Source organism: Pelophylax lessonae (genome assembly GCF_965119305.1).
Source record: "Pelophylax lessonae genome assembly, chromosome: 4".
In the NCBI taxonomy this organism is placed as follows: Eukaryota; Metazoa; Chordata; class Amphibia; order Anura; family Ranidae; genus Pelophylax; species Pelophylax lessonae.
In genome coordinates, this window is record NC_138771.1 from 315,523,182 (window position 1) to 315,653,876 (window position 130,695).

The following is a 130,695-nucleotide window of genomic DNA, read 5'->3' on the forward strand; positions in this document are numbered from 1 at the left end:
TCCCACCAAGCTAGACACTGGCACAAAAAAGTGTATTTTTTTTTTCAATTGTTTCAAAATAATGCTTTTGCGATTTACAAACTTTCAGGAAGCAATCATTACAGCCCTTTTGTAACCCAGAAAGCGTGTGACCCAAAGCCTAAATGCAGATGCAGTGAAACGGCTGCATGATAGGCATTTTCCAGATGTCCTCTCAGGTACCCCAACCCAAAGGTCATCCCAAAAAGGATGTTGCGTCTGTAGTAAACAAGGAATAAGACATGACACCTGTTTTTTTTTTTTTGGTCCCTCCTTTCCTGGCCAACCTTGTCCCCTGGTGGACTGCTTACGTTGCTTGCTACCACACACTTGTGGAGTATTAGAGTACAGCATTATACAGGGTCTTGAAAAATGTTAGCCCAGAAACTGTCCATCACATTTTGAGAGACCCTGAAATCAAAGGCTGGAAAGGTTATGGTTCTAAAAAGTGGTTACAAAAAAAGTAAAAAAAAAAAAAAAAGTTGTTTGATTGAGTCAATTTATTTTGTTACTGGTGTCTGGATACTGCAGAGCGACCATGGCATCAAAAAAAGCGCGCCCCCACCTCAAAAGCAGTATATTACCTGCTGGAGAACAGCGACAGCGATATAGAATCGCTTGCAGAATGGAGTGATAGCGATTCGTGGGGAAGTTCGTCATCGGACGCAGAAAGCGATTTCAGAGATGATCCTGCGACTGTGCCCAGCGATGTGCGGACTTGGTGCTCGATCGACTGCTGTACGGAACACGTAGCGCCCCCAAGGTTCCCGTTTACTGGAGCACCTGGTATCAAAGTGGATGTTGAGGATGAAAACCCCTTGGCATACCTCCAACTCTTTTTGACCGATGAGGTTATTGAAAAGATTGTTGCAGTACAAGGAGCAACAAGCTGCAGCGCATCGGAAGTTTTCAAGGAGCAGGATGTGGGAACCAGTGACCAAAGAGGACATCTGGAAGTTTCTGGGCCTAATTATTGACGAGACTTCTCATCCAGCTCCAAAACTCAAAAAGATTTGGGACGTTTATCAAATCATTTTGAAAGATTTCCAGCAGTCCTATGTGCCAGATAGAGACATTTGTATAGTCGAAAGTCTAATGGCCTACAAAGGAAGACTCAGCTGGATGCAGTATATTGCGTCCAAGAGAGCACGCTTTGGCATAGTCATTCATGCTATGTGAATCCAGCACTGGATACATTTGGAATTTGGTCCTATACACCAGGAAAGGAACCAAATTCAACTAAAGGTTCAGCAGCTATGGAATGGCAACTGCTTCAGTTCTTACGCTGATTGAGCCATTGCTGAATCAGGGGTACTGTGTAACCACAGACAATTTTTATACATCCCCAGAACTCTATGAGTTCCTTCTTCAAAACAAGACGGATGCGTATGGGACCGTTAGAGCTAACCGGCGTGACATGCCCCCAACCTTTGCAAACAAAAAGCTCAAGGCAGGAGAAATAGTTGCCTGGCAAAAGGGAAAAAATTATGGCACTGAGATGGCGCTACAAAAAAATGTGCGCCTGATGAGTACCATTCACAACACCGCTACTCTCATGGTACACACAAAAGGTGGAAAAGATGTAATGAAACCACAACTGGTGATGGATTACAACAACACCATGGGAGGTGTGGACAGAGCTGACCAGGCCATGACTTTTTATCCGGCAATGCGGAAACAACAAAAAAAATATTATAAAAAAATATTCAGGCATCTTCTTGAACAGTGTTTGTGGAACGCATTTATTCTCCTAAAAAAGAAGAGTGACAGGCCTGTGATCGGGAGCCAGTCAGCAGACCCTTTTTGGTCAAGACCCTTCAACAGAAGCCGGCTTCTGTCAGAGTGGCTGCCACACACACGGGCCGAACATCGGCCGGTTTCTATTGAACTGGCCAATGCCGCCCGACATTTGGTCCCTGTGTACTAGGCTTAAATGGCATATGGAATTTAAATTAATGGGCAGTGACAAGGTTATTCTTTAACCACTTTACCATCGAAAGGATTTTGCGGTCTTACATCCAGGCCACTTTTTGCGATTCGGCGCTGTGCGACTTTAACTGACAATTGCGCGGTCGTGCGACGCCGTACCCAAACAAAATTTACGTCCTTTTTTTCCCACAAACAGAGCTTTCTTTCGGTGGTATTTGATCACCTGTGTGATTTCTACTTTTTGCGCTATAAACAAAAAAAGAGTGTTTATTTTGAAAAAATAACAATATTTTTAACATTTTTTTATATGAAATTCCCCCCCAAAAAATGTAAAAATCAAAATTTTTTAAAATTTTTGGCCAATTTGTTTTCTGCTACCTATGTTTGGTAAAAAAAAAAAAAATCACAATAAGCGTATTTTGATTGGTTTGCGCAAAAGTTATTGCGTTTACTAAGGGAAAGATTTCTGTAATTTTTGGTGTTTTTTTTTAATGCGTAATGGCGGCGATCTGCGATTTTTTTTTGCGGGACTGCCTCCTGTATTAGTGAGGCACAGCTCCAGAGAAATGAGCACAGGAGGCACAGCAGAATAGTCATTGTATTAGCAGGTTTAGATACTAATGCAAGCCAAACTTCGGCGCACACTTTAAGCAGTTACAGCAAACCATTTTTGTTTTTTTCTTTTGGGATAAAGGTTTTGCATTAATAAATAAAAGCTGATTATTTTGGTCACCTCTGCCAGTGTTAAAGTGGAACTTCGCTCTCTCAATCCACATGGACTATTTTTAATCCTCATGTTTCTATTATTAGTAAATAGATAGTAAAGTATATTATATTTACTTGTTTAAAACTTTTTTTTTTTTTTTTTTTAACATTTCTGCAATTACTTCCTGGTTTCCATGCCTAGGCAAATGTCGTCATACATCCCAGGAGTCTTCAGAAGCATCTTTTATTCCCCTGAATGATTTACTAGGGGCTGTTTTTCAAAGTGATTTCTCAACAAATTAACGCATGGAGGCATGGATGGATGGGGCAGTCTGCTTTGAATACTAAAAATCTTTAATTCCTTTGAATTTACACCATTCCAGTTCAAGTTGGATGGTTGCATACCAGTAAACCTAATTTTACACTATTAACATTACACACACTGACCTACTTTGGTTCCACCAAGTGTTAACCATGGTATCTTAAGTATAAGCTTTCTTAGTTTTAGAAGACAATACTTATTAGGAGTGCTTACCCAGTAACTGAAATGAAACCGAAAAGACGTAGGTGAGTTGGATACCTGGTTGGTACCGTTCGCCCCTATGTCACCACAGGACACAGCAATGACTTTGGTTCGGTGGATGAATCCAGATGTTTCAGTGGAGGATGAGGGTATCCAGCAATCCCAGAGTATCAGATGAGAAGGTTTTCCTGGAGGCCAGAGCTTTTGAATAGTGCAGATCCAAGGAACAAACAGCAATAGAGGCAGTGTTTAAACATTTTCTATGCAGAGTCATTTTTTATGTGCTAATTTTTTGGGAACAGCAGCGTTGCTTTAATAATCTATACACATTATTAGGCATTTTTACATGAAAATAAACCATATTCCAATTGAATAAATAACTAAATATATGTTATTTAGAGGTATTTTGAAACAATACTGTGTATGATGTGTTTGTACCACTCTTAACTGCAGAGCAACCCCAAGAATTACTCTAAGGCCAATCCTCTCCGTCTCCTCATTGGCTCACTGACTTTGATTTTATATCTTAATGCATAGAATGACTGGCTTTACAACCACTATAAAACACACTTCCATTTTCAGCCAGAGCAGGCCACGTCATCTGTTTTCCTCCGATTAGTTGGTGCCAGAAGGTGCATCTCCCCCTTCCTCTCTTACATGGTCTAAATACAAAAAATAAAGAAAGAAAAACCCAAAAACTCAACCAACCTAATTCTGCATCAGGTAAATGCACATCGAACTATCTCTATTGTCTTTGGAGACCTTAAAATGGTTCTAAAGGTTCAAGGTTTTGAGACCGGAATGCAAGAGGGTAAAAAAAAAAAAAACGGTGCCCAGCATCCTCCCAAGCCCCCCCCCCCCCAATACTCAACTGAGCCCAATCATGATCCAGTGATGTGTAAGAGAGCTTTGACTCTCCCTCATTGGCTGCCACTGATGTCAATCACAGTCATTGAGGAGAAGGGGGTGGGGCTGAGACATGGCTGTGTGTGTGAATGGACACAGAGCAGCAGTTTAAAAACGAGCACCCTTGGGTGCCCCTAGAGCAAGCGGTTTGCTCTGGGGGCACTTGGCAGGAGGGAGGGGCCAGGAGCCAAGTGGGGAGAACCCCAGAAGAGGAGGATTGGTGTTGCTCTGTACAAAACCACTTATTGTTTTTAAACTTGCTTCTATTATCACTTTAAACTGTTTCTTATCACAAACATCTCACTTTTGCATTCCTTTCTTGACAGAGTGGAAAATAAGACTCGAGTTTATGATGCCCAGAGCTATTATAATTCCATTTAAAATAAATAAAACACTATAAGATTTGAAAAGCTTCTGAAATCATTTGGATTTCATTGACATATGTATTAGGCCTCCTTCTGACCTGCTTCAAGTGAGTTTTACATTCCTTGGAAAGGCTTGCAATGGCTCCCATGAACTCCCATCGATGGTGACACACAGCAGCATAGGCCAAATTCTGAATAGCCGACTTAACCTTATCCAGGTAATCCCCACAAATACAAAATAAGGAATTACACCCCATTATATATATATATATATATATATATATATATATATATATATATATATATATATATATATATATATATATATATATATATATATATATACACACACACACACACACACACATATATATATACACATACATTATATATATATATATATATATATATATATAAAAATAAATTAGGGTTGCACCGACCATTCATTTCAGTCAAGTACTCGCTGATACCAAGTACCGATACTTTGTGGTGCAATCTGCACCCATACAAAAGTAATTGCAAAGAATCACATGCGGTTTGAACAGAAATGCAGTGTGATTCCTGTCCTAATCGCATGCTATTTCCCCCACTGCTCCGGTGTGTGTGTGTGAACCCAGTATAGAAAGGGAAGCACCATCTAGTGCAGCAATGGGCAGTTTATTACAAAGGTTATAACTCACATTAAACTACATATTTGGTCAAATCTGCAAAGTGTCCACATCCCACCAATGATAGGAAACCATGGCCGATGGAGGTGGGCATAGGGTGGAAGTGATGTAGGGGGTAGATTGTCTATACATCTCCTTTAGCCCTGTGAGCGCCTCCAGCAGTGGGGGAAATCGCATGCGATTCGGACAGGAATCGCCCGGCATTCCTGGTCAAATTGCATGAGATTCTTTGCAGCGTGATTTACACCAATTCATTTTATATTGATGCAAATCACACGCAAAGTGTGGGTTTCGGGAGCATTTTTTATTTGGTTTTGACAACGGTATCAGTGCATCTCTAATAAAAACCTGGATAGGTTTGTACCTAGGGCTGCAGAGCACAAATACTTATCACCATACCACTTTACTGAAAAAAAAGCACAGTGGCTTAGGCTGGCCATACACGGTGCAAATTTCTTTCCCGCAACAATGGCTGCAACAACGGATTGCAGGAAAGAAAACTTGAATGATTCTCCCAGCAACATAGACCATGTTGATAGAGGAATCAGTAATTGTCTTCTCCTGGTGGCCTTAGTGGTTAGCCAGTGGAGGGCAGTGACTGATGTAAATGTACAGTACTGTAAAGCCCTGCATAAATACCTGTAATAGGTAAATAGAATTAAAAAGAATTCATACATAAACCCAATCCCCTTAGACGCCTTTCAAACATCCTCATATTGAACAATCACATCTAGACACACAGTTTTAAAAATAGTACCATTTATTGAGATATAAAATTGTTAGGGCATATTTTTGCCTTGTGCACAGTTAGACAGCTTCCTGTATACCATAACCCCTGAGAGATAAAAGGTCTAGTTCAAAACATATCAGTAGCAGTCTTTACAAAAATAAACATACTGTAATAAAAAAAGTATGACTCATTTTCTCTAAAAGGTGAGAATTAATCAGCTCTTCCCCTTTACGTAAAATAAGTCTTCAAGTCCTGATCATGTGCCTTTATTTAATCTCAAATCCTTGAAAATAGTATCAGGAATAGCCAGACTATAGAAAATGTTCTTGCAGCCCGGGAGCAGCACAAATCGTAGGGCTATATATAAATAATAAACCCCCCCAGAAACTAGAGTTAAACCCATTATTGGCAACCATCCCATGTGCAGCACAATGAAATCCATTAACTACAACAAAGGGGATCATCAACAAGAGGTCCATCTCAAGCTTATGAGTGACTAAAAATCCCCTGTGTATCGACGGCCTAAAATCATATATGTAAAACATAATTTAACCTAAATGGATACTCTAACAAGGTTTATGATCTCAATATCAAAATGATACAGGTTTGGAAATACTGGGGTTGTGGGGGAAATTGTAGTCCAAAATCCCCATATATAACAGATTTATATACATATCTGCACAAGTCTGTAGCAGAATTAATGTAAACGTATTCTCAATCCGCCAGAAAGTCCCGATTAACACTGGTGCAATGCGGGAAACCCTGCGAATCAGTGCTGGTTCCTGCTTTGCACCAGAATTACACAGTGGTTCACACTGAGATCTGCGAATCGCTGGGAGTGTCAAAGTAAAGTTATAGACACCCCCAGAATTGGTTTGCAGATCGCAGTGCGAACTGTGAAATGGTGCAGAAATCAGATCGCATAGGTGTGAACACCCATACGATCTGATTCCAGTGCGAACCATAAAAAAGGGTCCTGCACCATTTTGGTGTGAATTTGATGCGATTTCAGCCATACAGTTTGTATGGCTGAAATGGTATCACACAGACATCGCATGTGATCTGCACAGCAATGCCGTGCGAATCACAAGCGATGTCTGACATTGCACTAGTGTGAACCAGTACATACAGAACCAGTATAGGTAAAGAGGATTATCTTTAGTAACATCCTAAACATCTCTCGTAGAAGAAAGGATAAGCAAGAAAAGATACAAAACATTAACAATGGCACAGATAATCATAGTATACAATGCATATACAGTACATGTTTGCTCATCTGAAATAAGACTTTTTTTCAAAGTAACCAATTTCTCCTTCAGCTCTGTCATACTGTTCTCACTGAACGGAAAGGCGAATCAATATGCGAGACAATCCTTCCCCATCTTCATTAATACAGAAGGACATTTTAATTTGCATAGTTCAGGTATTTTTCTCTAAATTTATATCCTATCAACCAATAAGCGTTGGCAAACATATGCACATAGGTAACGTATAGTAGCTGCATTTTTCATATGTACCTACATTATAGATCCTAAGGTGTAATGCAAGTAGCTTTTTTAAAAAATTATATTTTGTATAGAGCAGGAAAAGGTAAAGACCTCTAAAGTTTTTTGTCTTTGACCCTGCTGGGGAGATTTTCCCTTACATCATAAAGACAAACCTAGTACTGTCCAATCTACTCAACACTATACCTTACTGGCTATGTATGGCCAATGGTGATACCGTATTACAGCAAACCAAATGATGAACCTCATAATTTAGGCAATTAGAGGTTTTATGATAAAGTGCAAGAAAAAATCTAAAAACAGCAATCCACCCAATGTTTTGGGGCCACCATGGACCACTTTCTGTCAAGGTCTGTTACCTTCAGAAAGGTGTCCAACGTGGCCCTGAAACATTGGTGGATATACTGTTTTGCACCTTTGTTGAACTTTTCTTGCAATTTATACTTGGGCTTTAAGAAGTTTTTTAAGATTTCATTATAAAGAACATAAGTTTAATTTAAAAAGCATAAAAAAAACCAACACAGGAGACTGTACTTTATCTAAAGATAATCTGAAGTGCCCTACGTGCTGGTGCTCTGTTACCCCATGCAGTCGTAATCTTCTGGTACTGCAGGAGTGAATGGAGTTGAGGGGCCCGTCACAGGTAAATGAAAAGCAAAGGAGGCAGGCCTTTTATTCACCTGCTTGTCCTCCATTCATACAGAGTTTTTCCATTCATGGAAGCAATAGTACAGTTTTTTATGAATGAAGGAGGGAAGTGGTGAGGGCAGGCATAGTCGGCACTCTTGAGGGCCTGTGAGAGGTCCCCTTCCTCTTTTAACCCTGCAGCAATGCATGATAATGGCTGTAAGGTATGGAAAGCGGACAGAGGATTTCAAATAGGTCAGCCAGCACAGGGGACACTTCAGAATAAATGGAAGTAATATTTTGAGGTAATACTTGATGTGCTGGCTATTTAAATTTGCAATACAATCTTATAGAAGCTCCCCGCATGGTGAGCAAATTTTCTTGTTGCGTGACTTCTCATTCAACAGTTCTTCCATTGACATCCTTTCTCTGTGGCCTTTTTAAGATCAAGGAGGAAGAGAAATTGTTTCCAAACCTTTCCAACACTGCAAATTGAATACAAAATTTGGTCTTGAGTTTCGCATTCTCATTATTTAGGAAGTAGATTTACCAGGACAGTTAAAAAAAAATACATAAAAGAAAGAAATTCACCCCATTGTAATACCATACAACTTAAAAGCTGTGGGCTGTTAAAATGGATCCCTGTTTGATTAGAACTTGCAGCAAAATTTTCCTACACAAGTAGGATGTAGAAACAACAATCCCGTCTGTGTGCTGTATAATCCCAGATTACATAGGCTACACATAACACCATGTAATAGTTGTCATTGAAATGTGCTTTAGAACCACAGGCTATCAGACATCAGGATAGGTGCTGGGCAGTGTCTTCTGTGACCCGATCCTGGGGACTGCAGTGCACATGATAGCAGTGGGAGCAAACCCGAACAGGCTGAGCGTTGGGGACATGAGGCAGAGCAGATGAATAACCTGAGCAGCGGGAACAGAATATCTACATGGAGAAAAATAGAAATATGACATGAAAGTCTATAAATAAAATCTAAAGATACTTTTATGTATATACAAATTTTAACCTTGAGATAGTAGCACAACATGGCACTTCCTGTATATTGGAGCATAAACAAAAAAAAATAAAATAAACACAAAAAACAGGCTTCAATACTGTCACTGGACCAAAAGAAATATGTAAATCAGGTGTCTGGTCTTTACTGGCTGCATACTTTTTCTGCATCGGGGAACCAAAGTAAACGGGCACCCAACAAATTCAGGTTGCCTGTCTGTTTCACACTGATCCAATAGGAAAGAGCATATTGGACAGTAGGAGGAAACCTGACAAATGGGAGCATGGGTGTGGATACAGCCCTGGCCATTGGCAGAGGAATTTATACCAAGAGAGCACGTGTGCACGGGGTCTTCGGCTGGGAAGCAGGGTCCTTGGGGAAAGGGGGGGGGGGGTCGCTGCCCCCTCTGTAAAGGCTGCCATGCAGCCTCGGGTAATGGACCTGAGGGCTAGAGTAGCAGAAGCTGCAACCCAGATGTCCTGTAGAGCTGACTGTGAGGGTAACATACCTAGAAGGATCTGTTCCTGGCTACTGTGAGTACAGGCCTAAGTTCAGGGGCCTGTTCTGTGAGGGCCATCCCTTCAAGCTAGTAAAGTCAGATGGGTGCCAGCTAAAGTGGATACTGGTTAGTGTCCCGAAGAATCAGAGTTCAGTGAGTCTGCTGCCAGAGAAAGCAAAGGACTTCTTATTCCAAACAAATGCTGTATGGTTCAGCAGAGGGTCTGCTATTCAGTTCAAACAAGTAAGGCCATGTGAGAGTTGCCCTCCTCTATACATAGTTAAAGTTGGAGTATCCCACTAATTCCTTCTCCTATCCAAGTTCTACCAATAAATACAAAAAAAATCCCCTAGACTGGTCATTGGATAATGAGCAGATGAGTGTGCACCTGGTCATGTGAAAATACCCAAGCAGCTGGCTGCAGGATAATCAGAAGGAGGCCCAGGGAAGTCTATACTCAGTGACCCCTACAGGGCCAGTGCTACATATGGGTGTTTTATACGCTTTAAAGTGGAACTTTAGTTAGAAAATTAAGTCCTGCTGAATCACTTCAGGCTGGCCCCTTTTGCAAGTAGAACTATGTAAAACATTAAAAATAAGTGCATATCCAGTAGTACACTGTCTCACCCCGCTCTGTAAATGCTAAGTTGCTCTTCATTTTTTGGCATTGTGCAGAAAATCCGAGCCAGTAAAGGCCGATTTACTCCTGGCTCAGGGCTTCAGAAAAATGGCAATTTATAGCACACACTAATTTTGATAGCATAACTATTCATGTGAAATGGATGTTCCTTCCTAAAGAACATTTATCGCGCGGTTATGGGTAGAGTGACTTTAAGTAGTTTTATATAATATATTCATAAATTGCCAATCCTTTTCCAAACAAATAGAATCCACCACTGCCAATTTTCACATAAGGTTAACAATTCCCTATGAGCAATATATCTTCTTTACTTTTTTACCTTATCTCTATGTCTGCCTGAGGTCCTGGTTCACTTTTAGGAACTTTGGTAAGATTAATAAGTGATGTGTCGATATACAGTGGGGAAAATAATTATTTGATCTCCTGCAGATTTTGTAAGTTTGCCCATGTACAAAGAAATTGAGGGTCTTTCATTTTTATTATAGGTTTCTTCTTCTTGAGCCACTCTTTTGTTGTCTTGGTGGTATGTTTTGGGTCATTGTCATGCTGGAAGACCCATCCATGACCCATCTTCAGTGTTCCTGCTGAGCGAAGAAGGTTCTCATCCAAGATTTTACAATACATGGCCCCATCCATTGGCCTCTCAATGCGGCAATGTCGGCCTGTACCTTTACTAGAGAAACAGCCCCGAAGAATAATGTTTCTACCTCCGTGCTTGACTGTAGGAATGTTCTTGTGGTCATGGTCAGCATTTTTCTTCCTCCAAACGCGACAAGTCGAGTTAATGCCAAAGAGCTTTATTATGGTCTCCTCTGACCACAGCTCTTTCTCCCAATCCTTCTCTGAATCATTTAGTGGTTTGTTTGGTGACTGTGGTCCCAACTGCCTTGAGATCATTAACAAGTGCCTCCCATGTAGTTCTGGGCTGATCTCGCTCTTTTCTCATAATCATCCTTACCCCATGAGGCAAAATGTTACATGGAGCTCCAGACCGAGGCCAATCAATGGTTATTTTGTATTTCTTTCATTTGCGAATAATCGCTCCAACAGTTGTCTCCGCCTCACCAAGTTTCTTGCTGACTGTCTTGTAGCCCATTCCAGCCTTGTGCAGGTCTACAATCTTCTCCCCGATGTCCTTTGACAGCTCATTGGTCTTGTCCATGATTGGGAGTTTTGAATGCAAGAGATTCTGTGGACAGGTGTCTTTTATACACATAACGAGTTGTCATTAGGAGCACCTTCTTAAATTGACAGGACTAATCTGTGTACCACATGAGCACATACTGTAGCCAGTCTGTGGGAGCCAGAATTATTGTTGGTTGTTAGCGGATCCAATACTTATTTTACTCACTGAACTGAAACTCAGTTTATAATGTTTGTACCATGTATTTTTTTCTGGATTTTTGGTTGAAATTCTGTCTCCAACATTTAAAACACACCTATGATAACAATTATAGACCCTTCATTCCTTTGTAAGTGGGAAAACTTGCAAAATCTGCAGGGGATAAAAGTCATTTTCCACACTGTATAGTAAATTTGTGGATGTGTCAAAGGCCCTGTAAACAGTGGTGCTTAATGATGACATTTTGCCAGCACTTCTGCCTATGAAAGTGTTGGAATGTGAGTTACAACACTAATTTGGATAGCTGTATCACTACATAGGAAGTGCACCATCAGTATAGTTACATAGTTTGGTTGAAAAAAGACAAGCCCATCCAGTTCAACCAACAGAAGCGGATTAAAAAAAAAAATCTCTCTCATATCTATATATATATATATATATATATATATATATATATATATATATATATATATATATATATATATATATATATATATATATATATATATATATACATACACACACACACTGTATATTATATATACACACACACACACATACACAGTACAGACCAAAAGTTTAGACACACCTTCTCATTCACAGAGTTTTCTTTATTTTCATGACTATGAAAATTGTAGAGTCACACTTCAAGAGGTAGTCACCTGAAATGGTTTTCACTTCACAGGTGTGCCCTGTCAGGTTTAATAAGTGTGATTTCTTGCCTTATAAATGGGGTTGGGACCATCAGTTGTGTTGTGCAGAAGTAAGGTGGATACACAGCTGATAGTCCTACTGAATAGACTGTTAGGCCCCTTTCACACATACAGTCCGTTCAGTTCATCAGTTCAGTCACGTCAAATGTATCAGTTTTTCATCCATTTTTCATCAGTTTTTCATCCGTTTTTCGTCAGTTGTCATCAGTTTTTCATCCGTTTTTCGTCAGTTGTTATCCGTTTTTCATCCGTTTTTCATCCGTTGTCGTCCGTTTTTCATCCGTTGTCATCAGTTGACATCAGTTTTTCATCCGTTGTCATCCGTTGTCATCAGTTGACATCCGTTTTTCATCCGTTGTCATCCGTTTTTCGTCCGATCCGTTTTTTTGACGGATGAAAAATAGGGCATTCATACGTTCCAAAAAACGGACATTGACGGAAGTGGATGAAAACGGATGTTAACTGATGATCATCAGTTGTCATCCGTTTTTACATAGAGATGCATTGATGTCCGTTTTTCATCCGTCAACGGATGGATGAAAAACGGACAAACGGACAGCATGTGTGAAAGGGGCCTTAGAACTTGTATTATGGCCAGAAAAAAGCAGCTAAGTACAGGATAACGAGTGGCCATCATTACTTTAAGAAATGAAGGTCAGTCAGTCCGAAAAATTGGGACAACTTTGAAAGTGTCCCCAAGTGCAGTCACAAAAACCATCAAGCGCTACAAAGAAACTGGCTCACATGCGGAACGCCCAAGGAAAGGAAGACCAAGAGTCACCTCTGCTGCGGAGGATAAGTTCATCCGGGTCACCAGCCTCAGAAATCGCAGGTTAACAGCAGCTCAGATTAGAGACCAGGTCAATGGCACACGGAGTTCTAGCAGCAGACATCTCTAGAACAACTGTTAAGAGGAGACTGTGTGAATCAGGCCTTCATGGTAGAATATCTGCTAGGAAACCACTGCTAAAAAAAGGCAACAAGCAGAAGAGACTTGTTTGGGCTAAAGAACACAAGGAATGGACATTAGACCAGTGGAAATCTGTGCTTTGGTCTGATGAGTCCAAATTTGAGATCTTTGGTTCCAACCACCGTGTCTTTGTGCGACGCAGAAAAGGTGAATGGATGGACTCTACATGCCTGGTTCCCACCGTGAAGCATGGAGGAGGAGGTGTGATGGTGTGGGGTGCTTTGCTGGTGACACTGTTGGGGATTTATTCAAAATTGAAGGCATACTGAACCAGCATGGCTACCACAGCATCTTGCAGCGGCATGCTATTCCATCCGGTTTGCGTTTAGTTGGACCATCATTTATTTTTCAACAGGACAATGACCCCAAACACACCTCCAGGCTGTGTAAGAGCTATTTGACCAAGAAGGAGAGTGATGGGGTGCTGCGCCAGATGACCTGGCCTCCACAGTCACTGGACCTGAACCCAATCGAGATGGTTTGGGGTGAGCTGGACCGCAGAGTGAAGGCAAAAGGGCCAACAAGTGCTAAGCATCTCTGGGAACTCCTTCAAGACTGTTGGAAGATCATTTCAGGTGACTACCTCTTGAAGCTCATCAAGAGAATGCCAAGAGTGTGCAAAGCAGTAATCAAAGCAAAAGGTGGCTACTTTGAAGAACCTAGAATATGACATATTTTCAGTTGTTTCACACTTTTTTGTTATGTATATAATTCCACATGTGTTAATTCATAGTTTTGATGCCTTGAGTGTGAATCTACAATTCCCATAGTCATGAAAATAAAGAAAAAACTCTTTGAATGAGAAGGTGTGTCCAAACTTTTGGTCTGTACTGTATATATATATATATATACACATATACATATACACACACACACATATACATACACACATACATATATTACACACACACACACACACTATATATATATACATACATACATACACATGCATACAAACAATCCTATACCCACAGTTGATGCAGAGGAATGCAAAAAACCTCAAAGCATGATCCAATTCGCTCCAGCAGGGGAAAAATTTCCTAATTCCCCAAGAGGCAATCGGAAGTTCCCTGGATCAGTAGGTTAGTTACAGTCCATTTTCGTTGTGTTGTGGGGTGCTATGAAGCATCGATAATGTCTAAATATACAAATAGTATTTGAGCATTAAGTAAGGCGTGTGCCTCCACATGTAGAAAAAGAGTGTGGCCATGCTTCCTTTTGGTATACTGGTGTAGGGACCTTTAGCAGAAATTGGAATTTACAACATTTTGACTTTATAGCCCCGTACACACGTACCAATTGTCGGCCGTAAATATTCGGCCGACGACCGATCGGCCGATTGTAGGCTTGTTAGTATGATGCTTCCGACAGCCGACAGCGCATTTTCGGCCGAACAGAATCTGTCGTGCAAGCATTAAAATTTTTGTTGGCCAACACCAGAATGGCCGATTGTTCGCCAGTCAGTACAGAATTCGGCCGACAGACAGCAGATTTGCAAGACTGGGCATGCTCAGAAAAGAAAAAAAGACAAGGAAAGTTAACCATCACATGACATCACTTCTGCAGTCGGCTGTTGCTGGCCGACAAAATTCATGTGCAGTCTTTTGCACTTTTCAACAGACAAGACAGCCCTTGGACAAAAGACGGCCGATCGTTCGGCCGACGATCGGTACGTGTGTACGGGGCTTATCTCCACATAGATTATTTAAGAAATATGCCCAACCTTCCCACATTATACCAACTGTTCCTGCCCACATTGGATAATACAGCAGCAATTCAAACGGACTGTAAAAAGGAAAATACCCTGCGACCAAATTCAGTGAAAAAGCATCAATTTATTTTCATGGGAAAAGTGAGTTAACACATACGCAGTATAAAAATATATACATAAATCTTTACCTTTCCACAACTACGACAGTGATGGCGTCTACGTAAAAGTGTAAAGGGTGCGTAGCAACTCATGCATTGAGTACTGGCGCTGTCAGGGACCCATTCTGGAGTCACTAGAAGGAATATAAAACAAGTTAATACAGATTCGGGGGCTGGATAAGGAAGTAGCAAGATGCATCCCATTGAACACATTCTGGAAACAGGACTTTGTAGGTGCAGGAGAAGGGCGGCATTGGTAAAGTGGCAAAAGTAGTCTGATGCATCAGTACTTCGAATTTCAGGGTACTAGGAAGCTAAAACTTTTTCCAAGCTCAGACAGGGCATCCTGTATCTCCCGTGGTTAGATTACCAGCCATGCCCCCCCCCCCCCCCCTGCCCAGCACTGCTTAGTTAAACTCACAGACACTTTAATCCCTTACTGAGCTTCTTTTTTTTTTATTTATTCCTTGCCTAGAGTATGTTCCAATGAAGCTGGTATCATGACCACTGCCCCAGGTTTCCTGTTTCAGGGTGGTTCCATTGTCTTGCAGCATTCTATGGAGCTACCCCATGCAGGGACTAGAGATAGGTCTCCCTACACTGTGTGCATCAAATGAAACATACAGCCCTGTAGCTTAGGTTGGCAAGGCACTCCCTTGCTCTTCCCCATCGCCAAGCTAACAGACTGGCTAGTGACTGCACTGTTTACTAGTAACTTTTTGTGAATACTGGAAGTTCAGGGAAGCAACACTAGGAAAGCAGGAGCCAACAGCATTGAAAGTTGTAAATTGCAAGCGCTGTGGCAACAATTTTAACAAACAGTTTACTGGGGAATATTTTATTGTTCTCAATCTTTTAAACTCAACAGCACTCAGGACTTTGAGAAAAATAAAAAATACATAACATACAATCTAAACCTTAAATTGACCAGTGAAATTGGTAGGTAAAACCAACACTAATATTTTTATCCTGGGAAGTGGTGCTATCACTGCCACAATTATAAAAAGGTAGGTGAAGTGAAAGGTGCAGTCTGAAAACTAAATAATAAATCTTGCTTTGTAAATGGGGTTGGTCTCCTAGCCCTTTGCCCATTTAAGTCACGACCTGAGACCTACGGTGACTTCTTTGAAAACATATTTTTGTTTTTTTCCCCATAAATGTTGCTTTGAACATGCTTATCAATATACCACCATGTTAGATCTGACATACCCAAAGAAGTGCTACCGGTCTGCTGCTCCAGGTTCTGACAAACCGAACAGTCTGGCAAACGTGAGGCATCTTCAGCTGTTCCTAGGAAAAACAAAACATAGAATCTAGGTCATTTTTCTACTCCTGTTCTCTCAAGAGGCATTTCTACAGCTGCCACAAAGACTTCCATAGGAAAAGGCAATTTTTGTGCAAGATAAATCTACAAGCATCATAAATTTGAAAAAACCAAGCATGCATCATTGTTCTCTCTAACTCCTTCGTGGCTAAGGGTATACAATTTTGCAATTTTAACGTGTTCATAAACTGTATATATCATCACAACTACTTTGACCATCCGGATGGATTATACCCGTTTTTTCTTTTTTTTTTTTATGTAGCTGTATATTTCTTGCTACTACCATAACCTACCACTAAAGAACACTCCAAAATAAATACTCCTACTCCTGAAACTTGCAGCAATACCACATGTGTGTGTTAAACTAATAGATTAGACCCTCAAATGGGATTTTAGAGAGCAGAAACTCCAAATTAAAAAAAAAAAAAAAAATCACAAACATTTATTAGTACATAATAAAATAGATCAAGTTTAAAAATGCCCAGCATTTTTAATCCTATACTTGATCTATTTTACGATGTACCAATAAAGCTTTGCCATTCATTTTAATTTGGAGTTTCTGCTCCTTAAAATACCATTTTAGGGGCTAATCCATTAGTTAGGGATGTGGGCCTTTTCACATATTCCCCCTAACAGCAATTAGTATACAAACGTGTGTGTGTGTGTGTGTGTGTTAGCTGCTGTTTGTACCCGCAGTACAGCCCAGAAACAATAGTGCACATAAAATATTTGAGAGATTCCCTTGCTTATGCTGTCCTAGAAGGTGGCCTTTTTAGCGGCTATCACACGCGCAGGGTGTCCGACCGTCTCATGGAGGGGCCTATGTCCACCCCAGGGGGAGGGGGTGGGCAGTCACGTACCATACCAGGAACCTGGCAGGCACGGCTCCAGACAGAACCTTCTCTCCATCGAAATGGGGGCTGTCGGACAGGAGGAACGCTGCAACTCTGGCCGAGACGTGGTCGTATGCGACCTCGCAAGGTGCTTAACTCGCTGGCCAGGCTCCGTCCAGTGGGGGCTACGTCACATCCGACCTAGCATGGAGCTGAGGTCTGCGCATGCTCACTGGCCAGACTGGGGTGACCACTGGATGTAGATTATCCAGCCCGTCACCCAGTCGGCAGTTGATTGTAGATTGCAGAAAAAATTGCCAGGACCAAAAGATCCCAGTAAGGAACTAGGTCCTTACTCCTGACTAGGCAGAAAAAAAAAAAAAAACGGAGTACCTATAGCAGAGAGAGGGAGTATACCCCCTGGGACTACCGATAGGCGTAGCCAGACTTTTTCTGGTCCACTGTGTTTTATCAAATCCAAAGACAGCGCAGCCCTCTACCAGGAAATTCTAGAGCACTTCATACTTCCCTCTGCTGACCAGCTTTATGAAGATGCCGATTTCATTTTCCAGCAGGACTTGGCACCTGTCCACACTTGCAAAAGTAACAATACCTGGTTTAATGCTCATAGTATTACTGCGCATAATTGGCCAGCAAACTCGGCTGACCTAAACCCCATTGAGAATCTGTGGAGAGTTGTCAAGAGGAACATAAGAGACACCAGACCCAACAACGCAAACAAGCTAAAAGCCACTATCAAAGAATCCTGGGCTTCCATAACACCTCAGCAGTGTCACAGGCTGATCGCTTCCATGCCACGCCGCATTGATGCAGTATCTCATGCAAAAGGAGCCCTGATCAAGTATGGTGTACATACTATACTGTGCGTAGACATAACTTTTCAGTAAGCCAACATTGCTGGACTAAAAATCCTTTTTTTTTGGTCTTATTTAATATTCTAATTTGAGATACTGATTTTTTTTGAGTTTTCACTAGCTGTAAGTCGTAATCATAAAAATAAATTAAAGAAATGCTTGAAATATATCACTTGGTGTGTAATGCATCCATATAAAATGTATGAGTTTAACTTTTTGAATTGAATTACTGAAATAAATTAACTTTTTGATGATATTCTAATATTAGGCTATGCACCTGTTTACCTGACACAGAAACCAGAGGGTGAACAGATGTGCAACAATAGTTGGCCAACAAGCTCAAAAGCTACCCAACGGAGTAAGTTTGTCAACCCGATTAAAATGACCACTTGAGCAACACCACCTGTCTAAGGGTGCCTTAAAGAGATACTAAACACACATTTTAATTTACATTGTTCCTTGTATTTCTGTATGTGGATGATGGCAATAATTATTTTAACAAAAAAAAAAAAAAAAATTAAAAATCTAAGCACTTTTTTACTTATCAATATACAGTTATCACATGACCCATATGTTTGCCAGCCTGTCTGCAGGGAAACATAAGCAGGAGGAGCTTGTAGTCCTCTGCTGCTGGCCAAATATTAAAAACTTAACTTCTTCCCATCCGCGCTACAGCCTATATACGGCTGCAGCGCGGACTCTAATTTTCGGGAGGCCGTTTTTAAACGGCCTCCCAGTGACACGCCCCCAGCGCGCTCCCGCGAGCGCGCTGCGGGGAAAATCTGTGTCGGCCCTGTCCCTTGGACACGGCCGATCACAGATCGTGGTGAATGGCCAATCACAGCAGCCATTCACCACGTGATCGGGCCGTCCAATGAGCGATGATCTCATATGTAAACATATGAGATCATCTCTCATCGCCGGCGCTCCTTCCTCACACGGAGCCTGCAGTGAGAGGAAGGAGGGGGAGCCTCACATCGCCGGGGACACAGGAGAATGTAATCAGGGCACCGATCATCAATGCCCTGATTACTGAAGGTAAAAACACACACACAGTGCCCCCCCATCAGTGCCCACAGTGCCCGCCATCAGTGCCCCCCATCAATGCCCACAATCAGTGCCCATAGTGCTGCTAGTCAGTGCCCATCAGTGCCTGCTCATCTAGGCACTGATGAGCACTGACTGGCAGCACTATGGGCACTGAGTGTGGGCACTGATGGTGCTGCCCATCAGTGCCGCTCATCAGTGCCACCCATCAGTGTCCAGTGCCATCCGCCAGTGCCCCCTATCAGTGCCGCCCGTCAGTGCCGCCTCTCAGTGCCGCCTCTCAGTGCCGCCTCTCAGTGCCGCCTCTCAGTGCCGCCTCTCAGTGCCACCTCTCAGTGCCACCTCTCAGTGCCACCTCTCAGTGCCACCTCTCAGTGCCCAGCAGTGCCACCTCTCAGTGCCGCCTATCAGTGCTCATCAGTGCTACCTCTCAGTGCCGCCTAGCAATGCTCATCAGTGCGGCATATTAGTACCTCCTCATCAGTGCCACCTCATCAGTGCCCATAAGTGCCACCTCATCAGTGCCCATAAGTGCCACCTCATCAGTGCTCATCAGTGCAGCCTATCAGTGCCCATCAGTGCCGCCTCATCAGCGCACATCAGTGAAGGAGAAAAATTTATTTTCAAAATTTACTCGCAGAAAATAAGAAAAACTTTTTTTTTTCTTCAAAATTTTCTGTCTTTATTCTTTTTTTTTGTAAAAAAATAAAAAACCCAGAGGTGATTACATACCACCAAAAGAAAGCTCTATTTGTGTGAAAAAAACTGATAAAAATTTCATATGGGTACAGTGTAGGATGACCGCGCAATTGTCAGTCAAAGTGTGACAGCGCTGAAAGCTGAAAATTGGCCTGGATGGGAAGGGTGTTTAAGTGCACAGTAGGCAAGTGGTTAACAAAAAAAAAAAACTGCCTTTGGAATACAGAGTAAAAATAAATTATTATTATCAATAAATGGTTTTAAATTGACATACAAATTTTTTTGAAATCCAAATCTTATTTTTTGGCAACATGGGTGTGGGCTGATTTCAGCCAATCACAGGCTTTGTCACGCCTCTCCAAGCCTGTGTTTTAGAATAGAAGGAAGGTGAGGCCTCCATTAATCTACATGTAATGTGTTTAGCTGGTTAGTGGGCATGGAGGGAGGGAGTGGGCCATCATTTACCACTGTGTATATGCTCATATATGTAACTCTATAGTCACATGGGCTGCTCAGATGTGATCGAGAGGAAATGCTCAGCATTAAAATGCACTAAAAACTGGAGCATGTGCAGAGTGGCCACCACAGCTGGAAAATCCCTAGCTGAATTGGGGACATGGACAGCAGGTGGAGATAGAGAGCAGCAGAATCAACCAGGTTTTCTGCAGAATACAAAAACAAATCTCATAATGACCGAGTATGAACAGCATGCATTAACCCATTTATTGATAGTTTACCATGTTTGTTATGTGACACTGTTTTAGCAGAGTAGTTCATTAAAGGGCTATAAAAATAATAAATGATTCATTCCCACTGCCTTCTGTATTCTTTAAACACATACATTATTTATATACATATACACCCACAGACATCTTTTATGAAGCACTTTACTAACTAGCAATAGGACAGCAGCAATACAATTTATTGGGGTTCATAACAACTTACTTTCTGTGTCCTGCTGTTGCCTTGAACTCACTGCTTCAAACACGGTTTTCAGAATCACGCGCAAGTCACTTGCAAAGTTGGTTTGTAGCTGGTCAGCAACACCTGTAGAGCACAGCATTCTAAATCAATCAAACTAACGCCCAAGAGCTGAATGCAAAAGGCTGCATTCACACTGGTGTAGCATGTGAACACACGCAAAATGGTGCACATATTACGCTTGCATTGTCATTTACTGATAACGGCACTTCAAACATAGCAAGCAAGATGCATGTTTTTCAACATGGCAAACTGCACAAAACTTAAAAAGGTCATGGGCATATTTGTCACAAGTAGGGCAACCCATTGAAATTAATTGGTTGCCCTATGCTTCAAACCCGACACTGCACAAAAAAAATAAATAAAAGGCGAAAAAAAAAAAAAGCGCATGTGTGATGCCTGACGTCGCATGACAGTGTGAATAGGGGCAAATAAAGGCAAATATGGCTCCGCAAGAACGGCTTAAAGCAGATGGTACAATGAGGCAACATAAATGGTTATTCCAGACATTCAATAAAATAATGTCCAATTACTTACCAGCAATGCATACAAAGAGGCGGTGCAGCATGTCACTGTCACTGCGATACCGGGACCGCACATCTTGGAATCTTGTTTTTCTAAATACAAGCCAAAATAATGAAGGAATTCAGCATCATAACTTTAGGTATATCTCTAAATCGCATAGATGGCTTACCTTAGGTAAACATACTTTTAATATTCTTAACTCACATAAGACATGCAGGTTTTGAACCTGTGTAGGCAGAACCCAATGGATTCTGGGGCCGCTGCTGAAACACTCAGACGCCACTACTTTTCCAACATTTTTAAATATTCCTATTATTATATACTACATTTTAATTACTTATAATCACTGGATGATCACAGATTTAACAATAGCACTAAAGTAGTGCCATGATGTACGGTCTGAAATGCGGCATGGAGGCACAGAATGTATTGGTTCATCAAGCAATATTTGGGATTATAGGACAGATAGATTACATGACTGTACATCAATAGGAATTCCTACAAGTAAATTTTATATTTTTTCTCCATTTACCTCAGACTGTATCTTATATGCATATTGCGGAGTATCTCTAATGGTTTTGTTGCATGATGGAGTTTAATATCCTGGCTTGTACTATTGTCTTCTAAGCCTATAGACATATCCTGAGAACTAAAGTCTAGATCACACATTGGCGTGCTACAGGATTCAGAAGTCTCTTGTGGGGACTCCATATTAGTGGTGCTTTGTGCCGTAGGAATGTCTGCCTCGGATTGTTCTGTCTGGCTATTAAGGTGAAAGGAATTGGAGTCAATAGGAGGCGGCAGACATGATGACAGGTGCACAGAAGGGTCCTCAGACGAAGCAGAGCACACCGCTCGCTCAAGCGAAATTAACTCATTCTCTGTTAATACACAGAGAAGTTCCCTAGAAAAAAAAGAAAAAACACAGAATATTGTGTTAAAGTGCTTCTGTCTTGAGTTACCAACATTTTCAGAGGAATGCGCTATCATCTAGACCAGTGGTCCTCAACTCCGGTCCTCAGGGCCCACTAACAGGCCAGATTTTAAGTATTACCTTGGGGAGATGCAGACTAGATTAATGCAATCAATGAGCAGTAAATTATATCACCTGGGATGTATTTAAGTTATCTTGCAAACCTGGCCTGTTAGTGGGCCCTGAGGACCAGGGTTGGGGACCAGGGATCTAGACAACTCAAATAAAACTCTATCGGACATCAGATGATTGTTACAGTTCCGCAGGGTCAGTGATAACTGTGGTGTTTTGGTGATATCAAAAACTCTAATGGGGTGTCACATAGCCAACATTCAAGAAATCAGTGACTTTGCCCAAGCACGCTTCCTGCCTGCCTATGTGACCCCCAGCAGTAACTTTACTTATTCATAAATACTTTGATATGCTAAAAGTGAACAGCAGGGGGGTTTAAAACCACTTTTAGAAAAGTTTGTTTCTCCTCTGACCAATTTTCTTTTGGAAGTAGGGCTGCTGGAACCCTTACAAAAAAAAAAAAAAGAAAACATACATACAAATTTCTATGTAGCGACTTTTTGTATGTTAAGTATTTAATTTCTTGTCCTTTATCTGACATTCCAACACAGCACACGTCTAACTTAGTAGGGGACAGTAATGTGTGCAATAGGTAGGACTTTATCCCTCTGCACTGTCCACACCCCCTTTAAGCAACATGGTGGCACGACGATGCATGGAACAAGTCATTTGGCTATCACTTCTAGCAAACCAGCACCCATTTGTGAGCAAACCATGGGGTAGAGGGTAGTACAGAACAATGTTGTAATTTGCAAAGCAATTTGAAAGCATTCCCGTGTGAGTTTATGAATGTATTTCACTGACAAATAGCAGCTGCATATTGTCCCAAATAGATGGGTTCTGTGAAGAATTTAGGTAAATATTGTAGTATACAGTATGTATTTGTGGGCATTCATTTCTAGAATATTTTATTCACCTGATTTTCTTCAGCAACCCATAAAAGGGACTGAAAAGTTCACACATCTCCTCGGGTCTTTTCTGTAGGTTTAAGGGTCCGTCTGGAAAAATCAGCAGTCCACTATAAGGTGGAAACAGTCTATGTTACAGACAAATCACACATGAATAAATCATTCAAATAGACATAAAACCTAACAACCAGCCAGCAGGTAAAATACAGCCATGGATCTGCAGAAGAAAAAAAAATCCTTGCATCAGTGTTCTGCTACAGCGTACGCAGCTGCTGACCCTCCCCATCCAAATCATGATGGGCAGGTGGCACTGGCATTCAACAACATCAGAACACTAAATGCGTGCTATGGACGTCAGACACTTGCTCTTTCAAATTGTGAATAGCTTTGTATGTAGTCCCCACCTCCAACATTCAGCTAAGCTTTAGATCACAAGTGTGCACTGACTGCTGTGTTATCTCACCTGATAATTGCTAGGCGTGGGATGGAAATCATCAGTTCTGGCTCACAGTCGTCAATCATTTCCTGGGTTAAATAGCCTTTCTGCAAAGCCCTATATCAAAAAATCAAAGATCTTTATGCTCAACATCAAAAAATAAAGGTTAGAAGAAGGATTCGGCACTATAAAAATCTGCCATTGTGAGACCTGTTCTAAAGCTCTTATACTCTGCTGAAATGTCCACCAAAAAAAAAAAAAATGGGAAGTAAACACCTTGGATTACCATTAAAACCACAAATACCTGATAGTGTTAGAAAGTGATGAACACTACACACATAAAAAGTTAAAGTTCTGATTCCAAATAAAGAGATTTTTTTTTCCAAAGAGATTTTTTGATAGACACCCCTTCCTGTCAGCAATCACAGGAATGCCATTTAAAGTGTTACTAAACACACAACAGTAAAATCAAACTGTATATGCACCTAATGGGTTAATCCTTTGTATTGTTCTAAAAAGGCTGTTTGATACTGTATGCACAGATCCTCCCCTTCTTGCATTGTCCCCAAAACATCTCCAGATAAGGCGTTGGTAGAGTCACTCTGCACATGCTTAGTTTGGTGTGTATTGCTAGCTTTTTTTTATTCTTGGGAGGGTGCATGTGATCAGCACAGGGCCAATCAGCACTGTCCAGACAGAGTCAGGGGTCCTGCATCCTCATAGGACAGCCAGTGGTGTAAGAAAACTCCTCCAACAAGCTTTAACCAGACACTGATAGAAATCACAAGACTACTATATACTGCTGATAAGAAGAGGTATTTAGGAAAATATATTTAGCAGTTTATATTTACTAAAATAATTGCATTTCCATGTACTGCAGGAGAGCAGATATAGAGAATTGAGGGTCCTGGGTTTAGGAACACTGAGTGAAACATAGTTTACATCAAAAATGTTGTGTTGTACTTGGCTCTCCTTAGGTTTAAAATGTAAATTCTTTAATCAGTATAAATGACATCTGCATCATAAACTAAAAAAGTCTCTTGTGGCAAAAAGTACTGACCTGGAAACCGTTTCACAGAAAAGTACTGCAATTTCTTGTTGCTCATAGATCTCTTCTGGAGTCTTTACACTAACCACCAAGGACATATACCTGGCAAAATAAATTTGTTATTCAGCATCATGATTTAAACAATATGGGAAACTTAAGAAAAAAAAAAAAAAAAACTTGCAACTTTAACATACATGAACAAAACCAAGCAACTTTTTTTTTTTTTTTCCTTCTGCTAGATATATGAAAGATCTCCTGCTGCATTCCTCAATATGCAAGCCAGGGGCGTAACTAGATTTCTCAGGGCCCCGGTGCAAGAAATCATGAAGGGCCCCCCCCCCCCCCGAAAAAGCATATTTTTGACACTTTTTTTTTTCCAACATATAACAAAGTAAAACATTTCTGTTTCTGGGTTCAACGGCGGCAATGGTGGGGAGGGGGGTGTGATCAGTGGCGGCGGTGGTGGGGAGGGGGGTGTGATCAGTGGCGCCGTGGTGGGGAGGGGGGGGTGATCAGTGGCGGCGGTGGTGGGGAGGGGGGGTGATCAGTTGCACCGTGGTGGGGAGGGGGGTGTGATAAGTGGCGGCGGTGGTGGGGAGGGGGGGTGATCAGTTGCGCCGTGGTGGGGAGGGGGGTTTGATCAGTGGCGGCGGTGGTGGGGAGGGGGTTTGATCAGTGGTGGCGGTGGTGGGGAGGGGGGTGTGATCAGTGGCGGCGGTGGTGGGGAGGGGGGTGTGATCAGAGGTGGTGATGGTGGTGAAGGGGGGTGAGATTAGTGGCGGTAATGGTGAAGGGGGTGGGATCAATGGCGGTGGTGAGGGGGGGTGATGGTTGTGAGGGGGGGTGATGGTTGGGAGGGGGTTGAGATCAATGGCGGTGGTGAAGAGGTGATGGTGGAGAGGGATCAGTGGGGGTGATGGTGGGGGGGGGGTGGAGGAGGGGTGGGATGTGGTGTCATCCTCCCCCACCACCACCACCCCTGTCTTACTGATCCCATCCCCCCACCACCACAGATCTCATCCCTACACCCCCCAACACCTCTGTTGTAGATAGGGATGAGATCTGTTCTGTGCCAGACATGGGTCTGGGATCATTAAGAGGCAGCATTCCAGCAAGGGTGGAGTTTGGGATCAAAAAGGCAAGTTAGTTCACTTACAATTAGCACTTAGTCAGTCAGCTTCCCCCTCAGTCACTCAGCAACTCCAGCCAGGCAGGCACACTTCTAGCAGGCACAGCATGTAGTCTCTTCGCACTCGCAGAGGGGAGAACTCCTCCTCCCCCTGCACACTATTGGTGTCACTGCCTCACTGCATCAGCTCTGATTGGAGGATCGGCAGGGCTGGGGGCGGTGCAGGCAGCACAGCAGCAGATTGCAGCTTTACACAGAAAACTGGCTGCTTTAGACACCTCTCCCCCCCCCTCGCCCGCCCGCCCGCACAACGATCGTCTCTCAGTCTCAGCCAGACAGCCACTAGCGGACACGGAACAGTCAGGCGGACGGACGGGCCCCCTCACGCCGCGGCCGCGGTAAGAGAACGGGGGCTGGCGGGCCCCCCTCAGGTAGCGGAACTCCAGGGCCCGGTCGCAAGCGCGACCGCTGCGACCCTGATAGTTCCGCTACTGATGCAAGCCCTTTCGACTTGCTGGGATCAGTAGGAAGCACACATTCCTAAAAGTATGTGAAGCATACCTTCTTACATATAATATTGGAGAATAGGGTCTCACTTCTCTTCTTTTCTGGTAAAGACTACAAACTCATACATATAAGCCCTGCACACATCCACTCTCCAAATCAACCTCGAAGGGTTCAATGCGATTGCTATCGGTTCCCCAGTGATATGCGACTCTAGCACTGTACCACGACCTCTGACCCCATCCCATCTACTTCACTTTTACTTGATACCAGTTTCTAATCACACTCCCCCAGTAGGGGGTTACCACGATTAGCGGAGGGAGGCAGCCCCATTAAAAGCCGAGACTGCCGGCTCTCGCATGCTGCAATCTCATGCGAATGATCAGCCCTGGACGCAGACTGCCTGCACCCAGGGCCAATCACTCACATTTAATCGCTGCATGAGAAATTACATGTGAGAGGCTGCCATTAGCTACAGGAGACAGCAGCCTCCCATTACTTTCATTGAGGCACAGGGTTGCCACCTCATCTGTTTAAACCCAAACACATATGAATTACACAGCTTCTTTGGCAAATTGAATGCAGATAAGGCAGAGTTTAATTACTACCTTAATCAGCCACAGAACCTGTGTAATTATTGGGTTTGGTTTTAAAGTGATGGAGGTGGCAACCCTAGTGGGGCTGCCTCCCGCATCGAATCAGAGGCAAGATGCATTTGTAGGTGTAAAACGAACCCTTAACCAGTTCTCAGGTGCAAGCAGTGCTTTAAGTGGGCCGGTATGCACTGGTACTCAGTACCGCCACTTCCAAATATGGCTCTTGAGCATACCGCCACCTCTCCGTGAGCCTTAGCGTACCAGTACGCTCATTTTGGCCCTCAATTGCCCCCCCAAGAATATTTCCCACTCCACAGCCAGAGCAGTCACCACCAGTGAGTCCCCCTGCTCCGGAGTCCCAGCCCAGGCCAGGGGGGGTGCTCTGTGGGGACCCTGATGTGGGGGGGGGGGGATGTATAGGCTATAACAGAGTACCGGCACCTCCTTTGGGCCACTTAAAGCACTGGGTGCAAGAATAATTGAACAGATCAACATAACTACCTTCATACCTGCCATATACTATGTAAATGGTCCTTGGTTCATTCAATTGTTTGTAACCAAAATACTAGGTTGGGAAAAAAAATTGGAGTGTATGACTGACCTTGGCCTAAAGCTGGACACCAAAGTCATATTTTCTGAAATGCCTTAATCAGAAAAGCAAAAACAGCATTATGGCCACTAGATGGAGCCGACAATCATAGAAAAATCACCGTATTAACCTCTTAATGAGAAAGGGCCAAACAAACCTTAAGGCCTGAAACCAGTTTTGCAACTTGGCAGGTGTTGATAAAACTGTACATATCTTTCCTACTATTTAGTGTATGCATGTAACGCATACCTTTTTTTTTTCCCAGGGCAGTTTTGGCCTTCATTTGGTGGTAAATGGTAAAAGGTATCTGCTAGAGTGTTTTTTTTTTTGACCATCAAAGAAAACTGACTAAAAAGCGTAAACACACCTTATTTTTGGGAAAGCAGCTGTACATTTCTTTCCACTATCCTAACCAAACCTAACTAAACAAAAATTACAACCCAAAATAAAATCTCCTACTTCTGAAGATCACAGCAAACTACATAAGTGTAGATTATTTGTTGTCTGTATTCATAGCAGGGCCTAGACAAATTATATATATATATATACATATACACACACACACACACACACACACACACATACATACATACATACATACTACACATATATACACACACACACACACACGTACATCCCTCACATTTTTGTAAATATTTTATTATATCTTTTCATGTGACAACACTGAAGAAATGACACTTTGCTACAATGTAAAGTAGTGAGTGTACAGCTTCTATAGCAATGTAAATTTGCTGTCCCCTCAAAATAACTAAACACACAGCCATTAAGGTCTAAACCACTGGCAACAAAAGTGAGTACACCCCTATGTGACAATGTCCAAATTAGGCCCAAAGTGTCAATATTTTGTGCGGCCAGCATTATTTTCCAGCACTGCCTTAAACCTCTTGGGCATTGAGTTCACCAGAGCTTCACAGGTTGCCGCTGGAGTCCTCTTCCACTCCTCCATAATGACATCATGGAGCTAGTGGAGGTTAGAGACCTTGCTCTCCTCCACCTTCCGTTTGAAGGATGCCCCACAGATACTCAATAGAGTTTAGGTCTGGAGACATGTTTGGCCAGTCCATCACCTTTACCTTCAGCTTCTTTAGCAAGGCAGTGGTCATCTTGGAGGTGTTTTTTGGGGTCGTTATTATGTTGGAATACTGCCCTGCGGCCCAGTCTTTGAAGGGAGGGGATCATGCTCTGCTTCAGTATGTCACAGTACATGTTGGTATTTGTGGTTCCCTCAATGAACTGTAGCTCCCCAGTGCCAGCAGCACTCATGCAGCCCCAGACCATGACACTCCCACCACCATGCTTGACTGTAGGCAAGACACACTTGTCTTTGTACTCATCTGGTTGCTGCCACACACGCTTGACACCATCTGGACCAAAAAAGTTCATCTTGGTCTCCTCAGACCACAGGACATGGTTCCAGTAATCCATGTCCTTAGTCTGCTTGTCTTCAGCAAACTGTTTGCGAGCTTTCTTGTGCATCATCTTTAGAAGAGGCTTCCTTCTGGGACGACAGCCATGCAGACCAATTTGATGCAGTGTGCGGCGTATGGTCTGAGCACTGACAGGCTGACACCCCACACCTTCAACCTCTGCAGCAACGCTGGCAGCACTCATACATCTTTTTTCCCCAAAGACAACATCTGGATATGACGCTGAGCATGCACTCAACTTCTTTGGTCGACCATGGCGAGGCCTATTCTGAGTGGAACCTGTTCTGTTAAAAAGCTGTATGGCCTTGGCCACCATGCTGCAGCTCAGTTTCAGGGTCTTAAGGGTCTGGCAATCTTCTTATAGCCTAGGCTATCTTTATGTAGAGCAGCAATTCTTTTTTGCAGATCCTAAGAGTTGTTTTGCCATGAGGTGCCATGTTGAACTTCCAGTGACCAGTATGAGAAAGTGAGAGCTATAACACACCTGCTCCCCATTCACACCTGAGACCTTGTAACACTAACGAGTCACGTGACACTGGGGAGGAAAAATGGCAAATTGGGCCCCAATTTGGACATTTTCACTTAGGGGTGTACTGACTTTTGTTGCCAGCGGTTTAGACATTAATGGCTGTGCGTGGAGTTATTTTGAGGGGGCAGCAAATTTACACTGTTATACAAGCTGTACACGCACTACTTTACATTGTAGAAAAGTGTCATTTCATCAGTGTTGTCACATGAAAAGATAGAATAAAATATTTACAAAAATGTGAGGGGTGTACTTCCTTTCTTGATATTTTTATTTTTTTTTTCTTTTTTTTTTTATTCTATTATTCTACCTACAACAAAATGACCCTGACCGTTCAAACCCTTATCTAGCTTAGCTAAATAATCTTTTTTTTTTTTTACATAGCCTTGTTTACATGTTTCACCTCTAGCAAGGAGAGACAGATACAATGTAATTCAAGAGGAGAAAGAGTACAGTTACTTTTCACTGTTATAGCCAATCACAAGCTATCAAAATGTATCTCAAAGCAAAACAAACTGTAAGGCTAAGTTCACATGTAGGCGTTTTAGGGCGTTTTTCAGCTCTAAGGATCAGCTCAAAAAATGACCAAATCCTATTCATTTCAATGGCCCCTGTTCACATCTGGGCTTTCCGACGCCTTGAGAAAAACGTCTGACGCTTCAAAAAGTACGAGCTTCTTTTTGGGCAGATTACAGGCGTTTTTTGCGCCATAGACTTAATATAGAGCGTTTTACCTGTAAAACGCTTGTCAAAACGCCTATAAAAAAAGCCTATTAAATAGCAACGCCTAGATGTGAACGTAGCCTAAGGCTTCTTTCACACGGTCCGCCTCCGCAGGCGGATCCGTGTTGCTCAGCGGGGATCGATCCGCGATCCCCGCTGAGCCGGGCGGATGACAGCTCCGTCTCCGCTTGCAGAGCGGAGAGGGAGGTGTCTCAGCACCCGCTGCCCTCTATGGGGAACAGAGGAGAGCGGACCGCTTGTCCGCTCTCATCAGATCCACTCCGCTCCGATTACTGAACGGATGGAAAAATAGGGTTTCCATCCGTCCAGATTTCAGCACAGGATCGGATGCGGATGGCAGCGGGTGTCAGCGGAGGTGACCTCCGCTGACACCCGCTGCCCCATAGAGCTGCATGGAGGATCCGATCAGATCCGCCTAAAAAACTGACAGGCGGATCTGATCGGACCGCCCGTGTGAAAGAGCCCTAAAACTTAATCTGAACTCACACTTTGAAGCCCAAAGTTGTCAGTGGCAGTAATGTTAACTACCAACATTGGTGTCAGAGAGCAAAAATAACCCCGTACACTGGGAGATCAGTACCAGTAACAATTAACCCTTCCAAAGATGGTCAGTGGCAGTAATTGTATCCCCCCCCCCCATTTCACTGGTGGTCAATAGTTTTCAGCATGTAGGGCCGGGACTAAAGTTCCACTGTCACAGGGGGAACAGTCCACCTAACATTACTGCAATTCTGCCGAAACATTCTCTGGCACCCAATGCCCTGGCACTTGCAGGACAGTCCACTGGGCTGAGGCAGAGTCCCAAATCCTGGGACTGTCCAGAAAGATACAGGACACTTGGTAACTAGATTTTATTTCTGTGGTCTCCTGTACTTCTCCTGGTAGCATGGAGGCAGGAAGAGAGGGGTAACCTATAGGTATAAGCTTTCGGTTTAGTTCAAATACAGATTTGGACCAAACTTTGCCTGTTCGGACATTCTTCTGTACATCACACCTTCTGATCATTCGGCATGAGTTGATCATCATATAGTAGCAGTCATTCTTACACACGCACACATTATATATATATATATATATATATATATATATATATATATATATATATATATATATATATATATCTTCCTGTCAAAGGCTATTAAGGAAGCAGCGAGTGTCGGCACCATCCTTAGCAACCAGTGACGTCACTCGACCCCATTCATTCGCTAGCCGGGAACCCCCAGCCATGCAGTGATGCATTTAGGTTTTGTGCTGCCCTAGGCCTGACTAAACTCATGCACTCCCTAATTTAAATATGACCCACCCCTTCCTGCCAAGACCACACCCTGTTTAAGACCCCCCCTGTCATCTGCAAACCACACCCCTTCCTCTTAAGGCTTCACCAAACACAGCAGATGGTGTGAATGGACCCTAACCTGTGTTGAGAGGCTTTTGCTTGCTTCAAGTTAATTTTCCATACCTATGCATGTCTATTGGAATGCAAATCTGCATTAAGCACAGGTAAATGCAGGTCAGAAAGGAGGTCAAGTGCACCTGTCAATGAATTCTGAATGATCACTGAAACATCTCAAACTGATGTCAGAACAAATTTCACTGCCAAGTGAGAACATAACTAAAGCACTTCAAGTGGTGGAAGTGCTCATATTCACCTGCTAAAATACCCCTAAATGACATCACATTGGGCCAGCAGATAGGGTTGGGCTCAATCTATATTTGTGGATTATTGGACATACAATGCTGATCTGACAACAGATAGTAGTCAGTGCCACTCATCCCAGGAGGAACACTGGGGATGGGGACCTGCCCAACTACAGTTCCATTTGAAGGTGGTCATGTGACATTCACACATCAGTTTAATAGTCAAAGCATTAGGACTCAATCAGGCCAAAAATGACCCCTAAATGTGTCAACACACAGACTGAAAGATCTTTTACCTGTGTAGGTTAAATTACAATACATTTTGCTAAATAAAACAGAACTGGCATTAAGATGTTCCAATAGAGAAAAAAACCTAAGACAAATCAGCAGGTTGCAAAAATCATGAGCAAAAAAGTATATGTTCCAGCTTTACTTCTCATCCAGAAGACTACAAAAGCCTGGTATGCCGCAGAGGAGGGTAGGCAGAGCGTTAGGCTGCTAAGACCTGTTGCCAGTGCCATACTTACTAGTATTGGCAGCCGCCAGTTTTATTAAGTGCGGCCACCAGTCGTCGGCCAGTATTGTCATACTGGCAGCAGAACAGCCGCTTTATGGGGGCGCCAGACCGATTTGCCTCTTAGGCCCTGCCACCTGGCCCATAAGACTGGCAAAGTGGTGGGGACCCTTTTCGTACAGGAGCCAGGAGGAGGCTGTTTTTTTCATGCGGGGGAAGCTTTTTTGATGCCCCCCTGAAAAAAAGTGCCGCCCTAGGCCTGGGCCTTGTTGGCCTAGGCCAAGATACAGTGTTGGCTTAATAGGCATAATAATATGAGACCACCCAACATATACTGAATTGTGAATACAGAGGGTGGGGTATCAACAGGGCTTTGTGCTGAAATTTGACTGTAATTATTAAAGCGTGTTTGTGCCAACAACCTCTCATCTGATCAATATTCACAGACATCTCATAAAAGCCGCATAACTACAGTAGTCCTGTATATTCAGATTATTGTTACACTTTTGTACGGCCTCCTGTACAAAGCAGAAATACTAATCTTACAGTGGCAGATACACAGGTCTTAGGAAGATCAGATGGCCTGCATCAGATGGGAAGCATTCCTAATGTAGAAATCTACCGCCACAAAGATACACATATACAGTGGGTAAGGATTGTTTAAGTGTAACTAAAAGCGAAAACTTTTTTCCATTTTGGACAAATAAAATAAATATCTGTGTCCCATAGAGATTTCCCTTCACTTCCTGTCCCATAGCCAAACAGGAAGTGCGAGGAAGTCCCTCCAAAGTAAGGGAATCCTGGTTTGTCACTTGAGTCCCCAGAACAAATTTACTAGCCCCTTCCCCCCGCTCTCATAATTGAAACATCCCCTGCAGCAGCTGGGAGAAGAGGGGGGAAGCCAGCAGCACTGCAGGGCAACACGAGGGGGGGGGGCCACACTCCCTGCGCTCGCCTATGATTCTCTATCAGGTCCTACACATTGCTGTTGATTGACAGTGCATGTCAGTGGGTGTAAAAGTAAGGTGGGCCTGATTGAGAACTAATCTCTCAGTTCCCCATCAGGCTCCACACCCCCAGTAACTCAAGTCACTTACCAACGGCATTGACAAATTTGGGTAAAGACATCACCAATTACTTTGTTTACATTTAGTTTTTGCCAGGATATCTCCCAGCTGACAGATGAATGGGGTCAGGGATAGAGCCCTATGAGAGAAACCGCACATTTGTGACAGCTTCCCAGAACAGACATGCCCCATTCTGAGCACTGGCATACCTTCATACGCCAGCTCAGAGCGGGTTTAAATTACCGCTAGTTTCCCCATCTACAAACGGTCAGTAATTCTTTATAGGCTCAAAGTAAAGATTCATAAAGTGGGAGTGGGAGTAGTTATAACTACCTGAATTTGGCAAGTAATGGTAATCGTAAACTGGTAATGTTACAGAAACTGGCACAAATGCTTGTCTGAATAAAGAGCAGGTAAATTCCAGAAAATTGTCAAACGCTTTACTGAAATCCCAAGTCTAACTGCTAACCAGACATCCCTATAACCTTTCACTGAACACAGTACAAGTTAATACATCATTGAGTCCTACTAGCCAACCTAGGGGGCATAACAATTGGTTTATAATAGCTCAGTAAAAGCAGTTGTCCTACGTGCATACACCTCAAAATATCTAAAAGTCCAATGGCAAACCAAGGTACCAACATTTGGATGTTAACAGGCAATAATTAAGAGTATGCTAGCCTGGAAGTAACCCTGTTTTTTCCTAAAATATGGATGGCTCAGCTGAAGGCCTCTAATGTTTGTGTACCCAAGACTGCAAAACGAGGAAATGGCAAGTATCAATTAAGTGGATCTCTACTGCTTTGCCTTTAGGAAAGTAGAAAAGCCATGCAAGATTTTTGTTGGTTTATTAATTTTTATCAAGGTTTACCTATTGCTTACACTGACGCCTTCTATACAGCACATCAGAAGGCTATGTGCCTTATTTAGACATACACACCTAAGTTCAAACTCAGCACACAGGTTGTCATACTCCAGAAGGGCCTCGTGCCCAGCTTCGGGATAAATGCCGGGATCCTCCAGACTTTGCTCTCTTAGGATCCGCCGCAGATTTTCCAGGCTGCGTAACAGCTTCTGTGCTAGAGGTCGAAGTAACACACCATCTGCTTCTTCTACTTCTACGTATGTGCCGCCTACAATAAGCTAAACAGTTAGATCACAAATTTAGTAATCATAATAATAGAAGAACAAAAAAAGATAGAGTCCTTAGTACATAAATGTTTAAATAGACCCACTTCTGCTGCAAACAGGAGGTGAGTGGTCATGGTATCATTTACAATGTCATCAGGGAACTTCAAGTGATAATCTCTTTGCCTCCTCTTTGTGGGTACACATTGCTCCAGAATTTGCTCCAGAAGGGTAAGCATGCGCTCCTGCAGTCAGAAAACACAGCCACAAAACAGGTTAGCAAAGTAGGTTGTGTTAGGACACTTCCGACCAATCATATTAAACAGAAGCCAAAGAAAAACTGAAATTATGTTGAGGATTTTCTTATTAGACAACTCTACATTTCTACAGCAAGAAATAGATGATTGCATTTTCCTTTTTCAGGCCCATCATCCATTCTTTAAGGTTTTTTTTTTTTCCTTCTAGGTTGCGTTATTGCTACCTTTCTTATGGAACATGGGTACTTGTGCCTTTGCTAGCAGCTTTATTTAAAAAAATTAGAGCCATGTGGACAGATAAAACAATTAGCCAGCATGTAGGTATCCTTGGATCCTCCTAGCCAGAGAGCAATAGCATGCAGACACAATTTTAAAAGCCTTAATTAGGACATCAAATCTCTATTTCTCAGAGGAAAGAACACACAATATTAACATTAGATGTTATGTTGTTTCCAAAAGATTGAATCAAATTAAAGATTATGTTTTTTTCCCCATAATCTACTCTCTGGTATTCTATTGATGATGAAAACTCTCAATTTGAATCGGAATTGTTTTTTCCAGAAGAGTTGGGCCTCGTTCACATGGTCGTACTTAAACATACACCCCTGCAAAAACCATGTGTTCCCACACAGTACACTCAGGTATTTTGTGCATCTGTGTTTCCCCACATCCAACTCTCAATGGAGCCGGTTCACACATTTCCGAGGCGGCTGCGGAGCAGATTGAACAGTGGTCCTGTGCGTGTTTGGCTCCGTCTCAGGTCTGAATTCAGGCAAAAATTCGGGCCTGAATCGTCCCTGAAACGGAGAACAGGTACACACCAGACCCCAGCTGTGAGCTGCATCCGTTTTAAGTGTGAACCCAGGCTAACAAAGATCAGTAAATATTAAGGGCTGATCATTTGTCATGCTGTGTTGACTTTTGTAAGTATAAATCAGGCAAATTACTTGTTTTAAGTATTGACAGTGTTTCCATATCGTGTTTATATTATTTAAATATTGATTGCCTTAATTTTTAACAGGAGTTCAGTCAATTTTCTGGTTGTCAGTTAAAAAATGACTGTCAGTAAATTTCCCATGTTTTGTCAGTAAAAAAAAAAAATGGTACGGGAGGTTTACAGCCCTGAAATGGAGCATCCTTTCAGATGCATTCACCTTGCATTTGAGATGATTTTCACACATATGGTTTATTGTATAGTACTGCCAAAGCTCCCTCCTCCTTTACCCATTCCACTCTCTTCACAGCCATTGCTCTGGGTTTTCTCCTATATCTCTCTATTATCCTCCTCAAAACCATATGAAAACTGTTGGCTTGATGATCTCATTGCCACCGTTACTAAATATGTGCTCCATGAATGACTGAAAAAATAACTAAGTTCAACCCTTATACTTTCACCCATGATCCTGGGTGTCTGCATCATTATCTAGTATATCAGTTCCATTTATACTTCGGAAAAGCTATACATACATCCACACACACATTGCCAATGTGGTCACCTCTTACATACACTCTATATAGTAGACATGATGAACATATTACCTGGCTGTTGTGCAGCTGACTGAGCAGGACCAGATAGTTTTGTGGGTCTTTCCGCACATCCAGGCATTGTAGCTCATGAACAATTGCATTTACCTCTTCATCAATATAAAAGAACTTTGCAAGTGGCCGTGGATCTGATTTCTGTGGGGAATGGAAGAAAATGCATATTTAAAAATAAATTTGCCTTTTAAAATCACAGATGACATCAAATCCAGTCTCTGCATGACAAGAAACCATTTTCCAAGCGAGGTACAGAAGTAGTAAAGTATTGTCCCTGAACGTAAACCTTTCAACATGTGAGCGTACTGTAATAGTCCTTTACAAATGACTAGGCCAATGTAATATTGCAGTCCCTGAACTGTCTGCAATCCATCTAATTGCATTGTAAAGCAGTGTATGCGCAGGTGTTTCTATGCAATCAGAATGGCCAATGCACATAACTGAACATGAGGCATGTTGAAATTGTGATTAAACTATCTAGTATACACATGCAAACAGTGCAAAATGTGGGCATTTATATATCCCTTGTAATAGAAATAAGCAGGACAGGTCCTCTTTAATGTGAAATCTGGGGTCAAAGAGACCTCAGATCTCACATTTACACTCAAAAGCAATAACAAAAAAAAAAAAAAAGAAGAATCAGGCCCTTTAAGACCATTGGGCGGAAATGAGGTTTGATGTCGCTCCGGTCTTCCAAGGGCATAGAGTTAAGTGGGGGCCATCCAGCCCTCAATTGACTTCCTGCCCATCAGGGAAAAGGTTGGGATCATTTTCCCTGCTACCGATGGCTTCAGTAAGTAGGGAAAACAACCGGTAAGTGACAGGAGGGGGTGGGCACCTCTCCAGCCGCTCATAAAAGTGATCTCGCTGGCCGTGTAAATACCTGGGTTATGGCAGCTATCTGCTGCCATAACTCTGGTATTTAACGTCATAAATACACGGTGGGCGTTCTGGAAGTGGTTAAAGCACAACTTTAAGAAAACAGAGAACACCCTGTTAAAATATGTATGAATATGGTTTTACCTCCCAAAAGGAGTTCAAGTCCAACTGAAGTCCATTTATTATGGTAATGAAATTATGTTGCACATCCAGTAATAAACATGCTTGTCTTTTTGCATATTTGTCACTGTATGATTGCAATACAGTAACAAAATGCAGTCAATCATTTCATACACCTACTACTCTACACAACTAGGTAAAATACTTATTCCTGGTCCAGTAAGGCATGTCCCTATGTACTCCCTCCACTGTCACCTTGTTCATTATTCATCATTACCACCTTTGTCTAATTAGCAGCCTGAACAGAATTACAGATCCTTTGACAGGTAAAAGAGCAAATTATATGAATTTACCATACACACATGTGTCTTTACAAAGTACTACTTCTAAGTTACTGTTATAGTAGAGCCGCATGATTAACCACTTTAGAACCGCTCACAGTAATACTACTGCGGCAGAGTGGTTCGTTATCGTCCAGCGACGTAGTATTAACGTCGTTGGACACTCCCCCTTCTGGGCGGCGCTTGCGCGCCGCCGGAGGCTCGCTCCCGCTGTTTTCATTCACAGCGGGAGTCGGGCCAGGGGAGGAGCAGCGGCGATCGCCGCTGCTCTTACCCGATCGTCGGGGATCGAGTCTGGAGATCCGCCCGCTGTGTGTAAACACAGCGGGCGGATCTCCATAGTGACAGGGAGTGACAGATCGGACTGTTCAGCATAGCTGGACATCCGATCTGTCCATGACTCACACAGTCACCTCCCCCCCTACACGTCAGTAAGCACCAGGCATACATTAACCCCTCCCTCTCCAATAAAATTAACCCCTTCCCTGCCAGTGTCATTTTTACAGTAACAGTGCATATATATAGCACTGATTACTGCAGTAATGTCACTGGTACCCCCAAAAGTGTCAAAAATGTCAGTCAAGGGTCCGATCTGTCCGCCGCAATGTCGCAGTCCCGCAAAAAAAAAAAAAAAAATCGCAGATCGCCGCCATTACGCGTTAAAAAAAAAACACCAAAAATGACAGAAATCTTTCCCTTTGTTAGTAAACGCAATAACTTTTGCGCAAACCAATCAAAATACGCTTATTGCGATTTTTTTTACCAAACATATGCAGCATAAAACAAATTGGCCAAAAATTTTTAAAAAAATTGGTTTTTACATCTTTTTTGGGGGGGAATTTCATATAAAAAAAATGTTAAAAATATTGTTATTTTTTCAAAATAAACGCTCTTTTTTTGTTTATAGCGCAAAAAGTAAAAATCGCACAGGTGATCAAATACCACCAAAAGAAAGCTCTGTTTGTGGGAAAAAAAGGACGTAAATTTCGTTTGGGTACGGCGTCGCACGACCGCGCAATTGTCAGTTGAAGTCGCTCAGCGCCGAATCGCAAAAAGTGGCCTGGACGGAAGACAGCAAAATCCTCCGGTGGTAAAGTGGTTAACAATATAAAAAACAAAAAAAAAAAAAACACACACGATCTTGATTCAACCCCTAACGATCTTAATTCGGCATTTCCACGATTCATGTAACAGTGCAGAGCCCTTCTCTGCTCAGAGCTGGCAAAGTTTATCATCAGTGCTGAGAGATAAAGAGAAACATTGTATCATTTCATTCTTTTAGATTGAAGGGATGAACTTGGGTCTGTAAATTAGGTCAGTTTAACCACTTCCAAGTGATAAAAAAAACCACAATACTCCTTTTCAGGTCCCTCATCTGTGTTCCTGGCCCCTCCCTCCTGTCAAGTGCCCCCACAGCAAGCAGCCTGCTATGGGGGCACCCGAGCTGAGCTGCAGTTCCATGTGTCCCTTCAGACAGGGAGCTGCCATTCGGCCCCACCCCCCTCTCTCCTGAATGGCTGACTTTAATTGACAGCAGCCGGAGCAAATGGCACTACTGCGGTGTCTCAGCCAATTAGGAGGGAGAGTCCCAGAGGGCTGAGGGACTTGTGGACATCGCTGGATAGAGATGGGGCTCAGGTAAGTATTAGGGAGTGTTGGGGCGGATATTTCACATAGAAGGCTTTTTATATCTTAATGCATAAAAAACCTTTTGACTTTACAATTCGTTTAAAGACTAAGCCTTTTTCTGACACTTGCTGCTTCCAAGTTAAAATCAGTATTTTTTTGCTAGAAAATCACACATACACGTATCATCCTATGCATCACCTGTGCCAAAAAAAAATAAATAAATTACACACACACACACTATATTTTTATATATATATATATATATATATATATATATATATATATATATATATATATATATATATATATATATATATATATATATATATATATATATATATATATATATTTTTTTTTAGCAGAGATTGTAGAGAATAAAATGGCGGTTGTTGCAATATTTTATGTCACACTGTATTTGCACAGCGGTCTTGCAAACACAATTTTTTTGGAAAAAATACACTTCAATAAATAAAGAATAAAAAAAAAAAAAAATAAAAACAGTAAAGTTAGCCCAATTGTTTTGTTGAATGTGAAAGATGATGTTACGCCGACAATTGGGATCTTTATTTTAGGCAAAAAAAATTGTGATTCTCATTTTATCCAGAATCGTGCAGCTCTATGTTATAGTTATGAAAACGTCACATTTAACATGGCTAAAAACATGCCGTGATACATTTTATAGATTATTGCCATTTCCATGTCAAAGTGCAACAAGCATCTTGTCAAATGAAATCAATAAAAGTGATGGGATAAGTTACACAAGGAGTACATTGTTTTCTATGGAGGTCTCTGTACTTTGCTCCATATATAAATTTGTACTGCGATTAGAGGAGCAGTTAAGTGTAATAACTATGCTGCACTACTAAGCAGGAAAGCACTTCATGCTTATGAGACCATATGGCTGCCCAATGTACATATATCGTTTTAAAAAAATCCTTCAACTAAAACAATTACAGGAAGGTAAAACCTCCCCCCCCCCCCCTCATTTTGGATAGAGTAAGGGAGGGTTAAAAACCCCGTCAGTTTGCTTTTTGACATCTCTGTCCCATAGGCGGAATTTCTGTTCACTTCCTGTCCCATAGACAAAACAGGATGTGAGAGGAAATACTTGGGTGTGACCAGAGTCACCAGAACCAATGTCCCCATTTAAAGGTTTACCCTCTATTACTATTCTGGCCTCAACCCAAAATGCTGGATTTTCTTTAGCTTTCGAGGATACTGGTGAACATGATAAACAGACAGAGTTGTATAAAGTACTCGAAACCCATACTTGAGTAAAAGTACAAGTGCTCGATCAAAAAGTGACGTTAGTAGAAGTGGAAGTGCTCGATCAAAAAGTGACTTTAGTAGAAGTGGAAGTGCTCGATCAAAAAGTGACTTGAGTAGAAGTACTAAAGTATTTAACATTTTTTGTACTTCAGTATTGCAAGTAGTCTTTTTAAAAATGTTGCTACTCAAGTACTGAAAATAAAAGTACCAGTAGTTTTGAAAACAAATTGCTACTCAAGTACTGAAAGTAAAAGTACAAGTACTGTGTTATGTAGTTATTAAAGAAAGAAGTCAAAAGTTTGAACATCATATTGTTTTTTATTATTTCAAATGCAGCTTTTATTTATACATACAGTAGCATTTATTTTCGTGTGCGCTGATAACACACATGTTTTGAGCTTCATGAAACCTGCCATCTACTGTTCTGGCAGTGGTAATTTTTATAATTGTAACGAGTAACTATGCAGCACAAAAAAAAATATTGGAGTAGAAGTATTGAAATCATTGAAAAAATGTAGTGAAGTAAAAGTGGAAGTAGGAGAAAAAAATTATACTCCAGGAAAGTACAGATACCGCCTTTCGGTACTTAAGTACAGTAGTGAAGTAGTTCTACTTAGTTACTATACATCTCTGTAAACAGAGGATGAATTCCCCCTAACAGGGGCACATATTGCAATAAAAACATTACAGGTATTCTAATCCCTCTCCACTCTATCCAAAAGAAAACCAAAGAAAAAAGGTTTGCTTTCAGTTACGCTGTAAAAGGAAACCCCTCGAGAATCCATGTTCCTTATATATAATAAATATCACCTATTATTTTCACTGTTAAAATTGTATTTATTATACAAATTAAATTGCAAAATCCCTAAAAAAAAGTATACATTGCTCCAGTGATTACCCCTTATTCTTGCAATTAGAAAATAAATGGCCATAACATTTAAATGTGACGGTTTTCCCAGGTTTAAATAACACTACGAGTTTCAAACCATTTTTAGGTTAAAATTTGCACTTTGGTACATCAAATGACAGGATCTCTTGTTTTTCCCCGAAGGGAAATAAAAAAAAAAAAAATCGAATTTATCAAATGCACTTCACGTATAAATAATAAACAGTCTGAGTAATCTTTGTATTGTATACGGATATATTGATAAATGACAAACACTGTATTGCATTACTCTCTTAGGGTCATGCCAGGGCTTACCAGGCGGGGGAGCGGCACACTGACACACGGGTCCAAATGGAGGACCTATTGTGGTAGAAGCCATTGATGTTTCAAGTGGCTTGCCCACCCAGGGAGTGGTTTTGTTTCTTCCCAGTTTGATCTGCCCCTGGTCTTTTGAACAGGGGTGCAGTCAGTGGGCTTTTGCCCTCTCTGGTTCCTCTTGACTTCACTCATGTCGTCATGTGCGCACAGTCATGTGAAGCATCGGGGCGGAGCCTGATGACACTGATGGCTGCTGTGCTCTGTAAAAGGTATGCAGCTGAGAATATGCCCAGGTCGCCCTTGCTAGTATAGTTCCATGCACACCAACTCTGGCTCAGTCTAGGGGAAATTTTTTAAAATTCATTGCTAAGTAATTGGAAACAGGAAAGGGGTTCGGTATACTCCAAAACAAACTTCCAGCACAATGTGAATAGGAAACCTGCAAGATAACTTTTAGGCAACCCTATTACTCACATCCATGTAAAGCATATAATAAACTGGAAAACAGGCCTTACTGTTAGGTAAAAACAGTGTACCTAATATTGTAGGACTTTTAAGGGCACGGGGTTAACTCTAATGAGCACACATGAATAAAATTCAAAAATGTTTAAATTCTTAAGTAAGATACCATACCAAGCTAACTCAAATATATTACAAACTATAGACGTCATAATACAAGGACATCCTATACATAGTTCAACGCGTTTCGCAATTGAGTGAAAGATAGCTTCTTCAGGAACCATCATAGTGATGTTATATCCTTATATCTTGAAAAAAGACAAAAAGGAGAAAACAGAAACATAGCATTATCAGTGCGTCTCTCAACAATCTCCTCTTTTCATACATATTCTGGCAGTCATGGATTTAAAAGTTTTTTTACAAAGTAACAGTGCTCACCAACATGACAAAGTCTACTTTTGGCATTCGTTTGCCGAATTGGCCAAATCAGCCCGCCAGACAGGCATACACGTCCAACTATATCCCCAAGGGCTGGTGTGTGTCACCACCTAGTCCATGGGGGTGTTGCAGACCAGACCTCCTCAGGACCAGAACCAATATTCCAGGGGTCAGAAACCAAAATTTTGAAAATTGGATACCCCTACTTTTGCACACACAGTGAGGCCCGTTTTCCATTTTGTTAAACTTCCAGCACAAATCCTTGAAAGTCCAAAACCTAAGTCTTACTCACAATGTCCTGGGACCTGTCTTCCATCCAGTTTCCTCAGACAGATCCTCAGTGAGGGAGACAAAAGATCCTTCCCCAGACCATGACTTCAGGACAGTGCCCTCCAGCAAAGATCCATTAGTAATCTTCTCCAAGCCCTCAGCCCAGCACCTGCTGAGGCCCAGACTGTCATTTCCTGTCTCAATAGCCATCTGCCAGAGGTGGCAGCCCCAGGAGAACTGGAACCCCCTCTGGAGAGAAAAGAACACTCTGGAAAGGCCTTCCAACCATTTATCCACTCCCCAGCCACCTTCTAGATGCCACTTTCTAGGAATTGGCTGGAGCATGATAAATAATCATACTGGCAATTTGATTGCTCCTGCCGTATATTCTGGAATCCTCTTCAGTAGGTAGGAGGAATCAAACACCAGCTTAAGAAAACCCTGACTAGACAAAAACAATAGATCACCGCTCCACTGGTTACAATAAAGCCAAAAACTAAAATTTAGCCTAATAACCTAACTAGAGGAGGGTGTTACAGGTATATATATAGAGTCCACTGCTCTGGATGTTTAACATCTGATGGTATAAAAGGAAAGGCACTGATCTGTGAGTATCATAGCTAATGGCTGCATATGGGGAAAGATAAAAAGGGGGTCTAGGAGACGAGGGGGTTGTGCAGATGCACAGAGAAACTCAGGATCTGTAGGAGAAGTTCTATCCTCCTCTTTGCTTTTAACTGCTGAAACAAAGTGGGGGCGTAGAGAAGGGGGCTGCTGCAGGTGCAGGAGAGGTGCGAGGGACACATGATATGGTCTGGAAAGCCAGATTCAGTCCACGGGCCTTTGACATGTGATGTACAGGGTTTGGACAAAAAAAAAAGTAAACACTACATGATTTGCCAGTGTGAAGGTGGTAAGTTTCACGTTGAAAGCGGAAGTGATGTACTATACGGCTGTGTGAGGAGACGTCTAGCTAACGGGTGGGAAGCCTCACTTGTCATTCACTACGTGCGCTGCTAGAAATATGGAGTCATATCAAAGCTTACAAAGTTTAAAAGAGGGCAAATTATTCGTACCCGCTTAGCTGGTGCCTCTGTGACTGAAGTTGCCAATTTGTGGTGTGGCGAGGTACGGTATCAAAAGGTTATGACAGCATATACTGTTTCCAGGAAAACGTCGTCTGATAAGCAAAATTTCGGTTGACATGGTCAGCTGACTGAAAGAGACAAAAGGACATTGTGTAGGACTGGGACTCAGATTTTTGCATGAAGGGTGGTATCAGATTCCATTATTCACCAACCAAGACTTCGATTTGTCAATTCCCAAGGGAATTCAGGCCGTCTTGGATGTCAAAGGCGGTCCAACACCATATCAGATAACGATTTTTTTCTTTTACCATACTTTGTTTCCATAATTTTGTCCAACCCCTGTATGTGTATTATCCTGGGGATCATCCAAGGAGGGATTGTACTGAACACTGCTCACCGCGAAAAGACTTAGCCCGTACTGAGATCTGAACAATTATGTGAAATACAATGGCAATGGATGGTTACAGCTTTGGATGTAATACTAGGGATTATACATATACTGTATACTAAACATGAGGTTTGGATCAGATTACATTGCATTGTGTCCACATTATCCTATGATCTTGGGTTGCAACTAAAAGAATAGGTTTATGTCCAACTATGAAAGACGATACTTAGTGGCTGTGGAAACTTAGGTGAGAGCGTCGCAGTGCATAGTTATTCTCTTCAATAGCACTGTGCTCACTATCATCCCCCTATATATTTTTTAGACTGGCATATGGCAATGCACATAACATTTTAGGCCTTCACACGGGCGATTACCAGCATACACCAGATTCCAGCTACAAGAATGAGCAGATTATTGTGACTGGGATGATTGGATTACAAAGTAATGCCAGGCTGACAGCAGCCAACACTGTTCCTATGTACCCACACACCAAGTGGTTACCTGCATGTAGGATGGATGTCCGAGCATGGATGCAGTATGATTCACATACAGTGCCTTAGAAAAAGTATTCACCCCCCTTGACTTTTTACCTATTTTGTTACATTACAGCCTTACATTCAATGTTTTGTTAATCTGAATTTTATGTGATGGTTGTTTACATAGGCAGACCGCCATTCTGCCTCTCTAAAGCCCCGTACACACATGCAGATTATCGAACGATCTGTCGTCTGTTTTTTGTGGCATGCTAGTTTGATGTGGAAAATGAAGGTTATTTTCATACGAATTTTCCCGTACGACAGAAGTCTACTTCAGAAGTGATGTCATGTGTTGGATTGCTTTGTATGTGTTCTTTCGTCTCTGAGCATGCCTAGTCTTGCTCTTAAGATTTTTTTCCGTCGAAATCTGTACTAATCAGACGAAAATCGGACGTTGTATTACGGACGACAAAAATTATATAGCCTGCACATCAGGATTTTGTCAGCCGAAAAGTCGGAGTCGGATGTCGAAAGCACCATACTAACAATCCGAAAACCGGCAGATCGGTCGTCTGACGAATTTTCCCTACAGATTTTCTTATGGTGTACGGGCCTTTAGGAATGATCAGCAGGTTCCCAGACATAGGGTCTACCACAGTGTTTCTCAACTTCGGTCCTCAGGGCACACCAACAGGCCAGGTTTGCAAGATAACTGAAATACATCACAGGTGATATAATTTGCTGCTCAGTGATTGCAGTATTCAAGTCTGCATCTCCCCAAGGTAATACTTAAAATCTGGCCTGTTAGTGTGCCCTGAGGACCGGAGTGGAGAAACACTGGTCTACCAGACCAGTTGATTTGCATCTGCTGTGTCCGATCACAGCAGGAGCTGGTCGCTGGCGGCGCTCATGCATGCTGCAGACCCAGAACTGCAGAATTATGTACCTGTACGTGATATCGTGCAAGGAGAGCCACCGTTCCGCAGTATACATACGCAAGTAGTTAAGAAGTAAACTTGTGTTCATAGAAATAGGATAGCTGCCGTTTTTTTTTTTTATTTAATTATTAGGTAGCCTGATCAAAACTTTAATACCTAATGAGAGATGGTCAAACAACAAGTATGCATGAAAGGGCAACCAAGCTGATAAGAGGCATGGAAGAGCTCAGCTAGGAGGAAAGATTAGAAGAACTGAATTTATTCTCTCTAGAAGAAGAGGTGATTAACCACTTGCCGACCGGGCCATAGCCGAATGACGGCTACAGCGTGGTTGGCTTATGCTGGGAGGGTGTACAATGACGTTCTCCCAGAATGGCGCGCACACAGAGCTGTCCGTGCTCGCCGGGTCACACATCATGGATCATGGTAAAGGGACAATGACAGCAAAGTGATCACTTGTCAACAAACCGGCATATGTCCGGTTAATTTTTTTCTCCTTGCACACTGTACACCATGATCAGTACAGTGTGCGAGAAGAGGTGAGAAACTGCGGCTGCAGTCATCCTCTGCCTCCTCCATACCCAAATTATGCCTCATCTATGCCCACCCATGCCACCTCAGTGTTCATCCCTGCCACGTCAGTGCTTATCAGTGCCCTACAATGCCTCACAAAATTGTAATGGGAAGTCAGGAAATGACAGTGCTCCCTGCATGTTGGGCCTCTGTATGTGGCCAGGCTGTGGAAAAGTGTCAAACACGTGGTATTGCTATGCTCAGAAGGAGTAACAGAATGTATTTTGGGGTGTCATTTTTGCTATGTACATGCTATATGTTAGAAATATCTTATAACTACAACTTTGTGTTAAAAAAAAAAATGCATTTTCATTTTCTTTCCACATTTTCCAAAAACTTGTGTAAAGAAATTACATGTTCAAAAGACTCATTATGCCTCCTAGATTATGTGTTGGGTGTTTGCTTTCCAAAATGGGGTCATTTTGTGGGCATTTTCATTGTCCTGGTGCTCCAGGACCTTCAAAATTGTTATAGGTTGTCAGGAAATTATGTTTGTGTAATTTTTGCACCTAGAACGCCTGATGGTGCTACTTGGATGTCGTCCCTCTGTATGTGGTCAGGCTGTGGAAAATTCTCAAACATATGGTATTGCCATACTCAGGAGGAGTAGCAGAATGTATTTTGGGGTGTAGCTGCAAGTATGCCAATAAAGTGTGTGAGAAAAAAACTCGGTAATATGACCATATTGTGGAAAAAAAAAAAAAAAAACACTTCAAAAACTCACCATGCCCCTTATTAAATACCTTGGAATGTCTACTTTCCAAAAAGGGGTCATTTGGGGGGTATTTGTACTGGCTTGTTAGGGTCTCAAGAAATGAGATAGGCCATCAGTACATCAGGTGTGATCAATTTTCCAATGATGGGCACCATAGATGGTAGCCTCTATAACCTTCACAAAGACCAAAAAATGTATACTTATTTGGGTTATTTTTACTAAAAATATATGTAGCAGTGTAACATTTGGCCAAAATTTATGAAGAAAAATTACTAAATTTGCAAAATTTTAAAAAACGAAGAAAAAAAAGCTTTTCGGGCTTTTGTTATAGCGCAAAACACAAAAAAAAAAAATTATGATTAAGGCCCCTTTCACACTTGTGCGACTTCAAAGTTGCGCGATTTACAGCAATTTTGCCGCGACTTTGATTGGGCTTGAATGTCCTTGGCCTCAAAATCGTGCCAAAGTAGTGCAGGGACTACTTTGAAGTCGGTGCGACTTCAAGTCGCACTGATATGAATGGGGCTCATTGAAAATAATGGAAAACGACTTGTCATGCGATTTCGCGGTCCAAAATCACGGGACAAGTCACACTAGTGTGAAAGGGGCCTAAACCACCAAAAGAAAGCTCTGTTTGTGTGAAAAAGACGAAAATTTCATATGGCTACAGTGTTGCATGACTGAGTAATTGTCATTTAAAATGTTAGCGCTGAAAGTTGGTCTGGTTAGGTGCCAAGTGGGCAAGTGGTTCAGGGTGGATATGATCAACATGTATAAAAATACATAAGTGGTCCATATAGTGAACCTGGTGCAAAATCATTCAATTTAAAGCAGTGGTAAATAATATAAAAATAAAAACAATTTTGGGCCCCCTGCAAGGTAATGGCTATTATGTATCCTTACCTCAATGATGGCGCCATTGTTTACATTGTGCTAGCATTGTTTGCATTGTAACACTAATTAGCTGATAGTGCAGTCTATAGTTCATGCAGTCTATAGTTCAGATAAGGAGAGACCTTTTTATTGAAGGAAAAGAATATTAACCCAAGATAAAGTTGATTGAGGTATAAGTAGTGAACCTGCATACCTGCAGATTACTAAATCAATGAACATTACCTAGACCAAAAAAAATCAGTTAAGTTAATATTTTATTGTTTCAAACCCATTTTATTTTTTCGTCCTGATTTTCCTAGAAAAGAAAAACCTATAAAAATGCAGTGTTCCATGTAAGCATGAGAACACCTAAGAAAACATGAAATCAGACTAAACAGGTCTGATAAGGAAGAACAGAAGAGCAGGAAAGTGAAAGAAAAGGTCATGTTTTAAGACGGCGCTTAAGGCCTGGGCGTTCATAGCTTGTGTATGTGTCAGGTGATCCTGGGAATAACAGCATGTATGTACAAGTCTCTGCAAAAATGTCCGTGTGGTGGTGAGGAAAGGGAGCTGGAGGGGTTTAATGCTTTTGCTTTGTGCAACACATAGGTTAGCATAGACACAAAAGTAGCGCACAAACTAGTATTCAAAATGTAACCACTTCTGATAAGATATATGTTCCCATTTACCATGCAGACAACTTTTTTTTTCATTCCCATCAGATGAAGTTTCAAAATCAGGCAGACTTTCAGAGTGGAAGAAAGACCTGGCTGCCGAGATAGGAGAAAACAGGGAATTGTGACAAATCACACAAACCAGCCTCCACTTTACGCAGCTAAAAGAATGTCATAACTCTTCTATGGAGTTGGGGAGGGGGGAGGCCTTTAGGTCATTCACCATGTTTTAGTAAGTTAGGTTGAGTCTATAGAGATGTTTTCTCCAAAACACACCTTCAGGGACCTCCAACAAGTCATGTTTTGCAGACCTCTTCATAGAATCACAAGTGAAATTAGCAGGCCACTTTTAACCCAGCTAAGTGATTGATGCTAATTATGTCACCTGTACCTTACTGTGGAGCGCAACTCCATCATGTATTAGCCCAGGTTCACAATGGTCCGATTTGACAATGGCACCGTCCAAATCGGCCCAATGCTGACTGGCACCGATTCCCAAAAGTAGTTTCGATTTGGGGGGGGAGGGGGGGGGGGTCGCTGGACCCCTCCCCTTGTGGGCGGCGCGCTCCCGCTGTATTCATTCACAGCGGGAGTCGGGCCAGGGGAGGAGCGGCGGCGATCGCCGCTGCTCTTCCCCGATCGTCGGGGAATCGAGTTTGGAGATCCGCCCGCCTGTGTAAACAGAGCGGGCGGATCTCCTAAGTGACAAACAGTGACAGATTGCAGTGTTCAGCATAGCTGAACATGCCATCTGTCCCTGTGTCACTCGGTCATCTCCCCCCACACACGTTAGTAAGCACCAGGCATACATTAACCCCTCCCTCTCCAATAAAATTAACCCCTTCCCTGCCAGTGTAATTTCTACAGTAACAGTGCATATATATATATATAGCACTGATTACTGCAGTAATGTCACTGGTACCCCCAAAAGTGTCAAAAATGTCAGTCAAGGGTCCGATCTGTCCGCCGCAATGTCTCGTTTAAAAAAAAAAAACACCAAAAATGACAGAAATCTTTCCCTTAGTTAGTAAACGCAATAACTTTTGTGCAAACCAATCAAAATACGCTTATTGTGATTTTTTTTACCAAACATAGGTAGCAGAAAACAAATTGGCCAAAAATTTAAAAAAAAATAGATTTTTTACATTTTTTGGGGGGGAATTTCATATAAAAAAATGTGAAAAATAAATATTGTTATTTTTTCAAAATATACGCTCTTTTTTGTTTATAGCGCAAAAAAGTAAAAAATCGCACAGGTGATCAAATACCACCAAAATAAAGCTGTTTGTGGGAAAAAAGGACGTAAATTTCGTTTGGGTACAGCGTCGCACGACCGTGCAATTGTCAGTTAAAGTCGCACAGCGCCGAATCGCAAAAAGTGTCCCAGACGTAAGACAGCATAATCCTCCGGTGGTAAAGTGGTTAAAGCCTAAGTTTATATAAAACAATAAAAAAAAAAAAAAAAACAGCACAAGGGACATTACTTACCATCAAGTCAGATGTGTTCCTTGTGCTGCTGCCCTCCTTTCGCCGCGTTCTCCCTCCTCCGATGCCCCGGCAGGGGTAAATAAAACTAGGGGGCTGTGACAGGCACTCATCAAGAATCCAATTAAGCCCACCCTTCCTGCTCATCTCCTCTATTCAAAGAAGCTGTTACTACAGCATCTATGAATGGAGAATGGGCACCTCTAACACTGGGAACCGAGCAATCGAACACTGCTGATCACTCGGTTCTCATAGCTCCCTGAGCAGAGAGCTGCTCAGAGAGTCAATCACTCAGCTCCCTGCTCTGCCCTTTCCCCTGCGCTCAGCTGAGTGCCGTTTTAGGCATGTTGGCAGATCCCGACTCCATTGTCGCGATCTTGTCCGAGTCTGGACCGGCTCTGATGTCAGCAGACAGCGGGCTTCAGCTCGCTGTCTACTAAAAAACAGGTCACAGGAGTGCAGAATTTTTCTTGGGAGAGTGCATGTAAGCAGCACAGGGCCAATCAGCACTGTCCAGACAAAGGGTCAGGGGTCCTGCAGCCTCACAGGACAGTCAGAGGGGAATTAAAACCCCTCCTACAAGCTTTAACCAGACACTGATACAAGTCACAAGACTGCTATATACTGCTGATGAGAAAAGGTATTTAGCAGTTTAGATTTACTAAATCTATTGCACTTCCATGTTCTGTGTACTGTGGGAGACCAGATATAGTGAATGCAGGGTCCTGGGTTTAGTAACACTTGAATTCACCAGCCAATCTCCTCCCCCAACCTAGCCACAGAATCCACTAAGGGAACGCTTCCCTTTTAACACACAGACACACCCCCCTACGGTAAATATAAAATGTGCTTTGTTGCCAAACAAAATTATAAATGATCATATATGGCCGGCCTAGCACCTTTATTTTAAGGGCCGACAATAGTAAAATAAACCAAGAGTACAAAATTACTGTGCACATGAAATCAGTTACAAACATTCTGATTTTCAGATGAGACAAGTATCAAAGAAAAGGAGCTTTGTTTAGAAACTGTAAGGAAATACCATGATGAACGAGGCAACTTAGTTAATTAGTTGCCAAATCATTTGTGGCAAAGGTTATTATATTACTAAAGACAAACATGACAGTCCAGAAAAGACAAACAAGAAGCAGCTTATGTACACAGAGAAAGTGTTTTAAGCATAAAGTATGCAGCTGAGTAGTTTACCACGGGTCAAGTTTACTCTGGCGGAAATTAAAGCGTTTGTTACCCCAACATTTCCTATTTCGGATATGTGCCTGTTGTACCATGTACTTGTATGAAAAAGTCTCCTATGCTCTTAGTATCGCTTCCTTTGTGTGCAATCCATGGCGATCCTGTCAGTCCCTCTGCTTTGCTAATAAAAACTGACCACACTAAGCAGGAGAGCACAAAGTGGTCAGTTCTCTAGCTATGCTGGGAACTCAGCCTGCTCTCCTCCAATGCTCAGACATGTCCTGACAACCCCCCCCCCCCCCCCCTCGTACAGCCTTTCACTGGGAAGCTCAGTGTAATGCTGTTTCTCCTCCTCTAAGCTCTTATGTAATGAAAGGAAAGTCCGGATGGCTGCACACCAAACTGAGATCCAAATACCTTTAATCTCATAAAACCATAAAGAACACCAAGAGCACTACATGTACAAGCTAGGGAGGACCAGCTAACATGTTTCACACACAAATTGTGCTTAATCAAAAACTCAGCTCTTATGCAACTGAGAACAGAGGGAATGTGATCCCCTATAAAAAAAGATAAAAAAAAAAAAAAAAAAAAAATAACTTTTTTTTTCCCATCTTTACATAAATCTTTTTTAAACTGAATGAGTTGTTTACAAGGTGATCGTTTACAAGCATTTTCTGTACACAATCATAGTTAGCATTCGTTAGTTGGTGTTTATGGTCAGGAATATGTAAACTGTTTACATGAAACAAAAAGGTCATTAAAAAAGGAGTTGTAAAGGCAGAAGGTTTTTTTTATCTTAATGTATTCTATGCATTAGGATAAAAAGCCTTCTGTGTGCAGCATCCTCCCCAGCGCCCCCTAATACTTACCTGAGCCCCATCTCTGTCCAGTGATGTCCACGAGTGCATTGGCCGTCCGGGACTTTCCCTCCTGATTGGCTGAAACACAGCCGTGGCGTCATGAGCTCCCATGGCTGGCAAAGTCAGTTAGCCAATCAGGAAATAGAGGGGCAGGGCCGAACCACAGCTCCGTGTCTAAATGGATACACGGAGCTGCAGCTCGGCTCAGATGCCCCCATAGCAAGCTGCTTGCTGTGGGGGCACTCAACAGGAGGGAGGGGCCAGAAGCAGCAATGAGGGACCCAGGAAGAGGATCTGGGCTGCTCTGTGCTGCTCTGTGCGAAACCATCTACACAGAGGAGGTAAGTAGAACATGTCTTTTTTTTTTTTACAAAGAAAATAACAAACAAGACTTTTACAAACCCTATAAAGCGGAACTTCACCCAAAAGAGGAAGTTCCACTCTTCCCACCCCCGATCATATCTTCCCCACTCTGAAACATTTGGATGATAATCTTTGTTTTTTTTTTTTGGGGGGGGGGGGGGTCTGGTACCTAGTTTTGACAGGTACTCACTTACACTACCGTTCGGATCGCCTAGGCAATCTGAGCATAAGTTCTTCTCCCCCCACCCTGCACCCTTCTGGAACATATTACAGGTCCCAGAATGCTGCAGGGCCATTTACAAGGAGCAGCAGGCAGTGAAACCGCAAGGAGTCAAAGCTGGCTGCCCACAGTTAACACGCCGGTGCCGGGGACTAAAGGCTGGCAAAGAACAATTCAGGGTAAGGACATCACTGGATCCCTGTGCAAGCGAGGGAGTTTATTATTTTGAAGTTTTTTAAAAGTCAGCAGCTACAAAAAGTGACTTAACACACACACACACACACACACACACACTCAACTGTCCCACGATCCAGCGATGCAGCCGCCCCAAAGCCTCACTCCTCTCTCTCACCTCCGCCCGGCATCACAAATGTGGGCCACTGGCTGTGACAGCTTGCGGCTTCTCATCCAGGTGCGCACTGCACCTCCTCAATGACCAGGCAAACTTCTGGGACTTGTGATGTGACCCAGAAGATCGCAGGGAGAGAGGGTGAGAGGAGGACTTCCACTCAAGTCGCCTAGGTGGCCCGGAGTGAAAGTGGGAGTTCCACCCAAAAGTTGAACTTCTGTTTTAAGCACACACCTGACTGAAGCGCCTCTTTAAAAAGGATATCAAGCTGATGTCCAGGTTTACTATTACTTTAAATAGTTCACTTTAAATAGCTGGCCACACCTGAAATACAGTGCTGTATACTTAATGTAGCTGAGCCCCCCCCTAATACTTAACCCAAGCCCCATCTCTTTTCAGTGTTGTACATGAGTGCCTTGGCCATCCAGGACTCTCCCTCCCGATTGGCTGAGACACCGTAGCGGTGCCATTGGCTCCCGTTGTTGTCAAAGTCAATTAGCCATTTAGGAGAGAGAGGGGGTGGGGCCAAACCGTGGCTCTGTGTCTCAATGGACACAGGGAGCTGCAGCTCGGCTCTGGTGCTCTCATAGCAAGCTGCAGTGGGGGAGATTGCTGTACTAACATCGCTTGCGTTAGTACAGTTGCCAGTTTTTTTTTTGTCAGCCTGCTAGGTTGAACGAAAAAAGACTTTAAAGTGTGTACCAGGCTTAAAAATACCATCAGGAGAATCTAGGCTGTAACTACTAGGCGGCAAACAGAGCTTGTTGTTGCAAATGGGGTGTATGGCCACCAGCATTCTCTGCATTAACGTAAAAACCTTATGCGTAAAGCTTCCCCTGCAGCCCCACCTAAATACTCACCTGAGCCCTATCTCAATCCAGAGCTGTGCTAGTCTGCAGCCCTTCTCCCCAGGGGCGTAACTACAGGGGTTGCAATTGCAACCGGGCCCCATGCAGCTCCCCTGTACACCTGGATAGGAGGGGCGGTGGGGGCAGCGTGTAGAGAAATCACTGTCTTTTTTCCTCCTGTAGCTGCAGGAGGAAAATAAAGGAGATTGGTTCCTCTGTATGCTGCCCCAGCCACTCCTCCTATACAGTCCACTTGTGTTCTGCTGTCTCTGGGCCCCTGTGTGCTCCCCTCACTCACTCACACCCCCACCACAAGCTGGAGCCTGGGTATAGAAGGAGTTTACTTGGACCTCAGCAAAAATATACACTCTCCTCCAGCATGAGCCACTCACCATAAACCTTCTACTGGTTGGCTATGGGAGGCATGAATATTCATAAGTTAGTTTTACTGTAGTGTCTCATAATTCCAGAGGTACTACTGACCCTCACTGGCAGAAGGAAGAAACCACAGCTTCCCTGAGTTTAGGGAAAAACCAAATGAACACGTAGACGATAAAACACAACTAGGTTGTCCACCACCCAGCAGAACTAAATTTGACTAGCAGCCCCTGTTTATGACAGGGTGGCTGCACAGATGTAAACTTGAACTTTTGTACTACACAGCAGTAAGGATAAATTAGAAAGCAGATGAAAAGAAGCTTTTCTTGTTGGCCGGATAGAACACACTACATAATAGTCATGCAATATTTTACATATACTCAACTAAATTACATTTTTTACTTCTTTTATTCCTAAGCATAAGAATATAAATATGCATACACCAAGTATATATTTCATTTCATAAGGCCACTAATAAACGGCTAGATCATCGTCCCTTCTAGATTGTAAGCTCTAACGAGAAGGGCCCTCTAGTTCCTCCTGTTTTGAATTGTATTGTAACTGTATTGTCTTCCCTCACATTGTGCTGCGCAAACTGTTGGCGCTATATAAATCCTGTATAATAATAATAATAAATAATAATAATAATACCTCCCAACTTCTGGAGATGGGAATGAGGGAGACCTATTAGCAAAAGTATGTAGGCATAGGACACCCTCTGTCACGCTCTCCTTAAAGTAGAATTAGGCTGGCCATACATGGGTCGAATTTCGAAAGAATATTCGTTTGAAATTCAGAAATTTTGTGCGTTTTGTGATTCCATGGTGCCACCATTGATTTCGAAATTCGACCAAGCAAGTCAATTTCACCTCATATTGATACAGATATATTTTTCATGGCTGGGAACCTTCTTTTATTTCTGGGAATTTTCTTTTCCTGCAATCAGGCGCTTTTCTTTTTTGATTATATTTTTCACACGATTCTCCCATCATTGATTAGAAAATCGTTGGTTTTTCAAAAAATTTCCAACATGCTGGATCACTCAATTTGGATGACTGCACGAAAAATCAGCCATTGCTGCGGCCCACTAATGGTGCAAAATTTGAACGAAAAATTTAAAAGGAAAATGCTTTCGAAATTCGACCCATGTATGGCCAGCCTTATACAAAAAAAAAAAAAAGGGCTTAAATCCCACAAGTGCTTTTTCTTACCACTTATCAGTCCTTTATACTGGCTTTTGAAATTGACAAATGCAGCAATTTAGAAACTGGATGAAAGGTTTAGCACTGGGAAACACTTTATGAGAGATAATAAATGCATTTTATATACAACTATATAGATCAGACCAAAACGAGGAACAAATGAGCAGGAATGAGGGACTTTGCCCCAAAAAGGGACTGTTGGGAGCTATGATTATATATATATATGATAGCACTGATGTCCATTGTGCAACAGTAAAAGGTATTAGGGAATTGCCCTGAAAGCTGACACTAGACAAAGACATATTATCATTGTAAACAGCGGCAACGTTAAAAGGTGGTAGTTGTAAAAAGCAGGGTGTATACTACACATAAAATATATTGACATGTTTTGGCATAAACATGAACTTCCACACACTCATAGTGGGGATTTCTAAATGGTTGTTATCTTGTTTGGTTTATACAGAATATCTGTTTATGTTATTTATGATATTTGCACTTGGAATTTATACATGTATTCTTTGTTTCTCTTCTTTGTTCAATCCAGACCATAATGCAAGTAAAGAAATATGTCAAGATCAACTTGATTCATGTATATGTATATATACAGATTCAAATGAAAAAAACTAAAACTAAAAAAAAATAATATAATAATAATTATTATATATATATATATATATATATATATATATATATATATATATATATATATATATATATATATATATATATATATATATATATATATGCTAACTATGGAACAATTAAATTTTTTCTGTTGGTGGCAATGTCGTTTTAATTTTCCTAACCCTACACAATAGAGTCCCATAGAAGTCTATAGGGCTCGTCGACCTGCGTCTCCCAGCCGGAAAACAGGCGTGAATTCTATGGGAAATGCTGTGCAGGCAAAGCCAGAGGACAGTGGACTTGCAGTACGAAATCTAAACAATCCTCATAGGTTGCACCTGTCAGATAAGTATAAACCCACCAAACACCTACTCATCCGAGCAACTAACCAAACTCGAGTTCCTTAGTGTGCCCCGGGTTCCCCAAAACAAACAGGCAGCTCTTGTACCACGTATGCAGTGAGATTATGAGAGTTTGTGCAGGAACGCAGTGTCGGCACCTCCAGTACTGTATCTAATGGCAAGGGGTGCTGGGGTGTGCTGTAGGGTCTTATTGATGCTGGCTGCTGGGGGATCTATTTTTGCACGGTGGTCTATTGTTACTGATTTGCTGGGGGGGGGGGGGGGGGTCAACTGTTGCTGGAAGGGATGTGTTGCTCTTTGGATGCTGGGAGATCCGTTGTTGCTGCTCAAGGTCCATTGTTGCTGGGATGGTATATTTTTTGCAGTGGTCCATTTTTTGCTGGTGGAAATCTATTGTTGCTGGGGAGGGTCTTTTTCTGCTGGCCGTAGGGGATCCATTTTACAGCTTTTCTTTTTATCATGACCAAACTCTATACAAAATGATACTTGGCTCTGGATTCTCCAAAAGGGTTGGTACTGAGAGATGGGTGGAGGGGTGGAATCAAGAAACGGTGCTCGGAGGCAGGTGGGGGGGGGGGGTGGAGTTTACTCAGAAAGGTCGAGTTCCTGCACCTATTCTGCAAGTAAAAAAGCCCTGGTGTAGAGCATCAGTCAACTCATGCATATAAAGGCCTATGCACAGCTGAGACTGCAGTCTGGCTACCAGGTAAAATATGGACTTAGTAATGGAGGCTTTATCCCACCTAAAAGCTCTTCAAATTGTCCAGACCGGTACTTTTTAAAATTTAGAGGAAGCAAAAAGTTTGTTTTCTTTGCATCAGCTGTGAACTGTGGAGCCCCTCACCATGTCCAGGAGAGAAACCTAAGTGACACATACACCCTTTAAATTCTGCCAACTGCCAAATAGTGCCTCACCTTGCCCGTAGTTTGCTATTCTGCAAGGGGACAGGATGGAGATCGTGTGTTCCTGCTTAGGAAGCAAGACCTCTGTCTTCACCCAATCAGTATATCCCAGCCCCCCCATTAGTAAGCATCCCCTAGGAACACACTTAACTCTTTGATCGCCCGATGTTAACCCCTTCCCTGCCAGTGTCATTAGTACAGTAACCGTGCATTTTTATTTAGCACTATATTAGTGTCACTGGTCCCAAAAAGGTGTCAGATGTCTGATTTGTCCACTGCAATGTCGCAGTCCCACTAAAAAAAAAAAAAAAAAATGGCTAATCGCCACCATTACTAGTAAAATAAATACAAATTCTATATTGCATCGTTTGTAGATGCTATAACTTTTGCACAAACCAATAAATATACACTTATTGGGATTTTTTTTTTACCAAAAATATGTAGCAGAATATATTTTGGCCTAAATTGATGAATACATTTTTTTTGGGGGGCTGTGTTCTATAGCATAAAAGTACAATTTTTTTTTTCTTCAAAATAGTCACTTTTTTTTTGTTTTTTTTTGTTTATAGCGCACATAATAATAACCACAGGAGGTGATCAATTACCACCAAAAGAAAGCTCTATTTGTGGGAAAGTAAAGGACATCAATTTTTTTTGGGAACAGCGTTGTTAAAATAACGCAGTGCCGTATCGCAAATTATGGGCTGGTCATTAAGGGGATAAAACCTTCGGTCCATAAGTGGTTAAGGGAATCTCTTGGGGAACCATTGGTCCCCACAACTAAAAGTCCCTATTGGAAGATTTTTACATTCAGTGATAATAAAACGGGCTAATCGTGAGGGTAAATCTCCCTAACAGGGGCACAAACAATAAGAACTCACAGATGTTCTAATCTAATCCATCTCTGCTCTATGCAAAACACAGGAAAGAAAAAAAAAAAAAAAAAGTTTTGTCTTTAGTTCTATTTTAACCTTTGCGCACAAATAATTCAGTTACGAGGACGACACCAAAGGCAAGTCAGTGACCCAGAAGGTAAAAATAGAGGAAGAGGGAATTACCCCCAAGCATTGTAGTTCGCTTGGTTTTAGTTTGTTTGCGTCAGTGGCTGATGGTATTCTCTATTACCATTCACAGGAAACGGACTAATGTGGCAATAAGGGCGAAGCTCCGCATGGCCCAACTGTTTTCAAATTGTGACAGCGGATTCAGGGATAATATTCCCCGCCTACTGTTACAGGGAGGGGGGAGAAGGTGCAGATGCTGGAACATGTTACATGTTCCACCCTAAAAACAGATGGCACATGTAACATTTTCCAAAGGTGAACTTATCCTTTAAGGCTGGTGTAACACATATCCGCTGTAGTTTGGCCACAGCGCAGGTACACTGGCGGTTTTGGTGCAATTAACCTATGCTTTCCATAGACTTCTATTGGAATGGGCGGTTTTGCTGCATTTTCTGGGAGGTACACCAAAAGTCCTGCATGCACGTGCTCTTTGCACGATAACTGCCGGTATACCTGCATTGCGGCCAGGGTCGAGAGCTCCGTGAGCGGTGACTTGGCTCGGGTGCCCCCATAGCAAGCTGCTTATTGTGGGGGCACTCAAAAGAAGGGAGGGGCCAGGACCACAGAAGAGGGACCTGAGAAGTTGAGGATCAGGGCTGCTCGGTGCAAAACTAACTGCAACAGAGCATGTAAGTATAACATGTTTGTTATTTTTATAGGAAAAAAAAAATGAGACTTTACAATCACTTTAAGTGTGAATGCCTGTTGCACTTTCTACCATATAAAACTGCATTTCAAAGAGAACCCCCATTCATTCCTAAGTGGTCAGTTAACACCTGTGCTACCGCCTTAAGTGGAACTTCACTTGCTCAATCAATATAGAGTATATTTAATCCTTGAGCTGCTGGCATTAGTAAATAGATTGGAAAGTGTATTGTATCTACATGTTTTATTTTGGATTAAGAATTTTTTTTCTTACGTTTCTTAAAAGCGGAGTTCCACCCAAAAGTGGAACTTCCGCTTTAAGTGCTCCTGACTCCCTTACATGCCACATTTGGCATGTTTTTTTTTTTTTTTTAAAAGCGGTTGTAAACCCTAGAAAAAAAAAAAAAAACCTGCAAGACAAAGGCATAATGGGCTAGTATGCATCGCATACTAGCCCATTATGTGTAACTTACCTTAGAACGAAGCCCCGACACGGACCCGGACATCGCTGCGGGCGCTGCCATGATCCCTCGCCGTCTCTTCCGGGTTCGGCGGCTCTGGCACGGTGATTGGCCGGAAGAGACGGCTCCGGCGCGATGATTGGCATGCGCGGGAGTGATTTTCCGGCAAGCTCCCGGCAAATTAATTGAAGGTCCCCCCGGACCTTCAGAGCGCATGCGCCGCTCGCGAGTGCGGCTGCATGCACTGTAAATATCTCCTAAACCATGCCGGTTTAGGAGATATTATTTGTACCTACAGGTAAGCCTTATTATAGGCTTACCTGTAGGTAAAAGTGTCAAAAAGCGGGATACTACCGCTTTAAGGGGGGGGAACTGCTGACTTTAATAAAAACACAAAAAACGGCTGGAACTCCGCTTTAAGTTACTTCCTAGTTTCTTGCATAGGCAAATGCGGTCATATATCCCAAGAGTCTTCTGGAGGGGAGATGGGATTTTCTCAGCAAAGCACACCCTCCTGCCTGTATGCCTGAACAAAGGGCAGATGGATTCCAGCTAAATTAATCATCTGCCCATTCACAAGATGGTCACAAACACGAAAATCTAGAGGGGCATTTTTTCAAAGGGATTTCTAAGCAAAATAAAGCATGGAGACATGGAAGGATGGGGCATTTGCTTTGAATAATAAAAATTAAAAATTGCAAAACAAAAACCAAACAAATAAAAAACGCCATTGTCAGCCATGAATGAGCAACAACAAAAAAATGCATATAGAGCCATGGTGGCTGAAAAAAAAAAAAAAAGTCAAATCCAATATTGTTCGGTGTGTTGGGTGCTTGTCCCCCCCCCCCCCCCCGTGCCCTGGGGTCCCTCCTGTCAGTCCCTTTGTCACTACTGGGTATGTGTTAGTGATATCGTACAGGCAGTAGGACTTAACTATTTGAAAAAATCTAGCAGTGGTGTCACTTTATCATTTAGGTAGAACTAGAGGCAAAATTATTTTAATTGATATAGAAAGGGATGGTAGAACACCTGTTATTTATTTTTTTGTGTCCTATTGGGAGGTTTCCCTTCACTTCCTGTTACATAGCCAAAACAGGAAGTCTCTCCAAAGTGAGTTTTCACCAGGGTCACCAGAACTAATTTTCCCATAAGAGATCCTAATCCTGTCATGGGACAACGCAAAATTTGGTATTTTCTTTCACGATCAGTAAAAATGGTAATCAGAACAGATAGAGAGGGTGAATAGAAACAGACAGAAATACAAACCTGACCAGGTGTTTTAATTCCTCTACACTCTAAATAGAACAATAAAAGTTTTGCCTTTAGTTACAATTTAATTAGTGGTATGTGGCAATAGCAGCCTAGCAATTGGCGTGGCAGTTTCCTGGGAAGTTGGAAGTCTGGGTCACAGCTCCAGTGCTCAGGTCAGCAATCCTTTTCAGTTAAGATAGCCAAGCCTGCAGAATCTGAAGACAAGCAAACATCTAAATACAAAAAGGAGATTAGACGTTCCTTGCCTAATCACAGAGAGCAAACATCTGTAAAAATCACAGTACACAAGTTGGAAGGGTCAGGCATAATGCTGACACAAAGAGGCAAGTCTCCTTAGCAACCATGTGATCTGCAAAGTCCTATAGCAACTTCCAAACTCTGAGTGCCCTGACTTTTCTGAAGAGTCACCCCCCCAGCATGCTTTGTGATGGGAACATTTTTCTCTACAAAAAGAAAACAAAAAAAAAAAAAAAAAAAAAACACACACACACACACACACACAACATAGAATGTTTAGACAATGAAGTTCCAATGGCCTGAGAACACTATCTTTTGTTCTGCGATTTCTGCAACATTGCTTTGCTAAAAGGTAAGACTGGGTGATGGGGGAAACACAGGTGTAGCTATTGCTGTGAAGTTCTTGATGCAAGCTTTGCAGTTGACACAATGTTCCAATCTTCATGACCTAATCAATCTCTGAAGTGGAAAAAGCATGCAGCCAGTGAAGTCATACGCTGGCCATACATGGGAGTACATTTTGTCCAATTCCTGATGAACCAGTCAAAATTTGAGCCTTGGGTGGCCCTGTCGGCACAAAATACTTATATCTAAATATTGGGGGGGAGCTGGCTGTCAGCAAATAGGGATGAGCTCAGGCGTGTTCAGATCCTAGTCCCAATCCACCTGAGCAATATTGCCAGGAAGCCATCACGGCACACCGCCTCCATCACTTATGATTGGCAGTGTGCAGTGACGCAATGATGCCTGCTGCACACAAAATACGTTTTTTTTTTTTTTTTATATCTTAATGCATAGAAGAATGCATTAAGATAAAAAAAAACAAAAAGACAAAAACCTTTTCAACCCCTTTAGAGCCCATTCACACAGGGGCGACACGACTTGCCGGGGCAACCTGTGAAGTCGCGGTGCACAGCGTGCTCCGCGACCTCGGCGCGACATGCACAGACTTCATATCATTGAAGTCAATGCAAGTCGCCTCCAGGTCGCCCCAAAGTAGTACAGGACCCTTTTTCTAAGTCGGAGCGACTTGTGTCGCTCCTATTAGAACGGGTCCTGTGCTAATCAATGGCAGGCGACTCACTGCGACTTGTCAGGCGACCAAGTCGTCTGACAAGTCGCGCTAGTGTGAATGGGGACTTGTGTACTGCAACACAACATGAAAAAAGCACATGAAAACTAGTTACCCTTATAATCTTTGAAGCTGCTTGAGGATTGGCCCAGCACTGAACCCTGTATAACATCTGACTAGAATGACTGGAAATCTACCTAGAAACATACAGTATCTCACAAAAGTGAGTACACCCCTCACATTTTTGTAAATATTTTATTAATTCTTTTCATGTGACAACACTGAAGAAATTACACTTTGCTACAATGTAAAGCAGTGAGTGGACAGCTTGTATAACAGTGTAATTTTGCTGTCCCCTCAAAATAACTCAACACACTCTAAACCGCTGGCAACAAAAGTGAGTACACCCCTAAGTGAAAATGTCAAAAATGGGCCCACAGTGTCAATATTTTGTGTGGCCACCATTAATTTCCAGCACTGCCTTAACCCTCTTGGGCATGGAGTTCACCAGAGCTTCACAGGTTGCCACTGGAGTCCTCTTCCACTCCTCCCAGGCGACATCACAGAACTGGTGGGTGTTAGAGACCTTGCGCTCCTTCATTTTCTGTTTTAGGATGCCCCACAGATGCTCAATAGTGTTTAGGTCTGGAGACATGCTTGGCCAGTCCATCACCTTTATCCGCAGCTTCTTTAGCAAGGCAGTGATTGTCTTGGAGGCGTGTTTGGGGTCATTATGTATGAATACTGCTGTGCAGCCCAGTCTCCGAAGGAAGAGGATCATGCTCTGCTTCAGTATGTCACAGTACATGTTGGCATTCATGGTTCCCTTAATGAACTGTAGCTCCCCAGTGCCAGCAGCACTCATGAAGCCCCAGACCTTGACACTGCTTGACTGTAAGCAAGACACACTTGTCTTTGTATTCCTCATCTGGTTGCCTCCACACACACACTTGACACCATCTAAACCAAATATGTTTATCGTGGGTCTCATTCGACCACAGGACATGGTTCCAGTAATTCATGTCCTTAGTCTGCTGGTTTTCAGCAAACTGTTTGCGGGCTTCCTTGTGCATCATCGTTAGAAGAGGCTTCCTTCTGGGACGACAGCCATGCAGACCAATTTGAGGCAGTATTGCGGCGTATGGTCTGAGCACTGGCAGGCTGACCCCCCACTCCTTCAACCTCTGCAGCAATGCTGGCAGCACTCCTACATCTATTTCCCAAAGGAAACCTCTGGATAGGATACTGAACATGTGCACTCAAGTTCTTTGGTCGACCATGGCGAGGCCTGTTCTGAGTGGAACCTGTCCTGGTAAATTGCTGTATGGTCTTGGCCACTGTACTGCAGCTCCGTTTCAGGGTCCTGGAAATCTTCCTATAGTCTAGGCCATCTTTATGTAGGAGCAACAATTCTTTTTTTCAGATCCTCAGATAGTTCTTGGCCATGAGGTGCCATGTTGAACTTCCAGTGACCAGTATGAGAGAGAGAGAGAGAGAGCGATAACACCAAATTTAACACACCTGCTTCCCATTCACACCTGAGACCTTGTAACACTAACGAGTTAAATGACAGTGTCTGCTGTTCACACCTGAAAAACCCATGTTTTTAGCCCTATAGACTTTAATAGGAGCACCTCAAAATGTGTTGCAGCGCATTTTTGCACCTGACAACCAGTCTCTTCCTCCTAGCAACTTCAAACGTGAACAGAATGAAGGATTCAAGAGTATCTATGCTGGCGACTTTCATCAGCCTGGTGAGGACTCCTAAGAACCTTAAAGAACCCCAGTATTGCTCATTATGGCAAGTGGCAAAGGGCCGGGGAAGAAACTGACAGAGGACATGGTTCAGGAGCTCCGAAACCACAACACCACACAGAAAAACCAGGAAGCAGACACAAAATGATACAGATAATACTGCTTTCCATTGGCCAAAAAACAAAACGCTAAAACTTAACACTTGAAAATATGTTAACAAAAATACATAAATATTTTTTCAAAATTGTCTGAAAGTGCTCACACTCAAGTGTAAACTGAGGGCTTAAGCTGGACACACACTATCCAACTTTTGTGGTTAGATTTCCTTCAGATTTACCTTTTCTATGTAGTGCAAGGGCCTGCCAGATTGCATACAAATTGAAAGGGTTTAGGTTTGACCTCATATTATATGGTTTTGGTAAGTCTAAAGGAAAAAGTCTTCAGAAAATCTTATAGTGTGTATGGCCCATAAGGCTGGGTTCACGCTAGTTTGAATGGATTGTGGGTTTCCCCGCATTCAATTTGCATGACAGGAGAATGTGACAGGCTATCAATGGAGCCAATTCACACATCTCCATGGGTGCTGCAAAGTGGATTGCACAAGGAGCCTGTGCGTCTTTGGTTCCGTTTCAGGTCTGAATTCAGCCAAAAATTCAGGCCTGATTTGTCCCTGAAATGGAGAACAGGGACGCACCAGACCCCTGCTGTGCTTTGTATCTGTTAAGTGTGAACCCAGCCTAAAGGGTTATAAGGTAAGCAATAGAAAAACCATGTGTGCACTGCTGGGGAATGACGAAGCGTTTCACCAAACCTGCAATGGGAAAAGCACAGGTTTACTTTGATTGCCTTTGTATCCATTTTTTTTTTTTAAAGAATTGTAGTAAGTATCCAACAGCCACCAAGAAAATTCAAAGTTTAGGCCGGGTCTTCATAGGGCCCAAGCATCATTCAAATTAGAATAGCTGGAATAGACACAGAACTGGAATGAGGAAATGAATACTGTGTTACCTTTGTATATTATTTGTTGCTATCAGCTGATTTCTCTGAAAGCACAGGTAGAGAGTGCCTAGAGCAGTAACAAATCCCCATTTATCTGGACCATTTTTTCAAATAAATAAATGTTCCCCTCTGCTCAACAGGAGCATTTTTAACACTCATTGGATATTCCCAACCTAATGAAGTAATTATGCAACCCAGGTATGATAATGTAACCGGGCAACCACAAACTGCCACCACTAACCAGCGACTGATAACTGCGACAAGTCCTACTGACGTAACCAGTGCTGGTACACAGAACCTGTGTACTCAAGATAAGCAGTGTTTGCAGGGTCAAAGACTGTAACTCTAAATCCAAAACACTACCCCCCCCCCCCCCCATTCACACACTCAATGTTGATGGGGGAATTCCTCCCGGTAAGCTTTTGTATTCTGACAGCCGAGAGACTTCCCTGTCATCAGACTTCCCTGTACCGAAAGAACATTTTCCAAAAGGCTGTCCATACATGGATTGAAATTGGTCTGGTCTCTGATGAACTGGCCAAATTGCAATACATGCAAGGCCAGCTTAAAGAGGTTGTAAAGGCTGAATGAAGGCTTTTCTTGGAAATTTTCCAACATGCTGCCTATACATGCATCGAAGTTTGTGCAGTCTCCACTAAACTGGCCCAATTGCAATTCATGTACGGTCAAAGGTTAGCTACAAGTGGTTGTAAAGGCTGAATGTTTTTTTTACCCTCATGCATTCTATGCATACAGATAAAAAACCTGTGTGAGGTGAGACAGCAGCAGGAGCAATTGACGGCAGGAGCCATTGGTTTCCACTGCTGTTAATCACAGCTATTGAGCCAATGAGCAGAGAGCAGGGGCGGGGGATGAGCTCTAAGTGCCTCAGGAGCAGGAGTGCACTAGTGCCCTCATAGTAAGCTGCTTGCTATTGGGGGCACTGGTCAAAGGGCAGGAGTGCCAGCTACAGACTCCGGAAAAAAAGAGGCATCTCTGTGCAAAAATACACAGCAGGTAAGTAGAACATATTTAAAAAAAAAAAAAATAAATACAAAAACACAACAAACCTTTAAGGCCCCTTTCACACGGCTCCGTTCTGGGATCGAACCGCAAATCCCCCACTGAGCAGGCGGATGACAGCTCCTTCTCTGCTCTGTGTGTGGAGACAGAGGTGTCCGATCCCCGCTGTCCTCTATGGGAGATTGGATGAGAGCAGACCGCCTGTCCGTTCTCATCCGATCCGGCAGAAGGATGGAAAATAGGGTTTCCATCCTTCCGGATTTGACGGACAGGATCGGATAAGATGTCAACGGACATGTCTCCGCTGACATCCGACGCCCCATAAAGATGCATGGGGCATCCGTTCAGATCCGCCTGAAAAACTGACAGGCGGATCTGAACGGTCCGCAAATGTGAAAGGGGCCTAATATTTTAAGAGACCATAAACCAGCTCTGTTTAGAAAGATTGGAGACCCCTGGCCTACTGGAATACTTTTACATCCACAGGTTCTTTTTCGGGGCAGAAGCCGAGCCAAAAGACATGCATGCAAAATCCTATTGTTCAACAAGGTTTATGGACAAGCTTAGAACCCTTCTCTGGTTGGTACTGATTTATTTTGCCCCCCTCACTTCCAGTCCTGGTGATAGTGGTCTTTGAGGCAAGAAATCAGTCCAACAAGGACAGTGACCATAGTTAAAGAGTAATTCCACTTTCATGGGGGGAAAAAAAAATCAAAATGAAAAAACAATATAGCGCATACAATTGCGACACAAATCATATTGGAATTAAATATTAAAAATTACCTTTCCTTTTCAATCTGCAGCTGTTGTAAGTTTATGAAAATATGGCTACCTCGAGCTGTTCTGTACACAGAATATATACTGACCACACCCGAGAAAAATAATTTCCGGCTTGTGTGATTGGCTCAATTTTCCCAGAAGTCTGCCTAAGATACAAGTCAGATTTCTGGCATCTCCTGCAACTAAAATGCAATTTTTGGTGAGATACTCCCAATAGGAACACATCTAAAGGGATGCAGGCCCAGCAGATTTCCTCATTAGAGCCCTGCAGCTACCACAGCTGATAGATAATTATGAAACCACTCCCATTAGACCCACTCAGCACAGATTAACAAACAGATTTCATCAGAATAAAAAAAAAGGTAGGAATCTGCAACAAAGTTTGTTAAAATCCCTGCAATATACAGGAGGAGAATGTTTTTTTTCTCAACAAAAGTGGAGTTACGCTTTAAAATACCTAACAGCTTTGTTTTTTTAAAATTTCCCTTCACTTTCTTCCCCAGTCACAACTTGCAGCAGATTACGATCTAATGACAAGTATCAGGGCATCCCGATTTTCCAGAGAAATTTTCTCTGTTGCAATGGTGACTGGGATTTATGCAGCCATGCCAAAAGGGAATATAAAAGATTAAAAAAATAAATAAATAAATGTATTCCAAAATAACAAAAAAAAGTCAATGTGACCGATGAAATGACATTTTATCATCAGTATACAAAAAGACTGTATACATTGCAGGTCCTTTTACATGGACAGAGTCTGTTTCAATTAGAAGGGGATCCTAAAATGCATTACAGTTCAGGCAGAAAAAAAAAATAAAAAATAAAAAACAACCTAGACAGACTTGGAGCTAGCCAGATGCAAGTGGAGCTACATCCATTTACATCTGCCGCCTAGCCATAGATTAACATTGTGCTAATGTTCAGATTAACCTTAAAAACTGACAGGCATGCAAGGGTGGGGGTGGACATCAGTCACGTCCTTGTTTCCCTCCTCGCTGGGTCCCAAGCAAGGGTCACATGAGAGGAGTTACCCTGGGGTGGGTTTTTCTGGGCTACGTTAGGCATTTTCTTACCTGGTCACCTTACACACACGGGGTACCTTTGTCTTTGTGCCATTTTCTTGAAAACTTACGACAAGGCTAAGGCTGTCAGGGGGAATATTTGACCTTAAGGCAGCCCTCTTCACTTAAGATGAACATTCACTAGGTATGCGCACTGCAACTGTTCTCCAGTTAGTTACTCGTGTCAGTGCACAAATTCCAGAGTAACTTGCATTTTGGAGGGACATGCCAAGCAATCGACCTCCAAGTCCGCATCCACCATGCACTCAAGAACTTTTCGTACCTCCACACAGAATTGGAAGCCACTAGTGTGCAATCCACTCCAATTACTATAGAAGACAATATAAAATGGGAATTGCTGCGCTTAGGTAAATATATATAAACAATATATGTAAAATAAAATAGGCGAAAAGCAGCTACCACAGATCCAAATTGTAAAACCAGATCAAAAAGCATAATAGATTAAAAGTGTAGCAATATTCTGAGATATGCAAGTCCATTCATAAGGAAAGTCCACAATGTGTTAACGAACACCTCCACAAAAGCGTGTATATAGGTTGTAGGAATCCAAATTCCAAGACCACCACCAAGTTGAAAGACACACTGCCTCTTAGCCTATGACGAAACGCGTTGGGAGGAGCCCACGGCGACACTAGCCCACATGAGGAGACGCGGCGGCCATTTTGTTGGCGGGACAAGGACGCGATTGCCAGACAAGGGGAATTTCCACTTTGCTCCAGTACTGCCACCATCCTGTAAGCTGCTATATATTTGCGTAAAAAAAAAGGTTTTGTACATGTTACGCTATGAGCATATGTCTGCTTTATCTTACCGGGACACATTTGGAGGCAATCGGTTCTGACAGTCCAGAGATGTGCTGATTGTGTACTTTTGTGAAGGCTGAACATGACCTTTGTAATGAGGGTCCATGTTATCCGGTAAAAGGCAGTGTGTCTTTCAACTTGGTGGTGGTCTTGGAATTTGGATTTTTACAACCTATATACACGCTTTTGTGGAGGTGTTCGTTAACATATTGTGGACTTTCCTTATGAATGGACTTGCATATCTCAGATTAGCGCTACACTTTTAATCTATTATACTATAGGAGACAGACCGCTGGCTGAAGGAGTACCGACAAGATCTCCCTTGCGGTTTAGAGGCCGTGCCACCTACAACAGGTACACACTACCAACAGGTTGATTGTTATCCTTTATGACTCTTGACAACCACGTGTCTTCACATTACCCCACTCTATGCGGAGGTCAGTCTTCATACCCCAATGTGTTATAAAGAAAAAAAAAATAATTTTAAACGTAGAAATGTACAGGTAAGCCTAGAATAAGGCATACCTGTGGGTACTGTGAATATCTCCTAAACTAGCACCGTTTAGGAGAGGGGTCTTCAAACTAAGACCCTCCAGCTGTTGCGGGACTACACATCCCATGAGGCATTGTAAAACTCTGACATTCCCAGACATGACTAGGCGTGATGGGAATTGTAGTTCCTGAACAACTGGAGGGCCATAGTTTGAAGACCCCTGGTTTAGGATATATTCAAAGCGCATGCAGCCAGTGACATCAAGGGCGCTCTGAAGGCCCAGCATAACGTGTCGGGCATTCAGAGCCCCTGCCTTAAACAGAAGCTCCAACGCGCATGCATGGGAGTGACATAACCATGACCCCAGCCACTGATGTTGCCGGAGGCCGTGAATCTGGAAGGAAGACCGGGTGAAGAAGGAAACCCTCTCAGCGGTGACAGCGGAAAGCTGGAGGGCTTCATTTTAAGGTAATAATAATGTGCTAACATGCGATTCATACTAGCATATTGTGACATTGCCTTGCAAAAGTTTTTTTTTTCTTCAACTGCAGTTTACTACCGCTTTAAGGACTCACTTGTTAACTGTGTGTGCCAGTTACTTAAAATACACCTCTTTAATGACTTGAGACCAGGCAAGGACAAAGATTCAATACTTTACTTTAAAGGGTAACTCCACTTTCATGGGGGAAAAAAAAAAAAATAAATAAAAAAATATATATTTTATATACAATTGCAAAGCAAGTCATATCGTAATTGAACGTTATTAAAAATTACCTTTCCTTTTCAATCTGCAGCGCTGTACTTTTCTGTGAAATGCACTGCAATATAATATGGCTACCTGGAGGTGCTCTGCACACAGAATGTGTACTGAACACACCTCAGTAACAATTTCCTGCTTGTGTGATTGGCTCAATTTTCCCAGAAGTCTGCACTAAGATACAAGTCAGAATTCAGGCATCCCCTGCAACAAAAACTTCATTTTGTCCACGTACACATTAGAATTTCATGCCAAGCCGCATGCCAAATCAGAGCCTATTGCCACCAATGGCACTGTCCAAATCGGTGCAACGCCAACTTTGCAGGGCCGCACCGATTCCCAAAAGTAGGTTCTCCCCTACTCTTGGCGACTTCAGGGGGCTATTTTAATAGACATCTGTGCAGGAACCCCCACAGATATCTGTCAAATTGTCCCCAAAGTCAAATCGTCTCAGTGTGAGCCTAGGCTTTTGTTGAGATGCTCCCAATTGGAAATCGTGTCTAAAGGGATACAGGCCCAGCAGCTTTCCTCATTAGTGCCCTGCAAGTGCAGCGCCTGGTTGATAATTATGAAACCACACTATCAGTTGTGAATATATTTTTGAACTGATTCAGGACAAATGTTCCCATACATGTGTAATAATATCTCTCACCCACAGGTGGTTCAGTGAGCTTTGACATTGTGTGTAAAGACTGCTGCCACATATCCAATTTACCATGTGGTTTTGGGGGAAGTGCAACCATGTGTTGCTGACCTCACTCACAAAATGACCTGTGAGTGGTCAAGAGGAATGATTACATCCTGTGGGTGGTCTCTGGTATACATGACTATAAAAAGGGTCCATAGCATGAGGAATAGTCTGTTTTTTGGAGCTGTGGAATGACCAAGCACGCAGCCAGGACTTCTTATTGTCCTGCTCCTCCAGCTATCCAGTGTAAGCTGTTGACATTCAACTACCAGAGCCAAGTATAATTTGATGCTTTGCAGAATAGGAGTATATGTTAAGTCGTGGTATTTTGTGTAATGTTTACGGTAAATTTTATGTGTAAGAAGCTTTATGTATTTTGAGGTCCAGTAAAGTTTTGTTTTATGCTTTTTAATCAAAACTTCTCTTGGTGCGTCTGTTCATTTTAAATATGAACTAGATATTTCAGAGGCTGTCCAGTATACCTTTATTATCAATTTTGTTGTTCCCACATTTGATACACACCCCCATTAGATTCACTTTCCCACATGGGCACAGTCAAACACACTGGGATTTCTTCAGAATTAAAAAAAGCTAGGAATCTGCAACAAAGTTAGTCAAAATCCTTGTAATGTACAGTGGGGGAAATACGCAATCCCCTCCAGATTTTGTAAGTTTGCCCACTTACAAAGAAATGAAGGGTCTGATTTTTATCATAGGTGTATTTTTTAATGATAAAGACAGAATAGCAACCAAAAATGCAGAAAACCACATAAAACAAATGCTATAAAATTAAGTTGCAGTTCAGTGAGTGAAATAAGCATTTGATCCCCAAGTAAAATAGGACTTCATACTTGACTGTGACTATGACTTAATACTTGGTGGAGAAATCCTTGTTGGCAAGCATAGAGGTAAGACATTTCTTGTAGTCGGTGACCAGGTTTGTACACATCTCAGGAGGGATTTTGGTGCACTCTTTTTTACAGTTCTTCTCCAAAATCCTTACTGATTCTTGGCTGTCACCAACTCGAAGTTTCAGCTCCCTCCATAAATTTTCTATAGGATTAAGGTCTGGACACTTTTCTAGGCCACTCCATGACCTTAATGTGCTTCTTGAGCCACTCCTTTGTGGCCTTGATGTTTTGGATTATTGTCATGCTCAAAGACCTATCCATGATCCATCTTCAGTGTTCTGGCTGAGGGAAGAAAGTTCTCATCCAATATTTTAAAATACATGGCCCCATTCATTGGCCACTCAATGCGGCAGAGTCGGTCTGTACCTTTAGCAGAGAAACAGCCCCAAAGCATAATATTTCCAGCTCTGTATTTGACTGTAGGCAGGGGCGTACCTAGAGTATTTGGCACCCGGGGCGGATCCTATATCTGGCACCCCCTCCCAGGTGACGAACATTGACGTGTCATGTGTAAAATGTATGGAGACCCCCTTTTACATTACACAGCCCCCTTACCCCTGGACCCCTTTACATTACACAGCCCCCTTACCCCTGGACCCCTTTACATTACACAGCCCCCTTACCCCTGGACCCCTTTACATTACACAGCCCCTGTACATTACACAGCCCCCTTACCCCTTTACATTACACAGCCCCCTTACCCCTGGACCCCTTTACATTACACAGCCCCCTTACCTCTGGACCCCTTTACATTACACAGCCCCTGTACATTACACAGCCCCCTTACCCCTGGACCCCTTTACATTACACAGCCCCCTTACATTACACAGCCCCCTGTACCCCTGGACCCCTTTACATTACACAGCCCCCTGTACCCCTGGACCCCTTTACATTACACAGCCCCCTTACCATTACACAGCCCCTGTACCCCTTGACCCCTTTACATTACACAGCCCCCTTACCCCTGGACCCCTTTACATTACACTGCCCCCTTACCCCTGGACCCCTTTACATTACACTGCCCCCTTACCCCTGGACCCCTTTACATTACACAGCCCTTGTACCCCTGGACCCCTTTACATTACACTGCCCCCTTACCCCTGGACCCCTTTACATTACACTGCCCCCCATTGGAACCCTTTACATTACACAGCCCCATCCCCCATACAACCCTTTACATTACACAGCCCCCCAATATAACCCCTTTACAATACAAAGCCCCCACCAATAGAACCCCTCTACAATAAATCCCCCCATAGAACCCCTTTACAATACAAAGCCCCCCCCCATAGAACCCCTATACAATACAAAGCCCCCCCATACAACCCCTATACAATACAAAGCCACCCCCCCAAAAAAAGAACCCCTTTACAATACAAAGTCACCCCCCCTCAAAATAACCCCTTTACAATACAAAGCCCCCCCGCCCCCCCCTCAAAATAACCCCTTTACAATACAAAGCCCCCCCCCCTACCTTTTTAGGAGGAGAGCGGAGGAGGAGGAACTGTTTAAAGCAGAGAGGATGTGAGAGACTCACTGTCACTCCCGAGCCCTGAATACACAGTGATCGGCGCCTCGGCGGGAACTGCAGAAGTTACTATGCTGGTTAATGAGCAGGTAATTGGTTGATAGGCGGTCCTAGCAACCAATCGCCTTCTCATTAACCAGCATAGTAAACTGCGGCAGCGCCGATCGCTGTGTATTCAGGGCTCGGGAGTGACAGTGAGTCTCTCACATCCTCTCTGCTTTAAACAGTTCCTCCTCCTCCGCGGTGGAAGCAGTCTGGCGGCCGGCCCCGGGTGTCACCCTGATCTTCCCTGACACACTGACACCCCCCTAATGTGTGGCACCCGGGGCGGACCGCCCCCCCTGCCCTCCCTATTGGTACGCCACTGACTGTAGGGATGGTGTTTTTTAGGCTCATAGTCAGAATTTTTCTTCCTCCAAACACGACAAGTCCCCCTCCTCAAGAAGGCACATGTACAGTCATGCCAATGAACATCTAAATGATTCAGAGAAGGATTGGGAGAAAAAGTGCTGTGGTCAGATGAGGCCAAAATTGAGGTCTTTTGCATTAACTCAACTCGCCGTGTTTGTAGGAAAAAAATTGCTGACTATGAGCCTATGAACACCATCCCTACAGTCAAGCACAGAGGTGAAAACATTATGCTTTGGGGCTGTTTCTCTGCTAAAGGTACAGGCTAACTTTGCCGCATTGATGAGCCAATGGACGAGGCCATGTATTGTAAAATCTTGGATGAGAACCTTCTTCCCTCAGCCAGAGCACTGAACACGGGCGGGGGATTATGCCCCATTGTTGGTATTAATTATTGAAATAGTGCCAAGGGCCAGATAACAGCAAGCAAAGGTTCGAACTTGGCCCCTGGACTGCAGTTTGGAGACCCAACCTTTTTTTTTTTTTTTTTTTAAAAACTTTTTCGTGCAACTGCTAGCCTCATAGCAGGATATCCATGTTAACCAGCTTTTTCCAGGCCTGCAGGCTAAGATTATCAGTAGTTACCCATTTCAACGCCATTCGTTTTCACACATAGAAAACTGTGTCCAAGCAAGTTACCGTTGGATGTCACCAGTTGACAATGTCATAAGGAAATGGATTAGAGAAAAACAAGTGCCAGAAATATGAAGGGTGTCACTACAGAAATGAAATTCAAAAACAATATATTGCAGCTAACCCAACTTGTAGAGATAGTAGCTGCGTTTATTTAATTTTTTTTAGGCTTTTTCACCTTCATTTTGTTTTTCTTTTTTTCCCAACAATAGATCTTTATTAAAAGTAAGTAAAAGTATTACATTATATATGGTAATATATAACTTGTACAACAGAAGCATATACAAATGCAAACATTACCAGCGTAGCACAAGATATTCATGATAGTAATGGTTAGAGTACACGAATTAAGTTTTGATTGTGGATAAGAAAATAAAAAAATAATATAATGCGGTATGAAAAAATGTATTAACGTGGGATAAAATACATAAATAAAATCCAAATGAAATCAAATAAAATCAAAAATGGCCTCATTATGAGGTATAAATGACACATAGGTAAGGGGCAAATGTAATGTTGATAATAGGATTACATCAATATGTAAAGTTAATACGCTACTGGTATCGGAGGTATATGTTCTCTATATACGAGTCATTAAACTTCTACCTACAGGTAAGCCTATGATAAGGTTATGATGTTCGCCCTGCATGCAGCCACTGACACCAGCGGTGCATTCGCTCTGAAGGTCCGGCGGACCTTCAGAGCTCTTTGCCGGCTCCTTTCTGCACGCGCGGGAGTGACGTCATTGCGTCTTCGGCCACTCACAGCGCCGGAGCCCCCAAACCCGGAAGAGACGCCAAGGGAACATGACGGCTCCCTCAACGGTGTTTGGGCGACCGTGTCGGGGCTTCGTTTTAAGGTAAGTATTTCATAATGAGCTAGTATGCAATGCATACTAGCTCATTATGCCCTTCTCTTACAGGGTTTGTTTTTTTTGGTTTTTTTTGAGTATACAACTGCTTTAAATGAGTGAGCCATCAATCCAAGAGAGGGGAGATGTGGAGAAGTGAGAGTGATGATACTCTTATGAGCTCCTATTTATTTATAGTTTTATATTCTTCAGACAAGGGGAACAAAAGCCAATTACTTCATGTTTTGTGAAATCTGGTGGTGGACCCTTTGCATGGCTAGGGTTTCCTTCATATAATAGATACTGTTTACCTTTGCCAGCCAATCTTTAATTTACGGTATATAAGAGGATTTCCAGTGAATTGGAATTAAAGCTTTTGCTGCCTTTAAAAGGCGCCTAGTTAGTGACCTTTTGTATTTCCTGTATATAAAGGAATTTATGTGTAGTAGACATGCAGCAGGATTTAGATCTACTGTGGTTTCGGTAACATATCTGATCCATTTTTAGGCCCCTTTCACACTTGTGCAACTTGTCATGCAGCTTTTGACATCAGAGTTGCATGACATGTTGTTCCCTATGTTTTCCAATGATACCCATTCATAGATGCGCAACAAAGTTGCAGCAACTTCTGATTAGTTCATGCACTACTTTGGTTGGCTTTCCATGCAACTTGAGGGCCATAGACTTCAATGTTAACCCTCAGAAGTTGCATGAAAGTCATACCTGAATGTTAGTTTATACAACACAACTTGTCTGCAACAGTTGTCCATTAAAACTGGTCAAAGCCATAGTCATATCCAAGTTGCACTCATCTAATGTTGCGTCAAATTTGCGCAATTTTGAAGCTGTACCAGTGTGAAAGGCACCTTAATCTGTTGCCAAAAATCAAAGACTGGGGGAGGGGTGTCATGTCCACCACATGTGCAGAAAGGTGCCCTTGCTTTTGTGACATCTCCAACATGTGTCAGAAGCAAATTACCTATTTTTGTGGCATAATGTACCATTGTGTGAAGACTTTGTAGGAAACTTCCTGCATTTTGTGCTCAAGGAACACTTGTGGGTAAACCCATGCTTTTTCCCATTGAGCATATTAAATTTGCAGTTTGAGCTCCTGTTTCCATGCTTTTTTATGTTTGTCAATGTCTTTGTGCCCTTCCTGCGTAAGCCAGGAATATGCTAGCGATGTAGTTTTGCTGGTTTGCAACTTTTTACTTTTAATTTTCACCTTGTCTTTCGGGCAGTAAGTCGGTTATTTTTCAGCTTCCTTTTAAGAGACCAAGCTGTCTAGCAAACGTGGCATTTTAGAGGGTTGAACAAACCTTTAATACTGGCAGGGGTGCTTAAAATTATCAGATGTAAAAAAAAAAAAGAAAGAAATGTATCCCAAAAGGAAAAACAAAATTTCTATAACTGCTTAAAAAATGTTATCTGGAATTTAACTTCAATGTTGTCATGTATATCTGAATCTGATAGTTCCTCTAACACTACCCTCGCTCCAGAATGACAGCGCTGGTGTCCAATGGATTGTTCACATTTTGTTGCCTCCTCACTGCCTGCTTTAACCCCCTACTAGCATGAGCCACAACCGTGTGCATTGCACGCAGGGGAGGACTGGGCCAGGGGGCAGGGGGGCAATTGCCCCTTGGGCCACTCTGTTTCCCCGTAAAAAGGCCAGCCCCAACCAAGCTGTCCCTGTTCCCCCCCAACCATCCCCTGCTGGCCAGGTCGGGAACCCGGATTCAGCCGGTAAGTATAGAGTATCTGGAACAGGGCTTCAGCTTGGAATGGGGATCAGGAATAGAACGGGAAGACGGAGAGTGGGAGGGGAGTCGAGTCGCTGCACCATGAGCCTCTGGTTTGTACTTGCCCCCTGGGCTGAAAGTTGCCAGTCTGCCCCTGATTGCACGCAGCTATGGGACACTTATAGAGTGGTCCCATTCACTTGATTAGGTAGTGTTCAGCGGGTGCTACACCAGCCTAAAGCAAAAGGGCTATAATTACTGGAACAAAGCAAATCATTGGGGCCTCGATATATGTACAACACCCACCTGGTGCCTCTGCAGCTAAAGGGGGTAGCAGTTGGGGGACAGTAAAAGAACAGCATAACCACAGGTTTTTACTGCCTCCAAATTCTAGTGTGAACAAGCCCCTAAAGGTGTCTCCTTCTACCAAAGTGGAGACACCTTAAGGCCCCTTTCACACAGGCGGACCGTTCAGATCCGCCTGTCCGTTTTTTTGGCGGATCTGAACGGTCCCCCCATGCATTCCTATGGGGCATCGGAAGTCAGCGGAGACATGTCCGCTGACATCCGATCCGATCCGTCAAATCTGGACGGATGGAAACCCTATTTTCCATCCGTCCAGCGGATCGGATCGGATGGGATCGGGTGAGAACGGACTGACTGTCCGTTGACATCCGATTTCCCCCATATAGATGCATGGGGAACTGTCAGCTGTGTCTCCGCACACAGCGCGGAGACACAGCTGTCCTCCTGCTGCTCAGCGGGGGATCGGCGGCTCGATCCCCCGCTGAGAAAAACGGACTCCGTCCAACAGACGGAGTGTGTGAAAGGAGCCTAATGCTGATGTCCAGGTTTACTTTCACTTTAAATAGTTTGTATGGGCCAGATAGTTATTCTGACTGCATTGCATTGCCGGGTCAAAAGAGGATTTTTTTTTAGCTTTCCTGTAGTTAAAAATGATAGGTGTCTGCGGAGCTTTCTTTTACCTTCCAAGGGAATAAAATAGTTTGGGTAGGATGAACTTATAAGACATTTGTCTATTTTAGTCTAACTATGTAATTATGACCTTTGTATTGCGACATATGCCTATTGGCTAATGCATGTATCATCCTATGCATCACCCGTGCATACTTGTTATAACAGCATACTAAATATTTTTACATTTAATTAAAACCGATACTGACTCTTTCAAGCTCCTGGGTATTTTCGGATTTCCTTTTAGTAAAGGATTAAATGCCAAAAAAAAAAAAAAAAATTATATATCTAAAATATACACACAAATATAATTCTGTTAAAGGAAATCCATGGTCAAAAAAATTAAAGTCATATATTCATTTACACATTGTATTTCAATTATTTCTAGCCTACTACTATTAATCTAGACAATCTTAAAGTTAGTAAACTTACTTTGTGAAGATCCCCAAACATTAAGCCCGGTTCACACTGCCGCGACTTGCGAGTTCAAAAGTTGCGCCCTATTAACTGCAATGGAACCATTCTAATTGGTGCGACAAGTCGCTCCGACTTAGAAGAAGGCTCCTGCACTACTTGCATGGACTTCTGTTAAAAAAAAAATCTTATGCAAGCCGCGGTGAAGTCGCATCTGGGATTGGAAGCCGCAGCAGTGTGAACTGGGTCAACTTCCTTGAATTCTGTGACACGTATTCAACTATGTCCTGTGTGTAGGTACTGCTGTGTCACACATTTCACAGGGCCTGACTTCTAAACAACATAAGTGCTGAGTGGAGGAGTTTCAGGAGGCGGAGTCAGTATAGAAAATCACTGCTTATAGACAGCAGGGTACCATGGGATATGTAGTCCCTAAATAAGCTGAAAAAAAACGCAGGAATCCCGGAACTTGTGGAAAGAGATGGCCAGGAGAAAGGCCACATTCATAACATTAGAGATTTTTCAAGTCAACTTATTTTTGACAATCCAATATAACTATTGTTTTTATTGATATTTATGGAATGTTCCTAATTAAGTTGCTACATTTTGTTTTGTTTAAATAAAGTTTTTTTTATTTTTTTTAAGCTTGGTGCAAAGTGAAATAATGAATATGGATGCAAACACTGCTCTAGGTCAGTCTCCTAATTCCACCTTGACTGACACACTAACCAGGTTCTATAGCTATGGAACTACGATTAAGTGCCAAATGAGCGTGAAACGTGTTAGCTGGCGATACAATTCCAAGAAACAAAATGTGGTGGAACAGTATTTATGAACATGCAGAAAAAAAAAAAAAAAAGGTGCTTTAACCCAGACATGCGGCCAACCAGACCTTCTTTGCTACTTGAAATAATGAATACATTTCATATTTATTGCATGCAGTCAGAAGGTGGAGCTCTAGGCTCCATTTTTACCAGGATGCCTCTCTGTGACCAGTCTTGTCTATTTGCAGTTCTCAATAGCAGCAGCTCACATGCACATACTTATATAGTTAACATATTGCATATAATAATAGGTAATAGCAATATGGAATGTGTAATACCTCTTAGTGATAGCAATCAAAGCTCACCTTTCCGGCTGTTTTTGTTTTGGATGGATCGGGGGAGGGTTAGGACTCCTGTCAGGTTATTACTGTCATCTACGGCCCTGTTATGCCTTGTACACACGATCAGATAATCGGATGACTTCTCGTTCTCATTTTGTTGCATGATACTAATATTGAATTCACGGATGCGTACTAAATGTATGATTTTTTTCATACGATTCTGGAAAAGCTTCCTGGTTGTATAGCTACGTATCGGATAGTGCAAGACAAAAACAATGGCAGCCAGGCTTTTTCTGGGTTATTTTCAGGTTTCTGATCATGCGTGGTCTTTGGCTATCGGTTTTTAGTGAACGCACACTGTACTGATTCATTGTCGTTCTCCAGGCTATCGTACGACAAATGTTTTCGTGTTTGTCCCTTCGGATTTTGTTCAATGAAATGTCGTGATCAGCTGTTGAAAGCGGCGTACTAGCGATCAGATTATCATGCGTAAAATTCTAAAGCAATTTTTTTCGTATGATTATCTGATCGTGTGTACGAGGCATTAGAGAGATTTCCCCTCACTTCCTGTCAAGCCGACAATGTTTTACCAGACAGGAAGTGAAGGAACTATCCACAGCAATACATACAGAAATAAAAAAAAAAATATTTTCTTTAGTCGAGTAGAGAAGGTCTTTGTTACAATGAAGAGAAACGGTGAGGATTGATATGTGGGAAATGTTGCCCTTTATTAATTCCAAGAAGTACAGGCTCCAGGGCTGTCATCCCAATACTAGCTTCACTACCTAGTCAGCTTTTTACTTAGAACATGTAGGTAGCCAGTGAAGTTTGAACCCACACACTGTATACTCCAGATCAGAGACTCGCTAGACCAGGGATCCTCAAACTATGGCCCTCCAGCTGTTGCGGAACTACACATCCCATGAGGCATTGTAAAACTCTGTCATTCACAGACATGACTAGGCATGATGGGAATTGTAGTTACTGAACAACTGGAGGGCCATAGTTTGAAGTCCTTGCGCTAGACCAATGTTTCTCAACTGTTTTACCCCAGAGGAACCTTAAATATAATTTTCAGGTCCCCTGCTATGACTCGTACCTTAGCAAGACCAGTAAGGCTCCTTTCACACGGTCCGCTGTCAGGTGCAGACCGTTCTCCGTTCAGCAGGGATCGATCCGCCGATCCCCGCTGAGCCGGCAGATGACAGCTCCGTCCCCGCACTGTGTGCAGAGAGGGAGGTGTCAGAGCCCTGCTGCTCTCTATGGGGGAATTGGATGAGAACAGACCGCCTGTCCGCTCTCATCCGATCCCATCTAATCCGATCCCCTGGACGGATGGAAAATAGGGTTTCCATTCTTCCAGATTTCACAGACAGGATTGGATGCAGATGGCAGCGGACATGTCACCGCTGCCATCTGCTGCCCCATAGGGATGCATGGGGGATGCGATCAGGTCCACCTAAAAAACTGACAGGCGGATCTGATCGGATCGTTCGTGTGAAAGGGGCCCAAGTTGCAGATATAATAAAAGAAAAAAGTGGGATACCTAGAATATATGACACCCAAGGTGGGCTATATATATATATATATATATATATATATATATATATATATATATATATATATATATATATATATATATATATATATATATATATATATTTTTTTTTTTTTTTAATTACACAACACACATACATATATAGTATCTATATCTCACACATACACAGTATAGAACAGCCCACTGCTCTGTATAATAAATGATTTTGCAGTTATAGTTACAAAATGTTAATGGCTAGAAAAGAATGGTAAACAGACTCCTTTATTAGTTGACAGATCAGTGGAAAAATGACTCATTAGGGCCCTTTCACACAGGCAGACTGACTGGGTTCACTGGTGGACCCAATCTGACCCGCTAGTCTCCTCTATGGAGCGGCAGGTGTAAATAAACATGTGTCCGTTGACACCTGTCGAAATCCAATCCGGTCTGCTAAAAACAGATGGAGGGGGATCCCTTCTTCATCCATCTGGCGGGTCAGATGGTCAGTTGGGTGTAAAACAGACAGGTGGTTTGTTTAACACTGATGGCCCATAGGGGGAGAGCAGACTGGGTCAGTGTCCGCTCTGCAAAAGTGGAGCGGACAGAGACCAGCCACCCGCCTGCTCTTTCTCAGTGGGGGATCAGTGGATAGATTCTCCCCTGAGCAGACAGACTGCAACAGAGACCACCCGGTGTATAAGGGGCCTTACACTGGTATTCAGTAAAGGTTCCACTAACATTATAGTCAGTGGGAGAGACATTGGAGGTCAGAATACTACCCTGACAGAAAAGGGGTCCCCTAAGCTTAGGCTGAATGACCTCCCACCTGATAGGGTTTGCATAGACCCAGGTCCAACATCAGAGCCACTACACCCCATAAATTATCCCCCCCCCCCCCCCGCATGGCTTTAGCAACCATTCACACTTTTGCATGGTGGGAACAAGTATTCCTGTTTTTGTTGAGTGATTTGCACATGATTTGAGTGTCGAATAGGGCCATTCACTCTAATGGGCTGCCCTATGCACCTTTGCTGCCCGAAAATAAGCTACTGCTCTTTTTCAGGGCAACAGACTTCACGCAATTGTGAAAAGGAGTGGTTTACAGTGCGACAATTGCAGCAGAATATCATTGTGTTTGATGTGCCATTAAGGCATAATGGCTCCCAAATGCGCATTGTGCAATGGTCGTCATGCGTTTTGGAATCTCAACCAAGGGGATTCTGCCCGCGTTTCCGAATCTCCTAGTGTGAATGAAGCCTTAGGCTGGCCATACACTATACAATTTTCTTAATCAATTTTCTTTAGATTTATCTTCAACTAAGTAGTGCCAGAGCCTGCCTGACTGCATACACATTGAAAGTGTTTAGGACTGAACTCATAATATATGGTTTTGGTAAATCTAAAGGAAAATTGGATAAGAACATTGTATAATGTATGGCCAGACCTAAGCTGGATACACATTATACAATTTTCTTTAGATTTTTTTTCCCTTTAGATTTACCAAAACCATATAAAATGGTCAAACCTAAACACTATCATTTTGTAAGCAATCAGGCAGGCCCTTGCACTACATAGTAGGTAAATCTAAAGGAAATCGAACAACAAAAGTTGTATAGTGTGTATCCAGCTTTAAGCTGGATACACACTATACAATTTTCTTTGGATTTTTACCAAAACCATATGAGGTCAAACCTAAACACTTAATTTGTATGCAATCAGGCAGACCCTTGAAGGTACATCTAAAGGAAATCAAACAACAAAAGTTGTATAGTGTGTATCCAGCCGAGTTCTGTGGGGGTTAAAAAAAAAAAAAAAAACAGGCAGCTGATCCAAAGTGTATGCCTCTGCAGTGGTGCAGCATTTACAGGTAGTAAGGATGCAATACATTAGGGCAGCATGGGGTCCTGCCACAGATAGATTTCCCCTAGCAGGGGGGCTCCCGGAGAACTGAAAAAGTATATTGAGGGTTCCCCTGGAGGTAAAAAAAAGGCTGGATTTAATATAATCAGATATAGTTTTATCTGGTATGCATGTCACAAGTTCACATCTCAACTTTCTCCTGGCTGTGTTTATATAGGTAAACCCATGCAGGATAACAAACCTACCTTGGGATCTCATTTTCATCACATGGGGAAGTCATAAAGCAAAAAACTTTTTGCACAAAGAAAGTTTTACTTTCAGAGTCAACAAACAAAGAGACCTGGGATCATAGGATCCGGCTTCCCACGGACATTTCACACCCCGCTGATGTCTGGGCTTCATTGGAACAAAGAAGATTGTCAGGAGTCATGCTTAGTGAGCTATTCCTCTGCTATTCTCTACATAGTCCACATGGGATGGGTGCATTGCACATTCCTTCAACAGGTTCAGCAGCTGATGAGTAGTAGGACTCATCATTAACTCTTACCATGTCAGATCTCTAAACACAAGCTCTATAGATGATGTACAATTGTCCTCTCTCACACACAACTGTCATTACTGAACACCCATGGATGGGGAGTGACATGTATCAGAAAAATACAGCATCAATAGACAGCTGAGTCTTTCCTACCTTTGGTCTGTTCAGCCACCTTCTAACCACAGAGGGTAACATCATGTAACAGCAATAGTCCTGATGGAAGCTGCTCCTCCAGCTACGTGCTGAGTGTGTGTAGGAGAGCACTCCCTGTGTCATGTCTACACTCCCACACCTCTCTCCTCCCTCACCTGTGCAAACAATGACTGGGGAGTGACGTAACGTAGACCTGGGTGAGCTGCTTTACATTGGGCGGCCTGCAGGGAGCGCTGCTGTCACTGTCTGTGTCTGCAGGCTGCAGTCTGATATCACATCGCTAGCACACATAGACCTCTGATCAATCTCTCCAATGTGCTTACAGTATCATGTGCACCAGGGAGACTTTTATTATATCCCTTTGCTGTAAACCAATAAAGATATAGCTGACATCATGTAATGTGGAGATGTGATAATTATAAGAGTGAGCTGGGAAGGGTTGTCAGCTAGACTGGGGCTTCATGAGATGAGCTGGATATTTTTTTCATTTAACCACTTAAGGACCAGAAGGTTTTACCCCCTTAATGACCAGGCAATTTTTTGCGATACGGCAGTGCGTTACTTTAATGGAAAATTGCGCGATCATGGGATGTTGTACCCAAATAAAAAATGATGTTATTTTTTCCCCCACAAATAGAGCTTTCTTTTAGTGGTATTTAACGGCTCCGCCACCAACCACCGCCTTTTTACTGTGGCAAGGTGGCTCTCCTGCGCAAACCAACGTAGACCTACATCGGTCGCGCGTAGGCAGCTAGGGGGCGAGCACGCGCCGACAGCAGCGCCCTCCCGCCCCCACTCGGCAGACTCCGATGCACAAGTCAGGCGGCTCTGCGATCGTTCCCCGCTGAGAGAGAAGAACGATCGGCTGTTGTAAACACAGCTGACCGTTCTTCTTCCTGGAATGATCACAGAGCCCCTGTGATCCTTCTATATAGGAACACAGGTATCTATGGTCATTTCACAAGCCACGCCCCCCACAGTTAGAATCACTCCCCTAGGCTCACATTTAACCCCTTGTTCACCCACAGTGTTAACCCCTTCCCTGCCAGTGTCATTATTACAGTAACAGTGCATATTTTTAGCACTGATTACTGTAGTAATGTCACTGGTCCCCCCAAAAGTGTCAAAAATGTCAGTCAGGGGTCCGATCTGTCCGCCGCAATGTCGCAGTCCCGCTAACCGGTTGCTGACTGCCACAAGTACATATACTGCAGCGGTCAGCCCCAGCCAGGCAAAGTGACGTACCGGTACGTCACTAGCCTGGGAGCCAATAGCGGGTGAGCGCGCCCCACCGGGGGCGCGCTCCCGCGTCGGCTCGTTCACGGACACCTCCGTACGTGTGACCGGCGGACCTGATGTCCGCCGGTCACTCGCGATCGTCCGCTGTGAAGGGAGAAAGCCAGGCGGCTGATGTAAACAAAGCCACCTGTCATTCTTCCCTGTGTAAAAGCACTAATCTAACGATCCTGCTATGTAGGACCATTGATCTGTGCTGTTACACACACAGCCACATCCCTGCACAGTTAGAAGCACGCCCCTAGGGACACACTTAACCCCTCCCTCTCCAATAAAGTTAACCCCTTCCCTGCCAGTGTCATTTTTACAGTAACAGTGCATATGTATAGCACTGATTACTGTAGTAATGTCACTGGTACCCCCAAAAGTGTCAAAAATGTCAGTCAAGGGTCCGATCTGTCCGCCGCAATGTCGGAGTCCCGCAAAAAAATCGCAGATCGCCGCCATTACCCTTAAAAAGAAAAAAACAACAAAAATGACAAAAATCTTTCCCTTAGTTAGTAAACGCAATAACTTTTGCGCAAACCAATCAAAATACGCTTATTGTGATTTTTTTTACCAAACATATGTAGCAGAAAACAAATTGGCCAAAAATTTAAAAAAATTTTGATTTTTACTTTGTTTTTTGGGGGAATTTCATATAAAAAAATGTGAAAAATATTGTTATTTTTGCAAAATTGTCGCATTTTTTTTATTATAGCGCATGATCAAAAAATCGCACAGGTGATCAAATACTACCCAAAAGAAAGCTCTATTTGTGGGAAAAAAAGGATGTCAAATTCGTTTAGGTACAGCGTCGCACGACCGCGCAATTGTCCGTTAAAGTCACGCAGTGCCGAATCGCAAAATACCCCCTGGTCAGGAAGGGGGTAAAATCTTCCGGGGCTTAAGTGGTTAAAAATTGCAGATCGCCGCCATTACTAGTAAAAAAAAAAAAAAAACAATAAAAATGACATAAATCTTCCCCTAGTTAGTAGACACGATAACTTTTGCGCAAACCAATCAAAATACGCTTATTGCAATTTTTTTTACCAAAAATATGTAGCAGAAAACAAATTGGCCTAAAATGTTAAATTTTTATTTTTTTATTTTTTTTTTTGAGAATGTTATATAGCAGAATGTAAAAAATATATATATTTTTTTCAGAATTGTTGCACTTTTTTTGTTAATAAAAATAAAAATCGCACAGGTGATCAAATACCACCAAAAGAAAGCTCTATTTGTGGGAAAAAAAGGACATCAATTTTATTTAGGCACAGCATCGCACAACCACGCAATTGTCCGTTAAAGTATGCAGTGCCGAAACGCATAATATGGCCTGGTCATTGAGGGGGAAAATCTTCCGGTCCAGAAGTGGTTAATCACCTGTGTGATTTTTTTAATTTTTGCGCTTTAACCACTTCTGGACCAGAAGGATTTTGCCCTTTTTTGCGATACGATACTGCGTTACTTTAACGGACAATTGTGCGATCGTACGATGATGTCAGGGCTGGCCAAAGACATTGTGCTGCCTGGGAAAAAGAATGAAATGCTGCCCCCCACCTCCGAAAAAAAAAAAAAAAATCACACCCAACAAAAGGCATCTACATCCATTATTCTATTTTAATATAACCTTTAGAAAATATTATGTCTACTGTTATATTCTCCTATAACTCACCACTGGACTGGTCCACCAAACACCCGCTGTCTGTCCTCAGTCCCCCTGTCACTGCCACGCCCACCACCCTAGAAGTTCCCGCCTGCCCTGTGTGAGATGGAGTGCGCTGATGTCTATAGTCATTGCGCATGTAATAAGAAAGAAAGTGCGCTGGAAAATAGTAGAAAAGCTGCTACCGTAGAAAATAAATTAAGATGAATAGTGGGTATCAGGTGCGCTAATCTATTAGCTAATATCAAATATGTATTAATAAATTGATAAACCAATATAAATAAATAATCAGGTGAAATACAATTTTAGGAGGACCAAGTCCTCTATAACAAACAAAAACCAAGTGGTAAATGACGTGTGCTCAACAAAAGTGAACAAAAGTGAACAATGATACAAGTAAAATCAATGGTGAATCCAGACAATAAGTCCATAAAAGAATATAAATCCGTATAAATCCAACATGCATGTGATGTATCTCCAAGGTGCAAAACTCAACACAATAGATGGGTGCAGCGAAGACCTCCACCGTGAATGAATACCCTTACCAGATGGGATAATACAAGGGCGTATGTATTATCAGATCCAATAGTAGTGTAGCCAAGGGAAAGTAAGAAAAAGTCCCCAAAAACTTCTCCCAAATCAGGGGGGAGTAGGTCAGCCTCTTACCAGAATAATAGTAAATCTGCGCAAGAAAATCCGCCTATATGGAATGCCTCTTCTATTTTCCCAAGGTCTTAGGATCTGTATGGCTCTGGTTGGTATGACGAATCTCCCCAATATAAAATGAAAAAACCGCTGATAGTCTAAAATCTTCAAACAATATTTATTAAATAAAGTATCATACTTACAATGCGTCGGCTTGAAATGATGCAGAAGACGGTATGTATACCAGAGATATCGATTAGAAAGCCGCGGCTGCCTGCAGCGCGGTCCGCGGCGATGGATCGTGACGTTGCGGCGCTCCTCTCTAACGCGTTTCCTCCTACAACGGACGTCAACTAAGACAGGAGATAGTCATTGCGCACACCACGATCAGGTGAGGGACGTTCCCCAGAGGAGACGCTCCACCTCCTCATACTCATCAGTTTGCACTATGGGCAGCGGTATGAGATGGGAAAATGCCGCCCGTAACCCACCGCAAACTGATGACACACAAAACTACTGGAAAAGAAATCTTGGGAGTCAATTTGCTGCCCCTCTCAAAGTGCTGTTTCGGTCCAATGGACCCAGCGGGACCCATGGAAGTGGAGGTGTAACGTGAAAATTACCTACCCCGTGAGAAAAACCTACCCTCGTCACTTCCTGCCAGAAACAGCTGAGCAGCGCAGCAGTGCGCATGCTCAGAGCCCGGATACCTAATGGAAGAACTAAGGAGCTTACTAGTGCGCATGCGCACTAGTATGAAACGATCACGGTGTACCGTGAAAAAAACCTACCGACGCGGCGGTTACATAAAACAGCTGTGCTGAAATACGAGTCATCTCCGCTCCTGTCCCTGTCACTTCCCTGCTCTCGGCAAGTAAATATAAAAGCGGCTCTCGGCTCCGTGATTTATGTTTTCATACACCCGCCGCCGCTTTTATATTTACTATCCGAGATCAGGGAAGTGACAGGGACAGGAGCGGAGATGACTCGTATTGCAGCACAGCTGTTTTAATGTACCCGCTGCATTACATACAGTGCCGTACACCGGAAGTGACGAGGGGTAGGTTTTTCTCACGGGTAGGTAATTCTCACGGAACACCGGCATTGGATGCTGTACCCAAATTTAATTGATGTCCTTTTTTCCCCAAAAATAGAGCTTTCTTTTGGTGGTATTTGATCACCTGTGCGATTTTTTTTTTTTTTGCACTATAAACAAAAAAAAAGCGACCATTCTGAAAAAAAAAAATATATATATATTTTTTACTTTCTGCTATTTAACATTCCCAATAAAAAAATGTAAAAATCTAATTTTTCCATAATTTTAGGCCATTTTAAGCGTATTTTGATTCGTTTGCACAAACATTATCGCGTCTACAAACTAGGGGAGAGATTTATGTCATTTATTTATTTACTTTTTACTAGTAACGGCGGTGATCAGCAATTTTTAGCTTTGTACTGATCACACTGGCAGGAAAGGGGTTAACTTAGGGGCGATCAAAGGAATAAGTGTATGCCTAGTGGGTGTTTTCTAACTGTGGGGGGGAGGGGCTTGTGGAATCAATACAGAGACCTGTGATCCTAAATAGGAGGAACACAGGAGCCCTGTGATGATAACTGAGAGAACAACGGTCTGCTGTGTTTACAACAGCAGACCGCTGTTCTGTCTCCACAGGGAGAAATCGCGGGTGCCCGTAAGCAATTACGGCCGCCAGCCCCATAAGTCAGCTTCCGTGCACCCCCAGGATCGCTCCTACAGATTGGCGTACATGTACAGCGATTCGTGCAGCCGAGCCAGCCTGCTGCAGTATATCTGTGGCGGGCGGTTGGTAAGTGGTTAAAGAAGCCACAATAGTTGCCTTGTATAGCTTTATGGAATAAAGGCTTCTGAACTCATTCAGCTTTGTGTACAGGGCCACCTTGTGGTTTTTTGCAAAATAACATTTTGTTTCTCTAGTACAGGGGTCAGCAACCTTATGCCTCGTACACACGCACCGATTGTTGGCCGACCGATCGGCCGTCTTTTGTCCAGTGTTGTTGTGTTGGTTGAAATGTGCTCTAGACTGCACACAAATTTTCTCGGCCAACAACAACCAACTTCAGAAGTGATGTCATGTTCTGGTTTACTTTCCGTGTGTTTCTTCTTCTCTGAGCATGCCCAGTCTTGCTCATCTGATTTTTGTCTGCCGAAATCTGTACTGACTGACGGAAAATCAGCCGTTCTGTTGACGTCCAACAAAAATTTTATAGCATGCACACCAGATTTTGTTCGGCCGAAAAGTCGCAGTTGGTTGTCGGAAGCATCATACTAACAAGCCGACAATCGGCCGATCGGACGTTGGCCGAAAATTCACGGCCAACAATCGTTGCGTGTGTAGTAAACTCCCCTCCTCAAATGCTGTTCCTTAATACAGCTAGTATGGGAAAGCTTCCCTTAACATTCTACATTATTATTAACCCCTTTGAATGTTTCCTACTTTTATTCAACGTTAATTCTAAATTTTTCCTTCCCGGCCAAAGCGGGCGCCATTTTAACTGTTGTCTTCCGCATTTGCAGTGTAGTGTGCTGCTGCCCTTTCTGTTTGTCAGAGCCGTAACCTTGCGCATGCACAGTAAATAGGCAATCTCCTCCTTGTTCATGGATCTCGCAGGATGCTGGGCCATAGGTTGCCGACCCCTGCTCTAAGGCTTCTCCAGATGCACGGTAGTACCTTTGCGAGCACATTCCCAATGCATGGCATCCAAAGAATAATGGTTCCCTAAGGGGAAGCTCCGCTTTTCTGCCTCCTCCTCCCCTCTGCTGCCACATTTGGCACCTTTTGGGGTGAGCAGGTACCTAGTTTTGACAGGTACCCACTCCCACTTTTGTCTCAGGTCAGTCCCTCTCCTCCCCCCACAGCCTTCTGGGAAACTTCACAGATTCCAGAAGACTGCGGCCAATGGACAAAGCTCAGCACGCTTTGAGCGTACGCAGTAGGAAACCAGCTGTGATGACTCAAGGCTTCACTGCTGGTTTCCCTTAGTCAATATGGCGGCGCCAGCACCCGATAGTCGATTGTATAATCGGCTCTGGTGAGTACATTGCTTGATGCCTAGACAGGTAAATGCCCTAATATTAAAAGACAGCAGCATATGTGTAGCTACTTACTTTTATTTTTTTTTTCGGAAGAAGCCTAATGCAGTTCACACGACCGCTTTGCATTTGCCCAGCGCTGAAAAAAGTACAGCACACACTACTGTTTTTCAGCACAACACAACTCAAATGCATGCAAACATGCATAAACGTAATGAACTGCATGGCAAATCAATGCAAAAAAGATAAAAAACAAATGCAAAATATGTAAAACGCACACCAACGCATTACAACAAACGCACTGTAACACAACGCATATGTGTTGTGGTGTGAATGACCCCCAAGGCTTCATTTAAATGTGCAACTGGGGGGCGGGGTAGAAAAATTTGTCTTTGAGTCGCGTTTTGGCTACCTGCAAGCTGCAATAGGTACCAGACAGGAGTGTTTTTTTTTGTGGCGCAGTCGCAATTTGCTACATCTGCCAGAAGCCCTCATCCCTTTCTTTGCCTCTGAAGTCAGGTTTAACTGTTACATATCCTGACACCCACACACACTTTGTTCATTTTCTTAATAATAAAATACGTTTTATAATTTTTACGTTTTTTTTTATTTGCCTCTGAAGCAGCGGGCCTGTGCCTGGCAAAAACGGTCAGGCCATTTTACCATATACCTCCTCACTCTTTGAACTGCGTGATCTACCATGGACTGGGAAACTCATGCACAAAGAAGGTCTTTCTTTCACCATTAAAGTCTGGTTCTAACCTTTTTTTTGGCTCCAAGGACGGATGAGTATAAACATGCATGCATGCACCTAATGGAATATATAATGCTAATCCGGTTGCATGGAACACATGGACTTTGCACTTTAAACGCTTTAAGACACGGAGAAACAATCTTCAAAGTGATGGCAATGCGTCTATTACATGTAAATTGAAACTTTATTGGTGTGCGAGGGAGGCTTCTTATTGTTCACATATACGAGTGTTTCTTGTCTTGCGGGGCACCAAAAAAAAGGGTCCTCTCTCAGACATGTGGTGTGGTGCTCGTGCTCCCTTCCCTCAAGCTCTGAGCCGCAAGGCGCTGGAGAAGAAGGAGGGAGGTGAGTGGAGCTGGAGCCAAAATTGAGGCGGAGTAGCAGAGGAGGAATTGAAATCCTCCTCCGCTCTGAATGCTGGGCCCTCGCCTCACTCTATCCTTGCGAGATGCCAGGCGGCAGGCGATCCTAGCAACCAGTGCGGCTGCTGCAGTAGAGGGCAGAGGAGAATCGGCCTGCTGCCCTGGACTCGGGGCTAATAATGTAAAACGAACTATAGCCTGGGTCAGCCCCCCCCCCCCCCCGATTACGCCACTGATTACGAGAGCCCTCCCTCCTGATGCCACTGAATTCCCACTGAACACCTACAATTCTCCCTAGTGTGCCACGGCACACAGTTTGAGAAACACTGACATATATACTTTGGGTATCTTGCAGCAGAGGAAGATAGTTCTATAAATAAATTCACATAGAAATAATATGAAACGGTGCATGCTTTCATTCAGAGAACGATCTCCCTCTGGTGAAATGTTACAAATTATTTTAATTCCTGAGCGGACGGCAGCACATGTCCACACTGATACATTGTATATGTTTAACTTACTGGCCAGAGTTCCCCTCATTGTTATTTTGTACATTGCTAAAATACTGACTGCCTACTGCCAGGTGATAGATAACAAATGCGTGTGTTCTTTAGGCTCCGCGCTGTTGCACTTTGAATGACAATTGCGCGGTCATGCAGCGCTTTACCCAGTTGAATTTTTTTTCATTTTTTTTTTCACACAAAGAGATTTCTTTTTGTGGTATTTAAAGTGGTTGTAAACTCATAAAAAAATGTTATTTATTTTTTCCCAACCTGAAAGAGAAACACATAATGAGCTAGTATGCATCGCAGATTTATGTCATTTTTATTGTTTTTTCTTTAACTAGTAACGGCGACGATCTGCGATTTTTTTTGCGGGACTGTGACATTGCGGCGGACAGATCGGACCCTTGACTGACATTTTTGACACTTTTGGGGGTACCAGTGACATTACTACAGTAATCAGTGCTATAAATATGCACTGTTACTGTCAAAATGACACTGGCAGGGAAGGGGTTATCTTTATTGGTGATCAGTGGGTTAAATGTATCCCTAGGGGCGTGTTTCTAACTGGGGGGGCGTGGCTAGTGAAGTAACCACAGAGACATACGATCCTACATGTTTATACGTTTGCCACACCCTCCCCTTTTTCAGGGAGATTTTTTATCATTTCATACATAGTCCAATTATTATTTTTAATACATTTTCATCAGTTTTTCTTAGTATCATTATAGTGCATGATTTCAATTGACTGTGCCTCTTTTATATCCAGTCTGGAGAGGGCTCCCCTTGGAGTCACTCTGGGCCTCCTCACCCTGGGCTGCGATGGTTGGCAGGCCACCTCCCTCCCTCGCCTGTCTCTGCTTACGCATCCGGGCCGGAGATGGGGTGTCACGCCCTCCATAGGCGCCATGCTTGGTGTGCTTGGTACGTGACGTCTATTGGCGTCCTGTTGCCATGCCTACACTTTTTCCTTCTGACGCCAGGGGCGGCCCGCTCCTACCCATTTCCGGTCTGAGCGACCGGATGTAGGAGTTACCATGTCCGTCCATATATACTGACGTCAGCATGGCGCTGGCGTGGACTCACTCGCGCACCTCGGGACTAGCAGCTTGGATCGGATCAGCAATCCTTTTTATCCTTTATGTGCTGGTAATCCAATTATCACTATTTCACTCCATATACTTATTTCACTCCTCACTCACGGTTTGTTACTAATTGGGCACCGTTTCACTAGGCACATGCCTAGTCGGTACCATTCACTTTTGCACCTTATTTTCATTTTCACCCCAACACTTTCCATTTTTCTTTCAACACCCCCTCCTCCACTGGGAGATACTTTTTTTCCTCTTTGATACAGATATATTTTTAGACTCCATTGTGGTCCCAGTGTGCCCTTACTGCTTCTCTCTCTCTCTGAAGTATCATTTTGAAGCTCTCAAAGCCGCATTCCATCCTGCCTATGGCCCCTTTCTCTATGCAGCCCGATGTGCTGGAGATCATCCACGCCTCAGCCCCGGGTTAGGCGTCCCCTGGAGTTGCTCTGGTTTCCCTCTCCTATACTGGATGGCTCATGGATCTGTGACACTACTTCAGGTAGTGGTTTTTCCATATTACCCCTCACTACAAACTTGACATTATACAGTTCATTTTTATGATATATATTTTTCTTCTTAGATACATAAACCTACATTTAAGCTCCTGATGAGTGGACGGAGGTCAACGAAACGCGTTGAGCCTACAAATTACTCAATATACTATTGCAATGTGACATATTTCAATTCGTGAACACACAGAGATTATGATGTTTTATTGTATCCATTGTTTCTCGAGAGATCCAGGTTTGATCCTAGAAATGATGCATGAGTATTTTTTGTTGATTCAATATGTATTATGCAATTCATTGTATACTATATCCCTGTATGTGCTCATGATACCATTATTGTTATATGTACAGCTATTCAATTAATAAACTCTTTTTGTCTAGTTACCTCACTTAAAGTCCCACACCCTTGTTGTTTTTATCCTTGTTTATATACGATCCTACATAGCAGGATCGTATAGTCTCTGCACTTACATCAGAGAGAATGACAGACGGTTGTGTTTACATCAGCCGTCTGCCTTTCTCCCTCTCCAGTGGGAGATCACGAGTGCCCGGCAGACATCGGAGCTGCCGGTCACACGCGCCGGGATGCCCGTGAACGAGCGGGGGGCGGGAACGCGCCTCCGGCCGTGCGCGCTCACCCCCTACAGGCTCCTGGGCCAGCGACGTAGATCTATGTCGGTTTGCCCAGGAGCGGCTTAGTGCCGCAGTAAATATACTGACGGCAAGTGGTTAATGTTTGGGGGTTCTAAGTCATTTTCTAATACTGATTTTAACTTGTAAAGAACATGTGTCAGAAATAGGCTTGGTCTTTAAATGGTTAATCTGCCTCAGAACCTGTGTAATTAATATGTGTCCTGGTTCAGAACCTGTGTAATTAATATGTGTCCTGGTTCAGAACCTGTGTAATTAATATGTGTCCTGGTTCAGAACCTGTGTAATTAAATGTGTCCTGGTTCAAAGGAATGAGGTGGCATCCCTAGTGGTAAGGTGTAGGGCTGTAGTCAATGTGATTAGAAGCCCCCCTCACAGCCACTGAAACAGCACTGAATTTTTTGTCAGAAGCCTTCCTTATATATTCTCTCGGGCTCCGTTCACACAGTGTACGCTCCACCCACTTCCTGTTCTATCCACTGACATCACTTCCGGGCTCTTCCAGTGGTTGGGAAGTATCTGCTGTCCTGATGGAGGTGGAGCGTGTTGTAGTGATGTGCGACCAGTGATACAGAGCAGGGCGGCCATGCGCTCCCTCAGCTATGTCCAGCGGGCCGTGCTGGAGTTCAGCGGCTCGCTCTTCCCGCATGCGCTGTGCCTCGGAGACGCGGACAATGATTCGGTAACCGGGGATGGGGGGATACATGAGGGTGGCTGGTCACATGACTGATGTACTCACCACGCCCCTTTCTCCTTCCAGCTGAATGAACTGATCCTGGGAGATACCAGTGGGAAGCTGCATGTATACAAGAACGATGAGAGCAAGCCCTGGCTGACCCGCTGCTGTACTGGCATGGTGAGAGAGCCCTCATGCTGCCACACGCAGGGATATGCAAACTGTGTCCCTCCAGCTGTTGCAAAACTACAAATCCCATCATGCCTCTGTCTCTGGGTGTCATGCTTGTTGCTGTCATTGTCTTGCTATGCATCATGGGACTTGTAGTTTTGCAACATCTTGAGTGCCACAGTTTGCATACTCCAAGTATTATCCTCCTTTGTGGCAAGTGGTGCTTTTTTTTCTCTCAGAATAGGTGCAGGATCTCCCCCCCCCCCCCCTTCTGAGTCACCCCTTATCTCTGCCCCATGCTCACATCTGAGCACTGGTTTTTGGTTCCACCTTCCAGTAATTCCCGTTTTAGAGATTACAGAAGCAAGTATCATTTTGTGGTGCTAAGTAATTTGTATGGAATTTAATGACATCAAGAAAGACTGTAAAATAGCTAGCAAGAGTGGTACCCTCAGCAACAATAGATCCACCCTAGCAACATTTGACACCCATCAGTCAGCATCAATAGACCCACCAGCAACATTAGATCCCTCCCAGCAATAATTGAACCCCACCCCTGGCAGCAAGAGATCCTTCACCAGCAACAATAGACCCCCCCCACGCAAAAAAATAGACCCCCTCCAGCAATAACTGTTTCCCTAGTAGCCAGCATCAGTATACCCTCCAGAACACCCCTTGCCATTACATACATTCAGGGCTGGAGGTGCAATACTGCGATTTCCCATGTTCCCGCTGAAAAAAGCCTAGTGGCATACATACTACATGGCTGCCACTTTTGTTTACACTGCGGGGGATTCCTAGGGGTCTCCTGTGTACCCCCTACCAGTACCGCAAGTCCTAAAATCTTTGATAAGCATCAGAGCTACAGTCATTATTTTCACCCTCTTCTGAATACCTTCTGACTAATTACTGTGGAACTTTCCATTAGTCCTGGATAATCAGACTTGAGGTGTAAGTTGTATAATTAGTGTGTAAATTGGTATTTGAAGTAACTGGTCTCCTTAAGGCCCCTTTCACACCAGTGGACCGATCGGGTCCGCCTGTCTGTTTTTCTGGCGGACCCAATCGGACCACCCATTGTTCTATATGGTGCGGTGGCGGATGTCAGTGAGCATGTGCCGCTGTTACCTGCCAGCATCCAATCCGGTCTGCTAAAACAGATGGATGGGGATACTTTGCCATCCATTGGGCAGATCGGATGACAATCGGATGGAAACGGACAACCAGTTTGTTTCCATCCAACCGCCCCATAGAGTGCAGCGGGCTGTGTACGTGTCCGGCCTGCATAGCAAGGGGCACACAGACCCTTCATCTGCCTGCTCAGGGGGGAATAGCAGTGAGATCCCCTGCTGAGCAGGTAGATCTGCTTGGACGTATTCCGCCCCATGTGAAAGAGACTCGGAGTCGGTTCACACTATGGCGACACGACTCCTTACTACTTCGGGGGCGACTTGTGCATTACATTGCACCACGACTTCGAAGCCACTTGCAGGGACTTCACATAATGGATGTCTATGCAAGTCGCTCCGAGGTCGCCCCGAAGTAGTACAGGACCCTTTTTCTAAGTCGGAGCGACTTGTGTCGCTCCTATTAGAACAGGTCCTGTAGCGGTCACACGAGGGAGCGCGACTTGTCAGGCTGACAAGTCGCACTAGTGTAGACCGGGTCTTAAGGTGTCATTATAGCTCTCGATTGATGCTACCTCTCACTGCCGTTTCTTAGACAAAAAAAAAAACTAAAAAACTTTGAAGCATATGGATTTTAGACCACTTATATTTATAAAGAAAGTTTAACCTACTCTGTTGTGTGATTTGTTGAGCGGGTACACAGAAAAAGTCACCCAATATATTTTACTCTTTTACGTTTGTTTTGGAATGTGGTGTAACTTTAAATTCCCAGAGAGCCAACCCCCCCACCTTCTTCTTTTTTTTCTATTCAAAATGGAAAAAAGTTTGCCTGTAGTTCTCCTTTAACCACTTTACCACCGGAGGATTTTCCTGCTTTACGCCCAGGCCACTTTTTGCAACTTGGCACTTCGCATCTTTAACTGACAATTGCGCGGTCATGCAACCCTGTACCAAAACGAAATTTACGACCTTTTTTTCCCACAAACACAGCTTTCTTTTGGTGGTATTTGATCACCTCTGCGCTTTTCATTTTTTGCAATATTAATAAAAAAAGAGCGACAATTTAAAAAAAAAAACATTATTTTTCTACTGACAGTTAAAAAATATATAATATATTCAATTTTTGTCATATATTTGGGCCAAAATGTATTTAGCTACATGTCTTTGACAAAAAAGTTCTCAATGAGCGTATTTTTAACCGCTTTAAGACCGGAAGATTTTACCCCATTCCTGACCAGGCCATATTTTGCGATTCGGCACTGCGTTAATTTAACGGACAATTGCGCGGGCGTGCAACGCTGTACCCAAATAACATTTATGTCCTTTTTTTCCCCACAAATGGAGCTTTCTTTTGGTGGTATTTGATCACCTGTGCGGTTTTTACTTTTTTCGCTATAAACAAAAAAAGAGCGACAATTTTGAAAAAATAACAATATTTTTCAAATTTTTCTTTTATATCAAATTCCCCCCCCCCCCCCCCCCCAAAAAATGTAAAAATGAAAATTTTGTAACATTTTAGGCCAATTTGTTTTCTGCTACCTATGTTTGGTAAAAAAATCTCAATAAGCGTATTTTGATTGGTTTGCGCAAAAGTTATTGCAGCTACTAACTACGAGAAAGATGTATGTAATTTTTATTGTTTTTTTTTTTTTTAACGAGTAATGTCGGCGATCTGCGACACTGGCAGGGAAGGGGTTAACTTTATTGGTGATCAAGGGGTTAAATGTATGCCTGGTGCTTACTGACGTGTGTGTGGGGGGGAGGTGACTGTGTGACACAGACACAGATCGCAGGTTCAGCTATGCTGAATCCTGTAATCTGTCCCTGCCTGTCACATAGGAGATCCGCCCACTTTGTTTACACAAGCGGGCGGATTTCCTCACTCGATCCCTGAAGATCGGGGAAGAGCGGCGGTGATCACCGCCTCTCCTCCCCTGGCCCGACTCCCGCTGTGTCTGAATACAGCGGGAGCGAGCCTCCGGCGGTGTGCGCGCGCTGCCCACAAGGGGAGGAGTCCAGCGACGTAGGTCTACGTTGCTGGACGGAATCGAGCCACTTTGCCGCAGTACGCTCCATGTGAGCGGTCGGCAAGTGGTTAAAGTCGAACTAAGGGCAAAGCTTTATTTTATTTTATTTTTTATTTGGATAGAGTAAGGGAGGGTTATACTCCTGTCAGATTTTTTTTTTTGTCATCTTTGCCCCATTGGGGAGATTTCCATTCACTTCCTGTCCCAAAGGCAAAAAAAGTGAGAGGAAATCCCCGCACTTTAAGGGCATCCATTGGGGACAACCAAAATTTGGAATGTTTTTAGTTTTAACTGTTACTGATAATGGGAAACAGGACAAAAAAAAAAGAGGGTGCATCTGTCTAACGGGGGCGCACAGACAATGATAAAAAACTGACAGGTGTTCTATTCCTTCTCCACTCTATCCAAAACTAAAGAAAACATTTTGCCTCTACTGTAGTTATACATTAAGGAAACATAAATATATAGTACTGCCCGGAGTTGATTCTGATAGCTCTTATGTGTTGGTATACTGGTTCTAATTCTTTCAAATCTAAAACCCTTTGCCTGGCGTATTTTTCAGCTGACCTGTGTCGGTGTAGGAGATGTTTGCAACAAAGGAAAGGTAAGAGTAAAGCTGATTTTTTTTTTTTCTCTTTCTTTCCAGTAGGTAGACCGTAATAAAATACACAGTAGTAGTCACGATTTAAGATCAACTTTGATGTTCAGCTTGAAGTGGAATTTTACCCATAACAACTTGAACAATAATGTTCTTTAGCAAGGAACATGCATTCTAAATAATAATTATGCTGCTAAAACGTGCGTGCTGTAAATTTCCTTCAGCGTTGCTCCGGTTTCTTCTTGCCAGAGGCTGCCATTTTGTTAAAGCCCAGAGCTTCAGAGTAAATCATTAAGCGTAACTAAACTCATTGATTTAAAAAAAGTTCCATTCCTAGAATGCCAGAATTACTAACTGTCACATTTGCTTGTTTCCTCAACCAAACTGTTAAACCATCAAAGGACTGGTGTCATTACTGATCACATGTGCAGCACTATGACTTTTTTTCAGATCAAACAGAAGCAGCTTCCTTGGCTGTAAATGATAGGAGGGTTTAATTCCACTTTAAGGCTGTCCTCTACAAATTTGGCAGTGCCTAAAAAAAAAAAAAAAAAAAAAAAATTAGCAACTGAGCATGTGCAGAGCAGGCTGAGACAGTGTAATAAGGGGTATTACTGTATTACTGGATTTGAAACAGTATAAGCACTTATTTCTAACCTTTTCACATAGGTATACTTGCAAAAGGGGTCATCCTGAAGGTATCTAGCAGGACTTCATTTTCTGACTAAAGTTTCACTTTAAATCCAGAGGTTAACCCTGCAGTACTTTTTTTTTTTTTTTTGCTGTTAGATGCTTTTAGTCTGATGGCCAGTGCCCAGAACATCCTGTACTTGCCTTAAATTTTTTCTTGACAGTTAAAGAAGCAGCACAGTGATGAGCTCATCTCTCTGTCATTCCTATCAACATGCTTCTTGTCAGCTCATGAAGCCTCCTAAACTCTCTGTCATGATGGAATGCTGTGCCATTCTGAGAGGCTAATCTTGGACAGCTTTGGGTAGTGTCAGAGCTTGCTGCCCCTATACAGGGTAAGCCATCTTACCCATCAGTAGAAATGTCAGGAGGCACAAATGATTTCTGTATTCTCAAGAAATGTTGATGCTTTTCCTGGCAAAACAGTTTAAGATTCAGTATCCTAGATACGTTTGGGAGGGTGCTTCAGGTATGTAGGTGTTTGCGCATCTTTACTAGAGTAGTTTTACCCCTTCTTCCCTAGTTGACAATCTCTTGAATATCTTTTTTGCATGTTCGTATATGTTTGGATATTTTCATCAGAATTTAACTGAACTCTTCTGTCTATGACTCCAGTATAAAAGGTAATATCCACCAATTATGGCACTACTACATGAAGGCAGTGTTAAAGATCCATAACGTTTGGTCAAGAAAACCTGCACTTAGTAAATTTATAGGCTGCCACTGCTGATTTTTGTCTTCTGAAAATGCTATTTACTTGAATGGCATGATTATCCAATGGCTTCCATATTTTAAGCCATTAGTTTAAGGGTAACTTGACTTTTGTTGGGAAAAAAGGCATACAATTGCAACACAAGTCCTATTGTAATAGAAAAATATTAAAACAATTATCTTTTCTTTCCAATCTGCAGAGAATTCATTTTCTGTAAAACTCAATGCAGTATGGCAATTTGCAGGTGTTCTGCACACCTCCAGAAATGTTATTTCCTACTTGTGTGATTGGCTCACTGATTTTCCCAGAAGTTTGCACTAAAGTATGTCAGAATTTTTTTTTTTGGATGCTCCTAAAGGGTTAATTATAAATATATGTATGCCCTGCTGCTTTCCTTAGATCAGTGGTCCTTAACTCCGGTCCTCAGGGCCCACTAACAGGCCAGATTTTAAGTATTACCTTGGGGAGATGCAGACTAGAGTACTGCAATCACTGAGCAGCAAATGATATCACCTGGGATGTATTTCAGTTATCTTGCAAATCTGGCCTGTTAGTGGGCCCTGTAGGCCAGGGTTGAGGACCACTGCCTTTGAGTACTGCAAGTAAATCAGCTGATCAATTAACGAAAAAGTCTGCTTCCATTCATAATCAGTATACAAGACACAGAACAGCAAACGGCTTTTTTTTTTCGGAGCAGAAAAAGTATATCTCTGGTACAAAGTTTGTAAAAATACCTGCAATGTACATGGATCACCCAGAGTGGGGTGGTTTCGTTTCTCAAAAAAGTGTTATTACTCTTTAATTTAATATTTAATAAGACCTAAAACAAACATTGTCTTTCAGTGATCTAAGTGGAATAGGGTGAAATCTGTTTGTAGAATCTTTGTATATTTATTGCTCTTTGCATTACCTTTTAAAATATATAGTAATTTGGTCATTTACTGTTCTTTATCACTTTTCTTTAAGAATCTAGTGGTTGCAGTCAGCGCCGAGGGATGGTTTCATCTTTTTGACTTAAGCTCCAAATTAGATACTACATGGGAATTTACGGGAGAGGAAACGAAAGCCAACTACACTCAGCATCTGCCTGCCAATACGAAGCTTGTTTTGATAAGTGACATAGGTAAAAGCAGACTGAAATTCTATACCTTTTTTGCTTTAGTGATCCACAGCTGTATTTGTAGGACCTAAAAGTTTTACCATTCTTTAAATTTTTTTTTCTTGAAATAAAGGTGCTTACAGTACAGTAGGCATACAAAACTTCACAAGGTGCGTACAGGGAGCTCAGCCCACTTGTACTTGTATTTCAGTTTTTAATCGATGATGTATTGCACCAGCCCACCCAACTCCCTTTTTGTCAGTAATTAAATGACCTTGAAACTGGACTAGCCAGTTGTTTCATGAGTTTCATTATCTTAAAGCTAGCTAATGGAGCAGCATTAAAGGTAACTTGGGCGCAAATGTAGTAAGTATTTTGGTTCTTTCATAAAGTTTGTGTTTTGAACTGACGTCTCATATTTAGAGCTGTATCTGATGGATACATTGAAGCCAGTTTATAGGTGTCAGAGCAGTATCAAAGCAAAAAGCTAATACTATTTCCTAACTTCATGCTTACAGTTCTCCCAATATATTGCATGACTATATTTAGAGGGTTCAGTTGTTCTCTATAGCTTATGTGCAGTTTTCTTGTTTAGATGGAGATGGCCGATACGAGCTAGTTTTGGGTTACACTGACCGTGTAGTACGGGCTTTCCGCTGGGAGTGTCCCCCAGATGCTGACCTATCTTATGGTCAGCTCGTACCTTTGAAAAAATGGCTTCTTGAGGGACAGGTAAGCTTCAGAAACATGTAAATGTTAGCCTGGTTGTCAAACAGAGTTTACTGTGATATTTTTTGTTTTATTTTAAAAATGACAAATATGTCACTCACCTGCTCTGTGCAGTGGTTTTGCACAAGGCAGCCCAGATCTTCCTCTTTTTGGGTCCTTCGTCTGGGCTTTTGGCCCTTCCCTCGTGCCGAGTCCCCCCCACAGCAAGCAACTTGCTTTGGGGGCACCCAAGCTGAGCCACTGCTCTGTGTGTCCATTCAGACATTGAGTTGTGGCTCGGCCCCACCCTCTCTCTGACCCTGGCTTTGACAGCAGAAGGAGCCAATGTCTCAGCCAATGAGGACAAGGAATTCCAGATAGCCTAGACTTTTATTTTTTTTCAGGTATTTACAAAAATATATTTAAACTATAGTTCTATAATGGATATGGGCTGACACTCTCAATTTGAGGGTATGTACATCCAAATCGGAGGAAGGGTTTGGGAATTACAGCTCTTAAGAATAGCCACCCCCCCCCCCCTTTTTTTTTTTTTTTTTTTTTTCCAAGGGACTAAAAGTAATAGGACAATTGAATCAAAAGCTGTTTCATGGCCAGGTGTGGGCTACTTCTTCTTTGTTATTTCTTCATCAATTAAGCAGGTTAAAGAAAACTAATATTTGATAAAGAGTAATTATTCAGCTCTAACCAATAAAAGACAGAAAAAAATAGTACCCCATTAATAGCTAGATAGCCAGATATGGGGACCAATGGCTGCCAACATAAAAGTGCATTCACCTGACACCAGAAACAATCCAAAAATTATATAAACTATGTAGCGCCAAAGGATAAATACATTAAATATACTAAAATATTGTCAATTAACAAAACATCTGTGTCTGTAAATGAATAAATGCATATGAAGATCACAATCAAAGTGCAAGTGCTCTTAAAATATGTAATAAGAAATCAATCCAGGTGATAAAAACTATTTCAGTGAATAACCAATTATTAAGATAAAGGAATAATATCACAATGGGTGCTTGTGCAAATAAATGGTCACACATATGCATACAATAGTGTGAAAAAAAAAAATAAAATCCATAAAAGTGGGTGATTATCTTCTAAGCTGTGTAGGTATTAAGGGACCAAGTGCTGGTGCTTGAATAACTAAAAGTGCCTTGGTGCATAAATGATAATGCTGGCCGCTCACCTCCTGGTTTGGCTCACAGGTTATAATGAGCCAAACCCGCTTTGTGCACACACAGGTGCTAAAAGGTATGGATAGGTAGCTTCCTCCTGTCCTCCCTCTGTACAAAGGTGCTCCAGGTAAAAAAATGACCAGATCTGCAGTTTCACTGACACAATGAAGGGGAAAGGGTGGTCGCCTCCTCACACTCCTCTTGACGGTGGAGAGAGGAGTGTGAGGAGGCGACCACCCTATCCCCTTCATTGTGTTAGGGATACTGCAGATCTGGTCATTTTTTTTACCTGGAGCACCTTTGTACAGAGGGAGGACAGGAGGAAGCTACCTATCCATACCTATTAGCACCTGTGTGTTCACAAAGCGGGTTTGGCTCATTATAACTTGTGAGCAGCCAGCATTATCATTTATGCACCAAGGCACTTTTAGTTATTCAAGCACCAGCACTTGGTCCCTTGATACCTTACACAGCTTAGAAGATAATCACCCACTTTTATGGACTTTTGTGCACTTATTTTTATTTTTTTTTTCACACTATTGTATGCATATGTGTGACCATTTATTTGCACAAGCACCCATTGTGATATTATTCCTTTATCTTAATAATTGGTTATTCACTGAAATAGTTTTTATCACCTGGATTGATTTCTTATTACATATTTTAAGAGCACTTGCACTTTGATTGTGATAGACCTTCATATGCATTTATTCATTTACAGACACAGATGTTTTGTTAATTGACACTATTTTAGTATATTTAATGTATTTATCCTTTGGCGCTACATAGTTTATATAATTTTTGGATAAGCAGGTTAAAGATCTGGAGTTGATTCTAAGTGTGGTATTTGTGTTTGGACTCTACTGCTGTGAACTCTCATCATGCGTTCAAAGGAGCTGTCCATGCAAGTGAAACAGGCCATTGTAAGGCTTCAAAAATGAAACAAATCCATCAGAGAGATAGCAGCAACATTAGGAGTGGTCAAATCAACAGTTTGGTACATTCTGAGGTAAGAAGAACGCACTGGTGAGCTCAGCAACATAAAAAGGCCTGGACGTCCACAGAAGACAACAGTGGTGGATGATCGCAGGATCCTCTCTTTGGTAAAAAAAAAAGAACCCATTCACAACATCCAGACAAGTGAAGGACACTCTCCAGGAGGTGGGCGTATCATTGTCAAAGTTTATAATCAAGAGAAGACTTCACTTCACAGAGGGTTCACCACAAGGTGCAAACCATTCATAAGCCTGAAGAATAGAAAAGCCAGATTAGACTTTGCCAAAAAACATCTTAAAAGCCAGACCAGTTCTGGAAATGCATTCTTTGGACAGATGAAACTAAAATGAATCTGTATCAGAATGACAGAAAGAAAAAAGTGTGGAGAAGGCTTGGAACAGCTCATGATCCAAAGCACACATCGTCATCTGTAAAACATGGTGGAGGCAGAGTGATGGCATGGGGATGCATGGCTTCCAGTGGCACTGGCTCATTGGTGTTTATTAATCATGCGACAGAGGAAAGAAGCAGCCGGATGAATTCTGCAGTGTTTAGAGATATTCTGTCAGCCCAGATTCAGCCAAATGCAGCAAAGTTGATTGGACGGTGCTTCACTGCAGATGAACAATGATCCAAAAACACACTGCAAAAGCAACACAGGAGCTTTTGCAATGGCCAAGTCAATCCCCTGATCTCAACCCAATTGAGCATGCATTTCACTTGCTGAAGACAAAACTAAAGGCAGAATAACCCACAAAGAAAAACTGAAGACAGCTGCAGTTAGAGCCTGGCAAACCAGAAAGGAGGAAACCCAGTCTTTGGTAATGTCCATGGGTTTCAGGCTTCAGGCAGTCTTTGCCAGTAAAGAGTTCTCAACAAAATATTAAAAATTAACATTTTATTTATGATTATATTCATTTGTCCAATAACATTTGAGCCCCTGAAAACGGGGGACTGTGTATATGCAGTGTAAAAATAAAATGTGTACTTTATTTTATGTTCAACCCCTTGAATTAAAGCTGAAAGTCTAAATTTATTTGGATTGTTTTGTTTTAATTTTATTCTGGTAGCATACAGAGCCAAAAATATGAAAATTGTGCCTGTGTCCAAATACACTGCTCAAAAAAAGTAACACTTTTTTTTTTTTTTAATCAAAGTATAGCATCAAGTCAAACTCCTGGGATATTGATCTGGTCAGCTAAGTAGCAGAGGGGGATGTTAAGCAGTTTCAGCTGCTTTTGGTGTTAATGGAATTAACTGGTGCACTAGATGGGCAACAATGAGACAACCTTCAAAACAGGAATGGTTTTATAGGTGGAGGCCTCTGACATGGCTCCGTGACTGCCATTGGGTATCGGGATGAAATCCTGGGATTCATTGTCAGACCCTACGTGAGTATGCAGCCAGCTTCTGGAGGATGAAGGAATTGATACCATTGAATGGCCCCTACGCTTGCCTGACCTAAACCCAATAGAATACCTCTGGAACATTATGTTTGGGTCCATCCAACACCCCCAGGTTGCACCTCAGTCTGTTCAGGAGCTCAGTGATGCCCTGGTCCAGATTTGGAAGGAAATACCCAAGGACCCCATCCGTCGCCTCATTAGGAGCATGCCCCAACATTGTCAGGCATGCATGCAAGCACTTGGGGCCTTACAAACTAATGAGGACCATTTTGAGTTTCTGCAATGAAATTTCAGCAAAATGGACTAGCCTGCTGCATCGTTTTTTCACTTGGATTTTTGGGGGTGTCTTTGAATTCAGCCCACTGTAGGTTCATAATTTTAATTTCCATCAAATGACATGGCATCCTTTCATTCCTAACACATTACCCAGTCCGTATTAGTATAAGATATCCAGCATGATATTTTTTTTCCCCATTGGGATCTGATGTGTTTTCGAAGTGTTCCTTTAATTTTTTTGAGCAGTGTATATACAGACCTAACTGTGTGTGTACTACAAGGGTCAAACAAAGAAAAAGTTTCAGCTCAACTTGCCAGACTGCAACAAACCGAATCGTCCTGTTTAACACTCATGTTACAAACAGGGATTTTGTTTGCACACATTTGCAAATACATGCGTAAGCTACAGAGTCTGCAACATGCAGATAATACTGGGATGCCATGACATGGCCTCTGCAGCTTAAGCATTTATTTGTAAATTTTTGCATAATAAACACCTGTTTTTAAACATGAACTGTTAGGACAATTCGGTTTGGTGTAGGCTGGCTGGCAAGTTGAGTTGAAAATTTTTCTGTGTTTGACATGCATCGCCCTTCCATGTGTTTCTTGCTGTTAAGGCCAGGTATAGGTTGGGGCAGTAGCCGTTTGTATGTAGTACAAGGGCTTGCCTAACTGCATAGAGATTGATGAGAAGGTTTGATTAGGTACACTACATAATTTGAGTAAATCCTAAAGGAGATTTTACAATTATTATAATGTGTATAGCGGTCCGTTCTCATCCGATTCCCTCATAGAGAACAGCGGGGACCTGACAGCTCTGTCTCTGCACACAGCTGCCATCCGCTTTCTCAGCGGGGGATTGGCTGATTGATCCCTGGATGTTTAATGGACCTGGATGTCTAATGCCTCAGTGATTGGAGATACTGACTTGAAATAAGTAAGCAAATAGAGAATAAAAGTCAGTGTTGGCACTTCAGATTTACATACTTGTTCAGTCAGCAAAGCCATTGGATTCGCATGACAGGGAATTTGTATTTTAGGGAGAGTTCAACAAATTGTTTCCGTCATATATCCTTGCTATAGGTTTCCTTTAAAGTATTGTTCTATGAGAGAGGTCCAGTGGACACAGTTTATCTAGATTTTGCTAAAGCTTTTGATACTGTACCTCAGAATCAGAGCAGCAACTGATTATTTTCATAATTGATTAGTTGGACAATTATTGTTTCGATTTAATTGATTAATCAGATAGAAACCTCAAAGTTTGGTGTATTTAGTTATTATGTAAAGTTTAAAAAAGGACAATTTATTCATGAATATATAGATATGCAGTGGTAAATCTAAATTACCAGTTATATAGTTGGGGAGCAAAATATCTAATCCACTCTGAGAATAACAGAAGAGATGTACTTCTAGAGGTTGAATCTTGTACAGATCAGATTCAAAGATCAAGATTTTTATTTAACCACTTGCCTACAGTGCACTTTCACCCCCTTCCTGCCCAGACCGATTTTCAGCTTTCAGCGCTCTCACACTTTGACTGAGAATTACTCAGTCATGCAACACTGTACCCATACAAAAATTGTGTCCTTTTTTCACACAAATAGAGCTTTCTTTTGATGGTATTTGATCAATACTGGGTTTTTAATTTTTTGTGCTATAAATAAAAAAAGACTGAAAATATCGTGAAAAAACGCATTTTTCTTTGTTTCTGTCATAAAATTTTGCAAATTAGTCATTTTTCTTCACAAATTTTGGCCAAAATTTATACTGCTACTTATCTTTGGTAAAAAAAAAACAAATAAGTGTATATTATTTGGTCTTTGTGAAAGTTATAGAGTCCACAAGTTATGGTGCTATTCATTGAAAATTGATCACACTTGATCACACCTGATGTACTGAAGGCCTATCTCATTTCTTGAGACACTAAAAGGTCAGGAAAGTACAAATACCCCCCAAATGACCCCTTTTTGGAAAGTAGACATTCCAAGGTATTTAATAAGGGGCATGATGAGTTTTTTGAAGTTGTAATTTTTTCCCACAATGCTTTGCAAAATGAAGATTTTTTTTTTTTTATTTTTTTTTTTTTACAAATTGCCGTATTAACAGGTTATTTCTCTCACACAGCACATGTATACTTGCAACTACACCCCAAAACACATTCTACTACTCCGCCTGAGTATGGCGATACCACATGTGTGAGACTTTTTCACAGCCTGGCCACATACAGAGGCCTAACATCCGAGTAGCAGCGTCCGGCATTCTAGGAGCACAAATTACACATATCATTTCCTGACAACCTATCGCACTTTTGAAGGCCCTGGAGCACCAGGACAATGGAAACCCCCATAAAATGACCCCATTTTGGAAAGCAAACAGCCCAACATATAATTTTTGAGGCATAATGAGTCTTTTGAATATGTCATTTTTTTCCACAAGTTTTTGGAAAATGTGGAAAGAAAATGAAAACACATTTTTTTTACACAAAGCTGTCCATTTATGCAATATTTCTAACACATCGCATGTACATAGCAAAACTTGCACCCCAAAATACATTCTGCTATTCCTCCTGAGTATGGCGATACCACATGTGTAACACTTTTTCACAGCCTGGCCACATACATAGGCCTCACATCCAAGTAGCGCTTTACACAAAGTTGTCCATTTATCCACTTTAAGACTGGGCCTATTTTTGACACTTGGTGTTTACAAGCTAAAATAATTTTTTTTGCTAGAAAACTACTTTGAACCCCCAAACATTATATATTTTTTTTTTTAGCAGAGACCCTAGAGAATAAAATGGAGATCGTTGCAATATTTTTTATCACACCATATTTGCGCAGCAGTCTTCCAAATGCGATTTTTTTGAAAAAAATTCACTTTTTTGAACTAAAAAATAAGAAAACAGTAAATTTAGCCCAATTTTTTTCCATAATATAAAAGATAATGTTACGCCGAGTAATTAGATACCCAACATGTCATGCTTCAAAATTGCGCATGCTCACAGAATGGCGCCAAACATTGGTACTTAAAAATCCCCATAGGCAACATTTTAAAAATTTCTGCAGGTTACTAGCTTAGAGTTACAGAGGAGGTCTAGGGCTCAAATTATTGCACTCGCTCTAACGATCGCGGCGATACCTCACATGTATGGTTTGAACACCGTTTACATATGTGGGCGGGACTTGCGTATGCGTTTGCTTCTGCGCGCGAGCTAACGGGGACAGGGCGCTTTAATTTTTTTTTTTTTTTTCCTATTTATTTTATTTATTATTTTTTTTATTTTTACACAGTTTAAAAAAAAAAATGTTTTGATCATTTTTATTCCTATTACAAGGAATGTAAACATCCCTTGTAATAGAAATTGGCATGACAGGTCCTCTTTATTGTGAGATCTGGGGTCAAAAAGACCTCACACCTCACAACTACACTAAAAAAGAAAAAAAAAAAAAAAAATTGTTGAAAGAGGGAAAAAAAAAAAAGCAAAAAAAAAAAGCGGCCCTTTAAACCGGTTGCTAGGCAACGTCTTTTGACGTAGCTCCGGTCCTCCAAGACCATAGAGTTGAGTGAGGGCCATCTTGCCCTCACTCTACTTCCTGTCTCTGAGGATCCGGGACCGGATAGTTTTCCCCGCTGCCGGCGGGTCCGGTAAGCTGGGAAAACGTCTGGGACGCGGCAGGAGGGGGGGGGCACCTCTTCCCCTGCACCGTAAGGGTAATTCCGCGGCGAATCCGCCACTGGGACCACCCTTATCTGAAAGCCGACCGCCCGCCGTTTCAAAAAATACCGGGGTTATGGGGGCTATCTGCTGCCATAACCCCAGTATTTAGCTTTTAATGGCCGACGCATATAGTCGTTAGGCGGTCAGTAAGTGATTGCATGTATATGGCAAACAGGTGACGATGACTGACGGGGTGACGGGTGACAGGTGACGATGACTGACGGGGTGACAGGTGACGATGACTGACGGGGTGACAGGTGACGATGACTGACGGGGTGACAGGTGACGATGACTGACGGGGTGACAGGTGACGATGATTGATGAGGTGACAGGTGACGATGATTGATGGGGTGACAGGTGACGATGATTGATGAGGTGACAGGTGATGATGATTGATGGGGTGATAGATGACGATGATTGATGGGGTGACAGATGACAGTCACTGACGGGGTGACATGTGATGATGATTGATGGGGTGTCAAGTGACGATGACTGAAGGGGTGTCAAGTGACGATGACTGATGGGGTGACAGGTGACGATGACTGATGGGGTGACAGGTGACGGTGATTGATGGGGTGACAGGTGACGGCGATGGTCACTGATGGGTGACAGGTGACGGGCAATGGTGCACGGCGGTACTGATGGCAGTCTCTGGTGACCGGTGAACTTTAGGCTATGTCCACATGTGAGCGTAGCGATCACGGTCAGAATCACTGCGATTCTGCCCGTGATCCAGAAATCATTGCAAATTGCGGGACGCCTGTGCAATGCCTGTGATTTGCAATAGCACCCCAAATGCTGTGCGATGTTGCTGCGATTTCCGCCTGCCGAATCGCGGTAACATCGCGCAAACAACGCATGACGCTCCAAAGAAACTCTTGTACCTTTTTTGGGCGTCATGCGATGTTTGCGCGATGTTACCGCGATTCGGCAGGCGGAAATGGCGGCAACATCGCACAGCGTTTGGGGTGCTATTGCAAATCAGGGGCAACGCACAGGCGTCCCGCGATATGCAATGATTTCCGGATCGCGGGCAGAATCGCAGTGATTCTGCCTGCGATCGCTGTGCTCACATGTGAACGTTATGGGTGTCAATTTCTGGGCACTGATGAGGTGACTGTTGGGTGACAGGTGACATTGGGGGGGGCTGAGGACTGTGTGGGGACCTTTATTTGTGTGATTTTTACTTTGTGACATGTGTACAGAGCAGTAACTCACTATTTCTAGCTCTTCTCCCCTCATACTGGAAGCTGTATGAGGGGAGAAGAGCTAGTAACACTGAGTTACTGCTCTTTGTTTACATTTTCTGATCGGCTGTGAATGGATTCACAGCCGATCACATAGTAAACAGTCACTATCAGTTCCTACGGAACACAGTGCCACCGACATGACCGCGCTGCGCGCTCCCGATCGCGCATGCGCGGTCATCTAGTGGGCGCCTTCATTGTGATCGGCTGTGTCATTGGAACACAGCCGATCACGTGGGAAACAGCCACGCCCATTGGCTGTTTCCCCCCTGCCGGTGACGGGGGGTGTCCCGGGGACACCCCGACACCGGCAGTGCAGGGCGGCGCGCACGCGATCGCGCGCCTGCCCTGCTTAAAGTGCCGCCGTCATATGACGGCGGCCCAGGATAATGGTCGCTCCACTCCGCCGTCATATGACGGCGGGCGGGCGGCAAGCGGTTAAAGAAAAAAAAAAAAAAATTGAAAAAAGACATACGTTTTTGCCGATTTTCAGACAGGTCTGTAATATATTATGCATGGCTGATTCCCTTATCATAGGCGGGTAGCTGGCTATAAGCCACCTGCGCTTGCTGTTGCTAAGACATCTACTGTCATAATGGGGGTCAAAAAATCTTTAGGTCTTTTTATAGTGTACATGCAGCACATAATCAGTACTATAAGGGGTTAATTTATACTTTAGTGGTGTGTGTGTGTATCTCTATCTATCTATCTATCTATCTATCTATCTATCTATCCTCCAAAAGAAATATACAGGGGTTAATTTATACTTTAGTGGTGTGTGTGTGTATCTCTATCTATCTATCTATCTATCTATCTATCTATCCTCCAAAATAAATATACAGGGTATTTTAACTAGGAGTCAGATATGAATCTATTTAGATGTTCCCAGCATGGAGCCCTTTACCACTTCAGCTCTAGAAGGTTTTACCCCCTTCCTGTCCTATTTTTTGCGATATTGCACTGCGTTGCTTTAACTGACAGTTCCGTGGTCGTGGGATATTGTACCCAAATAAAATCGGTCCTTTTTTTCCCACAAATGAAGCTTTCTTTTGGTGGTATTTGATTGCCTCTGCAGTTTTTTTCTTTTTTCTTTTTGTTTTTTTTTTCTTATAAGCAACAAACATTTAATACCTATTTGCTCTGTGCAATGGCTTTGCACAGAGCAGCCCAGAACCTCCCTTTATCTGGGGTCCTCCGCTGGCGCTTCTGCCTCCCCCTGCCTTCAGAGTGCCCCCATAGCAAGCCCCTTGCTAAGGGGGAGGTACTTGTGCAGGCTCGATCCTTAGCTACGCTGTGTGCTTCACTGGACACAGACAGTGCGTCTCAGCTCCACGCTCTGCTCCCTCCTCACAGACTGTGATTGACAGCAGGAACAGTGTCCTGTGAGGAGGGAGAGAGAGCGCAGTGCTGCTGCTCTCAGGTACAGCGTTGGATTGAGATTGAGAAGATTTTTTGTACCTTACTGCATAGAATGCATTTTTTTTTTTCCCCAAAATGTTTTCATTTCTGGATAAGATTTACAAATAAAAGGTGACAAAAAAAACTTCTGCCTTTTTAGAATCACTTTAAATCACTTCCTTCTCCTTGCCAGGACTACATGTCCCATGAGGCACTGCTTCTAACACATTCACAAACTCTGACATGTATGGACAGTGTACTGAGCTGTGTGTGCTGCACTATATTTACGGATATGTAAACAAATAATACATTCTGTATGCAGGACAATGAAATGGCTGACTAGCGAATTGTTTATGCCAACTATTTTTATAATCCACATTAATTAGTTGTTCCAGCCCTACTTAGAAACATGTAATCTATTAAATAAGGTCTGTTGGAGCTAATGAAATCATATTTACCTGGATAGGACGCTTGTTGCCTGAAGGGATCTAGAGAGTAGTGATAACTGACTCCTTCTCCAAATGGTCTAAAGTTGAGTGGTGTAGCTCAGGGTTCTGTCTTGGGGCCATTGCTGTTCAATTTGATTCTAAATGTTATAGCATTCTAAAGCTACTTCTGTTCTCTGGGACTAGAGCTATAATACTGGATATTTGGGGACTTACAAAATATTTATTGCTTTGTAGGTGGACAGTCTTTCTGTGAACCCTGGAGCGGATGGTACTCCAGAACTGATGGTGTCCCAGCCAGGTTGTGGATATGCAGTTTTGAGATGTACTTGGAGTGAGGAGACTAGCCTGGCATCTGAGGGGGCAGGAGCAGCTGAAGCAAGGTGAAGAGAGATTTTTTTTAAAGCAGTGGAGGAATTGTAGCCTTTACAAAATAACTATTAATTAACCCTTGTTCTCACCGGTGCATCCTGTCATGCAATTAGAGAGATCCAAGTCACATGACAAGTCGCACCCTATTTCTGCCTATCGAACTGTTCAAATTGGTGGCACTCTGACTTGCACCTCCTTTTGAAAAGGTTCCTGCACTATTTTTGGCGATTTCATGTGTGACTTGAATTGACATCTGTGCATGAAGTTGTATTGATGTCAGCAAGCCCCACATGAAATCGCACTGACTGAATTAACGTGATTTCAAAGCCGCATTCAGTGTGAACTGGAGGTGTTGAAAATAATTGTCTAATCCATCAATCACAATGCAGCCTTGAACGATTCTGCAATGATGCAGAGAGCGACTGCATCCCGATTGGTTGATGTCGTCCCGGCTTGTCCTGCCTCTCCTGGGAGAGTACTCCGAGTGTACGCTACTTACAGGTGGTAAAAAAAAAAACTGTAATATTGAATCCCCTGTCTTACAGTACAAAAAGAGCTCCACTGTACATGCTTTTTAAGAAATATGTAGCTATATACCACGGCGCTCATGTGACTGCCCACTGCTTTCTTCTCTCCATCTGGCTGACGTTACCGGGGGGGATTCTCAGCCCCGCCCGCTATAACTGTCGGATCGGGGGAGAAGGAGAGTGGTGGGCAGTCACGTGAGGGGGGCGGTAAAAAGCATGTACAGTGGGGCACTTAATGTACTGTAAGACAGGGGATTCAATAAGACCGTTATTTTAACACCTCGCAGCTCGTACTGGCTCTGCTGGGAGTTGCGCTCGGTTTCCCTGTTTACCTTTCACTGTTTTAACTCCTAGTGTGCTGGAAGGTGCGAATGGGGAACCTGAGCACAAGTCCTAGCACAGAGCCAATCACCCCTGACCTTCAAGCAGCAGTGTGTGTTTTTTTTTTTTTTCTCCTATGTGAATGGCTGTACCTTGTAGTGCACTAGATTAGTGCACTTTTTAAGTGAGTGAGATTCTGTCTTTTTATTAAATAAAATGTTTATACGGAAAGCACTATGATCCCTCTCGTATTTTAAATTCATGTGGCAGCATAACATCCATTAGAGGAGGATATCTCTTTGGACATCCCCTAAAGATTTGATCCCTTATAGGAGGGGGAATCGCTTTTTTGACCGAAAAAATAGTAGTATAATGCATCAAAGGTTGGCTATTGGTAGTGGTTAACACAAGTGGTGCTGCACTATACTGTATGCATTTGTTCTCCTGTGAGAAGTTTCGGTGTAATGGACTGCACTTACCTGTGAGGAAGGCTGAATTCTAGGACTGCATACATTTCTCCTAATGAACTGTATTCCCTATCATTATGATTAGGAGGATAATTGTTTATATTCTACTTTGTCATTTTTAAGGTGGATCCCCGTATATACATTTTATTTACTTCCTATGACTGTATAACTGGTGTAGCATGGTCCATTATATTACCATGTAAGTGGAGCATGCTGGGAGCGCTCTGCCAGGAGAAAATTGATGTGTGCACTTGAGTTCCTTCCAAGCTCGTTCCTTGGTGTGCTGTGGGAAAAAAATGCTAAATAACTTGAGGTCAGTTGAGTGTCAGAAAGGACAGAGCTTGGAATTTTGGGGAGAAGATCTAGCTGCTATGTTCCCTAAGGAAGCCAACTGGTAATGCCAGCACCCAAGCCCACTATCCTGTTTGGGCAGAATGACATTTTGCCTGTTGAAACAATCCTTTTCTGTTATCCTGGTATCATCTCCTGTCTGGATAAGCATGCAGACACACAGAGGAGGAAGCTGGCCATGCACATGCTTTGTGCTCTGAATAGAATGTGTAATTAAATAATTATAATGAAATGGAACGCATAACAAACACATGGATATCACTTCTCTTTTTGTTCTTTTTTTATATCCTTATATATATAATATATATTTGGGGGTTCTAAGTAATTTTATCGCAAAATACCGGTTTTAACTTATAGGCAACAAGTGTCAGAAAAAGGCTGGGTCTTAAAGAGTTTAAACTGCCGTCCTTTAGTGCCGGTTCACACATATGCAATGTCAGACATCGCATGTGATTCGCAGTGCACTGCTCTGCAAATCACATTCTATGTCTGTGCGTTGGTAATTCAGCCATACAGATGGCATGGCTGAATTCGCATTGCATTAGGAACAAAGTCGCCCAGGACCCTTTTTTTGGTCCGCACCAGAATCTGATCACATGGGTGTTCACACCTATGCCATCCGATTCATGTTCGAACTGTCAGTTCATTCTGCAATATGCGAACCAATCTGGGGGTGTCGTTAACTTTGTATTGACACCCCCAGTGATTCGCATATGGCAGTGTGAACTGCCTGCGATTTAAATGCGATGCGGGAATCCAGAACTGAGAATCGCAATCAAATCGTGATACTGGTGAAGATGCACACCTCTAGTGTGAACGAGGGCTAAACATTTGAAAATAAACTACCATGGTTTGACCTGTTAGAGCATACTAAGTAATAGTGCAGCAGATCAAACATGTACTGTAATGTGTGTGTATTTAATGTCCTGCATTGGAACAACCTTGTGTGTGGGTTCTTTTTGATAAACGTGACATACAAACAGCTGTGCATGGCATTTTTTTTTTTTTTTGCTTTGGAAAATGTGGGGGAAGCATTAGGTCTTCTGTTATATTTTTATTGCTTTGTCCCAATTTATCTTTTGTACTGGGACCCTTGTTTATCAATACATTTTTAACTTGTACAGAGCTTGATCTACATATTGTGGCTATGAAGGGGCTAACCAGTCAATATGAAATGATTGTTAGCAATTACGGCCCCATTCTCACCTCAGCGTTTTGTAGCTTAACGCTTGAAGTTTCAAAGCGCTGGTGGAGGAAAAAAAAAAAAAAAATTATTTTCGATGAAGTTGGTTCACATCTCCTCTAGGAAAAAAGCAAAAAGGAAGTAGAACTGTTGAAGGAACTGATTGCTCTGAGTGCGTAGCCTTGCCTCCTATTTCCATTTGGTTCCTCCGATCCTTCCAGTGACATCCCTTCTGCCATGCATTCCATGGTGGTCAGCATGGCTTCTAAGGGCTCACACAGGTTCCTGAAGCAGCCCTCTCCCTGTCCCAGTAGTTGGAACGGATGACAGTGGTCCTGCAGGACAGGCTCAGGAGGACCTACATCTAAAGAGAACTACAGATGAGCAATTATTTGTTATATTTCTTGTGAGTGTTTTTAATCCTTTATTATTAAAACACTATTGGGATACTACACGTAGAGCCCATTCACACAGGGGCGACACGACTTGCCGGGGCGACCTGTCATTGAAGTCAATGCAAGTCGCCTCCAGGTCGCCCCAAAGTAGTACAGGACCCCTTTTCTAGGTCGGAGCGACTTGTGTCGCTCCTATTAGATCGGGTCCTTTGCTTATCAATGGCAGGCGACCCACCGCGATTTGTCAGGCAACCAAGTCGCCTGACAAGTCGCGCTAGTGTGAATGGGGACTTAGCTGGCACTTCCTTCTTTTTGCTTTTTTTCTATTTGATCTATACAGAGCCGGTCACAATTCTGAGGATAGCAGCCAAAGTTGATCCAACGCTTTTCTTTATTATCCCCAACTATTATGGACTAGAGACTTTTTTTTTTATACAGATCTTCTTTCACCTTGACTATTGGTAGATATTTATACCTTTTGCTGGCTGGTTTCTATATACAACATAACTCTGCGCCAGTGTCTATATTCCTTATCAATTCTCCACTACAAGTCGCCTGAAGCTGAAGCTTCTGGAGCTTTTTTTTTGTAGCTCAAAAAGGGCAGATGGTGCATATTTTTTGTTGCATGGAAACACTTGATTCGAGTGTTTTTGAGAGTTTTAGTGCATTTTGTCGTGGTTTTTTTTTTTTTTTTTTTTATTATTTTTGTGCGATTTTCTGTTCAAATGCAGTAATTAAATGAAGAAGAAGAAGAAGAATAATGAAATAAAATGAATTAAGAAAACCCTAACCCCCAACCCTTAACCCTAATATTAAACCCTAACACAAATATTAATTCCTAATCCTGCCTAACACAAATATGAATCCCTAATCCTAACCCTAATATTGACCCTTAACCCTATACAAAAAAACAAAATAGAACAAATGGTGAAACAGATCATATTTTTCTCTATTGGCTAATTAAAAATGCCAGAGCGCAAACTCTGTACACAAACGCGCTTGAACGTTAAACCCAACGCTCAGATGTGAATTCAGCCTAACTGTTGGCAACAGGAATTTAAAGTAAACCTCTTCAGAGAAACGGGAGTTCTGCCACCCCTGGCTTGAAAATGCTAGTTGCCTTGCTGTTATACTGATTCTTTTGCCTTTAGTACTTTGAGTTGCAGAAGAATAGGTGATGGCAGCCTTTGTTAAAAAAAAAAAGTGTCCTGTAAAATCCCCTGTAACTCACTTTAAACTTGCAGCAGCTGAAACTTATTAAATCTGAACTTAAGCACAAAAAGGCTCATGTATATGTATTCCTGAATAGCCACAAATGATATAAATATACTTTGTATGTATCAAATGCTTTTGCATATCCAGATATTACCTTGTAAGTGTTGCAGTGACATGACTGGGCTGTAAGTAACCTCAGCAGAGAGCATAGCTGTGGGTGGGACCCAGCAGGTCCACCAAAACGGGATCCCTGTATAATATTATTGGGGTAGCAAATACAAGACCAGTCACCCTGCACAAATAAAGCAGCAGTGACCAACCTTTATTACAGAAATCTCTTGCCTTTAGGAAAAGCGTATGAGTTGGTTGCATTACTGTAAATATGTGGTGGAAATACACAAATGATCTCAAAGTTCAACTAACAATACGCATGCCATATGTATTTTGACAGTACAGTGTTTTGGCCTGGAGTTAAAGTAGAAGTCCAAGCTTTTACTAACTAAGCTTAAATCTGCTCCCACCCCTTTTATAAATCCTATACGAACAACCCTGGAGAAGTAAATTGCATATACTTGCCTATTCTCATGGTGCTTTGATCTGGTTACGTGATCTCCCCAGCCGCCGGCTTCAGGAGAGAAGTAAATTCAGCAACCACTGCAATATCTGGAAGGTGATGCCACCCATGGGCTTTTTATGGGGCATTGTCTGTTGCCTGTCCCTCCTCTCCTTTAAAGACACCACTGGGTGCTTGTGACTGGACCAGAGTGCCTTGAGAAAATAGGTAAGTAGAAGTATCTTCATACTACAGGGTAGAAAGTATAGGATATAGATGGGGGGTGGGAGCTGATTTAGGCCTAGTAATAGGCTGATCTTCTGCTTTAAATTAGCCTTTATTATGCCCTGGAGCCTTTTATATAACCACATACATATCTAACCTTTCAGCCGTGAATTCCCCCCCAATGTTATTTTTTTAAACCCATGTCATTTTTCACTGTCCTTAGAGAAGTTTCTTCAAGAGATGTAATCCTCCACCAAACATCTGGCCGGATCCACAATAAAAATGTTTCTACACACCTCATTGGCAGCATCAAGCAGGGTGGGTATGTATAGCTTGTAGGTTTTCCTTAAATTTAAATTTAAACATCATTGCTCAGCCTGGTGTCATTAACTACTTCACGCAAACCAACGTACCTGTACGCTGGCTTGCAGAAGTGGTTGTACTGGGATGATAGCTGCAGGCATCAACCCGGTATCGTTTTTTTAGAGCCGGCGGTCGGCTTTCAGGAGGTAAGGGCCAATGCAGCTCAGCAGCCACTCGGCTGTTATCCCTGCGAGCGGGCGGGGACATGTCTCCCACTCCCCCCGCCCGCTGCCTTCTGTGGCCCTGCCTGGGTCTCCCGTCCTGGACTGGAAGTGATGTCACAATGTCACTTCCGGTTTACTCGGCTGCTAACGGCGCTGATTTAAAAAAAAAACTGTCAGTATTCAAAAATGCAGATTTCGGCATTTTGAATACTTTGAAGTGCATTGCAGGGGTCTGGGGTCTTTTGGACCCCGATCCCTCCATAAAGAGTACCTATTGCTGCCTATTACTGTCACAAGGGATGTTTACATTTCTTGTGACGGCAGCAAAAGTGATCAAATAGGAAGAAAAAAAAAAAAAACTGCTAAAAATAAAAAATTAAATAAAATAAATTAAAAACTTTAAAGTGCCCCGTCAGCTCGCGCACACAAGAAGACGCATAATTAAGTCGCACCTACAAATTAAAATGGTGTTCCAAACACATGTAAGGTATCGTCATAGCGAGAGCAATAATTCTAGAAAAAGACCTCCTATGTAACTCTAAACTGGTAATCGTTACATTTTTTAAAGCATCGCCTATGGAGATTTTTAAGTACCGTAGTTTGTTGCCAATTCACGAGTGTGCGCGATTTTAAACCGTAACATGTTAGGTTTCTATTTACTCGGTGTGAAATCATCTTTCACAATAAACAAAAAAATTGGGCTAACTTTACTGTTTAGTTTTTTTTTTTTTTTTTTAAATGCAGTGAAATTTATTTTTTCCCCAAAAAAATGCGTTTTCAAAAGACTGCTGCGCGAACACCACGTCACAAAAAAAATTGCAATATTTTTATATCGCCATTTTATTCTTCAGTCTTTGCTAAAAAAAAAAAAAAAAATGTTTGGGGGTTCTAAGTAGTTTTCTAGCAAAAATACTGATTTTACTTGTAAACATGTCAGAAATGGGCTTGGTCCTTAAGTGGTTAATAATGCAGTAGTCATTAAAAATCCTATTTGACCGTTGCTGATTCTCGAGGCCCAATGTAGAAAACAATTTCTGGGTAAAGTGATCATGATGACAAATGGGGGACATTTTTCAAAGATATTGCAACCTATTTATTGCAGCCGCTAAAAATCAAGAAATGCAAGGGTTTTTTACTTTAATATTTGTGACCTGCTTCATACAAATTGCAACAAGGAGCAATTTTACAGTAAACTTGCAACTGCCTTTTGCATCCTAAATTTAGATACAGAACAATCACAAAGTTAAGAAGTCCTGCTGTGGACTACCTAATGTAGTGTCAGTTTTGAAGCGGTATTAATCACTTGCCAACTGCGCTAAAACAAAATGACGGCTCCCGCGCGGTTGTCCAGTTCTGGGAGGACTTAATTTGAAGGGAATTCACTCGCAATTGAACAATAATTCTCCCACTCCCACCAGTCTTTGGGAAGGATGCGCTGGAACTGGAGGGAGTCCAGAGAAGGGCAACAAAGCTAACAAAAGGGACTAGAGCTGGAGTCTTCAAACTATGGCCCTCCAGTTGTTCAGGAACTACAATTCCTATCATCCCTAGTTATGTCTGTGAATGTCAGAATTTTACAATGCCTCATGGGGATGTGTGGGATGCAACAGCTGGAGGGCCGTAGTTTGATAATCCCTGGACTAGAGGATCTCTGCTATGGGGAAAGACTATAAACCTTGAACTTATTCTCTCTGGAGAGGAGATGCTTGAGCGAGGATATGATTGCGATGTACTAGTACCGTACTGGTGACCCTAGCATAGGGAAAAAACTGTTCAGTTAAAGGGAATTGAAAAAGATAAGTGGCCATTCACTGAAATTGGAAGAGAAGCGGTTTAACCGTAAAACTGCATAGAGGGTTTTTTACTTGAGAGCGGTAAGGATGTGGCATTCTCTTCCACAAGCAGTTGTATCAGCAGGGAGCGTTGATAGTTTAAAAAAAAACTATTAGATGGGCGCCTTAAGCATAACATACATGGATGTACAATGTACTCTAGACAAAAAAAAAAACACATACACACACACACACACACACACCATAGGTTGAACTGGATTGCCTGGTGCTTTTTTTTTTTTTTTTTTTTTTTTTTTTTCAACCTTACCAACTATGTAATGTCTTCTGTTCAGGACCTGGTGTGGGGAACAATGAAGCTGGTTTGTTTGCACTCTGCACACTGGATGGTGAGTAGATATATTGATATTTTAAAACTCTAATCTGTATTGGATCAGGGGTATACATATACTGCCACCTACAGTAAGATTGGATAATGGCAAAACATTTTTAGGCCAACACCTGCCTAACTCCTCATCTACCCAGTCTAAAATTTATTTTTATTGGTGCCCTAATAGGATGTTTTTCTTCAGCCTTAATGAGAGACTAACCAATCCTAAATCCTTTTTCAATCATGCTACATATCTGCACATAGACACAAGAGGGACAGCTGCACTGCTACGAATAACTTCAATCCATATTCCCCTAACTGTTCTGAAGGCATCTACTCCGTATCCTCTGAGGAAACAAACATCTACAATCTGAAATGCAATTACCCTAAAGCTCTACATCATAAGACTCTCCTCTAGCTTTGTTGGTTGAGGCCAAGTACCCTTCCCTGTTGTTGGTGACCTTCACAACATCTCCTGCCCCTTCCCCTGCTTAAGTCACCATTCATTTTCTGGTGACGTTTGAACAGGCTTGGACGCTGGGACAAGCTCCGAATTTCGAAGTCTCAACATTCTACCTTTTTGAAGAGACTGTTTTTGAGGCACCACAGTTTTGCACTTGTACCTACAGGCAAGTCTTTAATGTAGCTTACCTGTAGGTGCAGTGAATATCTCCTAAACTTGCACTGTTTAGAAAATATTCACACTGCATGCAGCCGGTGACCTAACTAGCGCATGCGCTCTGAAGAAACGGCATATCCTTGCCGTTCCTTCAATGGAGGTAGTGAAGTCATTGCGGCTCGGCCAATCAGACAGCCGGAGCACTTGAACCTGAAAGGGAAGACTAGGTGAAGATGGAAGCCCTGTCAGGGGTGATAGCGTGTCGCTGGAGGGCTTCATTCTAGGGTAAGTATTTCTTAATGTGCTAGTATGCAATGCATACTAGCACAATATGCCATTATCTTGCAGGTTTTTATTTATTTTTTTAAAAGGTGCAGTTTACTACCGCTTTTACGCTCCAGAAAAGCCTCTTCACCCTATCATTCCACTCGACCATGACTGGTTTCGTACCCTTTGTCATGTCAGTCAGTGGCACAGCAATGGTGGCGAAGTTGACAAACCAAACAATGTACAAAAATGCTCAGACTTGCTTCTTTAGGGCAGGGCCAAGCCTAAATAACCTCTACCTTTTTGTTCATCTTGGGTTTCACCATACCCACAATGTACCCCAAGTACTTGGTCTCTTCCATCATAATGACACACTTTTTTTGGATTACCAGAAAACACCCTTTTACTTTTAGAGAATCCCAACACTAATGCCCCGTACACACGTACAGATTATCTGAAGACTTTTGTCTTCAGATTTACCTTTTCTATGTAGTGCAAGGGCCTGCCGGATTGCATACAAATTGAAAGTGCTTAGGTTTGACCTCATATTATATGGTTTTGGTAAATCTACAGACAAAAGTCTTCAGATAATCTGCACGTGTGTACGGGGCATAAGGGTAGATGGAACTCCAGTCTGTATGAAAGATGGCAATGGTGTCCAGATATAGAGGTGTATTTCTGATGATTGTGTAGTGATCTATAAGTCCTCTGAAAAGTAGCTGGGGCAGAATGCAATCCAAATGGCTTTCTTTTACATTGTAAGTGGGCCTCTAGGGTAGTAAATGCCATCTTTTTCTGGCTTCCATAGTTAACGGTATAGACTTCGGTACCGACACAGTTGGGCCCAACCATGGACTCTGATTCCTTAATGATATCGAGTTTCAGCAGTTTCTGAACTTTTTGATCTTGTGTGCCTTGGGAATGGGTTAGGGTTTTATTCTGCCTTTTTTGCATTAAGTTCAATGACATTGTCATGTTTAATCACCTTGGTAAAACCTGGCAGTCCTGAAAAGATTCCTCTGTGAGAACTCTTGTCTGTTGAGTTTGCGACTTTGGCAGGATGGTGACAACTGGGACTAGGTCCACCCCTACAAAGGGCTAGAACTAATCTCATCCAGAACAGCTAAATGCTCTCGCTCCTTACAGCATTTTAACAGATTCACATGGTAGATGTGGACAGCTTTCACTTCTTAGATTGATATACTATGTAATTTAACTCACCAACCTTCTCTACCACATCAAAAGGCCCCTGCCATCTGGCCAGGACCGTATTCTCTACTGTTGTGTGTGTAAAAAAGAAAAAACAAAAAAGACCACTTTAATATGCAATTCTGTGCTGTTCTTATACATTCTTGTTCTTTTTGTTTATGCACAATTGGCTATGCTGCAGCTTCTTCTAAGTGTAGATACAACTTCTACACAAATGTCAAAATTACATAGATTTAGCACAATGCTGATTTCAAACTTAATGTGCTATAATTAGAAATTGTTTTAGAGAAATGTGTGAAAATATGCATAGTGTTATTAATAAATACAGTACTTTTTAATCCTTCGTAAGAAATATCAGCAAAAAACACAAACCTTACCAATCTGAACAAATTTTTATCCATAAATTGACAAACCTACAGTAAAACATGAGGGCCAGAAAATGTATTACACTACAGATTTTCACCTCACTAAAGCCCCGTACACACACACCGATTGTCGGCCGAACTATCGGCCGTCTTTTGTCCAGGGCTGTCATGTCTGTTGAAAACTGCAAAAGACTGCACACGAATTTTGTCGGCCAACAACAGCCAACTGCAGAAGTGATGTCATGTGATGGTTAACTTTTCCGTGTGTTTTTTCTTCTCTGAGCATGCCCAGTCTTGCAAATCTGCTGTTTGTCGGCCGAATTCTGTACTGACTGAGGAACAATCGGCCGTTCTGGTGTTGGCCAACAAAAATTTTCTGTTGCAAAGATTTTATTGGAGTTAACAAATGTAGTACAACGTTTAACATGCACTGGAGAATTACAGAGATACAACTAATAACCCATAGGGTACAGAGAGCAAACAATAAAGTAACAAACAGTCGTAACCTCAGGAAAACCTCCAGTAAGTGACAACAAAGGCTATGAACCAATGGGGGATCTCGGGATGGAGAAAGGTAAAAGGAACCCATCCCCTAGGCACCCCGTAAAGGGAACAAGCTGTGCCCAGGAGGAGAGGCGCGGCCAACAAGTACTCACCAAATGATGAGGCAACTGCAAGAGGGTAATCAGATCCCGGAGGAGGGAAGCATGGGACAAATAGGGCTGTCCTGGGCAGGGACCAAGACAGCTGGAGCATGAGGTTACGATTAGCAAACAGGGGGAAACATAGCTCTCCGTTACCACATGACCAGTGGTTGAACAATAGTAGTTGAACCAGACTTGCCAACAAAAATTTTAAAGCCTGCACACCAGATTCTGTTCGGCCGAAAAGTCGCAGTCGGTTGTCGGAAGCATCATACTAACAAGCCGACAATTGGCCGATCGGACGTTGGCCGAATATTTACGGCCGACAATCACTACGTGTGTACGGACCTTAAGGTTCTAAAGAATAAAGTTCATGGACTAGGCAGAGCACTAATGGATCAATTGAAAAGAGCCAAAACATTTGCAGTACAAATAGACTTAAAGCAATTCACAGTTGTGCTTTTGCACTTTGATTTAAAGCCAGTGTAAAACTATATCTAAAGCCATGTATAAAATATGTCAAGGCATAGCAATTTTAACCTACCCTAATAAAAAGCAAGCTACCACAAATTTGCGATTCACTCACAAAATTACAAATATTGATAAAATGAAATGTGCAGTGCCTAAAAATGTATAACCTATGTAATATACTTGAAATATAAATCAGTGAAAACTCAGCAATAATAGTAAAGATAATAAACATTCAAATCAAGTTTTCACTGATATATATTTCAAATATTTTTATTTCATATATATCTAAAGCCAAATTACTTATGGATTAGTGGTAAATGTACATGGATTGTGTGCTCCTTTTTTTTTTATGAATTTTTGTATCTTTTTCAGGCACTTTGAAACTCATGCAGGGTTCTGATAGGCTTTTGTGGTCAGTTCAGGTTGATCACCAGTTATTTGCTTTGGAGAAACTAGATGTGACGGTAAGCTGATGCCATCACAAATTCTCCTATGTTCTTTTTTTCTGTTAGCTACTTTGTACTTTATTCTTTTTAAAGATGTTTTTTTTTTTTTAAATTAATAGCAGCATTGGTGGGAGCTGTTGTGGTGTGAAAGTTGTCCAAAATTTTTTTTCTTTTCTTCTGAATAAAGGATCATATGACCTGTGTCTATTGGTAATCAGATTGTGTGGGTGTGTGTGTTTTGTGTGATTTTTTTTTTTTATTTTTTTTATTTTTTTGTTTTTCTTTTTGCAGGGAAATGGCCAAGAGGAAGTTGTTGCTTGTGCTTGGGATGGACAAACATACATTATTGATCACAATCGCACTGTTCTGCGGTTCCAGGTTGATGAGAATGTTAGTGCCTTCTGTGCTGGTAATTGACAGTCTGTATATGGTACGATAACAAGTCTGCAGATTTTTTATTGCAGATTTTTATGAAGATTTATGCTTCCATGCTGTTTTTATTCCAGGACTGTATGCGTGTAGGGGAGGTCAGAATAGTCCTTGCCTGGTTTATGTGGGTTTTAACCAAAAAGTCTATGTATATTGGTCAGTGCTGCTGGAGAGAATAGAATCTTCCAATATCTTTCGTGTTTTGGAGGGAAATGAAGAATTTGCTTCAATTCTTAAAGAATTGCATGTGGGTAAGTGTTTCCTGCTTTAATATTATAGATAGAGGTTAAGAACCATATTATTGGACTAGTTGTACTTAATGTGCCTTTTGTCTACTAGCAGATGTGTCCCTGTTGCGAGCAGGGTAATATTAAAGTTGAACTCAAGGCGAACAGCTAAACACAAAAAAAATAAATACTTATAATTAAGGAGTTTCCTTTCCCATGGTTTTTTTTTTTTTTTCCTCTCTACTTCCAAGTCTTTCACTTGCATAGCTCTGCCACACCACACAGCCATGCCTAGCAGTGCAGGAGGCATGTTTTCTTCTCTACTACACTTGCATGTCCTTAAACCCCCACCCCACAGCCTATGAGCCTGTGTCTGGACAGTACTCGTTTTAGTGTATTTTCTCTCTCTCTCTGAGTCTTGGCTCTGCTATACCATTACTACAAGAGGCTGGTGCCAAGTTATATTCACGTATTTAAACTACAGAAAAACTTTGGATTGTGAGTAACTTGTTCTGCAAGTGTTTTTTAAGAAGAGCAACATTTTTAAAAAATGTATTTTAACTTGATGAACGAGCAAGGTTTTGCAATGCTAGTAGTGTCACGTCACAACTGAGTATAAAAGGGAAGATAAATCCCATTTTAGTCAACGGGAGCTGTCTTAATTAGCACCCCTAAAGTTTCCAGTACTACGAAGGCGACTTCTATCCGACTTGTGCACATAGACCTTACGGAGGGTTTGTAAAAAAAAAAATGCTTATGCTCAAAGAAGCTCAATTAAAAAACGTGCACCAAAAAGCATAAGCTTCTTCAAGCTGGACTAAAAACTCAAATACCTGTAAAAGCAGCTTTTTATTTTGAGCTGCAGTGTGCATGAGCCCAACGTTGGATCCTCCTCTTAATTTATGTGACTGGGATCCAACATTACAGGAACAAATTATCTGAGTTTCCATTATTTCTTATGAGGAAATTCAGTTTGATATGAGTGCTTTGGATTACAAGCACGTTTCCGGGACGAATTATGCTCGCAGTGCTAGGTTTTACTGTACTTGTATTTAATATGGAACTAAACTGTTTATGCTGTGCTCAAAAAGGCTGAGGGCAAATGACTAGTTGGCAGAATTGGCTGCAGGCTCTCTGCAGCTGACCTTTCCCTGTTAATAACTTTGCCTTCCTTGCTCTGCGCTGTATCTGTATGGAAGCGGCCATATTGGTAGAGGCAGTGTTTTGGCTTCCTCATGTCAGTGCCTCCAACAAGGCAAAGAGTGAGCAGCACAGTAGTGATCTCACAATATGTCACTCAAAATTTCCTGAGACTAGCAGTCAGGGTCAACTCTGCATTAATATCACAGTGCAGGTATACAGCTATGAGGCTGTAGGCTTAGGAGTGCTAGGCATCCTCACCTTTTAGGAATTGTACTGCTATTTTCAGGAGTAATTCAAGAAAAAGAAGAACATTTTAAGGGTACTGCTAAGGCATAATTAATTTAAAAAGGTTTTAAATCTTCAGTTTTTGAGTCTGAACCCACCTAAAATAAATTTCAGTTTATAACTTTTAATTAATACAAGGCTGCATTAATGTTATTTATATCTGCCTGGACCTTTGCTTTAAAGTAGTTACATTTAGAGAACCATATCCCATAATGCCACAGCAGAACAGACGTTAAGAAGGTGGCATCTGATGCCATTTATGCTCCCTTCCCACTCTCGTTTAACTTTATCAAAGAAGTTTTCCTCTAGTGCTGTTGCTAAGACAATGCAGTACATCACAAAGCATACATTAAAATAACCATGTGCTCTAAATAATTTGAAAAATATGAACAAAACTTAGGGGTGCCATGACCAGAACAGTATTGGATTCAAATACAGTTTTAATAATGTGGTTTTATATTTCAGATGCGAATGATACTTCTGCTGTCCGTGAACTTATCCATCAAACCCTGTATTCTCCTAAAGGACAACATTAACATCAATCTAAAGCGAAGCGTTTGATGACCTTAGGAACATGACCACTGGGACACTTACCTTGTGACTTTGGATATGACCTTAGTCCACTTTGCACAATGTGTACTGTACAGTGATGAAGAGTTATTTTTGCTAGGGATGCAAATGAACCGCTATATCCATTTCAACCATGCCATGGCATGTTAACTGTTGGGTGTTGATTTCCAGGACACCATTGTCTACCATTCAATCCGCTGTAGAAGATCTGCTTATTTGAAAGCAAAAACCCTTGGGTGATGCCTTCTATATCTGCCATATCATTATTTTAATACAGATCGAGTGAATAACAATTATGTCCTCAATTGCAATCTCTTTTGCCTCATACACACTTAACTTGTACGGTTGTGACAAAATTGTTATATCATGCGTACATTTATTCCAGCATAAGAGCTGAGTTAAGGTTTAATATATTTTATATAGATTTATCATCGGTACATTTGGCTCATCAGCAGTTGACAAAAAAACATGATGTTGATGGCGACATACCTAAGTATACCTAAAATTTTAACAAAATAACTGAAATATTAAAGTAGTTGTAAACTCTTGCATATACCCAGTGAAGTGACTGGCCTCAGATGATACACAGAGATTAAACAAATCCTCCTGCATCGGTTGCACCTGTTTATCTGCAGTCTTTTCTTCTCTACATCTATTATAAAAGTCCAGCATTTATAAAGAGTATCTGATCTCCCAGAAAACTGGGTGGAGAGATCATGTTACACACTGCAGAGCTCAGTGAGTAGAGCTCTGAGAGCTGATAAGAGGGAAGGAACACCCCCCCCCCCTTCACCACACAGGAACAGAGCTGAGCCTGTCAATCACAGGCTGTGTGCTGGCGATCCCTCCTCTGTCACATTTTGTTTTCCCTCTTGGTGTCATGGAGAACTTGTCAGAAGTGAGTTACGCAGACAGAAATGACACTTAGTGCTCAGGCAGTGCCATCTTAAGAGCATTAAACGGCCCCGGGCAATACAGTGCACTGGGGCCCTGCCTACGCAATCACCCACAAGAATAAAAATGCAAATTATCAATAAGGCTATATTTATTGGTACAGCAGTGGCAGGCTAATGACAGCTTCCAAGTTGGGCGGCTGGGTCCGGTGAACACACACACGGATGGGAGTCAGACTCAACTGTCCTGTGTGTGCCTGTTCCCGTGGAGGCGGACAGGCATTCCTGCTGTTGTGGGCTCCCCCTCCACAGCCCAAGTGGCCTGACAGCAGCGCAGGGCTGACAGGCGCTTGCCACCTACTAAATTCGGTGGCGGGATGCACACGGGAATCGGGAATAATGCTTGGCTGGGTCGCTGGGCAGGTGGGTCTCCTGGGCAACTGCCCAGTGTGCCCACTTTCGGTAAGATGGCCCTGTGCTCAGGATTAGGATAAGTACACACAATAGGGAGATAGGCTTTGTTCAGATTTCATATCTGAGATTTACAACTGCTTTAATAACTAATGAAAGATCAAAAGGAAAGGAAGGAAAGGGGGGGGGAGGGGGATAGATGGGAAGGAAGAGGGAGTAAGACTGTTTTTGGAAACTCGTATCCTGTCAAGGTGGAATTTCTGTAATAAGAAAGTAAAACTTATTATAGTAATCTTTACATTATAGAATCCCTTTATCAAACGCATGGGGATGAAGTGAAGGGTGAGAGCCCAATGAAGGTCCTTCAAAGATTAGTGGTTTCAAGGCATCTGGTGAAGAATCGAAGACTGATTTAATTAACTACTTCAATACCGGGCACTTTCACCCCCTTCCTGCCCAGGCCAATTTTCCCCTTTTTAGCGCTGTTGCATTTTGAATGACAATTGCGCGGTCATGCAACACTGTACCTACACCAAATTTATGTCATTTCCCCCCCACAAATAGAGCTTTCTTTTGGTGGTATTTCATAACCTCTGGGTTTTTTCCTTTTTGCTAAACAAATAAAAAAAGACCAAAAAGTTTTTTTTTTGTTTTGTTATACAATTTTGTAAATAAATAAATTTTTTCCGGCACTGATGGGGAGGCACTGATATGTGGCACTGATAGGTAGCACTGATATGCAGCATTGGTGGGCACTGATAGGTGGAGCTGATGGGCACTGATAGGTGGCACTGATGGGTGGCATTAATGGACACTGATAGGCGGCACTGGTGGGCAATAATGGGCACTGGTGGGCGACACTGATAGATGGCAATGATGGGCACTGGTGGGCAGCACTGATAGGGAGGGCACTGATGGGGAGGGCAATGGGGGGCTCCCTGAGCCCTAATTGCCATCCCTGGTGGCCATAGTGGGCATCCCTGGGGTCATGGGTGGGCGTCCCTGGTGGTTCTAGTGCCCCCCCCCCCCGAGGGTCTGCACTGGTAATCAATGATCTGATTACCAGTGCCAACCCCCCCTGTCAGGGGAGCCGCCGACCGGTGCTCTTTTACTCGTGCCTGTCAGGCACGTACTGAGGAACTGAGGAAAGCCGGCTTTTCCTGTTTACTATGTGACCAGCCGTGATTGGACACGGATGGTCACATGGTAAAGAGCCTACGTATTATCCTGCCGCCGTCATATGACGTCCGGTCAGGATAATACAACCACATTCCCGCCGTCAATCTGCTATAGGGCGTGCGGGATGTGGTTAATTAATAATGACTGGCTTGTCGAAGACAAGACATCAGATGATTTTTTATATGGACTACTGTCTCCATACTAAAAAAAAAAATCTTAATAAAAATATGCATGTTCATGGAGCTTTATTATGGAGAAGGGTGGGAGAGCAGGGCAGTAATCTAATGGTTTATCTGAATATGAATTGCAGCTGTGCAGGAACAAGAAACAGAATATTTTTCACCTTAGAACTTGTCTGCTAAGGGTTGTCTGTGAATAGAAGAGCATCCACATTGTTATGACTATAAACAGCCATGTCAGGAAACAATCCTCATGCATCAACAACTCCACTCTTGCAGTTTCGTACCACACTCCAGCCATAGATGCTGTTAAGAGTTGGGCTCTGTCACCTGTTCATTGTAATAATAACATACATAAGGCTGCACATGTCTTCTTCCTCCATACATAAGCACTGTTTACAGAACAAAGTTTTGTATGTACAATACGAAGTCAAGTGCAGCTCAACATTTGTTCCAATCCCTTTAATCTCTGCACATCTTTGAGTTTTTTCTTGTGTTTGGCAAATGTTTGTAGAATGAGATGTGCTGACCATCCTATTTGGGTGTGAATGATCGAACTGAAAACTTTGGCAAGACATGTTTTTGGGGTCTGTAAGTAGCCCTAGACCCTTAGACCGATTTAGGTGTATAGCACAAGTCATGAGAGAGTATGGATCATTAACCATTTACCTATGCAATTGTTAGGCTAGTGCACTGAG

The 130,695-nt window shown here is 42.4% G+C and overlaps 2 protein-coding genes across 2 annotated transcripts; one reads left to right on the top strand and one right to left on the bottom strand.

Moving 5' to 3' along the window:
- Positions 1-8,597: 8,597 nt before the first annotated feature.
- LOC309552340 (lateral signaling target protein 2 homolog) lies at positions 8,598-83,482 on the bottom strand. The gene is made up of 13 exons (XM_082253253.1): positions 83,339-83,482; positions 36,429-36,569; positions 34,740-34,877; positions 34,445-34,647; positions 24,762-24,851; positions 23,729-23,818; positions 23,274-23,375; positions 21,845-22,216; positions 21,325-21,404; positions 20,752-20,853; positions 16,238-16,318; positions 15,059-15,162; positions 8,598-8,925 (listed from the first exon to the last, which is right to left on the bottom strand). The coding sequence occupies exons 1-13, from the start codon at positions 83,459-83,461 to the stop codon at positions 8,779-8,781; spliced, it is 1,773 nt and encodes a 590-aa protein (XP_082109379.1). The 5' UTR covers positions 83,462-83,482; the 3' UTR covers positions 8,598-8,778.
- A 10,929-nt stretch (positions 83,483-94,411) lies between these two features.
- On the top strand, positions 94,412-127,556 carry ITFG2 (integrin alpha FG-GAP repeat containing 2). Its single transcript, XM_082256849.1, has 12 exons — positions 94,412-94,552; positions 94,631-94,726; positions 98,434-98,475; positions 100,838-100,994; positions 101,566-101,702; positions 112,602-112,747; positions 118,197-118,291; positions 120,626-120,679; positions 124,608-124,699; positions 124,973-125,090; positions 125,188-125,361; positions 127,231-127,556. The coding sequence occupies exons 1-12, from the start codon at positions 94,457-94,459 to the stop codon at positions 127,299-127,301; spliced, it is 1,278 nt and encodes a 425-aa protein (XP_082112975.1). The 5' UTR covers positions 94,412-94,456; the 3' UTR covers positions 127,302-127,556.
- The last annotated feature ends 3,139 nt before the right edge of the window (positions 127,557-130,695 follow it).

Coding starts and splice junctions, on each gene's coding strand:
- LOC309552340 (XM_082253253.1), bottom strand. CDS start 83,461: ATGACACAGGGAGTGCTCTCCTACACACACTCAGCACGTAGCTGGAGG. Junction 23,819..24,761: donor TTCTGTGAAACGGTTTCCAG/GTCAGTACTTTT, acceptor TTTTTGATATAG/GGCTTTGCAGAAAGGCTATT. Junction 15,163..16,237: donor GACCGGTAGCACTTCTTTGG/GTATGTCAGATC, acceptor TATTCCTTCTAG/TGACTCCAGAATGGGTCCCT.
- ITFG2 (XM_082256849.1), top strand. CDS start 94,457: ATGCGCTCCCTCAGCTATGTCCAGCGGGCCGTGCTGGAGTTCAGCGGC. Junction 94,727..98,433: donor CCCGCTGCTGTACTGGCATG/GTGAGAGAGCCC, acceptor CGTATTTTTCAG/CTGACCTGTGTCGGTGTAGG. Junction 118,292..120,625: donor CATTGGCAGCATCAAGCAGG/GTGGGTATGTAT, acceptor TCTTCTGTTCAG/GACCTGGTGTGGGGAACAAT.